Source organism: Hyaena hyaena, unplaced genomic scaffold (genome assembly GCF_003009895.1).
Source record: "Hyaena hyaena isolate Hyena2069 unplaced genomic scaffold, ASM300989v1 scaffold_187, whole genome shotgun sequence".
Classification (NCBI taxonomy): Eukaryota; Metazoa; Chordata; class Mammalia; order Carnivora; family Hyaenidae; genus Hyaena; species Hyaena hyaena.
The window spans coordinates 1,581,386-1,716,923 of NW_024080820.1; the positions used below are offsets into that span (position 1 = coordinate 1,581,386).

Here is a 135,538-nt window from a genome sequence, read left to right on the forward strand (position 1 = left end):
GATCTCACGGTTTGTAGGTGTGAGCCCTGCATCGGACTCTCTGCTGTTGGCACAGAATCTGTTTTGGATCCTCTGTCTCCCTGTCTCTCTGCCCTTCCCCTGCTGGCACTCTCTCTCTCTCTTTTAAAAATAAATAAACATTAAAAAAAAGATTAAAATCTGGAAGAACTAAACTGATCTGGAAGATCTCACATTAGATCTTTATTTTTAAGAATGCTTTTAATGTTTATTTATTTTTAAAAGAGAGAGAGACACACACACAGAGAGAGAGAGAGGCAGAGCATGAGTGGGGGAGGGGCAGAGAGAGAGGGAGAGACTGAATCCGAAGTAGGCTCCAGGCTCTGGGCTGACAGCAGGGCTCAAACCTATAAACTGTGTGACCATGACCTGAGCTGCAGTCAGTTTCTCAACCTACTGAACCACCCAGGTGCCCCTCACATTAGATCTTTATTACTTTACCCAGTAAGTCGAAAGTCTGCTTTGTTACAAGTACACGGGTAAGAGACAGTACACGTATACTTGGGTAGAGAAAGAGCAAGGCCATCTGGAGCATGTTTTGCCATTTAGTACCTGTGTGATGTTGGTCAACGTACGTCATTGCTCTGTGCCTCAATTTCCCCAACTGTAATATAGGTATATGAGTAAACCTACTGCATAGAGTAAATTGTGAGGTTAAGTCAGTTAGATACATACAAGCCCATTCGAACAGGTCGTAGCACAAAGTAATTGCTAAGTAAGTGTTAGCTATTATTATTACCATTATCATTTTTGCTATTGAGGAGCATAACCCTAGAAGATGCTGGGTTGGCATAAACTGCCACAATCAGTACAGTTTCTAGGGTTTTCTGGTATGTTGTTAGTAGCCACGGGAGCTCATATTCCTGGGGACCCATCTTGTCAGTTCTTCCTTACATCACACTGAGAAAAGTCCGGACAAATGTTTTGAGGCCGGTGAGCCGTGGTGAGGCCTAATAGTGTTTTTTCTCATTCTAGGCAAACTTTGTAATCGTGAGCAATACCTTTTCTGATTCAGGATCGCCAGGCCTGTAGACCTTTTTTCTCTCTTACAGATATCTGATTGCAACAATTTCCATACTTTCCAATAAAAAAGGACATCGCAGTGTATTTCCACAATACAGTGACCTGAATTTGCTGGGAGAGCCTGAACTTAATCAGGTAAGACTTTAACTCCCGTAGCAACCAAATCACCCTTGTGCTGCAGTGTATAACAATCTCTGTAGTGGCCTGACCTACTTGGGGAGCAAGGACACAGAAACACGTGGGACCCCAGACATCATGACCGTATGCACGTCCATCCCACAATTCATGGCTCAAGGCTGCTGCTCATTATGGTATGTTACACGGGCCAGTAGTTCTCAATCAGGAATTTTAAAACAGCTGATATTTCCCCATAGATAGTTTTTGTACCTACCTGAACTTTTTGTAATTTAAAACACAGCATTAGCTTTTCCTATTAAACATTGAGAGGAACAAGAAATTAGATACCCTCAGCAGTAATTATGGACATATAGAATTAAAAAATCATTGTTATGGGGGCCTGGGTAGCTCAATCAGCTAAGCGTCTGACTTCAGCTCAGGTCATGGTCTCACGGTTTATGAGTTCAAGCCCCACGTCAGGGTCTGTGCTGACAGCTCAGAGCCTGGAGACTGCTTTGGATTCTGTGTCTCCCTCTCTCTCTCTCTGCCCTTCCCCTTCTTGCACTCAGTCTCTCACTCAAAAATAAATAAACATTAAAAAAATAAAAGAAATCATTGCTAGTATTATACTATATATGTTTATGATGTTGAAAACAGTCTTTATTTCTATTTTCAAACACAGTGATTTATGATCTTTATATCAAGCCCTATTTTGCACCCTTGATACATACATATTGCATTATAGGAAGTGAAAGCATCTTGAATCATGACATAAGATGTCCCTCTCCTTCAGGTTTCTGAAGATAGCACTCATTTCTTTTACCATTCATTGAGAAGGAGCTCATATGATTCATAGTAAAGTAGAATTTTTTTTTTAAAACAATGCCTAGGAGGTTTGAGCTGTGCATAAATAATTTAAAACAGACATCATTAGGATACTGAGCTTATATTCACATAAAAATCTATCTAGTTCTCTTGAATTTTGTGAAAGTAAAAAGCGAAGGCTCCCTGAACAGAGAGACGTAGCTAACTATACACATGGACTTGGATAGATGAAGAATGTCAGTAGGGGGCATCAAATCACGAAAGGCACGGTGAAAGTTGATGAGGCCCTCATTTTCCATCATTGAGAGAAATCACTTCTGTCTTCTCCTTGAACACTTCATTTCCGCTCCTCCACTGTATAGTCTTGGTTGTGAAATAGACATGTATATTATAGTTTTGTTTGTTATTATTGGTGGAAGTTTTCCTTTTCCTCTCTTTCTTGTCACTAGGGACAATTTGATGACAAGCTGAAAAACAGGCCATTCGATAGATAAAGCCTGTGGACTGAGACAAAAAAATAGGTTCTAGTGCTGACTGGGTGACATGCCTACATTTCTGTTATAGGGCAAAATATTCCACCTTTCTGGACCTGTTTCATTACCTGTAGAAAGGAAAGCAGTAGATTGGATTAACATTGAAGTTTCACTTTGGGTTGTAGAACTCTAGGATTTAAATCCAGTTTTAGCAATGATAACTAAGTAGCTATAGGAGATTATTACATACCTATGAATTACACCAAATTCATAAGGCAGAGATTTAATGGAAGTTCCTTTGAGAATAGGCAGCCCATGGGACAGTACTGTCGCAGGTATAATGCTATTTCCCACTCTTTTTTTTTTAATATATATATTTTTAATTTATTTCTAGGAGAGAGAGAGAGAGAGAGAGACAGTGTGATCAGGGGAGGGTCAGAGAGAGAGGGAGATACAGACTCTGAAATAGGCTCCAGGCTCTGAGCTGGCAGTCAGCACAGAGCCCGATGTGGGGCTCGAACCCACGAACCGCGAGATCATGACCTAAGCGAAAGTCAGACGCTTAACCGACTAAGCCACCCAGGCGCCCCATGCTATTTCCCACTCTTAACATTTCCTTTCATTGGGAGGGATAGCCATCATGTGACACTCCTGGCCTCTCCCTGCACCATCAGTCACTCTTCCCTTGGGGAGATGCAGTGACTTGTCTAACCAGTGGGTTTAGAAGGAGGATCTGGGTAGAGTAGCCAGCCCACCCCGCTGCAGTCCTTTGGGAGCCGGTGGACCGGTTGAAAAAGGTGCATCCTGCTCTGTTCTTTCGTGCCAGAGGTTTCAAGGGCCAAGGCCCTGCCCTAGAAGGTCTGTAGTCATCCGTGGGTCAGTCTGTCTAGTTTGAGGGGTTAGTATTAGGAAAACATTGGGTCTTAAATCCACGCCACACATTCTGCAATCTCAGCTTTCTTAACAGGAAGCATGATATTTTGATTTCCTTATATCTTTTTTTTGGTCTATTTCCCAAGTGGTTCAGAAATTAGATGAGGTACTATTTGGGGGGGGGGGTCCCCTGAAGTCACAACAAGCAGTACTAGATTGCAATAACAAATGATGTTGGCCATGAACTTTACACCTAGATTCATATAGGTCTTCTCCAGTAAGGCCTTGATAACATCATTGCAAATTCGGGCGTTCTGAATGCCAGAGACTATTGTCTTCGTTAACAATTACACAGCTGCATCGTACTCTTGGTTCTAAAATGGAAGCCAAATATTGAAACAATCACCAGGTGCCTTAAATATATTACATCCAACTTCTTATAGGGCAGGGTCAAGATGGGAAGGAAGAGGTTCTTATTACATGATTGAGGATGCTGGGTGAAATTTGAATAACCAATCTACCCTTGTTATAATTTATTTTCCCTTAAATCCAGAAAGAAGGGCTTGAAGTCACAGGAGCTATGTAGTTTAATAAATATTTGAGGGCCTAGTAAAGTACCCAGACTTCTGTGGTTCCTAGGGGACACAGCTGTGAACTTGAACAGAACAAACATCCATACCTTCAGGGAGCTTGTATTTTAGTGGGAAGAGGTGCACAATGACCAAAATAAATAAGTAAACAATGTAAATAAATGAAGCAGTCTAGTAGTACAGTGTAGTGGCCCAGTGTCTGGAATCAAACAGCATGGGGTCAAGGCCATCATTTACAAGCTGTATGACCTCTGGGAAAGTTCTTAACCTCTCTGTGCCTCAGTTTCCTCATCAGCAAAATGTGGTTCATAAAACTTGAGAAAAGGAAGAGAGGAAAGCAGAAGAGAGCAGGTGTGGGAATCATGCAATGTGTGGCCTCCGTGGGTACAGCCTGGCCTACAGGGAGCTCCGGAGTGGGGACCGCACATACAGAGTGTGTTCCCCACCTTGGGACAAGCACGCTGGACTCTGCTGTCCTTGTATCAATGAGTCATTGGCAGCGGCTGCCAGGTGAGGTGGTGGCTTCGTCCCTTTGGGCTGCCCTATCAAAACCACGGACTGGGTAGCTTAGAAACAACAGAAATCTGTCATAGTTCTGGAGGCTAGAAGTCCAAGATCAGGGTGTCAGCGTGGTCGGGTGAAGGCCCTCTTCTGGGATACACACTCCTCATTGTATCTTCACGTGGTAAAAGGGGCCAGGGAACTCTGTGGGTTCTCTTTTAAAGCACTAATCCTATTCATGATGCCTCCACCTCATGACCTAATTCCCTCCCAAGGGCCCCACTTCCTAGCACAATCACACTGAGGGTTAGGATTTCAACCTATGGATTTGGCGGGGACATAAACATTCAGACCATAGCAGGTGGCTCCCATTGGCCAAGGGCAGTTCCCAGGATGAGGAGCGGCCATGAGCTGCTCAAAGCAGCTGGAAGGTGGTGCACTAGCCTAGGGAAGGGCATCTAGGAGGACTCAGAGGTGGCACTCCAGGAGAGTAACCGGAGATGAAATCACTTTTTCTAGGGGACTTTAGGTCTTTTGTATCATGGTTCCCAAAGATTGGAACCTGAAGGTGATAAGAGTCCACCTGTTTCCACTCCAGGAACTGAACCCAGGCATTCTGAGGCCTCATGCAGTCTTTTCACTTCTATTTTCTTTGATGTTTATTTATGCCGTCTCCACACCCAACGTGGGGCTCAAACTCACACCCCGAGATGAAGAGTCAAGTGTTCTTCCAACGGAGCCAGCCACGTGCCCCTCTTGTCCTTTCTATCCTCCTGCTTCTGAAAAACTGCCCAGTGAGGGCAGCACAGCATCCCTACAGATTCTTGGTTCTGACTTTTGATGGGCTCTGGATACTGCTTTAGAGAACTACCCTGTATCTCCTCGGTTCTCCCTGGCTGTGGGTTCAGGACTCACATGGGCTGATGAAAGAACGAGAGATTCCCATCAGGCGGAGGCTCTCCCTTGCACGAGCCTTTTCTCCAGATGGGGTAGCAAGTGCAAACACCAGCACTCCGGGAGGCCTTGGCAATGACCCTCTCTTCTTTCAGATGATCTGCGGAGGGGTGGAGGAGGGTGCAGGGGTCACCCTGAGACCCCTCCCTGATTCATGGGCTTTTCTGGGAGGAACAGAATCTTGTGGTGGGACCCTGTTTCCAGGCAGACCCAGAGAAATTCATTGGAGGTAAGTTAACTCTGTCCTAAACTGTTGGAGGGAATCTTAATGCTGCTGACTTCTCATAGGCCCAGAGGTGAGCCGAGGACACCCCAGACCTAAGAAAATCTCCTTGAAGCCCTCTTTGGAGGAAAGGTGAATCAGATGGTTCAATCATGTGTTGGTGGGGCGGGCATCTGGGTGGCTCAGTCGGTGAAGCGACCAACTTCGGCTCAGGTCATCATCTCACTGCTCACGGGTTCAAGGCCCGCGTCGGGCTCTGTGCTAACTGACGGCTCGGAGCCTGGAGCCTGCTTCGGATTCTGTCTCTGTCTCTTTGTACCTCCTCTGTTCACTCTCTGCCTCTCTCTTAAATATAAAATTTAAAAAATATATTAAAATTAAAAAAGAATTATGTGTTGGAGGGGTCTTCTAGGAGAATTTCTACAAACTAGTTATGGGCTTGCTAAAGAATCACTGTCTACTGAGTCTCAATGGAAGGCTCAAGACCACCGGGTTCCTGGTTAAAATCAGAGCAGGAGATTCATGCTGAAGCTCTCTCCCAGAGGTGAACCTTCCATGTAATAATAGGTAAATAAATGAATAGGCTTTTAGATTCCTTTCTGTATGCTAAGCACTTTTCTAAGTACTTCAGATGTGCTAACTTATTTAATCGTCCTAACATCTACACTAAGTAAGCATTATTATGCTTCATTTTACAGGGAAGGAAACTGAGGCACTGAAAAGTTAGGTAACTCAAGGCTGCCCAGCTTGTAAGTTGTGAGGCCAAATGTGGATCTATTCAGGCTGTCTGTGATCTCTGCTCTGCAACTTGACACCATCCTGCCTTCCAAGCTACTCCCTCCACCTGCTGTATGGAATTCTGTTCACCTGGCTTTCCCCAAATCCAGGGGTGGGTGAAGTGGAGTCAGGGCCTGACCTAGTCAATAATTTGATGCTTCTCCAAATTCTTCTTCTTTTTCTTCTCTTTCTTGGAAGGGGACCTGAATTTAATTTAATTTTTTTAAATACGTGAAACACTAATATGGCTTAAAAATCCATCCTACATGCAAAGGTAGACATTGAGAACTCTGGTTCCCATTGCTGTCTGTGTCCACCACATTCTCATCACCCTACCCCCAGCCCACAGGTAACGGCTTCTGTTAGTTTCTTGTATCCTTTCAATGCTGTGAACACACAAGCAAATCCAAATGTGTGTAATTATTTTCCGCTTTGTCTTATATAAAAGTTAGCATACTGTAAACACTGTTTTGCCAGAGAATTCTCTGCCACATTTTATTTAACCAAGTCCCCATAGATAAATGCTAGGGTTGTTTCTAATTTTTGGTTAGGCTGCAATGAATACATCGGCAACAGAATTTTGCACATGTGTAGGTATATACAAGTTCATATAGTTGGTAAATGGTGAGGGCAAACTCTCAGCAGTGGGATTATTGGCCCAAAGAGTGAGTGTATTTATAATTGTATTGTATTGTATTATTTTTTTAAGTTTATTTATTTTGAGAGAGAGTGGGGGGGGGGAGGTGCAGAGAGAGGGAGGGAGAGATAAAGACTCCCAAGCAGGCTCTTCCCTCTCAGCACAGAGCCCAGCTCGGGGCTCAAACCCATGAACCGTGAGATCATGACCTGAGCTGAAATCAAGAGTAGATGCTCAACTGACTGAGCCACCCAGGCGCCCCACATCTATAATTTAACAGCTGTTGTAGATTTCCTCCAAACCAATATTCTTTAAATGGTTCCAGGTTTATTTCCAGGGAAGCCAAACCCCGCAGTAGGCAAAGGCAGCTGAGAGGTGGTGTAAGAGGCATCCCACTGCCTCACCTCCATGATTCAGGTCTGGTTCCAAAGTGGAATATTCCACCCACAAAGTAATAGCCCGGCAGGCGGACAGCCGCACATCCTTAGAAGGTGGCACAGTTATCATGGGCTGCAACTAGAGCTAGAGCCTTGGATGTCTTACGTTCTTCTCTGAGCAACTTATCAGACTCCTGCTTCCAGCCACACAGTATTTGTCCCTGAGAGGAGCTGTGCTAGCTTTGTACGATGTCACCTTAGCTAAACTGAAACTGCACTTTCCAGATACCCAGATACAGGAATACCTTGTATGGTTCAGAATGTTGGTTGCCACAAGGGGCATTGGTATGCTATGTGAGAGGCAGAAATGAAGCAGCAGCCATTGCATTTTGGAAGTCACTAGAAGTAGGGAGGGACCTACTGCAGAGACCCCAGCGGGTTCCATTTTGTTCATGCTTTTCCTTCTCGGACTCTAGCTCTTCCTCCGGACTGTTGGCCCTACTGACCAGCAGTGACTCCGGATGCACCGTGAGATGCTTTGCTGTGAGCTCAAAGAGGTGGGAGCCATGAATAGCTGACAGCCTTCTAGATGCTTCTACACCAGCCTCCTTCGTGGCTCTCCTCCCGTGGTTGGATTCACCAAGCATCACCAAGTGCTGACTTGTCCACCAGCCCCAGGGCTGGTGAGGACGTTTCTCTGGTACTTTTGGAGACTTTTCTCCCTCACCCCCTCCCCAAACTGTGTAAGGTCTAACACTCTAATAACCAATCTATCCTACAATACACATAGTGGTCTTGCTTCCCTGACTGAATGTCACTGGTACGGGAGGGAAATCTAGTTGTCCTCATCTTACTACATTTCCAGGGACATTTTATCATTCTTTATATATTGTCACACCAGACACCTTTCTGGATGGCTGTCCTTGAATATAATCAACATATAGCAATATAATCAATGTGACATTGAATACAATGTCCTTGAGTATCTGGTAGGGGAGGGACAAAAGAACTCTTTCCATGAGGACCTTAATGAGTCAACCCAAAGATCCGTATCAGTGATGGGCTCCTGGGTGGCTCAGTGGTTTGAGCATCCAACTCTTGGTTTCGACTGCAGTCATGATCTCACGGTTGGTGAATTTGAGCCCTGCATCGGGTCCTGTGCTGACAGGGTGGAACCTGCTTGGGATTCTCCGTCTTCCTTTCTGCCCACCCCTCTGCTTGTGCACTCTCTCTCTCTCTTTCTCTCATAAATAAATGAATGAATGAATGAATGAATAAAATATTTTTTAACAAGATCCTTGTTAGTGAGACAAAGAGTAACTAGGGGCTGGAGACACAATGGAGAGACAGACTTTTCCCCCTCATATTTTGCAAAGAGCCAAAAACCTTCTTCTATCTCGAGGCCTAAACTTGTCACCTTCTGGTTTCTTCTCCTTGTTTTGGCTTGAGTGTTTCCCCTCATCATACAGCGCTATGTTGAAGGCAGGCCAGCAGGACTTATTTCAGTCACGAAATTGCTAACTTTACTCATTCATAATCTTGTGGGGTAATGGGAAGCATGTTGGCCTGAGGCATAGAGGCTCTGGTTTCTGGTCCTGTGGCCAAGAGCCACCTGTGGGATCAGGGGAAAGTTATCCAGCCTCTTTGGGCTTCAGTTTCTTTGTAATCTGTTTTAGGATAGCAATGCTAATTGAATAGATTATAGATCTTCTGCCATGGACATGAATTCATTGCTCTTGTAAAGGCCTTTTTAGAAACTTGCATTTCAATTATTTATACAGCATTCCCCCCTTATCTGTGGTTTTCACTTTTTGAGGTTTCAGTTGCCCACAGTCAACCACAGATCGGAAGCAGATGATCCTCCTTCTGACACATTGTCTGAAGGTCAGTAGTAGCCTAACACTAAGTCCCAATGCCTACGTCATTAACCTCGCTTCCTCTCTTCACATAGGCATTTCATCACCTCACATCAAGAAGAAGGGTGAGTACAGCATGAGGAGATATTTTCACATACAATTATGGTATATTGTTATAATTGTTCTACTTTATTATTAGTTATTGTTAATCTCTTATTGTGCTGAATTCATAAATCAAGCTTTATTGTATGGATGAATAGGAAAAAATATAGTAAATATAGGGGTCAGTACCGCCTGTGGTTTTAGGCACCCATTAGGATCTTCGAAGGCATCCCCATCGATGGGGGGGTTGTATTATAGTTCTACAGAGTATGACATATGCATCCTGGAAGCATTATCATATTAAACACATGGATTGACGTGGGCAACCTCACTCAATCCAAATGTATGACGGTCTCGGGTTCTGGTTGTATCACACAGAGCCTCTCTGAGGAGAGACAACTGGGAGTTCCAGAACACAGAAAGCTTGAAGGTGGTTTTTTCACTCTGGCATTTGTTTTCAGCACCATATGACACATAGCTATTTTGCGATTAGTCCTTGGTTTTAATTACATTAACTTTCATAAAATAGACAAAGGACTTAAAAGGCATTTCCTGCAAGGGAACTAGGGATTGAAGTAGAAACAATAACACAAGTGCAAGCAAAGAAACAATAAAAATGACAAAACAGACACTCTTACTCCTAAAACAAACTGTTGGCAGTCCACATTAAAAGGTAAAAATAGGGGCGCCTGGGAGGCTCAGTCGGTTAAGTGTCTGACCCTTGATTCCAGCTCAGGTCATGATCCCAGGGTCGTGGGATCAGGCCTCAGGTCGGGCTCTGTGCTCATAGCATGGTGCCTGCTTGGATTCTCCCTCTCTCTCTTTTTCTGTCTCTCCCTCTATAACCCTCCCCTGCTTATGCTCACTCTCAAAATAAATAAATAAACATCAAAAAATATTAAAGGCAAAAATAATGTGGATCAAATCAGATCTAGAAAAAGTCAGGCAAAAATACTCAAAATCAGCAAGAAGTTTACAACTGGATTTTGCCTACTATCACTAAGGAGGAGTCTTTCCTTAAGGCCATATTGTTTCCTAAAATATTAATGAGGATAGTCTGATGCCATCGTGATTAAGCAAGGCATTTAAAAATATTATTTATTTCACTTTTACCCGATCTTTTTGTTTTCTTTTTTTTGTGTGCATTTATGGTAACGCCCATATAACACTGGTAAATATGCACGTTAGAGGCATGTACTGAAGGCTTCTTACTGAATAGAGGGGCACGACCAAAACGCTGGTGATCACGGCTTGGGACTGAAACAGACGTGTCCACATGTCCATATGACGTATGAAGAAGAGGTGTGGGTGCTGGTGCAGCTCAGACTCTGCATTTCAGGTTTCAGGATTGTTAGACATCTATCACTCTACTTTTTATGACCTATGACATAATTAAGGAAATTCAGAGAAGGGTTTTACTTTAGAAATTCAGTGTTTTCATTTCAATGGTCAGACTCCTCCCCTCCCCCAACTTCTAGGAAAAACAACACGACATTTAATAATCTTTCAGTGAGTTGTTTTCTTTCTCACTTTCACCCAGGTCAACATCTAAGTAAATCAACATTGCTAATCTGTTAGTTTTTTGGAACAAAGGGAGTCTGTGAAGATTTTACCAATGCAGAGAAGGCTTCTGTTAGGGCATTGAATGTGTGCAATATTTATTTTTAAGTCTACTTTACAGATCTAAAGTTAGGAACAACAGGAACAACAAACCTCCTTGCTCATAGATTATTTATGGTATACTATTTTGTTTTATTTCATTTAATTTTATTTTATTTTATCTTTTAAGTAGGCTTCACACCCAGCGCAGAGCCCAATGCAGGCCTTGAACTCATGACCCTGAGATCAAGACCAGAGCTGAGATCAAGAGTCGGACACTTAACCAACTAAGCCCCCCAGACCCCCCAGTGGCACACTATTTAAAAGTGTACTTTGTGCAGAGAATAGCCATATTTAATACTGTAAGTTATTTTTAAATTTTGCGAAAATAGAAAGAGACAGAAAAGAAACAGGATGTGAATGTGGGCTAAACTGTGCCCACAGTAAACCAGTAACAGACAGGCACCTCAATCTAAGTGACTCAAAGCCATAAATGTTTATGTGTTTACTCATTCTATGTGTCTAGGGCTGGTTGGCAGGTGGGATTCTGCTCACTGAAATCTCTCAAGGACTCTGAGAGACAGACTAATGGTCTCCAATGATCTCCACATTCTAGTGGCAAAAGGCTCTTTGCTGATATGATTAAGTTAGGGCTCCTGAGACGGGGAGATGGTCTTGGATAAGCCAGGTGGGCTCACTGTAATCACAAGTGTCACCAAAATAGAGGCAAGCAGACCAAAGGCCAAAGCAGGAGACGTGGCCATGGAAGGAGGAAGCTGGAGTGATGTGAGGGGGGACCACAAGTCGAGGAGGGCAGGCAGCCGCCAGACCCTACAGAAGCAGGGAGTTGGATTTTCCCCTGAGCTTCTAGAAGGAACAGATTGCCAACACCCTGACTTCAGCCCAGTGAGACTGATTTTGGACTCTGACCTCCCAAACTGTAAGATGACAAATTTGTATGGTTTTAAGACAATCTGTTTCTGGCAATTTGTTACAGAAGCAATAGGGAACCAATGCCCGGGCTCTTGTTCCATCCTGACTGACTCTCATGGGCCCTAAGGCGGAAAATGAAGAAGGGGTTAACTAGGTGCCTCTGCTCTTAAGGCTTCAATCAGAAGCAGCAGCACAGATGCTTCTGCTTGCGTTTCATTGGCCAGCACAAGTCACGTGGTCACACTTGATTTCCGAGATGCTGGGGTGTGCTGTCCTGGCACAGCGGAGAGCCCCAGCATCTGTGAATAGCTGTGGGGACTAACGTACAGGAAGGGCAGAACTGGAAAGAATAGCACTGAGAACATCAAGAGTGTGACTCATCCCAGGAAAACTCAGTAGGTGACTTAGTGAACACGATCAGAGTTTTCAAAAAAAAAAAAAAAAAAAATCCTTTTAATGTTTATTTATTTTTGAGAGAGAGAGAGAGACTGAGAGTGAGCAGGGGAGGGGCAGAGAGAGAGAGAGAGGAAGACACAGAATCAGAAGCAGGCTCCAGGCTCTGAGCTGTCAGCCCAGAGGCCAACGCGGTGCTTGAACTCACGAACTGTGAGATCATGCCCTGAACCAAAGTTGGACACTTGACGGACTGAGCCACTCAGGTGCCCCAGAATTTTCTAAAAACCAGTTCAAAATTTCTCACTACTAGATTTGGAGTAGGCACTGGTGAATGAGGCTGTTGCTGCCAGGACTTTATATGAATCCCAAAGACAGGACGACTCCACCTCTCCTGCGCTCTTCAGATCTAGAAGAGACAGCCCACCACTGAGAAGAAAAGGGACCCTGAGGATCAGGGTCAGTGAGCTCAGACTTTTTAGACTGGCTGTCGTTCTCAGGTGTCTTAGATATTTAGTGGCTGGTTTTGGCCAGTGAGACACACTGGTAGGAAATAGGTTGGTGGGAGGAGCCAGCGTATTTTTCTCTCTCTCCTTTTCTCCTTAAGTGGAGACGGGCACTGTATCTCTTTTTGTCTCCTGCTTCTGCTGCACCAGCTTTTTCCAAGGTCAGGTCTGCCAGATGACCTCAGACCTTGGCCCCGGTAACTCAATTCCCTTCTTTTGTCCCTCCAGGCTAGGGATGGAAATAAACGGTACCATTTTGCTAATCTGTGAGTGACTTCATGATTTTCTGACTGGTTTTCAAGCTTCTTACATCATCTGTAGAGCCACTTCTCTACTTAAAATTCCATTTGATTTCTGACTTCCTGGTTGGACCCTGGCTGAAACCCTGAAGAATCCAGAATCTGACAAGCACACTACCATCAAGGGCAACCCTGGACAAAGGAACGTCCTTATGGTTCTGAGCAGTAGGTGGGAAGAGACTCTGGTAATAACAGCACAAATCAGCAGACTCAAGACAGAGTGGATAGAGATGTAAAGTGGCCAGATCAAAGGTAGGCATGTCTCATGCAATTTATAACGACATAATTCTTTGTTGTCAGGGCTGTCCCACGTATTGTATGATGTTTAGCAACACTTGGAAGATACACTAAAAGATGATGCATCGTAGGGGCACATGGGTGGCTCAGTCAGTTAAGCATCTGACTCTTGATTTTGGCTAGGGTCATGGTCTTGTGGTTCGTGGGTTCAAGCCCTGTGTTGGGTTTTACACTGACAGCATGAAGCCTGCTTGGAATTCTCTCTCCCTCTCTCTGCCCCTACCCAACTTGTGCTCTCTCTCTCTCTCTTAAAATAAATAAATTAACTTAAGAAAAAAAATTACGTGTTGCTTGTGTGAAATTCAAAGTAAACCGGGTGTCCTGCATTTTTATTTGCTAAATCAGGCAACCTTACTATAGAATAAATTCATGTTGAGAGGTGGCTTCAACGCCAGACTGCATAGGAATAAATTCAGGGGCACAAGCGTTCTGGGTTGGAAAAAAGTTGTGTGCTGGAATCAGACCTTGACTGAAGTCGTTGTTATAAGCTACAGTCATTGTGACTGAGACAGTTATGAAATATGGATTAGTCCAATCAGAGGACTGAGGAATGAGAGCTCTGAAAAATTTCCATGCATATGTGTTTGCATGGTTAAATGTACAAATGCATTACAGAAACTCACCTGAAATAATGGTCTAAATCTAGCCATTGCTAGAGAAACATTCTCAATTATTTGGGAGTTTAAAGATATATATATAGTGACCTAGTATGTGCTTTTTCAGGACAATGAAAAAAAAAAGTATCTTTCAAAGATCAAATGTCCAAACTTGGTGTCTCTCTGAACCAGTGGTCCTCAATGGGGGGCAGTTCTGTCCCTCAGGGCATATGTGGCAATGCCCTAACACATTTTTGATCATCACAAATGGAGGAAGATGCACCTGGCAGCCAGTGCGTGCATATGGTGTACAGGACAGGTCTCCAAATAAAGAATCACCGCCCCAGAAGGTCAATAGCCCAAAGCTGAGAAACCCTGGTGTAAATGCATGTGAAAAGGGAGTAGTCAGCACACATTCTGTAAAGGCATATACAAAATGTGCCATCCTAAAAGTGAAACCAGATAAGAAGGCTGAAATTCCATGAGGACAGATTCCACGCTGAAATAGAAGCAGCTGGTACCACGAAGGCCCCTCATTTGTCATCCCATATCTGGGACTTAGCCACCTCCGCAGACAGACAATCAATCACCATTGTATGTGGTGGGTGCATGATACCGCTATCCTGTGTCATCTGTATCCCTAAATATTTTAACCGGAATACAGTGCCACTGTTTCTTCAGGATGATTTATAATGCTGAATGATTCAAGACATGGATATATGCATGGCAATATGGTTCATGTTCAAGTTCTTTGGGGGAAGTTGTAAACTAAACCTGGCCAAGGACATGGCTGTAAACCAAGGGAATTTCAGTCCCTGGGAAAGGTAACCAGATGCATTAATCAAAGCTGCGTCAAGTCCAGGGGACAGAAAACCACTCCAATTGGTTTAAAAGCGGGAGAGAATATATTGGTTCCATACCAAGACAGTTCTGGGTTAGTATACAGGACTGGAGGAGGAGCTTGTGCCCATCCGTGCCTGTTCCTGGGACGGGCACCACCAGAACTCTCTTGTTTCCTCACTCTGTTTCTCATCTCTGATCTCATTTTGCAGACCTGCTTTCTCCCCAGGCTCATGATAGGGAAGATGTTTCCTGGCAGCCAAAATGTCACAGCCTCCCAACTTGGAACTTCTCTTTCCCGTTACCCATGTATCAGATTCAGGAAAGTCTCAGGCTCTATTTGGGTCATTGCCCACTCCTGGATCCCTCATTGTGTCTAGGGAAATGGGGTTATGATTGGCCAGGTGTGTGTCATGGGCCCACTCCCGAGATCAGGAGTGAGGCTACACTTTCAGATAGTAAAGTCGGAAACTAGAATCACTCTCCTGGAACCACATGACTATGATTTTTCTAGTCCTGACATTTCTTTTCTTTTCTTTTTTTACAAATAGTTTACTGTCAAATTGGTTTCCATATAACACCCAGTGCTCATCCCCACAAGTGCCCTCCCCCATGCCCATCTCCCCCCTACCCCCCCACATCCATCAGTCCTCAGTTTGTTTCTCAGCATTCAAGAGTCTCTCATGGTTTGCCTCTCTCCCTTTCCCCCACCATTTCCCCCCTTCTTCTCCTCCTTGTTCCTCAGTTAAGTTCCTCCTAATCCTCCTATACGTGCAAACATGTGATATTTGTCCTTCTCTGCCTGACTTATTTCGCTCAGCATAACACCCTCAAGGTCCATCCCTGTTGCTACACATGGCCAGATTTCATTGTTTCTCATTGCCATGGAGTATTCCATGGCATAGATAAACCACATCTTCTTGATCCACTCGTCCATTGATGGACACTTAGGCTCTTTCCATGTTTTGGCTATTGTGGAGAGTGCTGCTATGAACATGTACCCCAATGTTCATCGTCCTGACGTTTCTTAATGCAACAGCTGGCCCCTGAATGCTGGCAGGAGCTGGCCTGGTGACAGCTTTCATCCCTGGCTGAGCAGGGCTTCCTTGGTGACTCTGCCCTGAGCTGTTTGGCTAGTGAGCTGCCCCTCTTTGTGCAGGGAAACTGCCCTGCACTAATGAGCCCTTTGTGTTAAAGAATTATGGAATTGAGGGTACCTGGGTGGCTCAGTTGGTTGAGGATCTGACTTGATTTGGGCTCAGGTCATGATCTCACAGTTTGTGAAAATCCAGGCTCTGTGCTGACAGTGCAGAGCCTGGTTGGAATTCTCTCTCTCTCTCTCTCTCTCTCTCTGTCAAAATAAAAAAAATGAACAATAAAAAAGAAGAATTTCAGAATCACATGGTAGGAACTCAATGATACATGGTGATGAGTTAATTTCATTTTTTTGTTTTTGTTTCCACCTTTATTCAAGAACTCAGACAAAAGATTTCAAGTAAACAAGTTTTAATCCTATCTTCCTCCTCTTCTTCATTGTGGTTAATGTGGTTAATGTATTTGATAACTCTCTTTCCTGTTAGCAACTAACAGGAAATGCTATGTGCAACCAAGCATGTTGATTATTCAAATATACATATATATGTGAGATACTTCAAATACTTTTTAGAAAAAGTCACCTCAGGAGTTAAGGTGACCTTGCTCTTGCTCTTTTCCACATACATAACTGCTTTGCCAAGATTCTCAGCTTTTCCATTCACTTTGATTCTTTCTCTAAAAAATTTGTTCCAAATTGGCAGCAGCCATACTTCCGTCTTCTACAGACTGGATCCACTCAAGGGTGAACTTTAGAACTTGCCTCTTTTTTTGCCCCCCACAAGTTTTTTCATGGGTGCCACGGAGTCAGGGGAGGCCAAAAAGGATTAATGGCATTTCCAGACTTCAGACGACGTGTGAGGGTAGTGGGCAACACAAACTCTCTCTGCAGCCCCCTGGTGGCTAACGGCTTCCTACGGTCATTGAGTGATGTAAGATGCAAGCACAGTCTGTGGAGTCCGGGAGACTGAGTCGGACTCCAGTCCTACCACTTAGTGGCTGAGTGACCTGCTAGACTTCTCTAAGCCCCACCTTCCTCACCTCTCCAATGGGCCAACACTCCCCACCTCTCCAGGATTCTGAGATCATCTATGAGCTTACCTATGGATAGCGGCTGCATACAGTAAACGCTCTAAAATGCTTCCTTCCTCTCTCCTCCTCTGTAGATGCTGGCCTGCTTTTAGCAAAAGTGGAAGGTGCTGGATTTCTTTCAGTTTGGCAATAGATGGCACCCTCTGTAGGAACAATTTGGAATGTTGAAAAGAACACCCAAGTCATATATTTGAAACTATCTAAATAAATTATACTTTAAAATAGAAGACATGACACACGATAATTTGGTAAGTAAACTAAGCTAATCATAATTCAATCTTTATGTTGCCAGACAAAATGACTTTAGATCTGAAGGGATAGTAAAAATAAATATTGAAAAAAATTTCATTCACTTCACCCTAGCCTTACAAGGTCCAAATTCTATTTTCACTCTGAAGTTTCAAAATATCTATGCATTTCTCTTCTCTGATGGATGAACCACCACTAGGGTGTAAATGCCTCACTAAATGCTAACTCATAGGACTCTCTGCACACTATCCCAAGTTAGTAGGAAAAAAGAACATAGAGCCTTTCTGGAACAGTGCTATTTGAATAAATATTCTGGGGAAAGTACTTTGAGAATGGACTGAATTTCTAAAGAGTTCTTAGTAATGAAAATTCATCTCAGCCTGAGCAAGAATGGAGATTTGTACTTTAAAATAAATGGATAATGTATCCTAGCAACCTGGGGTTTAAAGCTCTTTATTAGTCTTCCTCTGCACTTGGCATATCTAAGAGAGGAAACCCAAACATCATTAAATGGAGAGTTTATGTGTGAAGTGTGAGGTCTAAGAGACCTTCATTTTCTATTGCAGCTGAGAATATCTTTGTCTGGAGTGTTGGTTGGCATACACAAGATGAAATATACACCTAAATTATGGCTCGACAAATTTTATGTACCCAAGGAAGGTCTTAATTCTTGTTGATGTTTTTTTTTTCTGTTTCAATTAGTTTACTTATAAAGTGAGTATGCTATATTTATGCAACTATGTTGCATTTATGAAATTTATTTCTCCTTTTATTTATCACCCTACTTCAAAAGAAAAATGAAAATGTACAAAGAATGCATACGATTAGCTTCATTTATTTAACGGGGCAAGAGTCAATAAGGGAAATTAGTTTATCAGGATTATCTAGGATTCTTTATTGCCTTTTCTTTTTTTTTAAGTTTTTTAAGTGTTTATTTATTTTTGAGACAGGAGAGACAGAGCATGAGCAGGGGAGGGGCAGAGAGAGAGGGAGACACAGAATCGGAAGCAGGCTCCAGGCTCTGAGCTATGAATACAGAGCCTGATGCGGAGCTCAAACTCACAAGCTGTGAGATCATGACCTGAGCTGAAGTCAAATGTTCAACCAACTGAGCCACTTAGACCCTCCATTATTGCCTTACTTTCAACTGGGGTTGATTTCTCTTCCTAAGGAAAGATGTCTTTTGTTCCTGAACCGAAGACTGTTAAGAAGATTAAATGAGATAACATGTAGTCAATATCGGCATAAAACAAGTTTTCAGTAGATATTGCTATTCTTTTCAGCCCCTTCCTATAAGGGGTCATCATGCCATCCATTAACTGCTAACTTTGTAGAACGAGTAGTTCTCAAATTTCAGAGCATATCAGAATGCTCCTAGAAACTTGTGAATTATACCACCACCTGATGCCCACTTCAAAAGCACAGAATCAGAATTTTCAGGACTGTATCTCACAAGTATATCTATATACTTGATGGACACCAAGTGTCAAAACTGCAGATGGTAAGCTTCGTTTAATTCAGAGCTGACACCAATTTCTGGGTTGACTTTGTCTCCCAAGTATTGCATGAATTCTGTATCAATTACAAAGAGAAATTTGGAGCTAGAAAGGAACTTGGAGAGTATTTGTTCCAACTTCACCTTTTGCAGCTGACCCTGAATGCCAGAGAGGCTAAGGGACTTGCTAGGGACACCCAGGCAGTTGTTGTGTGTGGTATGGCTGTCCCTGTGTGCCATCCCACACCAGGACCGGCTTTAAGTGTTAGGTCCTCCTTGGCTTTATGTGGTCAAAATGTTTACTCTGGGATCAGATTTTTCCTACTTTTGCTGCTTCTACATAGATGTCTCCATCCTGAATACGTCACCCGGATCCTTTTAGGCTGTACTTTGTATAAAAAGAGCTTCCCAGTTTTAATGGCTGGCTATTTCTCACTTTTATTACATGATATAATTACCATTTGCCCAGTCTTCTGTGTGGTTCATGTGATTCATGGCTGTTATTAGCTGCAAGCCCGAATGCACTTTGGAAGGAATGTTATGAGCAAGGTCATTGATCAGGTGCTGTACAATCTCATTTGATTATTTTAATGTCTCAGGGATGCGAGATTTAGGTAGATACATTTTGAAAAGATTGTTTCTTTGTATAGCTTCCAGGCAAGTTGGCTTTTGGGAGTAGAGAGCTGTCCCATTTTTCAAATACAGGGACAGAATTTTTAAACACCCACCCACCTATTTAAGAATTGTACTATGTGAACTCTGGATGAAAGACCATCATATATGATTGAGAGTGATGTTTTTGAAGTTTCATTCCCAAAACTGAATGAGTAACTCAGGATTAGGTATAACCCAGGTGTCTCTTTCTCAGTGATCTGAATTGATCTATCCTTCCTGTAACTCACATAATTGTTACTGGAGATTAGTCCCTCGAAGCTGTCCCTGACTGATTTCTGAGTCATCCTCAGGATGTATGTCACCTGCCTTGTCACCTGTTCCTCCTGCTGTGACCTTATCTGTGGCTGACCCTCCCGGGGGTCGTTTCTGTTGGTCAAGGTGGTCTTCTATTGCTCACTGATGATATCATCGCCACTATGAGCAGGCGAATGGAACTCTGCTTACACTCCTGTCTCTTCATTCCCTCTGTCTCTATTTTAAGGATAGTTTCCTGGCGATTTGATAATAATGAAAGGGATGTACGATATAGCAGAGAAAGACCAGAAAGACTCAGTTTCCCTAATAGTACTCAGTGTCCCTGCCTAATCCCAGGTCTCTCTGCTCTAGGCTGGGGCAGCTCACTACTGGAGGTTCTAAACACTTGTGTTTTGTGCCAACTGTCTCCCATCCCCAGAGAGAAACATGAGCTTCTTCTTCACTTCTGCTTTTAGCCTACTTGCTGTAGATGATTATTCTACTGCACAAATGACTAAGAGTTGGAAATGCTCATTTCTTACTGCAGAAGCTGTATGGGAGAAAATGGTCTGGCCCTATGGCATCAATAACATAATCCTATCATGGTCTCATGTCAGTACATTTCAGTATTCACGTCTCAAAAGCTGGGTTATTCAATCTCACATAAAAGCACGTATGAAATATCAAAAATGGGTCTAATCTTGCCTGCAGTGTCTGGTGACACAAACAAGCACTTGTCAATGCAGCACTTTCCGGAGTGTAGACATAAATGTGCCTTCTCTGTGAAAGCTGCACTTTGGGGATTCCTCCACTGCACGGATATTTGGGTGTCTTCTCCTCCCTCATCCCTCTAGACCCCTTGAGTTCTAGGACTTCACAGGGCCATCATATGATAGTGAGTCAGTAGTTTAATTCCAATGTCTGCCCCAAACTAGGGAAGAGTTTTTGGACCTCAGGTGCAGAGGACTGAATGAATCATACCCCTGAGTTTGTAGCACATGATTATTCCTGATTCATACAAGGCCCCTTTCTAATTCAGCCATTCATTTATCTGGAGCCAATTCATCATCAGGCACAGTAAACCTGGCGCTTTAGGGCTTGTCATTAAAAATATGATTTACTTATTTTTAATGTTTATTCATTTTTGAGAGACAGAGACAGAGTGCCAGTGGGGAGGAGCAGAGAGAGGGGGAGACACAGAATGTGAAGCAGGCTCCAGGCTCTGAGCTGTCAGCACAGAGCCCGATGCAGGACTAGAACCCACAAACCATGAGATCATGACCTGAGCTGAAGTTGGATCCTTAATCACCTGAGCCACCCAGGTGCCCCTAAAAATATGATTTTAACTTTTTTGTGACCAAAAAGAGCCACAAATGCAAAAGGGCTCAGGGCCTGTGGAAATCAGAGTTTAGCCCTACATTTTTGTACTCTCTTTATTGCATATCTCAGTCCTATTTGTATTTCTAATTTCCAATAAATTACTCTTTTCATGTGTATATTTATTCTTTTATAGTTTATTTATTTTCATTTTGAGAGAGAGAGAGAGAGAGAGAGAGAGAACGTGCAAGCAGGGGAGAGGCAGAGAGAGAAAAGAGAGAGAATCCTAAGCACGCTCCACGCTACATGTGCAGAGCCTGATGTGGGGCTCAAACTCACAAACTGTGAGACCATGACCTGAGCTGAAATCAGCTCCAGCGACTGAGCCCGCAGGCACCCCTGTGTATCTTTCTATTTTGCGTTTTTGAAAACTGTGTATTATTGCCTTGTGTAATATATTTTTTATTTAAGTGATGTTGTAGTATTCTGTTTCCTGAATTTTCTGCTGAGCACTGTTTTTAAGATCAACCCATGCTGGTTTAAGTATGTCCATTTCAGTGCTTCTACTTGCTGCAAAATAATGTGTTATGCTCACGCGGTTTCCCATTTGTTCTCTCAGTGATGCATGCCCAGGACCCCAGCTCCCTGCCACTACTATGCGGCAGTGACCTGCACTGTCTTTTCATGGATGTGGTGGGAAAGTCCCCGGGACCTTCTGAGTCACAGGGCACACACATACTTAATTTGGCTAATAAAACCAAAAGGCTCTCTTCGAAGAAGTGCTGTTTTCATATTTTTTATTTTGCGGGTTAGTCACATCAGGGTTTGCCATCAGTTATGTTACAGAAGAAATCGGGTAGTTCTATTTTATCTGCCGGAGCAACGTATATTGCACTGGAATTAATTGTCCTTTGAAAGTGTGAGAACGTGGGCAGCATGACTGCTTGGTGTTAAAGCCCATGTATACAGCCAGTTTTCTGAAAACGTTTTCAATTTCATCCTCGGGTATTGGGTCTAAATAAATTTTTTATCTGATGTTGGCACCTCCACAGGAATAACTAGGTCCGTGTGACACCAGGATGTGTATTTCTATTATTTATTACTTTGTAACTTGCTGTAAAACCTGAGGAAGACGCTCCGCTCTGTGCACAGTGGAGGCCTCCAAATACACAAGGTAGGATTTCATTCTCTGTGTCTGGCAGAAGATTACCTGGTCAATAAATGGGTGGTTTTTTCCATGATCTCTAATTTTTGCTTTTAAATAGATGGTGATGTCATTTAATTTTAGCTTTTACACATCATATATATGTAACATAATATATAATTGTTATTATATATTATAATTACATATATATGTTGCATATATATATCTCCTCAAAGATTTTTCCCTCCTGAGGAAGCCAAGGCTGGCAAATTACTACTTATAAATCATGTGATACTTTTTTTTAAAAAAATATTTTTATTTATTTCTAGGAGAGAGAGAGAGAGACAGCGTGAGCAGGGGAGGGTCAGAGAGAGAGGGAGACACAGACTCTGAAGCAGGCTCCAGGCTCTGAGCTGGCAGTCAGCACAGAGCCCGACGCGGGGCCCAAACCCACGAACCGCGAGATCATGACCTAAGCGAAAGTCGGACGCTTAACCGACTAAGCCACCCAGGCGCCCCCTTTTTTTAAAAAATATATTTTTATTAATCATGTGATACTTTTAGGGTCTGAATCATCCTGACTACCCAGAGAGCATTTTTTTCTTCCTTAATAATAGTCATTCCAAAATTGTACTTGTATCACAAAACTGTCCTTTCCTACATCCTGTTTCGGGAATGACTAGTTCAGGGACTGTGTGCCCCATTCCTGACTAAGCACTGCACTTGAGAGTGACATGTTTCCAAAAAAGAAGTTATCTGTAAAAATGAGTTAAGTGCTTTTCATTTCTCAGGTTCTTGGCAAGTTACATTATACAGATATGCTCCATTTTAAATAAACCCACAATAGCTAGGTTAAAATTTCTAGAATTATATAAGAGGAGGCTCACCTGTCTTCCTGAAGAGTTTTCTATTGGATCTATCCATAAATGATTCTTCCATCCCACCCAAGAAATATACCACTAATTTTGCTAGTCATTGAGAGAATGAGATTTCCTTTTCAGATATGACTATTATAACTTATTTTGCTGGAATGTAACTGTTAGAAAAAAGAAAAGATATGACAATTGGACACTAGGATCCAAAGTGACTCAGAGGCCCAAGTTTCTTCCTTTTCTCTGACATTTTCCAATAGTCACCTAAAATCCTAGGTGTTTAAGGGAAGTTTCCAGAAGAAAATCCTGATATGAAAGCAACTTTGTGGATTTCATATCATTAATTCTGGGGATGAAAGCACAAAGTCCATTTTTCTAATCTTAATTTGTTGTACTTGAGTCGCTCATGGTGTCTTCTGGTTATCTGTGGGCAGTTGGTGCTTTAATCTATTAATTGACTCAGCAAGTATTTATTGACATTTACTCTACGTCAGGGGTACAGTGGTGAAGAAGTTCAACCACGAAAAAACAGTCCCTGCCCTCCTCAAGCTTGCATTCTAATGGAGGAAATAGACTATGAGCAAAGTAACCAGGGCTGTTCTAATTCTGTGGGGCTGCTGTGTGGAGTGTGAAATGTGATGGGAGAGGAAAGAGGGACCGGTAGTGGCTGTGAAAGCAGACAGAGATGACCGGGACAGAGAGGTGGCGGCTTGGATACGAGTGGTAGCAGTGGAGATGGAGAGAAATGGGCAGATCTGAGACGTAACGTGAAGTAGAGCTACAGATCTCAGACAAACGATGTGAGGCTACCTAGGTTAGACTTTGGGAGACTCTGAAGTGGAGTTTGGGGGGCAAGACTTGCCTGAGGGGTGCTCTCGGAAGCCCACGAAAAGTGAGGAGCATAGGAACTGCTGGGTGGCTCAGTTGGTTGGGCATCCGCCTTTGGCTCAGGTCATGATCTCACAGTTGTGGGTTTGAACCCTGCGTCGGGCTCTGTGCTGACAGCTCAGAGTCTGGAGCCTGCTTCAAATTCTTTGTCTCCCTCTCTCTCTGCTCCTTCCCCACTCATCCTCTGTCTCTTGCTCAAAAATGAATAAACATTAAAAAATTTTTTTAAGTGAGGAGCATAGGGTAGGACAGACAGAGAAGTGGAACCACACTTACTGCCATGGCCTCAGACAAAGGCAGAGGGAGACCCAAGGCTGAGATGACCCTTGTGATATGTCCCCAGTTGAAGCAAGGACGGGCGTAGGTCTTCGTTTTCCTGGACCAGTCATTGGCAGGGGGCCGCTGCTGGAGGGAGGACGTGACCTTGGGCTGCTCCCTTCACGGGGGTTGGGGGGGTGGGGGGGTGGTGGTGGCGGGGAGCAGTTCCCGCATAGGGACTCAGCTGGGAGAGGTCCTGGGCCGGCAGTCTCCGCAGCTGGGGAAATGAGCGCCCAGGTTGTAACTCGCGTGTCTGGATGGAGCATCACACAGTCCGTTAGAGCCCATGTAGCCCTCACTCCCAGTGAAGGGATATTGTGCTGTATTTTATCCCAGCCTGATGAAATGCCAGATTTCAGATTTTAGAGCCTCAAGAAAAGCTATCCAAGATTTTATTTTTAAGTAATCTCTGCACTCCATGTGGGGCTCGAACTTACAGCCCTGAGATCAAGAGTCGCATGCTCCACCCATCCAGCCAGCCAGGCAACCCTAGATTCTCAAATGTGAGTAAGCATCAGCATCATCTGAGAAGTGCAGATTCCTAGACCCAGTGCCCCCAGAGAGGGGTTTAGGGGTCTGTGGTGTGAGCAGAGAATCTCCATTTGAAGGAGTATCTCAGGTTATTCTGATGTGGGAGTCTGCAGATAATAACTGCGAATAGAGAATGCCAAGAAGCTGTGGGATGGTTGTGCTGCCCTTGGGGCACACAGCCAGCAGGGTCCCAGGATTGTGAATGAGGTGGCTTTGGCTCCTGTGATTATGTTAGATTATACCGCACTATTGATTATCTGGGTGGGCCGGACCTGATCACATGAACCCGTTAAAAGTGGAGCGTTTTCTCAGGCCGCTGGCAGGAGAGGAAGTCGGAGATCAGAAGCACAAGAAGGGTTGTGGTGGTGGTGCTGTTTTGAGGATGAAGCAGTAGCAGGGAGTATGGACAGATTCTAGGTAGTGAGAGGGGCCCCCAGCTGACAGCACTGAAACAGGGACCCCCGTCGCACAATGGCAAGCGCCCAACTCCACCAAAGACAAGAAGGATCTTGGAAAAGTATTTTCTTCACGTCAGGCCAGCTGACTCCGTGATTACAGTCGTGTGGTACCCAGAGCAGAGAGCCCGGCCACGACACGCTGAGATGGGTGTTGTTTTAAGCTACTAAGCTGGTGGTATTTGCTGTGCAGCAATAGAAAAGCAAACCCCGGGGTGCCTGGGTGGCTCAGTCGCTTGGGCATCCGACTTCAGCTCAGGTTATGATCTCGCAGTTCATGGGTTCAAGCCCTGCATCAGGCTCTGTGCTGACAGCTCGGATTGTGGGGCTTTAGATTGTGTGTCTTCCTCTTTCCCTCTGCCCTTCCCCTACTCAGACTCTGGGTTTTTTTTGTTCTCGCTCTCTCTAAAAAATAAACATTAAAATTAAAAAAAGAGAAAGAAAAGTAAATCCAAACCATTGCATTAAACACATCCTGGAGACTGAACAGAGACGTTAAAGAGGCATGATTCTGCCACTGTTTGGTCTAGGGGAACACATGGTAAGAAAGAGAACCTCCCCTTAGGTTCCTCCTGGTAAAGTGGAGGTGATCCACCCACCCTGCCTCCCTCATGGGATTTTGGGGGACTCCAAATCAGGTATGAACATCAGATACGAAGAACTGACATGTTACAACAATATGAGCTCCAGGGCTTTTAGAAGCTTCCTCATAGGGATTCCTCCACAGTGAATATATAGCTTTTTGAATGAAACATTTGTGTTTATTCCCAAGAGATATACAGAAAGTACTTCCCCCGAGACTGAAACAATTACAGAGCACCAAGCTACCTACCCACTGGGGCCTGTCTGCCGAGCGCCCACAGGCCGTGGTACCCTCGTGAGTTTAGATTCATGGCACTCTGAGCCTGGGATTCCTCTTCCTTGCACCTCAGACGGCTAGTTGAGGAGCTTTAGTGGAGGCGGCGGGGTTGGGCAACAGGGAATGGAGTCAGCGAAGCGGGCCGGATTCAGCCAGGAAAACAGAAGCCACGTGGCTATTACAACAGACAGAATCTAATACAGAGAATCGGTGTGAGAGCTGAAGGAGCAAACAGGGCACGCTGACCTTAAGCACAGAACTACAGGAAGCAGTACCCTTCCCCTCCCCCAAGGCTGCTGAAACAAAAGGAAGAGAGGTTGGGATTACCAGAACCCAGAAATTCACAGGATGGGGCTCTTGGAGCTGGGATGTAGATCTCTGGGTTCGAAGCCTTGTCCCCGTGGTACTGGCACCACTGAGGGGGGTAAAATGAGGCTGTTTGCAGCCGCGTTGGAAAACGTTGGAGTCTAAGACCCTCTGGCCTTTGGGGCAAAAGACCGCGGGCTGTTTTGCAGGCTCTCTAGGGCCCTCTAATGGCAGAACCAGGCGAGCCGGCAGGCAAGGGAAAAATCGTGTGTGTACAGTCCAGCCCTCGCATCCCTGCTTATGAAAAGGCGGGTTTGGAACCGAGAAGCAGTGCCTTAATAGCCAGCACAGGTGGTTTCCATCGCAGGCCAGGGAAGCGCAAGCTCATGGAAGGTCTGGAAAACAGTGGCTGGGGATGGGGACGTGAGACACTTATTATCACCTCTCTTTGTGCCCTAAGCAGAGATCCATGGTCCAAGGTCATCAGAAAAGGACAGATCTCTCTCTCTCTCTCTCTTTTTTTAATGTTTTATTTATTTCTAGGAGAGAGAGAGAGAGAGACAGAGCACATGCAGGGGAGGGTCAGAGAGAGAGGGAGACACAGAATCCGAAGCAGGCTCCAGGCTCTGAGCTGGCAGTCAGCACAGAGCCCGACGCGGGGCTCGAACCCACGAACCGCGAGATCATGACCAAAGCGAAAGTCGGACGCTTAACCGACTAAGCCACCCAGGCGCCCCAGGACAGATCTCTCTTGCAACAGAAACCCTGGGACAGAGATAGAGGCGTGGGTGGTGGAGCCAGAGAGTACCCGTTAGCGCGTGCTCACATCAGTGATGTTCCCCAGCAGCGCTGGGCCGATGGAGCAGACTTTTGCTTCTCCAACAAGAGTGCTTGTCCCCTGGAAGGATCCAGAAGAATGCCAGGACGTGCATGACGCTACAGGATAAGCATGGTGCTATGTCAGTTTTCCTAGAGCGTTTTTAGGGAAAATAATTTTCATATGGGAAAAAATGTATTATGGAATGAAATGCAAAATCTACTTATTAGATTTAAAAGAATCTAAAGAGAGTGGACTTGGCCACTTCCACTACCCCTCATCCTTCTAGAGCACTCCTCATGATCTGTTACCTGAGGTTTTTTTTCTTAATGTTTATTTTTGAAAGAGAGAGTCAGGGAGGGGCAGAGAGACAGGGAGCGAAAACTCGAAGCAGGTTCTGTGCTGACAGAAGACAGCCCGATGTGGGGCTTGAACTCATGGACTGTGAGATCATGACCTGAGCCAAAGTCAGACACTCAGCGGACTGAAGCACTCAGACACCCTCTTACCTGAGATTTTTAATGCTCAAGGAGGCGTTTTCGTCTGGAGACGGCTATTTACAGTTGGGTGTGTTTTTTTGTTTTTGTTTGTTTGTTTGTTTGTTTTTTGTATTTGAAACTCCCTATTTAAAAGTCATAAATATTAAAACTTCATTTTCTTTTTTTTTTTAATGTTTTTTATTTATTTCTAGGAGAGAGAGAGAGAGAGCGTGAGCAGGGGAGGGTCAGAAAGAGAGGGAGTCGCAGACTGAAACAGGCTCCAGGCTCTGAGCTGGCAGTCAGCACAGAGCCCGAAGCGGGGCTCGAACCCACGAACCGCGAGATCATGACCTAAGCGAAAGTCGAACGCTTAACCGACTAAGCCACCCAGGCGCCCCAAAACTTCATTTTCTTAAGCCTTTGTGTTAGAAAAATCTTGTTAGACTTTTTATAAACCTAATAAAACAAAAATCAGGTTAATGTTAGGTTAACTCATTTTGAACAGATTAATTTACCCCAAACATCGGTCCCACTTACAAACTTAAATTCCCCTAAACATTTTAAACTCTATTTATATATGTAATATATTTAATTTTCTTAAGTGCTTCAAGTGTCTGACAAGGCAAATTTATGACCTAGCAGGAAAAACCTTTCTAAGCATTTGGATAACTCTTGTGCAGTCAATAAATTAAATTTGTAAGCATAGTTATCTTTTGTTCTCTTAAATATTTCAGTACTGGTTAAATATTTCTTCAAGTTTTCTTTTGCTTTTCAACTTAAAATTACAAGTCGAAAAACAATTACACCTTTCAAACTGAAGTCATAAATATAATCCATTTGATTTTCAAATCTGCCATATTTTCAAACATTTTCTAAAAAAATTTTGTAATGTTTATTTTTTTATTTTTGAGGGAGAGAGAGAGAGAGAGAGAGAGACAGAATCCAAAGCAGACTCCAGGCTCTGAGCTATCAGCACAGAGCCAGATGTGGGGCTTGAACCCACGAACTGTGAGANAAACTTAAATTCATTTTAAGGGTTTTTTAACGTATGAAAGAAAGTAATTTCATCCATCCCAAGGCTCAAGCTAAATTTCAAACATTTTCTAAAAAAATTTTGTAATGTTTATTTTTTTATTTTTGAGGGAGAGAGAGAGAGAGAGACAGAATCCAAAGCAGACTCCAGGCTCTGAGCTATCAGCACAGAGCCAGATGTGGGGCTTGAACCCACGAACTGTGAGATCATGACTTGAGCTGAAGTTAGATGCTTAACTGACTGAGCCACCCACGCGCCCCACAATACTTTCAAAAAACACCTGCAGATCATCTTAGTGACTGCAAAACTGATTCCTAAAGTCAATATAAAGTTGTTGTCTATGGTTTTGATTTGCTTCTTCATCTGTGTTCAATTCCAATCTTTTCTAGGGTTGAAAAAGCATTTACCCAATTACCAGGAACAATTCACGCCTATGTCCAGATTACGGGATTAACCATCCCTGACCATAGCACTGGAGTTCAAAGCAGCGTGCAGACCTGTGGGCCCCGAGCTCCATGTCACAGATAATGATGTTGGATCCTTTCTATAACATTTGTGAAGACGGAGTTTCGCATTCCCCTTTTGGGTTACATTTAACTGCTTTATGTTCTAGCAGATTCATTTCTATATTCTTTCCTTTTCTCCTCTTGTCTGGTATTTTAGTGCCCACTCTTGTCTGATTCTGGTCCCCATTTAAGGACCCCTTCACTTCTGATCTTCAGGCTCTTCGGAAGAGCATTAGACTCTTGTGAGTAGCAGGACGGCAGATGTGGAGACAGGTGGGAGAAGGCCTTCAATTGCCTCCTCTGGCTATAACCCCAGGTGCGGAAAATAGATGCTCAGTGCAAAGGAACCAGTGCCTGTTCTGGAGGAGTAAGGAGAAGCCTGGGTCAGGAGCACTCCCCACCTCTCACCCCCCCCCCCCCCCCCCCCCCGCCCCCGCTTGTCGTTGCCATGGAAGGGATGTAAAATTGGTGCTACCCAGGCAGGAGGCTTGTGCTCTAAAAATGCCTCTTGACATCCCCCATCCTGCAAGGGGTTTTGAGCTTAGGGCATGGCCTCATTCGGGCTTGAATCTTGCCTTCACAATGTAAAAAAGGCATGACTATTGGGAAGTTATCCAGATCTCTCAGATCCTATTCTCTTAACCTCATTATTTTATTTATCTATCTATCTATCTATCTATCCATCCATTTTTAATGTTTATTTATTTTTGAGAGAGAAAGAGTGAGAGCAGGGGAGGGACAGAGAAAGAGAAGGAGACACAGAATCTGAAGCAGGGTCCAGGCTTTGAGCTGTCAGCACAGAGTCCGATGCTAGGCTTGAACTCACAAACCATGAGATCATGACCTGAACCGATGTTGGACGCTCAACCGACTGAGCCACCCAGGCGCCCCTATGCTTTATTTTTCTTGAGAGGGAGAGAGAAAGAGAGCATACTCGTGGGAGGGGCAGAGGGAGAGGGAGAAAGGGAATCTCAAGCAGGCTCCACACTAGGCACGGAGCTCACACAGGCCTCGAGATCCCATGACTGTGAGATCATGACCTGAACCAAAATCAAGAGCCGTATGCTCAACTGACTGAGCCACCCACGTGCCCCTATTTTCTCAACTTTAAAGTACCCATCTCCTGGGATTATTGTCATAATAAAGCAGACAGCATTGTGCCTGGCACGCAGTTAACTATAAATCACCAAGTTATTGCTTCATTTTTATCATCCATATCTGTCTTGCTCAGTGTGCTCTATCCAGCACCTAGCCCAGGGCTTCACCAAGACTTGAGTGACTTCCAACCCATGATAATATTTGGGCTACTGTTCCTTAGCTTCTAGAACTGCCGATGTTGGATGTTACTTGTGCCTGAATGGTATGTTTGAGGGCCATATACGGAGCATTGGTCTTATGTCAGTGTGATGATAATTGTTTTCATAATGTATGTTTATGCTGTTGGACATAAGGGTAAAGCCACAGTCATGTGATAAGGAGTGAGGTCATGTCTAAAACGTAAGATAATTCACTGTGTCATCAACTAGGCAAGGAACCTTGGTCCCAGGATTGGGTGAGAGAGGTGTGGGGAGGTAACAGAATGGGGATCTTTATTTCTTTTTTTTTTTAATGTTTATTTATTTTTGAGAGACAGAGAGAGAGAGAGGAGGGGTAGACGGGGGTGGGACAGAGGATCTGAAGCAGACTCTGTGTTGACAGCAGAGAGCCCGATGCAAGGCTTGAACCTGGAACCCACGAACCCTGAGACCATGACCACCAAAGTCAGCTGCTTAACCGACTGAGCCACCCAGGTGCCCCAGGATCTCTCCTTCTCTTGGACGTGATCACTGAGATGTCAAGATGATTAGGGAGAGACTTTGAGAAGGCTGTCTTTATGTGACACCCTCCTTGTGGCCACTGTCTCTCTGAGTCCCAGCCCTATCTTATACTAATTGCCTTCTGAGATACTTATCCTCTTACTCCAAAGGGCTGGGACCTCTTCTTTCTCTTGTGAGCTTCTTTCTCTTTCTCTTCTTTCTAACCTGTGACCGGGGATTCTCAGCTTCATCACTACCGGGTTTTTGGTCTGGATAAATCTTTGTCGCAGGGGGCTGTTGTGGGCGTTGTAGGAGAGTTAGCAGAATCATCCTTGCAGGTACTGAAAGCTGGGAGAAATCGAATGCTCTACTCACTGGATAGCAATAACACCTCCCCAGGTGTGACAGTAAAAAAATGTCTCCAGACTTTGCCAAATGTCCCCCGGGGGAAGCCTGTTTTCTCTGAGAACCACTGAGCTAGACTGTTTTCTTATGGTTTTTTTGTACTTACTTCCTTTGTTTGCCCTTCGGCATTTTGTAAGGGCTTCCTGAAAATTCCATCCTGTCTCAGCTGTGCTAAGGGTTAAGGAAATGTTTCTTGGATATGCACAAAACAGGTTCTTATAAGTGGAGCAAGCAGACCTTGGAAACCACGGGGACTGAGGGTGGCAGTGGATATCAAGGCCAAAGAATTACAAGGGGAAATGAAATTCCATAGTATCTCACCTGGACTTTCGAAGATTCAAATTTCAACAGTTTAATGCCTTAAGGGATGTTGGTTTTGCTTATATTGTTTTTCCCATGAATTTTTGGATTTCCCCCCCCAACTATAAGGGAGGTGCACATTTAAGAAGTTCTGAATAAACGTCATGTCACTTTATTGAGGCCTAATTAGAGCTGAGTTTTATAGTTTTTAACTGTGAAGGGAAAATACGAAGGGTAAAAGTTTAACATGGCTGAAAGCCCAAGAAATAAATTTGCAAAGCACGTTGTGGTCCTTTCAGCTATATTAGAAATTAAGAGGGGATGACGGCGCCATTTCCTGATGGCCAAGCATCTGCAAATGTTTTTTCCCCCGTTTTCATGCGCACCATGGCTGACTCACAAGGGACTCTCCCTCTTGGCATCTTTTACATGGAGTGCTAGTTGTGACTTGTTGGCACAGGTAAGATTTATGGATCTTTCAATTCCCCACAGTTTCTTTTCCTTGCCGTTTGAAACATTCCACCCAGACCCTGAAGTGCAAGCCGATGGAACACAATGGAGTGGCTTGGAAAGCACGTACAAAGTGTGGGAACATTTTTAATACAGATACCTCTGGGTGAATGACAACTCAGTCCATATATGTGCTGGTGCTAATTTGAATGTTTAGACTCGAGATTACTGTGGAATAGGTAGGGGACAGTTTGCACGTTAGATTGATGTCAAGAAACAGTATTTAATGATGCAAGGGACTGGGCTAGACCCTGGGGAGGGGAGGGGAGGGGAGGGGAGGATCAGTCAGGCAAGATTGCTGTCAGGAAGGTACGCACTTTGTAAGGGAGTAAAGTCTAGCTTGGGTGTAATTATGATATACACCCTGTGGATGGCCAAAGGCTGTGGGAAAGAAGAGGAGGGAGATAACTATTTATGGTCCAGAAGGTCATGGCGTGGCCTCATGAATGAGAGAGCATTTGAGCCGAGTCCTGAGGTTGTGTATTATTTTGATAGATGGAGATGGCTGGACAATGCAGAGGACTGTACTAGGGAGGGATGGAATAGTATGAGCAAAGGAACAAAGATGAGAAGGAGAAGGCCATGTTCTGGGATTTAAGCGTGATTGGGGTCTAAGTTATATTAAAGTAGTACTTTTTATCCACTAAAGACAGGAGTGGAAGATAAAGCTGGAAGGACACATTTATGTGTTCAATAAATAAATACATCAAAGGTAGACTGTGGTCACATCGGAGAGGCACTGAATGCCAGCATCAAAGAGCTAAGCCGTTTGGACTTGCCGTTATGAGCAATAGGGGGCAGAGGGCATTGGACATTTTTGAGCAGGAAAGTAACATCAGATCTGTATTTTAGGCAGATTAAATTAGCAAATGAATGTGCATGGGCAGCCACGGAGTTTCCAAAATACTGTAAGTGCACTAGTGGCGGTGCACGGCGTGATTTTAGGTGGGCTGCACAGCGCCGACACTCAGGTGGTAAGAATCGACAGAGCTCTGCCGCTCTCGTTCATGGCCCCCCTGCCGCTCTGCATTCTTAAATGGTCCTTGCATAACCCCTAGGTACACGGACATGAAAAATGTTAATGTTTATATTCAACTGTCCATTTAAAACTGTAATGTATAATCTTCTCTTAAAATACAGTTACTGAAAGAAGAAGCGTGAGTTGTTTTAAGAAAAAAATTAAATAACAGGACAGGTGTATAAGCGAGCATCCTGATGATGGCACGTGGGGTTTGGGACTGGACTAGGACCAGAGGTTAGAGGAAGGTGATGGTTAATGGTCACTGAGCCACCTTCTGTGCGGTCCAAGTGGCGGTGGCTCATCTGTGACCTGTGCTATGACGAGTCTGCAGAATTGAGCCCGTACAGCATGTTAGCTTTTTATCTTTATTGTTCATGAAGAGCGCTATTCCAGCTAAAGGGATTTTAGGCATCAGGGAGCAACATGGGAAAACCGGTGGGGCCAGAGGAATCCCAAATTATCAGGCTAGGTGTTTTTGTGTGTGGGGGGCCAAATGTTAAGATCCTTTTACCGAGAATTTGTAGGGAGGGGAGGTAGCTAGAAGGAATTGTCTTTAGCCTTTTTTCTCCAGGGGTAATTGCTGACCCAGGGAGCAGCCTAGCACAGCTGTGGCTGGCGGTCATGCCTGCCTGTGCACATATACCAACTCTCTCTCCGTCTCTCTTTTTTAAATGTTTGTTTATTTTTGAGAGAGAGAGAGAAAGTATGAGCAGGGGAGGGGCAGAGAGGGAGGGGCAGAGGGGGAGGGACAGAGAGAGAGGGAGACACAGAATAGGAAGCAGGCTCCAGGCTCTGAGATGTCAGCACAGAGCCCTATGCAGGGGCTCAAACTCACAAACCGAATGGTGAGATCATGACTTGAGCAGAAGTCACATGCTTAACCCGCTGAGCCAGCCCAGCGCCCCACAAAGTTTCTCATTCTTAAAGACCACCTACAGATCAATCAATGGCTCAGTTAAAAACAGACATGTGAATGACTCTCTACAGGCTTTAGGGATGATTTCTCAAGGGGAAAGAAGCAAGTCTCCCTAATTTGAGCTTAAAGTATTAGCACTGCAATTGGCTAGATAATTCCTGCTGTTTAGGTGTTTGATAAAGGGACAGGTTGCGAAGGCCTTAGGGGGCGTGGTGGTATCTGGAGACACACCTCTTTGCCCGGGTATTAAAGTTCTTATTGTCAAGGACAGTTATTTAAAAGCATAGCTGTATTGAGATGTGCTTTACATACCATAAAATCCACCCTCTTAAAATGTACAATCCAGTGAGGTGTTTTTCATTGTTGTTATCGTTCTCGGTATAGTCATAAAATAACACAACCAACAATACTCATTCCAGAACATTTTCATCACCCAAGAAGAAACCCCATACCCATTAGCAGTTACTCCCCACTTCCTCCCCTTCCCCCCAACTGCTGATCTACTTCCTGTCTCTCTGGATTTGCCTATACTGGATATTGCATACACACAGAATCACATAATATGTGGCCTGTTGTGACTGGCTTTTTCACTTAGTGTAATGTTTTCAAGATTCATTCATGCTATAGCATACATTAAGAAAGCATTCTTAAAAAACATTTATGTTTCTTATTAAAAAGAAAAAAAAAAACTTTCAGGGCACCTGGGTGGCTCATTCGGTTAAGAGGTTAAGGGCCCAACTCTTGGTTTCCTCTCAGGTCATGATCTCAGGGTCATGAGATTTGTGCTGATAGCAGAGCCTGCTTGGGACTCTCTCTCTCTCCCTCTCCCTCCCTACCCCCTCCTTTCCTCTTTCCCTCTTCTTTCCTATGGAAAATAACCATCTGGCTGCTAGAAGGCCTTCAGGTCTTCTTAGCATATCTTCACCTCTTTCCCCTTTTCTGCTCCAGTCCTTATTCCTCCCAGTCTTATTTAAAAACAAAACAAAACAAAAAACAAAAAGGAACAGTCTCTCTCTCTCTCTCTCTCTCTCTTTTTAGCACATGGCTTTCTCATCTGTGTCTGCTGACTGATCATAGGAAATCTTACCTTATTCTGGGAATGCTGATGGAGAACTTCCTGTCTGGGCAATGTTGTATGAAGGACAGGCAAGCCCTTTCTGTGCAGAAAGCCAGGATTTTCTTAAATAACCTAGAAACATTCATTTGCTAAGTGCACAAGAGCATACAAGGTGCTCTGTGGAATATAAAGATGAGAAAACCAAAGACCTGCTTTAGGTAGCTTATATTCTACAGAGCGATCTAAAATATTCTTGATGACAATGCTTCATACTTGTTCATCGGACTACACTCCTAGGTAGTAAACTCCTCAAAGACTGGAGCCATGTTCTGTAACCTTCCCAACACCTGCAATGCTCTGCACAAAGTAGGTCTTAGTTTTGTTAGGATGCTCTAAAGGAAAGGCACATAAAGTGCTACAGAAAGTCGGATGAGGGGAGGGTTACTTCTAGCTGGAAAGGTCCCAGAAGGCTTCGTGGAGAAAACGGTTTCTGAGGTAAGTAGTGAAGAATGAGCAGGATTCAGGCACGTGGAGTGGGAAAGAGAATTCTAGGAAACAAGGAAGTGTACAGAGGTGAAACAGTGCAGGGCGTGGAATGCAAACCACAGTCAAGTTGATGATGAGTTAGCTTTGAAATAGAAAAGAAGGAAGTTGAGCAGATCACAACAGAGGTGGCCTAAACTTTCACGTAAGGAAAGAAATGAGAGTGTATTCAAAGGAGGAAAGAATTGGCGGTGGACTCTGGCTCCAGAGTGTGGAAAAGGTTTGGCTCTAGGATAAGGGTGGGAAGCTCAACTAGACATTCAGACATGAGATCTTCGGGTGTTAATAGGTCGTACAAATGGAGAGGTCTACAAATATTGGACCACTCAGGTTATAATTCAACTAATTTCTTAACTATGTTGGTGCACATATTTTACATTTTAATAACTTATATTCTATTAAAAATTAAAATAGAATATGCATTCATTATTCATCATCTAGTCAGCAAATATTATTAAGCACTGCCTTAGATTCTGGGGATACAGCAGTGAACCAGAGACATTTTTGAACATTTACATTCTAGTAGGGGAGACAGACAAAAAACAAAAATAAAAAAACCCAAGGAACAGAAATGTGCCCAATACTAGCAGAAACAAATATAGTTACATATCATTAATTCTAAGCTATTTGTTGAAAATAATACACATTAACAATGGCCTGTTTCCTACCTAAACAACAGCTGTTTCCTAATTCAAAAAATAGAAAATTCAAACACAGTTCAATCAAAGCCTATTTTCTGTAGTCCTTCATATGTCACATTAGTAAGATTTTTATTGTATCAAGGCAGGAAGTTATTTGGCACAATATGGAAGGCAGTCTGAAAATGTTGGAGACACTTCAACACGAGTGTGCTTATAACTGAGTTCCAGAGAATCATGCTAAGAGTCCTAGAGTCTTGGTAACACTAGGGAACACTGTAATTTTTTCCTCTTGAATGTATTTATGTACATATTTAGATGCATCAGATGCAGATACATAAGACATCATTCCTACTTTCGAAAGAGCTCCCAGTCTATGGGAAGAAAGAACCCACTAGAAAACCGACGAAATTCATGTAGTCCCCCAGCCCTCAAGGCAAGGCTCAGCACTCAGTAAATGTCACAAATAACTATCGGAATGGCCTTTGGAGGATGGTGGTGGTGGTGGTGGGGTCCTGCTTATGTAGAAAGTGCTGCATTAACAAAGGTGAAGAGGAAGTGGGTATAGAGAGAAGGAATTAATGTTTATTGCATTCTGGATGTAACATTTGGTATGTAGTACTCTATAAATATTTGTTCAGTGAATGGACATCCTTGTTCGAAAAGGATCATTACAGCCATTTCACAGATAAAGAAACTGAGGCACAGAGAGATTAAATAATAGTTCGAAAGTCATGCATGTAACGAGAAGCGATGGAGTTAGATCTTGACCCCAGGCTGTCTGTGCAGCACAGTTATATATTGTTTGGCAGCTATGTGGCTAGAATGCTCGGGTGTGGCTGATGTAGAGGGTGTCCAGGGAGGGAACAGCGTGGGCACTGGAGCCAGAGGGGGGTTAGGGTTAGGGCAGCCTGCAGCAGTCCCTAAATGACACACTGAGGAACATACGTGGTCGTCAGTGAGAAGCCACCAAAGATCTTCAAGTAGGAAAGTGATCTGCCAGGAGTGTCTATTTCAGGGAGATGGGTGAGATAGGGTGACTGGTGGGGGTGGGGGGTGGGGATGGGGCAGGATTCGAGGGAAAGGAAGGGATGCAAGATGGGGCTGGAATTTTCAGCCTGGGTGAGAGATGAGGCCATTAGTTGAAACAAGATATAACGAGAAGAGTTGCAGCTGGTGGGCAGAAGATAATGTTTGGGCCCTTCCAGTGGACACATTTAAAGAGAGATGTAGAAAGGACAGCGGGAAATAGGAGACGCGAGCAAAGGAGAGCCACGGGACCCAGGAGGAGTTAGAACCCTCCAGTCTGTAGGGGGCAGTTGGGGTTAGAAGGATGAGAGAGAGGGTCAGGCAGAAGGCGGGTGGAGAGGAAAGCGAAGAGAAGAAGAGGCAGAAGAGGAATCAGCACACAGGGCTAAGGGGGGGGGGGGTGTGCTGTGGAAGGAAGCCCGGAGGGAGCCGAGTTACACAAGCCGAGGGAGCAGGCGGGCCCTGGTTTGGGCTGCTTGAAGGTTCGTGGTGGCCTCAGGGATGTCAGCTTCCCAGGAGTGGACGGGGCAAAGCCAGGACGGGCACCGGGGGACGCGTGGGTGATGAGGCAGTAGGGAATGTGGCCACATTCTGTCAGAGGTCCACAGCCAGGAGAGGAGAGGCTCCTGACGACCTGAAGGGAGCACCGCGTGGAGAGCGGTCTCAGGGAGATGCCGTGTGGAGTTGCAGAGCCGGCAGCCGGCGTGGGCAGTCCCTGCAGAAGGAACGTGAATCAAGCAGAGTTCTCTCTCTCCCGCTCCTGGGCAATGCCCCTCTCTGAGCCGGGAGTGGGGAATCGGACTGAGCAGTAGACTCCTCTTTATCACTGTTAAGAGACGGGAATATCGCAATATGACTGTTTTAGGGGGATGTCCTGCTGACTGTTTTACAATGACATTCTCTTTGGAAGGGATACAAATAGGATTGGATGTATAGCAAAGGCAGCAGCAGGTGGCCAAAGTGCCTGAATTCATGAAGCAGCCTGCCTAGGCTCAGAGCCCAGCTCTACCCCTTCCTGCGTGGCATAAGGTAAGCCATTTAACCTCGCTGTGGCCCAGTTTCCTCATCTGAAAACAAGAGTAATAACAGGACCACCTGGTAGGATTGTTGGAGCATTGTTTAAACTGAATAAACACTGTGAATGACATGGAACAATGCCTGGCACAGAGCCAGCCCCGTGGAAGTATTTACCAGCTCCTGTTCACTGTTATGCCAAGAATCTGGAGTGTCAGTACTGGAAAGAACCCTGGGGTTCAACTCACCACAGTCTTTCCACCTGCCGTCAGCCCATGCTGCTGCTATGGTTGCTTTGGCAGACTTTCATCAACATGAAGTTCTCTTGGCTTTGTGCTGAACGGACCCTGTAAATTCATATTTGCTTTTCCAGATTAGAAGAAGCTGTTCCTAAGTGGAAAGACAACGGCCTCTCCTGCAGGGTAATAAGGAAGAAGACACCTTTTAGGAGAAACTGGATGGAGCAGAGTAAAGCTCTGAAGCACGGTGCTCATCATGGTATAACAAAATAATTATAACATGGGGGGGGGTTCTACATGCTATTCAATATGTTACTGTTTTGGTATATTTTAACTGGTTAGGGAGGCTATATTTATGCTTCATATCTTCCTTAAAACATTCTTCCTCTAAAATACTCTGAAGCACCAAAGTAAAAACATCTGGTACCCAGCAGTATGCAAAAAATAACCTGTTATCTGTCAGCTATTTTCTGATGGCGACTGGGGTTATTATCTGGAATTGCTCTCCCTCACTGCCACCTGCTGGTCAAAGCTCAGTACAACTTACGGTCAGTCCTGTGACCACCCGGATGGGCTTCTGAGTGCTCCCCAAAGGTTGCAAAAAGAGGCCCTCATTTCTTATTACTAAGAAAATACATTGCCATTAAATTTTTTTAATAAAAATTTTTAAATAAAATTTATTTATTTATTTATTTATTTAAATTAAAATTTTTTAATAAAAAATTTTTAATGTTTTTATTTTATTTTTGAGAGACAGAGAGAGAGAGTGATGAGAGAGAGAGAGAGAGAGACAGAGCATGAGCAGGGGAGGGTCAGAGAGAGAGGGAGACACAGAATCTGAAGTAGGCTCCAGGCTCTGAGCTGTCAGCACTGAACCCGATGCGGGCTTGAACCTATGAGCAGTGAGATCATGACCTGAGCTGAACGATGACACTTAACCAACTGAGCCACCCAGGTGCCCCTATTGCCATTTAAATTGAAATCCAGGGCCAGGTCCTGGTTTTGTGAGACCTGTAGCTTATTCAATTTGAGTGACCCTCTTTAAGATGAAAGAATTCAAAATTACAAATATAAAATCAGATATGGAAGAGAGTATCTTAAAATGAGAAATGACAAGTTACAAATCTCAAAAAGCGGACAACTACTACAAACATGATACAATCCAGAAAAAAACTATTTTTTTATTAATTAACTGTCTCATACATCTTCTAACACTTTTCCTCAACATTTAAACAATTGTCTCTTCGTAGAAAAATGATTTTGTAATCTTTTCTATGTGAGAGTAGAAAGAAATTCAGGTTTTCTTCAATCATGGCTCAATAAAATTTGTTTACTATTGAGAGTTGAGAAGAGTTTTCCTCAGCTTCACAATTCACTTGTAATGTCATGTATATATTGAGGTCTGTGGTCAAATCTGGGAAAGTCTATCATTCATATATCAGCTATAAGATTTCAAGATATTTTCTAGCTTTCTTGTACAGTGTCTAATCTAAATGTTTTAAATGTTTATTTATTTTTGAGGGAGAAAGAGACAGAGAGTGAGCGGCGAAGCGGCAGAGAGAGAGAGAGGGAAACACAGGATCTGAAGCAGGCTCCAGGCTCTGAGCCGTCAGCACAGAGCTCAACATGTGGCTCAAATTCACGAGTGGTGAATTCATGACCTGAGCCAAATTCGGATACTTAGTCCACTGAGTTCCAGTGCAGTGTCTAATCTAAAATACTGTCGGGGGCTCCTGGGCGATTCAGTCAATAAAGCATCTGACTTCAGCTCAGGTCATGATTTCACAGTTTGTGAATTCGAGCCCAGTGTCCAGCTCTCTGCTGTCAGCATAAAGCCCATCTTGGATCCTGTTCCCCTTCTCTGTGCCTCTCCCCAGCTCATCTCATTCTTTCTCTCTCTCAAAAATAAATAAACATTAAGAAATAAAATAAGATAGGGGCGCCTGGGTGGCTTAGCCGGTTAAGCGTCCGACTTTCGCTTAGGTCATGATCTCGCGGTTCGTGGGTTCGAGCCCCGCGTCAGGCTCTGTGCTGACTGCCAGCTCAGAGCCTGGAGCCTGTTTCAGTCTGTGACTCCCTCTCTCTCTGACCCTCCCCTGCTCACGCTGTCTCTCTCTCTCCTAGAAATAAATAAAAAACATTAAAAAAAATTAAAAAAAAAAGAAATAAAATAAGATAAGATAAAATAAAATGCTGTTTGAAGGGGCTGCACTTATTAACCTTTTGGCTCTGTCTCCCCCTTGTAGGAGTATACTGTGATTTCTGTTATCATTTTAGATCATGCTATTTCATGTCAAGTTAGCAAGAAATTTAAATATTTTTCCAATTACATTTATTTTTGGTCCTCTTCCTTAGTGGGATTATTAAACAATCCAAAAACCTATATATTACCTCTATTTGAAATGTATTATTTCCTCTTGATGAATTACTGCTTTTGGTCTGATCTGGAAATTTTTTTTATCACAAATTTGTTTCTCAATGTCATACTAATTTCTATGGATTTCATTCTTCGTAGTAACCACTTTTGTTTCATATTAATTTTTTTTGAGATTTTATTATTTTTATTTTTTTAAATTTTATTTATTTTTTACAAATAGTTTATTGTCAAGCTGGTTTCCATATAACACCCAGTGCTCATCCCCACAAGTGCCCCCCTCCATGTTAATTTTTTAATCTGAATTTTCTTTCAAAAGGGTAACTATGTGAGATAAGGGATGTGTTAAGTAACTTTATTTATGGGGGCAATCATTTCACAATGTATATATATCAAATCATCACACTGTACACCTTAAATTTATATAGTTTTATTAGTCAATTACACTTCAATAAAGCTAGACTGTTTTTTTCTTCCAGTTCTCTAATAAGAAGTCTAATGATATCTATTGTGTCTTACTCATTTTACTGAAATGTTTCCAAAACGCTTTCCAAATTGCAGGTAACACGACATAGTCCCCACTCAATTTCTCCTTAGCAGGATCCCAAAACTTCTTGCAGATGCTCTAATGCCCTTTGCAGCAGGAAAATGTGAGAGATAGGAAGTTGGAGTGGAAAGGGACAGCTGGCTGTCTGCACCAACTGTGGTTAAAATAATTTATCTTTGCAAATTGTATGTAAACGTATGCTCATGGGAGCACGTTGCTGGGGCCCTTTGCAGGGGTCACTAGGTTCGCTCGAAATCTCCAAACCTTACCCCAATTACTTCTGTTCCCAGGAAGTGCCACGGTGTACTTCCTGATTCTCTTCTACAGCTCCTGTCTGTGCAGAAAACTGCTTTAATTTAGATCAGGTAGACGGAAAGGCATGCTAAAATGGAGAAAATTCAGAATTAGGACATATTTTTAAATATATATTTTAAGGGTTAAGCTAGAAAACAAGAGACTGGTCTGGTTTTTCTCTGAAGCAACTTGACCTTGATTCATCTGTAAAGTGACTTTACTCATCTATAAAGTGTGAGTACTGGGGTATCTGCTAAACTAAATAACTAGATGATTTCAAAGATCCTTTTTTAGTCAAAAACTGTAAACTTGATGTATATATACACATCTACATTCATTGGGCTGTTTCTAAGAAGAGAGCAAATCTATTTTTCAAAAATGAACTTGCAGTAATTATTTATAATTAGGGAGGTCATTTCTTATTTGTGTGCTAGTAGGCTCGAACATTTTGGTTATAATAAGTGGTCTAAACATTTGCTTTAGTCACAAAATTATATATTATAAAATCTTCTGTTATAGTACACAATTACTTACAGCCTAGTTCCATGGTGATTACCAGTGATTTAATATTGTCCAATGAATGTTTTATGTATATATGTATATAGTACTAGCAAAGCATCATTGTGTCGTTAGTCTTTCTTTTTTAATGTTGAAAAGTAGTAAACCTTCTAGGGGAAAACATTGTTTTAAAAATAACTTAAACAAGGGGTGCGTCTGAGTAAGTCGGTTAAGTGTCCCACTTCGACTCAGGTCATGATCTCACAGTTTGTGGGTTCGAGCCCTGCGTTGGGGTCTGTGCTGACAGCTTAGAGCCTGAATCCTGCTTCGGATTCTGTGTCTCCTTCTCTCCCTGACCCTCTCCTGCTTATGCTGTCTCTCTCTCTCTATAAATAAATAAATAAAACATTTAAAAATTAATAAATAAAAAATAATTAAATAAAATAATAAAACATTTAAAAATTGTTTTAAAAATAACTTAAATAAAAGAACTTTAAAAAGTCTTTTTGCTTTAATCTGCTTCATATTCCCAAATCTTAGCGTCTGTTAGAAAGATTGATGTTGTTTCCACCATGCCCAGCCAGTTTGCAAGTCTTTAGATATCTTATTTCTTTTTTACAAAATTAAATTAAATTGTAGTTAGTTAACATAAAGTGCAATATTGGTTTCAGGAGTAGAATTTAGTGATTCACCACTTACATACAGCAGCCAGTGCTCATCACAAGTGCCTCCTTAGAACCCAACACCCATATAGCCCATCTCTCACGTACCTCTCTCCATCAGCCCTGAGTTTTTTCTCTATTAAGAATCTCATGCGGTTTGTTTCCCTCTCTTCTCCCCTCGCTTTCCCATATGATCATGTTTTGTTTCTTAAATTCCACATATGAGTGAAATCATATGGTATTTGTCTTCCTCTGATTGACTTATTTCGTTTAGCATAGTACATTCTAGCTCCATCCACATCATTGCAAATGGTAATATTTCGTTCTTTTTGATGGCTGAGTAATATTCTTTGTACATATGTGCACATCTTCTTTATCCATTCATCATCGATGGACATTTGGGCTCTCTCCATAGTTGGGCTATTGTTGATAGTGCTGCTATAAACACTGGGGTGCGTGCAACCCTTCGAATCTGTATTTTTGTATCCTTTGGATAAATACCTAATAGTGCAATTATTGGATTAGAGGGTAGTTATAGTTTCAATTTTTTTTTGAGGAACCTCCATACTGTTCTCCAGAGTGGCTGAACCAGTTTGCATTCCCACCAACAGTGCAAGAGGGTTCCCCTTTCTCTGCATCCTCGCAAACACCTGTTCTTTCTTGTGTGTTCACTTAAGCCATTCTCACAGGTGCGAGGTGCTATCTCATTGTGGTTTTGGTTTGCATTTCCCTGATGATGAGTCATGTTAAGCATATTTTCATGTGTCCGTTAGCCATCTGCATGTCTTCTTTGGAAAAGTGTCTATTCATGTCTTCTGCTCATTTCTTCACTGGGTTTTTGGTGTTTTGGGTGTTGAGTTGATAAGTTCTTTATAGATTTGGGATACTAAGTCTTTAGATTTCTGAAAGCAGGTGTTGAGGCCTGAAATTTTGGCTCCTTGATTTATTCTCTCCCAGAAGGTCCTGGGCTCATAGTGCAAACTCATTTCATCTCTCTCCAGCAACCTGCTTTGCACTCTAGAGATCTCTGGGAGGAGCAGTGCCGGGATTCCTTCTGATGCACCCTTTGCCCTCCTCCAATGCCTCCTGGACAATGTATATCATAACCAATCAGATTATTTTCCCAGGACAAGCAGGTGCACTTCAGCTTCCATCACCAGACAGAGGATCAGCTAGAAGAACTGAGCACCTCTGTTCAATGGGCCTCTTATTTCAAGTTGACCATAGTAAGTTCCTTATCTCATAGACAATCCAGTGCACACATGGTTCATAATGTCACCGATTGGGGAGGGACTTCTTGCTCCCTCAGGACACCTAATAGGTAACACATCTGGCTTCTCATGAACCTTGCTCAAGTCTTTCCAAGGTGCTATTGATTTGGGAAGGAGTTCCTAGCATCCAATGCTCAGTCCTTCCCCCTCCCCTTCTCTCTGGAATCAACTTGCAGAAAGCAGGTGCTCTGTTCTGTAACTGGGCACCCAATAAAGGATCTGCCTCATGGGTGGAGACCTGTGGTTTCCTAGGGTGTTTTGTAGCTGTGTGGGGGAGTCTGCTTACTTCTTTCATTGTTATTAAGACATTTAGGGTTGTCGCATATCTGAGCCACATGTTCCCATTCAGCTATTACCAGTAATTAAGCTGCTAATTTTTCAATTTCCATTTGCTTGTTTCCTTGGTATTTCTCAGTTGATTTAGGTATTTGGTGGGGGGAAATTGTGCTATTTATTGATTCCTTCAAACCTCCACACTATGTGCCACGACACAGGGAACTACGTTAAATCAAGACAGAGTTCCTTCCCAAGGTGAGTGGACAGTCTAGCAACGAAGAAGTTGGGAAAATGACAAATTTGCATTGGGGTAACATTCATCCAAACTGGGCAATCCCAACTCTTTTTCCCTTCATCTGCCAGCACAAGCTATTCCACTTTTGGATGAGTCATCAGGACCGTTCCTGGACATAGCTGCTTATGATGAAGCTAATGGTGGACAGTGTTGTGAAATATTTTCTCTGTGTGTTAGAATGGGAGAGAAGAGACAAGGAGATAAGAGAAAAGGAGGGGGAAGCTAACTGGAACTATTTCAGGTTGATTGTGGTGTCTCACCTTGCCAGGGGGCAGTCGCGTACATTATCACAGCTGCCTTGTCCTTTTCCTGCAAGTCAGCAAACTTCATTTGAGCATGTGTTAAGTGGCAGGTACATTTCACATTCTTTGTCTTTGGGTCCTAGGTTTCTTCGTTAGACTGTGCAGGCGTGCTTGGTGAAATTCTGTTTAGGATCAACTGATCACTCCCCGAATTCCATATACAACTTGGCTTTTCCTGACTTTGTCTCTTCTCTAGATGTCAGTCCGTTTATCTGGAATGGGCTTCTCCCAGTCCCTGCCTTTTGGAATCCCCTTCATACTTCCAGGCCCATTGATCAGCTTAGCGATGGGAGATTTTGCGTTATGTAAGGAGGACGTTTTCTTTTCTCTACTTCAATCTGTTCCCTTACTGAGCTACCTGCTGCATTTCATTTTCTTCTTGAAGTTTCTCTAGTGGGGCCCTGAATTGTTTTTTTCATAGTTCCGTCACGTCGGAGTCTAACAGTGAGTGATTTCATAGACACAGAAGTGACCTCGTATACTTCTCAAAGACACACATGTGAATAGCTACTTGATTCATTTGTTCAGTATCTAGTTTCAGCTCAGGTTATATACTCTTGCAGGGATGTTATCTTGCATCTTCTAAGATGCTTATTTAACAAATGGTGTTCAGTTAATGGCAGAAGAGAATGAACAAACCCCCTCCCTCCTCTGACAAATTCTGGAAGACACACATCAAAGAAATCTACTATGAGCCTCAAGTGCTCTATCGTAAAAGTTCATAAGCATTTTGCATCCTTTTCTGTAGTATATCCACAGGTTTTTTTTAAACATAAAAATGTGATGAAATGCTTATGTGTCATGAAAGATGTGTAATATCGAATTGCTGAGTCTCTGTATTCTCTGCTACACTGCTGCTCCCCCCTGTTATTTATTCCAGTCTGAGAAGCACAGCTTAATAGATGCTCAATAAATATTTATTGGATGACTATATGATATTCAAATTGGATAATACTAATGAGATTCTTGTATTTAGGTAACTCCAGACATTTATATTTTGGGTCACAGTCTTCCAAGGGAGTTCACCCTTGTAGGTGGGCAAATGGAGGCTTCAGCATGTAAATGAGCACCATATTATCCCACGAGTAGACAGACGGTAATAGCCATGCCTGCAAGGGCCTGCAGGCCTACTCTGTCCTGTGAGGGTTTGCAGCACTTTCTGCCCAGAGCTGTTAGTACTTGAGCAATTCTACCCGACCACTGGACCATGAGCTCCTCCCTTGCTGGGACTACATCTTGATGCGTTCTGTGCACTAGGGGATAACGGCAGCGCCTCCCACTCAGAGGGCTTCCAGGAAATGTTAGAATGAATAAGTAAAAGTGTATAAAATGAGGTGCTTGGGTGGCTCAGTTGGTTGAGCGTCCGACTTTGGCTCAGGTCATGATCTCACAGTCCATGAGTTTGAGCCCCGCGTCAGGCTCTGTGCTGACAGCTCAGAACCTGGAGCCTGCTTCAGATTCTGTTTCCCTCTCTCTCTGCCCCTCCCCTGCTTGCACCCCGTCTCTCTCTCTCTCTCTCTTAAAACATAAACAAACATCAAAAAATGTATAACATGTATTCTTGATTTTCCAGGTCTGTCTTCTAAGTAAGTCTTCTTTGTGATCTTTGTGCTAAAATGGTGCTCTTGATGATAAGTTTCAATGAAAGAAACCGAATGCTTATATTGCACTGTGAACTCATTATTTCTCAAGACTTTCTCATTGTATTTTTACTGTATTGAAAATGTTCACTCAAGCAGATCTTTACTCTGGTCAATGTGGTTGATTTCCTTTCAACTCTTTGAGAAACCCGTGTGTCCCAGGTCACAGTAATTGTCCTTGCTGGTCTCTGAGAACGGGCACTTCCTGCCTGCTGTTGCAGGAACACAACCTGCCTTGTCTCCTGTGGGGATGATGGTAATCTTACGGGCCCCTGAGTATAAACTGGCTCCAGGTAGATATAATGAGAATCCCTTGCTAACTCTTTAATATGCACAGAATGAAATTCTACAGGTTATACTACTTTTTCAAAACAGCTTTACTGAGTACAGTTCAAATACCAGAAAATTCCCCTACTTAGAATATATGATTCCATGGCTTTCCGTGTATTCACACAATTGTGCAACCATCACCCCCTCCCCCCGGATTCTGGAACATTTTCATTCCCCCCCACCCCCCCGAAAAGAAACTGTATCCTTTATCCATCACTCCTTAACCTCTCCCAGGGAAACTAACTGTGCACAATGAGAAAACTCTGTTGCAATTACAAGAAGCTATATTGTTTGAATATGAGCTAGTCGAGATTATAGTGTTTTCAAGTGACAGAAGGCTGAATCACGCTGGCTTGGGCAAACGGGAGGATTTGTTATCTAACAGGACCCATGGGCACATTGAACAAGCAAACTGTGGGAAGGCCGTACCCACAGCTGGGTCTTAAAAACAGAGAATGAGGGACTTGAATAGTTGCCAGGGCTGTTCTTCTCTGTCCTTTTCATGTATCATTTTTTCCCAGTGCAAAGCACTTTCCTCCACATGGTGGGACACATGCAGCATTTCCCTGCCTTTCACTGTGTGACATCCACCACCAACGAAGCTAAGTAATTCTGAAGCCTAAAGCCACCAACATGGACAGAATTCTCCTGGGAGGCAACAGGCCAGCCTTCAAAAATCATTATTAATTTGCAGGGTTGGTTTTCATCTGGGGGTTGTGCTGATACTGTGCTTCAAATTGGGTATAACCTATCAAGCAGAGCGCTGGTTGAGACCCAGCATCTGGATTACAAATTAAAGATGTAGGGGCGCCTGGGTGGCTCAGTAGGTTAAGCAACCGGCTTTGGCTCAGGTCATGATCTCATGGTTCGTGGGTTTGATTCCTGCGTCAGCTCTGTGCTGACAGCTCAGAGCCTGGAGCCTGCTTCTGATTCTGTGTCTCCCTCCCTCTCTGCCCCTCCCCTGCTCACACTGTCTCTCTCTCTCTCAGAAATAAATAAAAAACATTAAAAAAGATATAAAAGTAATAAAAATAAGATACATGTTTACTTCACACCATGTACTTAAAATAGACTAATAATCCTGATGCAGATATAAAGGTATAACAAAGCTTTTAATAAAGGTTAAAAACCAGGATAAAGTAAGGAAAGAGTGTCAATGCAATCATATGATGGCGTTCTGGTCAATGAGATGTAAGTGGTAGTAGTGTGAGCAACTTTTAGGGAACGTCTTTCAAAGGCCATCATTTCTCTTTCTCCTTCTCTTTTCTTGTTCTTTTGGGTTTGACCGAGCATACGAAGTCTGGAGCGGAAGAGTTATCCTGGGTCACGAAGTGGAATCTGCCTGTTGAGGATGGGGAGCTACAGGATAGAGCCTGGGTTCCTGATGACTGTGGAACCATCATGCGAGCCCAGGGTTACCGATGCCAAAGTTCATGTGACACAGATGAAACCCCAACTTGTTGGAGTCACTGTTATTTTGGAATTTGTGTCAGTTTTGGGCAAACTCTGGGATGAATCATTTCTATCCTAATAATTTCTCAATCTCAATGGATTATACTGGCAGCATAGATAATAACACTTGCAGATAAAGACTCAAAAACCCCGTGTGCTTTCTATGTGCTCTTTCTCAGGAAGTCACTGGAATAAACCAGTTAATAGGAAGACATGGGGTCCTGGGAACAGGGAATTCAACACAAAAGAGAGGTGAAAGGTGTTTCTCCCACGGGGCTGATGGGAGGGAGGCTCCGGGGCAAGAGCCCTGGAGAAGCCTGGAAGGCAGCCTGTCGTGACTGGAGCAGGAGAGTGGACGGAACCAGGAAGAGATGATCCCAGGGGAAGAAGGGAACTGGTAGAGCATCACATGGGTTTGACCATCTGGAAGTTTTACAATTCCGGGGATGGTCTGGGAAGGTATCTCTGCTTGTCACAGGTAAGTAAATGCAAAAGATAAATAATTATAAACTAAAAAGGACACAAAAACTATATGAAGAATAAAACAGAATTGCAGTAGTCTGCGAGGCTCAGCCAGTGATATGATCCTAATACAATAAACACACTACTGACTTATGAAAACCTTGTGAAATCACTGTAACAGCTGCATTGGATAGAAGAAGGCAAGAAGTACGGGGGTGTGCGTGTCTATGTGCATAGGGAGAAGAGATTTAAGCCCTCAGGTTCTACGATAAAAAAATCAACAATGCCCAATATTTTAAAAAAAATCAAGAAATAGAAATATGAAAGTAAATACCAAAAAAACCTACCTAAGGAGTTGAAATTGGTTGCTTCAGAGGGATGTACATCAAGGGCAGGGAGGGGTGCGCCAGGGGAAAGATATTTTGTCCTTACTCTGTGACTCTTAAAACCATCTATTCTAGGGGCGCCTGGGTGGCTTAGTCGGTTAAGCGTCCGACTTTCGCTTAGGTCATGATCTCGCGGTTTGTGGGTTCGAGCCCCGCGTCGGGCTCTGTGCTGACTGCCAGCTCAGAGCCTGGAGCCTGTTTCAGTCTGTGACTCCCTCTCTCTCTGACCCTCCCCTGCTCACGCTGTCTCTCTCTCTCCTAGAAATAAATAAAACATTAAAAAAAAAAAAACCATCTATTCTATTACTTTGGTAAGCTAAAGATGAAATTAATGAAATAAAAAAACTATTTGACTATATAATTCCTATGCTCTTTGGAGAGGCTGGATTGAATGCAAGAACACTGGGGAAAAAATAAGAAGGGAAGACATTATCAGGGAGGCTTAGTCTGCAAAATAAAATCCTAGTTTAAAATGATTTATGTGGCTTTGTTATCTATCAATAAGAAAAAAAGTTGTTTTATTCATTCATTCATCAACAAGTATCTATTGAGGGCCTGGCATAGGCATGTAGTGCCCACCCCCACAGAGTGTATACGCTAATTTTGGTGCGCTGTTCTCTGTTCATTATAAGGTAACTTTAGCACTGCTCTTTCCTCAATAATTTCCCACAGAGTAATGCAAATCCTCACAAGGACTCTGCAAAGGAGGCTTTACGGATGAGGAAACTGATGTTCAGGAAGGTTAAATCACTTGCCTAATTTTATACGAAGGCTGGAGTCCAGATCTGAACCTAGGAGAGACTGATTTAACAACGAGCCCTCTTTCCATCACCTTCTCTGTCATCCTTGGTGTGGTTAGTGAGGAATTTAGCTTCCGTCCATCTAGAGTCTGTTACACACCGGGCACTGGGCTAAGTGCTTTGCATATTTTACACTTATTTGTTTTGACCTATATCTAAGGAGACTCTTTCCTCCTTTGGTGCTGAAAGTGCCAGTCACTTGCTCCCCTGGGCTTCCTTGCGGTAAGGACACATGGTCTAATCTCCATCAATCAGACTTTGACTCAGGAGCCAGTGATGCCAGAGGAAAAGATGGGAGTACTTCTTTGGCAGCAGGGAGGTGTGCCCCTCAGATCACCCTTCAAGAGAATCTGCTATGAGAAGTATAATTAGCAGACAGCCTCTGGCATCCACTAAGGCATCGATCCCATGTCCCTTCTCCAACCAAGCAACTCCATTCAATGGAGGGGAAAACGGGTGTATAGGGGAGCTGGGCTATTCCTCTCCCATGCAGGATCCTCAAAAAAGCTCCCGTTCCATCCGGCTGAGACGTTCACAGTGGTAACTACAGTCTGAGGTTCTTCTCTCCCCATCCTCCTTCCTACCTGCTCTCTTTTCCTGAGTGTCAGACCTACATCACCTTCTGAAGGCTCTCCCTACCTACCCCTGCACGCTCCCCTGTTGTTTTTCATGGGTATTTCCCTCATAAATATCTGTGGGAAATAGGTTCTACTTATATAAATTGGTTAGAAAAAACCTCAGGGCAGAAAACTGCCATCACGGGGCAAAAGCGCCCAGGGTTAGCTAGCAAGCTATTATAATGGAATCATGAGTGACTTGTTATATCACCTGCAGGAAATTACTTTCCATCTGATGCCATATACTATTGTACTTTGATCACAAACTCCACTTGTCCCCTAGACTTTTTGCTTCTTACACACACAAGTTAACGATTATTATCTGATTGTTTTCGTCAACTTCACCACGTGTGTAAGATCTTGAGAACTCAATAAATACAGAGACGAAACCTGTTTGGGCCATTTGTCTCCTCCCAGACATTAGCCTCTCTTGTATTCAATTCTGCATCTGCTCTCTTGCTGGATGAGACCTCCAGACTCAGAGTCTGCAACAAATATCTTTCACTCCTAATTCTGTCTTGGTGTGTGCTTCTTCCCTAGGGACCTTAACTAACACATGCTCTCTGGAGATAAGGCAGCTGGAAAGGGACCGTCTGGCGGCTGTAGTGGCTCTGATACTGGCAGCAGGAGCAGTTGTAGGATAGTTGGTTTCCCAGCATTGACATGTCAGTGGGGCAACCTGCAGCATCACTGCTCAGTACAGCAGAGGTTATCTCCTCACATCAGTAATACAGTTTGGTTTTTGGCTATTGTTCCCGGAGTGTTAGCTGTGGGCTAGTCCATGAGTGAGCTGGGACTTGAATATGGGTCAGTTTATCTCTGAAGCCCCACTCTTTTTAAAATTTTTTTTAAATGTTTATTTTTGAGAGAGAGAGAGATAACATGAGTGGTGGAGGGGCAGAATCTGAACCAGGCTCCAGGCTCTGAGCTGTCAGCACAGAGCCCGACACGGGGCTCAAACCCATGAACCATGAGACTGTGACTTGAGCCAAACTTGGACACTCAACTGACTGAGCCACCCAGGCGCCCTTGAAGCCCCACTCTTAATAGTTGGTATTATGGTTCCCATTTTTCCAGTTCAAATGAATGTGATGATTTTACAGGTAACCTTAGTTGAAACTCTGATAGAAGACTCTGGCAATTGAGGAGACTGATTTCCCTAGAAGGTGTTTACTGAGCAAATATTCATAAGGGGCAGTGTCACAATTCCTAAAGGAAAAATTAGTCCAAACATCACACTCACATTTTGTAATCTGATTATTCCTCTTTCTCTCTTGTGCCTAGAAGGGCACAGGGTGAGTGCTCAATGGCATTCCCTTAAATTTTTATACCCACTTAACCAATCAATACGTGGGCATATTGGTTAAGGCAATGCTAGTTCTCTAATGAATAAACCCCAGCCTTTCAGTGGCTTAATCACACATACCCGTTCAAGGTTGGTGTTCCTAGTCAATGGGCTAGTTTTCCACCTTGTAATGAGTGAAGGACCTAGGCCCCCTGTCTTGTGGCTCAGCCTTTCCCTGGGGCCTCATTATCACAAGCAGAAGAGGAGAAAGGGGAGAGGGCAGCATGTTTCAACCTCTCTGTCTGTCAGTGACACATGTCACTTGGTCACATTCCATGGATGAGAACCAGTCACACAAGACCCTATGGCTGAGAGGTACAGCCTCTGGCTGGTGGCTCCTTTCCAGTAACATCACTATCCTACGGACACCAGAGGATGGACTGGAATGTCTGGTAGATAGCTAATCTTCTCTGCCATAGGGAGCTTCCACTTTGTTTCCATTCAAGGAAAGAAACTTTGTCGTCCAAAGTGGAGAGAGGCAGGCAAAGAGTACTCCTCTGTTTCTTCATGGCTAAAACCCAGTGCCTTGAAGACTTTGGCTAGAGCAAAGCCAAAGATCATCAGCTTCTTAGAGAAGTTCATTGCTTTTTTTCATTTTGTTAGAGACATGTAAACTCTCTCTTCTCATGTTTTCTAGGTAGGGAGTCTGCTTATTGAATACTATCATAAACAAAGCAACCTAAATATCCATCAAAAGGGAAATGGTTAAGTAAATTATATATAACCATCCTATGAAATACTATACAGCCATTTAAAGTCACATTACGGAAAACTGTTTATGGGCATGAGAAAATATTCTCAATGTATTAGGCGAAACGAAGCAAATAATCAAAGATAATTAAGTAACTACCTAATCAATTACTAACTAAAATGAAAAGGACTAACAGAACTATAAATTCTCTCTCTATGTATAGCATACTCTATATAGGCTATATATATGTGTGTGTGTGTGTGTGTATATCTATTTATCTATCTATCTATACTATATATGTATGTATGCTGTACTAGATTGCATTTTTGTTCAAAACACTTCCTGCCTCGTTTGTACAGACTTTGTCCCACTGAGGTCGGCGTGACCACTGTATTTGCTGAGTGTGATTGGAAGAGATGTGGTTTTCCATGAGACCCATAGACAGAGGCTGCTCCTTCAGCCTGAGTCCCAGATTCATGATAGAGAGCAGCTGCAGCCGACCCACCACGGACATGTGATGGGAGGGAGTAATAAACATTTGTCATTGTAAAACATGAACTTAGCTTATACTAAAGCAGCACAGACCCTTTTAAAAAAATAATGAACAGAAATGAGAGCCTGAAGTGACATAAAAGGCTTCCTTCTTCTTTTGCCTCTTCAAAGAAACTCATTTCTGTTTTTTGTTAGACCAGAAGATCTTCATTATTCCATAAAACTATTATCTCCTAGTAGAGATTCTTGCCTTCTGATAAAAATAGTCTCAATATGTTCTGACTGACCTTGACATGTTCATGTTCAAAGTAATAGGGAAGAAGAAAGAAGCAGTGGGCAATGCCATAATGGGCTTCACTCACTTCCACGTACAGTAAGAATGCAAATGCCATTTGGAGGTCAGAGAAGAGATACTGACAAAAATGAAAAGACCACGGCCTTTGAGATTAAATTAAAACTGGGCAGATTGTAAATACAAAATCTGAGGCAGCAGCGTGGAATTATATATAACAGATGCATTCACAGAGCAGGTCAAACTGAATGGTGCCGATATCGGTTATATAGTAACATATTCTGTATGTAATTAGTAAAAGTTATACAATAACAGTAGTTAAATACCAGTGAAAGTCAATGGAGAGCAAGGTAATGAAAAGTTCATATAAGCATTCTATTTGACATGATATTTGGGAATGAAATTAAAGGCAATTTCATAATTAACCTTCTAAGGAAACAATAATTCATACTACCTGTACAAACTACAAAGAAAGGATCAGGAATCCTGATGTTTTCCCACAATGCACCACAGACGGACAAAAGAGTAAATCAGAAAAGTTGTTGCAAATGCGAAATATTATTAGCCCTTTGTAGAAGGGGAGGGGAAAAAAAACCTCTGATGAAAATTTCCCTGGCATATGGATGCCATTCTTCTCTCTGCAGTTGGAAAAAAGTCAGAATGAATTAGAGAATGCTTACAAAAGGCAATTAACATGAGCTCAGAATGGAGAGGCTATTGAGGTAATGGTCAAATGAGTACTTACCTACAATATGCTTAGCATGAGGTCAAATATTATGAAGGAATATACAAACAATGATACAAGATACCATTTGCTAAATACTGTAAATACCACAGGCCATGTGCTGAGTGCCTTAGTATGAGGTCTATTTAAACCTCAAAACAACGCTGGGTATAAACTAGGCATTTATAACAAAGACAGCCGCTCATCATAACTTAGTTTCTTTCCTTTCTGGGCTCACAGCTAGACTGCATTTTTTTCAGACTCCCTTGACGTTAGCTGTGATCAAACAGTTAAAGAGGAAAAAAAAATACTAAGACTAAAAATTGAGCTCTGAGTGGAAGAGAAAACACAATGCATCCTTAATAGAAGCAAAGGTTTCCCTAGAACTTAGCTTTGAAACCTACATGGCACACACAGCACTAGATTAGATGCTTTTCAAATGGGTGCATGAAAAAAAAACAACCTATGTGGGCAAAAAGGGAGGAAAATGCAGTGTCTGCTGTTTGCACTCACTCAAGTCCTTCCCATGTTGAAGAATGGCTGATGCTAAATGACTGGAACGGAGCCAAAACATTTTTACAAACTATAACTAGAATGAGTTGCATTTTTAAAAAAACTGTCTTCTTGTTTTAAAACTGTCTTCTTGAGATGTAATTCACACACCCATAATTCACCCATTTAATGTGGATAATGAAATTTTTTTAGTGTATTCACAGAATTGTGCAACCACTGTCCCAATCTAAGTTTAGAACACTTTATCCCCCCTTGAAAGAAACATATACCCACTAATTCTCTTTCCTTTGCCACTTGTCCCTCAGCCCTAAGCAACTATCAATGTACTCTTGGTCATTATAAATTTGCCTATTTGGAAAATTTTATTTAAATGGACTCATACAATATGTGGCTTATATTGTGATTGGCTTCCTTTATTTAGTGTACGTTTCCAAGATTTATTGATGGTGTAGCATATATCAGTACTTTATTCCATTATTGCTAAATACTATTCTATCGTTTGGCTGTACTGCAACTTGTTTATCCATTCAACGGTTGTTGCACATTTGGGTTGTTCCCACTTTTTGGCTATTATGAATACTGCTTCTGTGAGCATCTGTGTACAAATTCTACACTTTTCTTTCTCTTGGGTAAACATACTTAGGAGTATTATTAGGTCATATGGTAACTCTATGTTTACTCATTTGAAAAGTTACCAGACTGTTTTCCAAAGTGACTACGCCATTTTATACTCCCACCAACAATGTAAAAGGGTTCCACTTTCCCCAAATCTTTGCCAATACTTGTTATTGCCTGACTTTTTGATTACAGCCATATTAGTGAGTGCACAGTGGTATCTCATTGTGGTTTTCATTTGCAGTTCCCTAATGAAATGATGTGAGTATTTTTTGCCTGTGCTTATTGACTACTTGTATGTGTTCTTTGGAGAAAGGTCTATCAAATCTCTTGTTCATCTTTAAATTGGGTTATTTGTCTTTTTATTGCTGACTTGTATTTTTAAAATACATATTCTGGATACCAGTTCCTTACCAGATGTATGTTTTGAAAATATCGTCTCCTAATATGTGCATTGCTTTTCCACTTTCTCGATAGTGTTCTTTAAAGCACAAAAGCTTTTGGGGTGCCTGGGTGGCTCAGTGGGTCAAGCATCCGACTTTGGGTCAGGTCATGATCTCACCGTTCATGGGTTCAAGCCCCCCATCAGGCTCTGTGCTGACAGCTCAGAGTCTGGAGCCTTCTTCGGAATCTGCGTGTCCCTCTTTCTCACTCTCTGTCCCTCTTCAGCTTGTGTGTGTGCTCTCTCTCAGAAATAAATATTAAAAAATTTGAAGCACAAAAGCTTTTAATTTTGATGAGGTCCAACTTCACTCATGTATTTTGTTACTTGGGCTTTTGGTGTCTTAAGGATCCACTGCCCAACTGAAGACCTTGAAGATTTACTCCTATGCGTTCTCAGAGTTTTATAGTTTTATGTCTTACAGTTAGGGCTTTCATCCATTTAGAGTTAGTGTTGCATGTTGTGTGAGATAAGGGTCCTACTTTATTCTTTTTCAGGTGGATATCCAGTTGTCCTAGAACCATTTGTTGAAGACATCTTTCTCCCCACAGAATAGTCTTGGCAAGCTTGTGGAAAACCATCCGACCCTAATGGAGAGGGTTTCTTTTGGGACTCTCAGTTCTATACTACTGATGTATATGCTATTCTTGTGACAAGATTTCTAGTAGGTAACTAAGTGATTTTGGAACTCTTTGCTCAAAACTTCTACGGACTTTTAGCAACGACTATTCTTAAGCGATTCTTTTTTTTTTTTTTTTAATATATTTTAATATATTTTTTTAATGTTTTATTTCTGAAAGAGAGAGAGAGAGAGAGAGAGAGAGCGAGCGAGCAGGGGAGGGTCAGAGAGGAAGGGAGGTACAGAATCTGAAGCAGGTTCCAGGTTCTGAGCTAGCCGTCAGCACAGAGCCCGATGCGGGGCTCAAACCCACGAACTGTGAGATCATGACCTGAGCCGAAGTCGGCCGCTTAGCCAACTGAACCACCCAGGCACCCCTACTCTTAAGCGATTCTTACGCTTTTAGGCAACTCCTCGTTGTTTCATTTCAGAGCAGACTTCCCAGAAATGATACATGACAAACTCTTCTAAAAAAATCAACGCGAATTAAAATTAAAACTTTGAGAAATTTCAAAACAATTTTTCAAGACATTCTGGGGTGTGGGCCCACTTCACTGGCTCTACTGCTGATTGGAACGTCTCTGCCTTTCTCCTTAGGGATGGGCACTCTCATCCTTATTCATGAAATTGAAGAGGGCAGAGTTTCCACTCACCTCACTTGTTTCCTCTCCCGTGAGCAAGTGTTGCGAGGTCTCTACAAGCCGTAGAAAATCCTGGAACCTCGAGGATTTTCGAACCACCCTTCTAAGAGCGCAGTTGTTTACCGGCCAGCCCGGAGTAGCTCAGTCTCGGGAGCCGCCCGTCCCCCAGGCACAGCCCGGGCTTTAAGAAGGGCAAGGTCCCATTGGCACCTGATGGCCTAGGCCGTCCTACGGGCCCCCTCCCGTCCAGCCTGCGCCTCGCAGCGCGCCCGCGCGGGGCTCCTTCAGACCTGGCATCACCCGCCCGACGCTGCGCCCTTTCCCGTCCTCCGGGGCGCGCCGGCAGCGCTCCATCCCGGGGCTGCTCTGCGGCCGGGCCGGCAACCCTGGCTTCGCCCGACAGCGGGGTCCGAGGCCAGCGCGGGCCTGCCGGGCGCCGGGCGCCGGGCGGGGGGCGGGGGCGGCCGGGCGGGGAGGGGGGAGCGCGCGGGCAGGCGGTGCGGGCCCGGGCAGGCTGCGCTGGGTGTGGTGGGCGGGGGCGGACGCGCGGCGGCCCCACCCTCGCCTGGGCCGGGCGCTCGCGGGGCGCGGGGCCGGCGGGCGGCGGCAGGCTCGGCGAGCGGGCGTGCGCGCGGACCCGGCTCGGAGGACGCGGCGGCGGGCGCGGGGCGCGGGGCGCGGGGCGCGCGCGGCGGGGCAGGTGCGCGCTGCTGGCTCGCGAAGCGCCGCTCCGCGTCGCGGCCATGTCTTGGCTGTGGCGAGAAATCCTCCTGGAGAGCCTCCTGGGTAAGCTGAGGCCGGCCCGGGGCGCGCGTTCGCGGGGGCCGGCTCCCCGCCCGGCTCGGAGCCGCGCGCTCGGCAGGTTGGCGGGGCTCGGGAGGGAGCGCGCTCCGCGCCCAGGATGGAGAAGTCCTCTCGGAACTTTGCTACCGCAGTCAAAAAAAAAAAAAAAAAAAAAAACAAACCCAGACAGGTTCGGAGGCCGAGGATTCCGTGCGGGAGACGGTGCCTCCGAGCTCCCACTCCGCTCGGGGATGGCACCCAGCTCTCCGCGTGTCGGCCTTGACCCCGCGCGGCTGGTACCGCTCCCAAACCGGCCCCCTCTCCGACCTTTACGTACGTGGGATTCAGTACTGGACCTTACCTTTCACAAGGAAAGGGGTCCCCGTGTCCCCCAGCGGCTTGAGGTGAGCGCACAGGGAGACATCTGCTGCCTCTGTTGGCCCGGCACAGGTGGCCTTGGTGGCGGCGGCACGTTTGGGCATTTGGCGAAAAGCGTCGAACTCGAGTCGCGTGTGCGCACCTCGCAGCTTTGCGAAAACCAAGGACAATTGTTTGACTAAAGTCAGAATTCCCAGACAAATGTTTGGGACAGTGTTATAATCTCGCTGTTCATTATGAAACATTCTTTTTGCTTGGGAGGGGCACTTTTCTAAGAACTTGATTTTCTGGAAGCTGCTTATACTCAGGAGGAAACCCCCCTCCCCCCCCCCCCCCCCCCCCCTCCCCCTCCCCTCCCCCTTCCCTCCCCAAATGTGTAAGTACAGCGGTGTAAAGTGAATTACGTTTAGTAAGTACCCAGGACGTTAGGTATTCTGTGTATTTGATCTCATTTCATGTCAACAACTCGGTGAGGTGGCTCAAAGGACTACTTTGCTGGTTAAGAAAGAGAGCCTGAGAAGTGTACCTCTGGAGAAAGTTGCTACACGTGATGGCTAGGTTTGGAGCCAGGCTGCGTGGGTTTCGGTTTACTTTGCCATTTGCTACTTTTTCAACTGTAGGCAATTACTTTCTGAATCTGTTTGTTCTTGTTTGTTTTCACACTTATAAGAGGGGAGTAAGAGTGTCCACTTCATGGGACAGGAGTTGCATGAGGAGTAAGAGAGAAGATCTCTGTAAATACGTAGCACAGACGCTGCCACAAACTAAGTGCCTATTCGTTAATTATGACTGTAGAAGATTATACAGTCAGTAGTTGGCAGAGGTCCAGATCCAGGAATTTAACTGCCCCATACTGTCTTCTAAGGTTAGGTTTTAAAAACTCTACTTACAAGAAAATGATTGTTGCCTAAGTAGCCTGCCTTTGGATGTCGGGAGTGGGAGGAAGGGAGGGCTATCTGCTGTTTGTTCCTTTTTTTCTTAGTAATCTCTACATCCAGCCCAGAGATCAGGAGTGGCATGTTCCTCCTGTTGAACCAGCGTGACACCTCTGTCTGCTCCTCTTTTTGATGTCCTTGATACTGCTCTTTATAGAATGGCTGACTTAGGAAAAGAAATTTTATCAGTTAGGGTCTGACAGAAAGTCAAATTCAACCCAGATGGTCCAAATGAAGAGGTTTTAATAAAGGAACAACCTGTGTGGGTGTGAACAAGGTTAAAGGAGTAAACATGGGGCGTAAAGGGACTCACAACAGCAAGAAGCCATTTTCATCCCGGGACTTTCTCTTCCAGCCCCAGGAAGGGGAGGAATTCTGTACTGGAACTGAGTTAGGGTCAGAATCGTGAGGGGGGTGGTCAGCCAGGGCCCCTACAGTGGAGGGGCAGGGCTACTGTTTGAAACAAAGACACGATTACACTTTCTCTTTAATGATTTGTTTTCTAGGGTATGTTTCTTGGTCTCTCTGCCATGGCCTGGGACCGATGATCTATTACTTTCCCCTGCAAACTCTAGAACTCACCGGGCTTGAAAGTTTTGGCCTAGTCTTTCTTTCTCCAATATTCCTAACACTTACTCCTTTCTGGAAATTGGCTAAGAAGAAGTGGACGCTAATCCTGTTGCGGATAATAACTATCGGTAAGATTTAGAAGTGTTTCTTTAAGGTTGTGTGTGTGTGTGTGTGTGTGTGTGTTTTCAACCTCACGTGAAAATATGTAGACTCTTCTTTGAATGCTAAATGATTCAATGGGGAAAAAAAGATCCTTTTTTCTCTTACTATTAAAGAGTTTTAGTAGAATTGGAAGACTAGACGAAGAGCCAGTGTCTTTGACATTTCTAACTTTTCTGTCAGAACGCAAAAGCCTAAAGATCACTGAAATGAAGAGGGAGAACAGGTCAACTCTTGAACGTTTTGTGTACTTTTTTCCAACTCTGACTGAAAACTCAGAAACCATTAAAAATTGTTGACTGATGAGGCATCTGGGTGGCTCAGTTGATTGAGTGTCTGACTTTGGCTCAGGACATGATCTCACAGTTCGTGAGTTTGAGCCTGTTGTCGGGCTCTGTGCTGACAGCGTGGAGCCTGGAGCTGGCTTAGAGTTCTGTGTCTCCCTCTGTCTGCCCTTTCCCTGCTAACACACACAATCTCTCTCTCTCTCTAAAATAAACAAATATAAACAAAATTTAAAAAATATTGAATGACACTGCATGGAAGTGGGAAAATTATGCATGCTGAACACTATAGTAAGCAGAGTCAAACAACAAATTAGGAAGGTATTTGCAAATTTTTAGCCAAAGGGCTAATTTCACTAACATATGGACTTTTTACAAATCAATAATAAAAAACCAACAACTCAGTTGGTAACAGAGCAAAGGATATGATCAGTTTACTGGGAGACCATGTAATTTTTAACATGTATTTTAAGTTTAAAATGTATAGAACACACACATTTGTATGCAGCCAGGTACTGGATTGCCAGAGAACAAAGTCGGGTAACACCGTATTGTAAGGGTGAGAAGTAGGTGCTCAGCATTGCTGGGGGGAATGTAAACTGGCACACGGTTGTTCTGCGGAGAATAATTTAGCATCATTTATCAACATTACAAATACGCATATAACCTTTTACTCAGCAATCCCATTTCTAGGAATATACCCCACAGCTATACCTGCGTATGGCTTAAAACGGTAAAACTACAATGTTATTTAATCATTATAGCAATATTTATAACAGCAAGATTAGAAATAACCTAAATGCCATTTATATGGGATTGGTTAAATAAATTATGGTTTTGAGACGTGGAACACTATAGAATGCTGTGCAGCTGTATAACAGAATGAGAACATTATGTAAGGAAATGGAATGTTCTTTAAAATGTATTATTAAGTGGAAAAAGGAAGCACTAAACAGTGTGTGCAGAATAGTAACATTTGTGTAAGAAAGTTTAGACGGAAATGTATTTAGTTTTTAATTGCACATGCGTTAAATAGCCCTCGAAGCATTAAAAAAAAGCTCCGATAGCATTTTAGTTACTTGAAAATGGTTATCTAGACACAGGCATAAAAGGGAAACTTTGCAATACATACCTTTGGTATCTTTCAGATTCTGAATTTGAGTGTGTTATGTTGCCAAACATTAGCAATAAAAATTTTTTTTAATGTTTTATTTATTTCTAGGAGAGAGAGAGAGAGAGAGACAGTTTGAGCAGGGGAGGGTCAGAGAGAGAGGGAGTCACAGACTCTGAAACAGGCTCCAGGCTCTAAGCTGGCTGTCAGCACAGAGCCCGATGCGGGGCTCGAACCCACAAACGGTGAGATCATGACCTAAGCGAAAGTCGGACGCTTAACCAACTAAGCCACCCAGGCGCCACAGCAATAAAAATTTTTGAGTGTACACTTACTGTCCCAAGGAACTGAGATTATTAATATAAATAAATATTGAAAGACCTTGAAGAAGTACTGGGAGTAAAAAGTTAGAAGGTGGGTTCATGGGAGAAAAGGTTTAGCAAACAAAAACACCAGACTCCGGTCTGGTTGAACCTGGAGCTGAAAACTCTGGATGTCTGTTATAATGCAGGGCAGTTGGTTTCTCTGGAGTTTTCGAAGCGACATGTATTTCTTCTCTCTGGATACAGTCATTTGACTTTTATCAGAAACAGTGACAAGAATTACCATGAAATTGCCTTCTGCGTTTCTGCGGGCCAGTCCCTGGAGAAGGCAGAGCGAGGTTAGTGCAGTGAGTTCTGTGGACACCCACAAGGGTGTAGGACTCAGCTTCTCAAGGCCTTGGGCTCCAAAAGAACAGTGGTAAAGACCACCGAAAAATGCACCCTTTATGAAGATGCCGCCCAGAGGAATGGAAAGACCGATCAAATGTGGAAAATGTCAGCTCCAGAAATAATAGCAATGAAGTGTTCTACTCTGAGTGGAGGGAATAATAACCAGCTATACTGCCTTGAGCTTTCAGTCCCCTCCTATGAATTATGGTGGCCGGAGTGTTGCAAGTTTCATTTTCTCGTCACACTCCCTCGTTTGCTTTATGGGAATGGCATCAGTGGCACTTCTTTGTTGCCTTTGCTCAATGCTGCCTGTGCCAGCCTTACCTACAAAGCTATTGGCTGAGAGTTACTGGGGCGGGTTTATTATTATTATTATTATTTAGATCCACTTCTGGCCCAGTAACTTCTGGTGGCTCTAAAGGATGCGATATTAATAAGTTTGAGGTGGGTATGGTATTTGGGTTGCTTCCTGTTGTTCCCATTTTTTCTCCTTCCTCTGTGAAGATCCATCAGTTGAGTCGAGGTGGAGTTCAATTTGAGAAAATGGAGTAGGTAGGAAAGTGATGGAGAGTTGAGAATGAAGAGACCGTTTCGGCCAGATCCTCTTCTGGGTAGCCATTCAGCTCTGCTGATGCTAAACAGAGGCTGATGTAAGCCATGGTTTACCTTAAAACTCCCTTCAGATGCTTCTTAAGGAAATGAAACAACTTTGTCTTTAAAGTCCTAGGTTATCCATATATAACTACAGAGAAGATCTGGGCATTATGTGCTATCACCTCTGGCCCCTCAGATATTTTAGATTGATTATTGTGTACTGAACTATAAATTTAGTTCATATTCCTATTGGTTTAGATTATTTCTTTTTAAAAAATTTTTTTAATGTTTTTTAAATTTATTTCTGAGAGAGAGAGAGAGAGCAAGCACGCAAGCGAGCCCGCAGGGGAGGGTCAGAGGGAGAGGGAGATACAGAATCTGAAACAGGCTCCGGGCTCTGAGCTGGCAGTCAGCACAGAGCCTGACACAGGGCTCAAACCCACAAACTGTGAGATCATGACCTGAGCCGAAGTCAGACGCTTAACCGACTGAGCCACCCAGGCTCTAGGTGCCCCTAGATTATTTCTTACCTTAAAAGTTTTGATCCACTAGGATGGCTATAGTGAAACAGATAGGTAGTGACGAGTGTTGGCAAGGATGTGGAGAACTAGGAACACTCACACATGGCTGGTAGGAATATAAAATGGTGCAGCTGCTTTCCAAATCAGTTTGGCAGTTCCTCGAAATGTTAAATGGAGCTCTCACCTGACCTAACAACTCCACTCCTTGGTATATATCTGAGAAAAACGAAAACCTATCTTCACATAAGACCTTGTACACAAATGTTTATAGCAGCATTATTCTTTAAAATTAAAAAAAAAATCTTTGTTTATTTTTGAAAGAGAGAAAGAGACAGAGTGCGAGCAGGGGAGGGGCAGAAAGAGGGAAACAGACTCTGAAGCAGGCTCCAGGCTCTGAGCTGTCAGCACAGAGCCTGACATGGGGTTCAAACTCACGAACTGTGAGACCATGACCTGAGCTGAAGTCGGACACAAACTGTGAGACCATGACCTGAGCTGAAGTCAGACACTTACCCACCTGAGCCACCCAGGCTCCCCAGCAGCATTATTCTTAATAGCCAAAAAATGGAAACAACGCAAATGCCCATCACTGATGAATGAATGAAATGTAGCCTGTCCATGCAGTGGAATATGATTCAGCCATAAAAAGGAACGAAGTACTCATACAAGCTATATTATGGATAAGCCTTGAAAACATTCTGATAAGTTGAAGAAGCCAGTTACAGAAGGCTACATATTACAGAAGTCTACTGATATCAGATGCCCAGATGGGAAAAATCCATACAGACCGGAAGTAGATTAGTGATTGCCAGAGGCTAGGGCAGTGGAGAGGATGAAAAGGGAGTGACTGCTGATGGGTATAGATTTCTTTTTCAGGTGGTGAGAATATTCTGGAATTAGTGGTAATAAACGCACAACTTTGTAAATATATTAGAAGCCATTGAATTGTAAACTTTGACACAGTGAATTTTATGTTATGAATGACATCACAAAAAATTTTTAAAGATTGATACACACAAGTCTATATTAACTTTATCTTCCTGGGTGTAATGATGGTATCAGATGCAACATTTATCGAATGCAGATCATTGTGTTCCAATGCATGATTGCCAGAAATGTTTAGCTCTCCTTAATTTGTTTGTAGGCAGCATAGCCTCCTTCCAGGCTCCAAATGCCAGGGTTCGGCTCGTGGTCCTTGCCCTTGGGGTGTCTTCCTCGCTGATAGTGCAAGCTGTGACATGGTGGACAGGAAGTGGCTTGCAAAGGTACGGTATCTTATCCAGAGACAAAGGTTTGTATCTTATACCTGTAGACAGACAAGTGTGATTACTCATCAAAGGGAAAGTTGGAACCAGGAATTCAAGTGATAATATTTACTTTGCATACAGCTTGTAGAAGTCTCATTTTTTGTCCTTTTCACAAAATCAGAATGTGAATACTTGGCATCAGTCTCCACAATGTTTTGAGAATTAAGGAATTGTAACAAGTTGCCTGAGTAACGGACTTTGTAAAGACTAAGGATTAAGGCATGTTCATTATTGCAAATTACCACCAGGGCTGTTTTATAGACCCATTCTATGAAACTATGAAATTCACTGTGAATATACTACATTGAAACCACGTAAAAAGTGATGAAAAATACTTCTGTACTTACAGGTACCTCAGAATCTGGGGATTCATTCTAGGACAGATGATTCTTCTTGTTCTCCGCATATGGTACACTTCACTAAATCCAATCTGGACTTATGAGATGTCCAATAGAGTGATACTGACATTAAGTACCATAGCCACACTTGATCGCATTTACTCAGGTAAGCGTACGCCCAATTTATTGAGGGATCTGCTCCCTTGCGTAGTTTACCTATCTGAATGGAACACATCTCAAAAACATAAAAGTCTGTTTGCACTATGTCTCTATTTCCATTTTTACTCCCTCTGAAATAGTAACCAGCACAGCCAGTGGATTATTACCTAAGCAGAAGGCACCTTTTCCTTGTCAGAACAGAGGATGAAAAGGGGCGCCTGGGTGGCTTAGTCGGTTAAGAGTCCGACTTCGGCTTAGGTCATGATCTCGCGGTTCGTGGGTTCGAGCCCCGCGTTGGGCTCTGTGCTGACTGCCAGCTCAGAGCCTGGAGCCTGTTTCAGTCTGTGACTCCCTCTCTCTCTGACCCTCCCCTGGTCACACTGTCTCTCTCTCTCTCTCCTAGAAATAAATAAAACATAAAAAAAAAAAAAGAACAGAGGATGAAAAGGAAAAGCCATTTCTGGCTTCTGTCAGTGTGGAGTGGGAGAGTAGACCAGGCTTCAGACTCCCAGCTGGCTTTCTGTTTGTCTTTCTTCCCCTTCCCTCCGGATGGGGCTGAGGGCTGAGACCCCTCATCTCTCTTCCTCCATACCGACCCCAGGATGTCGCTAATGCTATGAGAAATTATTCGTAAGCAAGGGCTCTGGGAACTGTCTGGGTTTTTGTTTGTTTTTTTGTTTCTTTTTTTTCTTTTCTGGGACTCTGAAGATATTTAAGCTCCAAGTCTGAAGGTTGAAAAAGAAGGAAATCTTGCATTTTTATGCCACCTTTCAAATCACCTGTCTCTCTTTGGAACTGACTTTCTCAGAGACATACACGTACCCAACTTGGATATTTACTCCATATGCTAACTTGAGATCCTTCTGAAAAGAAGGAACAAGTGTTACTAGATTCTGGTTAACTTGCACCTGCCTTTTTGTGTGAGTCTCAGTGAGTCACTGTTCTTTTGTCAATACAAGGAGAAATCTCACAGATTAATGGAAGGTTAGAGGGTTTTGGCTCAGCATGAACAAAGTGCTTGTATAATCCCCCTTACGCGCTGATTTTGGCATGACACAGGGACAGTGAGAACAAGGGGACATCATCCAAGGAGATTGGTCAAGTGACATTACTATTAGTTTGAACATTTAGAACTGAGTCTGGTGCCCTAATATGTGCTTTATGTTTTATAAAACACTAACACTGAAAGGTGGAAACGCAGGCAGCAAGTTTCACAGGTACAGCCTGATAAGGATCTGAACTTCAGGGTATCATTTACATTTCCTGACTTGAGTTTTCTTCTTTCTCGCCTCTGTTTTAATTTTATGTGACCCAGTTGCTGGTCCCTTCCTGTTTTTGCCCTGCAAAACCCTGGACTCCTCACCAGTTTCCCCAGGTCACACCAGGCGTTTTTGTAGTTTCAGCGAAGATTTGCTGGGTCCTGGGCAAGGGGTCCCCCACCATCGTACACAGCAGTGGTACTCCGCAAATCCATCTAGGTCTCTTTCTTCCTAACCCAACGACAGCTCGGTCTCTGGGCCCTGGCCTCCTTTGTCGTCACCACCCTCCCCCTCATCTGTGGCTCACATCTCTGCTCCTCTCTCTCTGACTCCTTTATTGACTGATTGGCTTTCTTCCTTCTCTGAAATCCAGCTACCAGCCCTGCAGGCAGACCTGGGAGGCTTTCTTCTCTCCTGTAGAGAGCTTGCCAGTAGCAGTAGCGCTGTCTGTTTTTAGAGACATTCCCCTGCCCACATTTTTCTCCAGTTGATACGTTTTTGTCTGCAGAAGTCACTGATGCAATGAAATGAGACCTCCTGGTGAAACAGCCCCAGGAAGGAAGGTATATAGTTAGATACACCTAAGCTCTCTTTACCAGCTGTATGACCTTGGGCAAGTTACTTGTTTTCTCTGGGCCTCAGTTTTTGGCTCTGTCAAATAGGTCCAATAACAGAATTTACCTCATAAAGTTGTTGCAAGGATTAAGTGAGTTCCTATCAAAAGCTAGGAAGAGACCTGAAACTCAGGAACTGCTCCGTCAGCGTACGACTGTTACCCTGGGTGCACAGTGGGCAGACGAGGGCCCTGTTGGGGGTGGGGTCAAGGTGGGGACATGGCCTGGTGGCCTGGATGTGTTCCGCTCAAGTTGGGCTGCCTCTGTTCCCTGAAGATACCAGTCACTTTTCCTGTCTATATTTTTGCTCATACCATTAACTTCACATGAGGTAAATAACTTGCTGCACTTTCCCTTGTGAGATCCCAGAATGCTTGGTTCTCCTCAAAGCATTCCCTTTTATTTGTTTGTTTCTGAGAGAGAGACAGCGTGAGCAGGGGAGGGTCAGAGAGAGAGGGAGACACAGAATCCGAAACAGGCTCCAGGCTCTGAGCTGGCTGTCAGCACAGCCCAATGCGGGGCTGGAACCCACGAACTGTGAGATCGTGACGTGAGCCAAAGTCGGACGCCCAACCAACTGAGCCCCCCAGGTGCCCCTTCTCAAAGCATTCCTGATCTACCTGAAGTCATGCCTCGCACCGGCTAGCTCTCAGCATGTTCTGCTCTGTGTTACAGTTTCATGTCTCATCTTCTCTTCTAAAATAAGCTCCTTGAAGCCACGGACCATTTCTTGCTTGCTATGATCTGAGAAATAGAGGGTACATTTTCATGTAATTGACCGTTTCCCGTTTCGCATCCTAGATGGTGGCTGCAGTAAGCCTGAGGGGCAGAAGACCGGAGCAACGGCCACGGGCGTGGCCTCCAGACCCACGTGGTGCCTGGCAGGGGCTGCCTTTGGCAGTCTGGTGTTCCTCACCCACTGGGTTTTTGGAGAGGTCTCGCTTGTGTCCAGATGGGCTGTGAGTGGGCACCCCCATCCAGGGCCAGATCCTAACCCGTTTGGGTGAGTTTCGGTTTGGAAGCAGTCGAGAAATTGGCTATTAAAGTTGAAGGAAGAAGTACTTTGGTTGAGGCACCAGCTCTGTGCCGGCCGGATATTTCATATGCCGCTCCCCCGAGAGAGCAGAAACGTTGCCTGGCATTGATGCGTCCTGGGGAAATGGAGCCAGAGGGTGTTTGCCCCGGTGCTGGAGTAGTGCTAGGAAGCAGGAGATGGAGGCTTGTGCTAAGGACTGGGCACGGCTTCGTAGGAGCCTCTGGGAGCTCCTGCCTGGGCGCTCTGAGCACGCCCCACGTGGACGAGCATTCTCGGTGCGGAGAAGACATGGCCTTGGCATTTCCTCCACACCCCTCCTGACAGTTATGGGCGCCTGATGGGACGAGGCCACGGTGCCCTGATGAGAGAGGACAGGTTGACAGCCTGGGCATCGTTCTGTCTTCTCTGCAGGAGGGAAGCCCAGAGAGATCTCTGTCTCCTCTGATTCTTTGGGACTTGCTCCAACTGTGGGGCCCCCGGGAAGTCAGCAGTCTTGAGTTTAAGTGTTGGAACCAGCTTGTGCTTGGTCCTCATTGACTCTCTCCTCTTCGGGACACCTTGGTTCTCCCACGTTCAGGCCCAGCCTTTCATGTAAAAAGATTGGAGGAACCTTTAAAACATCTGCCTCAGATAACTGTTTGCTCTTAAAGTGTGGAGATTCCCACATTTGGCAACTGCCTGTTGGACTCTTCCCCAGCAGACGTGAGAGCACACCCCCAGGTGCCTCAAAGTCAGGGTGTCCAGGTCTGCACTCGGGAGTTCCCAGTCCCCAAACATGTTCTTCTTCGCCCATGCCTGGCTTCATCCCTCCAAGCTGTACGTCATCCGAGCCAGAATCCAGGAGTCATCCTATGACCATGGCTTTCTCATTTTCTGTGTCTATTTGGCATTAAGTCTAGTGAGTTCTACGACTTCTCTCAGATCTGTCCCTTCCCCTGCGATGCCCACCCTGTCTGCCTCTGGAGTCCTCACCATCTTTCATCTAGGCTTCATGTCTTGCCTCTTTATGGTTTCTCTTCAGTGTGGCCTTCTCTGCACTGTCCCCCCGCCCCCCCCCCCCATGAGCTCTCCAAAACTGCAAATCTCTCTCTATGGCTTAGAACCTTTGAGTGTTTTTTTCCATACAAGGTCATATGAGACAGGATCTGCTCCCCAACCCCTCTTACTTTTACAAACACTTCCTGGCTTATCCCCGTCCTTCATCCGGGCTGAAATCACTTTGAGTTCCCTAGAAGTGCTGGACTGTTCCAGACGTTCATCTGCAAGGCTGTGCTCTTCCCTCTGTCTGGGCTGCCTTCTCTGCCTCAGCGTCCTGGCAGGCTCTTACTCACCCTTCCAAACCCAGCTCAAGCATCTCGTCTGCAAAGTCTTCTCTGATTATCCCAAGGGTTCCTTTATGCCACATCCTGTTAGACCTCCCTTTCCAAAGGAGAATCACTGAGAACAACAAAAGGAGTGGTTATTCAGGTTTATTTTAGTCCGGCCCCAACGGCCCCTCCTGAGCACCTGAAATGTCCTCGGAAGAGAGCCCCGCCGTAGCTCAGGGTTTATATAGGGAGAGGGGCGAAGCCGGTGTACAGAAGCGAGAATTTTGCGGTTGGAGGTGGGGGTTGCTTAACAGCTGCTTGAAGAACGTGTTTGAACATTCTAATCACAATGTTCATCAAAGATTTACATCTCAGGGACCATCCGGAGCCAGGAGGAGCTGGGTTGCTCAACTCCTGACCTTTTACCAGAATAGAGTTTGAAATCAAACAATGGTTGGTATTTCCTCATTTGCAAGCCCCTCTCCTTTTGGCCCAAGGGAGTTTTATAATACTACCTCGAAGCCCACCCCTACCCTCTTCTATCTCTTATTATTATTCTGTATTACAGTTTTTAAAAACATTATGATCATTTCAGGTCTTCCTCTCAAGCCAATAAGCCCCTCGAGGGCAGGGAATGGGAAAAAGAACTAATATTTATGACTTAAATCTGTCAGGCACAGAGCTAGGAAGTTTATGTATGTTACCTTATTCACAGTTTCTATCTTTTGATCCTGGATGCCTTCGCATATTTGGGAGGAAGCGAAGGAAGGAAGAAAGGCACAAAGGAAGAAAAAGGAAGGGAAGGGATTTATTCCCATGTATTAAAGCTTTGTTTCAAAAGTCCCCTGTAACAAGAGGCATCAGTTATATGGAAGAGAAAAAGGAGGATTGGGCCAGGACTCAGGCCAGGCTTCAGGGCTGGAGTCCTGGTCGGCCAACAGTAACTCGTCATTCAACTGTGGATGAGTCACGTTGTGTCCCTGGCTTTGTTCTTTTCCCTTGTGAAATGAGGGGCTTTTTTGGGTAGAAATTTTATAATTCTGTCTGTTGGAGGGAGACACTGAAGATGGAGATGCAGCTCATGAGACCAGCATTTCCCAAACTGTGTTCTGTGGAACACTGGTGTCTTGAGATGTTAATAGGTACTCTGAGAGAAAGAGAAAGAGACTCCTAAATCGTATAGGTTTAGCAAATGCTGCATTTCATATTCCTTTCTTTGTGATTCACAGTGTACATTAGCATATGAAAGACTACCGGGGGTTCTCAGCCTTATCTGCAAGTAGAATTCCCAGGCACCTGGGTGGCTCAGTTGGTTAAACATCTGACTCTCAACTTTGGCTCAGGTCATGATTTTACCTTGTGAGATGGGGTCCCACGTAGGGCTCCTCAGGCTCTGCTGAATGTGGAGCCTGCTTAAGACTCTCTCCCTGTCTCTCTCCCCCAGCTTGTGCATGCTCTCTTTCTCTCTCAAAAAAAAAGTAGATTCCTTTTTTAGAACACCTATTAACGTCTAATGAAATTAGTGTTTCTCAGGCCTGCTTGAGAAATGTTGCATTAGACTTTCATCAGTCATGACCATCATAGTAGGAATTGCTTTCTAAAATCCATTAGAGATTGCATCCCACGTAACTGTTGATGGGGTAGAAAGGTGAAGGATGGGAGAAGGGTGAGGGAGAGGCCCAGAGCTTGCCAAGGGGACTTTGGGAAGCTGAAGGATCAGTGCGGATGGTAGACCCGCGGAGAATGAGGGAGCGAGGTAAACTGTGTCTTCATCACATTTCCAGTTTCCCATCAGCCCACCCCAGTGCTCCTGACCTTGGGATCCTTATCTCTAGTGCTTTCTGCCTTCTGACACCCTGAATTATTTATTAATTGTGCTTACTGTCTGTTCCTCCCTCACTGAAGTGGCAGCCCTCTGGAGGAAAGGAATCTTTGTTCACACCTGTATCCCAAGCCCCTAAAACACAGCCTGGCACATAGTAGGTCCTCATAAACATTTGTTGTTGAATTTGGGATAGAAAAAAGATCAACAGTGACCTCTGTGGCTTTTTTTCATATCTGGTCTTCTGTAGACCAAGGCCGATCCTTAACCTTGGAGGTGGGGGTGGGCGGGATAGTAGCGGACAGCCTCACTCCAGAGCCACATGGTCTTTTTTGGGTACTGAGTCTCGGCAGGGCTGCTGTGTATGACCTCAGGCAGGTTATTTAAGTGCTCTTTCCTCCTGTGTCTGCTTCTGCAAAATGGGGATAATAAGAGCATTTGCCTTAGAGCCTTGGGAAGATTAAGAGCTAATAATATGTAAAAGTCTTAAAACAGTACACAGGAGATACTGCTGTGTTTTTTAGCTTAATTTATATTGTAGCTATTTAATTAAATGCCACGTGGTAGCTATTATTGCTTCTGGGTTTCCCCCCTAAAGTTGTGTTAAAATTTTTTATTTCTCCTTGTACAAGTTTTTGCCAGAGTAGCAAAAGAATGAAGTAGTTTGTGGTTGCTTTAAAACGCACACAACTCTCTATTTATCCAATTGACGGCAGACTTGGAAAGAACCAGATTGTACTGAGGCAGAGGAAAGAAAAAGAGGCAAACTAAATAGAAACTATTCCCAATGACTTTTTCTCTTTGTCTTCGGCAGAGTTGTTTAAAATGTCACGAGGCCAATATGGACTATAATTTAATAGTCTGACAATGCTCAATCGCTGTGTTTCCATTGACCACGAAAGACCAAAGATACCATTTATTTCAAGTCTGAGTTGCTTTTACTTCACTGTTCTTTTTTAAAAAATTTTTAATGTGTGTTTATTTTTGAGAGAGAGAGCACGTGTGCTCAAGTGCATGAGCGGGGGAGGGGCAGAGAGCGAGGGAGACACAGAATCTGAAGCAGGCTCCAGCCTCTGAGCTGTCAGCACAGAATCCCAGCTTAGGGCTCAAACTCCTGAATGGTGAGATCATGACCTAGGCTGAGATCAGACACTTAACTGACTGAACCACCCAGGTACCCCTAAGTGTTCTAAATGGATTTAATAGTGGTTTTCAATGAGCTCTCATTATCTCATTGGGTTTTTTTCACACTCCTGTTACCTCTTGGGTATACCTAGAGGTAGGAGATGTACTTGTTTCATATTTGGAGCAATGAAATATTAATGATGGCAGGTGTCCTAAGCATATTGTTTTCTTACAGAGGTGCAGTTCTGCTGAGCTTGGCGAGTGGATTGATGCTCTCAGCTTGTTCATGGTTTCCTGGTACCAGTTTACTCTGGTGGGTTACAGGTATGTGAGTTTACCTGTACGTGTGCCCGGCATTCCACTCAGTTGACAGTTTACTTCCTCCTCCGTCATTATCTCTCTCCTCCTGTAGCTGACATACTGCTGCCTGACGGTGCTCACGTACTCTCCCCCATCTCCCAAACAAGGTATGTGTGTCAGTAACAGGTTTTTTTTTTTTTTAAAGTTTATTTATTTATGTTGAGAGAGAGGCAGAGAGAGAACAAGCAGGCTCCGCGCTATGAGCACAGAGCCCGTCTCAGGGCTCGAATTCGAGAACCGTGAGATCATGACCTGAGCCCAAATCAAGAGTCAGAGGTTTAACTGACTGAGCCACCCAGGCGCCCCTGTTTCTATTGCAGATCTGAGGAGATGGAGTCAGCCATTAGCACAGTGCCAGACCTCTGCCCTCCCCAAGATTCCCTGCTGCCCTGGTTTTCAGGAATGCCCTCCTGAGCTCCTCACCCTTCCACTTAGCTTTGGGGCCCACCTTTGCTTATTCAAAGGCTGGGACCATCTCCCCCCAGGCCACACCCATTAAGATTACAGAATATTGATGGAAGCCATCATATTTTAGGAGCAACTACTTAATTTTATGACTCTGACTATTTTATTACTATGACTGAATTTTGTCACTCTTCTCCCTTCCCCTTAAAAGGCAGAAAATGGTTCGAGTCCATTTTGGTGTTAAATAAACTCTGTACCCAGTAACAGAGCAGTGTATTTGGTCTCAGTGAGGAGAGATGCGCTCTTACATATTCATTAACCAGATGATTCAGAGTGTTGCGCTGGATACCCTGTGTGGGTTCAGAACTGTGGATTGGTAATAGAAACTGTGGCTTGACTAATGTAACAAGTAAATTTCTTCCCACCCTAAGTGCTACACTCTTGGATGGAGACATACGTGTAATTCAGTTTTTTAAACTACATTTTAATGTTTATTTATTCTTGAGAGAGAGACAGAGGCAGAGATAGAGCATGAACAGGGAAGGGGCAGAGAGCGAGGGAGACACAGAATCTAAAGCAGGTTCCAGGCTCCTGAGCTGTCAGCACAGAGTCTGATGCGGGGCTCGAACCCATAAACTGTGAGATTATGACCCGAGCTGAAGTCAGATGCTTAACCAACTAAGCCACCTAGGCACCCTGACGTGTGTAAAATTTGAATAGATGGCTCATTTAATGAGGTTAGCCAGGTCCCGGTCCTTCTGGAGTGGTGTGAGCAAACTGTTGTAGTTGCGTTGGGCCCTTTTTACTTGCACATGTGTTTTCTGGGAGGCATTCTACATGGGGTCTGTGGAAGTTGGTATGAATAGGTTTTTTTTATTTTTAAAAAAATGTTTATTTATTTGAGAGACAGAGCGTGAGTGGGGGAGGAGCAGAGACAGAAGGAGACACAGAATCCGAAGCAGACTCCAGCCTCTGAACTGTCAGTGCAGAGCCTGATGCAGGGTCTGAACTCATGAACCATGAGATCATGACCTGAGCTGAAGTCGGACGCTTAACTGACTGAGCCACCCAGGTGCCCCAGTATGAATAGAGTTTAAGAGTAAACTTTCTTCATTAGAGAGATGCCTCATGAGATTCCTCAAGAAAAGGGCCAGATACTTTGGTAAATGCTGAGTTTGCAGTGAGTATATCTATATATCTATATAGATATATATATATAGCTTCTTAATCTCCATGCAGTTAGGGAAAGGAACATGAAATACATTGGATTGGAAGTCTGTTCAGCACCGATATCATCCCTTTTCTCATGGAATATAAAGAAAATGCTTACTGGGCAGGTAATTGGCAGCTTCATTTTAAACATGGTCCCCAGAATTTTAAACTGAGGTCCCCAGAAACATACACTGTTAGTTAAAAGACAGAAAAACTGTGAACCTATAGTGTTATGCTTATTTTTATTTCCCCAGATAAGTAGAGTTAAACCTAATCTGGTTTTGCTGTCTCTCTGAAGTATTAAATAGTAGTTTAGAAGACCCCAGGGGCAAGCAGATTTGAAGCTTCTAATGGGCTTTAAATCTTGGTGGCAATTAAATTATTAAAATCAAAGTTCTATTAAAAGAAAAAACAGATGTGCTAAACGTATTGATAGGACCCCTGTGTACTTTACAGTGTTCCTATAATTTTATTGTATTAAAAATTTGATCCATTGAAAACTAATACATTAGTTATTATAAATGTTACTGGAATATTCAATTACTATTAATTTGCCTTGGTGTTGGGGTGCCTGGATGGCTCAATTGGGTAAGCGTCCAACTTGATTTTGGCTCAGGACATGATCTCACAGTTCTTGAGTTTGAACCCTGACTTGAGCTCCAGTCTGACAGCGTGGAGCTGGCTTGGAATTCTCTCTCTCTCTCTCTCTCTCTCTCTCTCTCTCTTTCTCTCTCTGTCTCTCCTCTGCCAGTGAGCACAGGTACTCTCTCCTTCTTAAAATAAATAAATTTATTAAAAAAATTAAAAAGGGTTGGAAATACACAAATAGTTCTTATTATGCATGGGACTATCTCTGGAAGTACGTGGAATGATGCTAACATTGGTTGCCTTTACTAAGGGGAACTAGTGGGTGACAGGGGTTAGAGGGACTCCTTTATACCTTTTTGGATTTTGAACTTATAACCTATTTAAAAATATCAGTTTATTGGATTTAAAAATACATAGCCTATTTAAAACAAATTAAAAATTAAAGCAGTAATAGTCAAGAGAATTTGAAAAGATGTTTTCTGTCTCTCCAATTAATTCTTTGTAGTAAGACAGAAACAACAAAGTCATTCTAATGTCTTTCATTAGGAATATCAGCTCAGGAATCATTCTAAAAAACAGCCTTTCTAAGCTGGTAAATAGGAAAAAGTCACTCTCACTAATAATCAGAAAAGTGAAACTCAGAATGTGATATTGTTTTCATCATTAATTTGGCAAAGCTTTTCAGACAGAAATAATTCTGGCAGGGTTTAAAAGGTGAGACTTCTGACAAGTCATTTTTTTAAAGTTTATGTATTGTTTACTTAGAGAGAGAGAGGGAGAGAGAGAAATCCAAGCAGGTTCCATACTGTTAGTGCAAAGCCTGATTCAGGACTTGAACTCGCGAACCGTGAGATCATGACCTGAATGAAAACCAAGAGTCAGATGCTCAACTAACTGAGCCTTCCATGTGCCCCAGAAAGTTTTTCTTAACCTTTCACAAAAGCAGTTGCTCATAATTAATGATTCTTTAAAATACTTTTGCCTCCTGACACAGTATTTGTACTTTAAAAAAATTTTTTTTAATGTTTATTTATTTTTGAGAGAGACAGAGTGTGAATGTGGAGGGGCAGAGAGAGAGACACACACAGAATCCAAAGCAGGCTCCAGGCTCTGAGCTGTCAGCACAGCTTGAAGCCGGGGTGGGGAGGATGGGCGGTTATGTGGCTTTGCGCCAGCTCCAAGTAGAGCTTCCTGATGGATGGGCACCACGGAGCACTGAGAGGCTGGCTGGCACCACTTGCTGCTCCTCGCTCTGTTGCTGCAGTTCTGGCTCCAGCAGCAAGGAGCTTGGGAGTCCTCATGGTCACACTTGTACAATAATGACTGACTTGTCTGTATTCTGTAGAAAGGTGTTATATGGATGGCTTGGAAATGGGATGCCATAAGACCCTGATGTGCTTTCTCAGCACAGACTTCCCAGGAATTGGGAGAAGTATACTCTCAGGTTTAGCTCGGCAAACTAGCAAACATTGACTGAGTGCCTGCTGTGGACTGGGCAGGTGGCGTAGACCTCACTGCCTCCCAGGCTATTGGGTCACGGATGAACTGACTGCAGCATTGCTAAAGCAGAGAGCCCGCCAGTCCTCCTTCAGTCACATCTTTGGGGGCTGTGAGCTTGGGAAAGCCAACTTCCACATTGTAGGACAGGGGGCAGCATTTAAGTGGATGGCAAGTCCTTGAGAAAATTCCTTAACAAAAATGTTCTAGAAACCAGGCTGACTCTACGTGTTTTCTAATGTCCTGGATCTGGCTGGTTACATTAATGGATGTATTTTTGGTATCACAGAAATATCACTGTTTTAAAAGTTTTTTTTTTTTTTTTATATTAGGGTCTTAACACAAATAACCTAAAAATGCCTCTTCACTCCCCCTGTCCTTCTGGAAGAAATAGCACTGAGATTTACTGGATTCACACTCTGCCTCCAATTGTGCAAGTAACTAGCCATGTGACCTTGAGCAAATCGCTAGACCTTGCTAGTCCTGTTTCTCATCAGTCTGGAGATTGACCAGGATGCCCTGGAGATCCCTTCTGGCTCTGAATAGCTAGCTATAGATTGGTCATCCTATGTGCCCATCATTCCTTTTTGTTTGTTTTTTTTTTTTTTAGAAAATGGGAGAGACTATTCTGCTCTCCGGTCTGATTCTTTTTCTTTCTCTCTCTGTCACAAACAGGAGCAGCTTCAGCTGCCGGCCTCCTTTACCTCCCCACGTGGGCAGCTGCCGTTTCTGGCTGTGTGCTCGCTCTCTTCACAGCGTCCATGTGGCCTCAAGTGCTTGGACATCTAATTAGCTCAGGGTCAGGCCCTGGGAAAGCCATGACCATTGCCATGCTATTTTATCTCCTGGAGGTATTCTTCTGTGCGTGGTGCACGGCTTTCAAATTCGTCCCCGGAGGTGTCTACGCTAGAGAAAGATCTGATTTGCTTTTGGGTGAGTATATTTGAAAGGTCTGGATTAAAGTAACTACTTGAAAATACCCGTCAGGCTGACTAGGATTTAGCACTCTACATGACTGGTGGAAATAAATAGGATGATTGTGCCTTTTTTATTATTATTATTAAAATAGACTCTTGAGAAAAATAAAACAACTGGAGCAATGTCTAAATTATTACTCAATAGATTTCCTAATTCATCAGTGAGTTTCAGTAATATTCATCACTGCAAAGGCCTTTTAGGTAAATTAGTTGTAAAAAAACAAATAGACAAACCCAAGTTTAATCCATAGTAGAGTATAAAGAGGTACTGTGTAACAGTTGTGTTCCGTGATAGGCCAGGAAAAAGTATGATTGTGGTGCTCATGTTGCTCATAAATATATAAAGGAATTGTGATTTTTCTCATTCCCCCAAGTCTTCTCTGATTTTCATTTATCATATTTTTACTGATAAGATACATTTTATATATATGAATTTTAGTCTAAATGATAAATTCTCAAATCATAGGATAAATATTTTCCATGCACCAAAAATAAAATTTCATAGACTTAGCTCAGTTGAACATTTCAAAAGTTGCCTTCTGGCAATGATGAAATTACTGATGTGTACAGGCATATACAAATAAAATGTTGCCTATCATTTTACTTTAGGTAAAACATGTCGCATGCTTCAGGATAAAAATTGTGAAAAATTGAGGATTCGGTAAGGGATTCAGTTCTTTTTTTGTCCACGAATGCATTTTCCTATTTGTTCGTTCATTCATTAAAAAAATATTGGGTGCCTGTATGTTCCAGACCCAGTGTCAGTTGTTGGAGATGTAAGAAACATAGGGCCCTTGCCCATCTGGTACTTCAGTGTAGTGGGGGAAGCACCATACACAAAAGTAGTCAAAGCCTTGCAGAATTACAGTTGGGGTGAGGGCTGCACAGCAGTCTAGACTCCTACCTTACTTCCCCCTGTGCCCTCATTCTTTTTCTGAGAACTGTAGATTTTCACATAAATTTTCTACTCCCTGAGCCAGACATCTATCAAGACAGGCTGACTTGTGCTGGAGTCCAGCTCCGGCCAAGTCCAGGGGTCCCTGAAGGATGGACAGTGTCGGCGAGGGAGGAAGTGAGAGAGCCCCGAGATTCTTTCTGATCACCAGGCAGGCATCTCTGTCCTGTCGGTTTTGTGGTCTTTATTTATAGGGCAAATATTAACATGGCATCAGAAAATGGAATTTTTACAATGGATAGTTCTCTGTGATAAGATGTTTTTGGAAAATGCATAGAAACAGGTTTTACAGAAGTATTCTTGCTGAACTGCCCCAATTATAGTGAGGTTGAGTAACTAAGAGAATAATAGGGTGTTCACATTTTAATAAGTCACTAAGATTAAGTCATAGGTTTGTAGATAGTCTTCTCCATCCTCATCACAGCTGCCAGTGTAAGGCAAGGTGGAATGTAGGCCTTTGGGAAGGGACTGCTATACATCACAGTTAGCAAAGGTATATGTGGTAACTGATGTTCTGCTTTTATCTATTCCTTCTCTCTCAGTTAGGCTCTTTGTCTCTGGGCAAGACTTGATTTTCCAGTTATATTCTTTATGGCACCGGAGAGCCAGTCATACCTTTAAAGAGTTTAGCTCATTTCCAATACATAGAATAGCCTCTTTAAGTGCATTTACCTAAGTGTCTAGTTTTATGATTTCTTTTTTTTTTTTAATTTTTTAATGTTTTATTTATTTCTAGAAGAGAGAGAGACAGCGTGAGCAGGGGAGGGTCAGAGAGAGAGGGAGTCACAGACTGAAACAGGCTCCAGGCTCAGTGCTGGCAGTCAGCACAGAGCCTGACGCGGGGCTCGAACCCACGAACCGCGAGATCATGACCTAAGCGAAAGTCGGACGCTTAACCGACTAAGCCACCCAGGCGCCCCTAGTTTTATGATTTCTTGAATAGCTAGGGCATGAGAGACATTTTTGGTTAGTTGATTTACATGTTGAGCTGTATGAACATCTTGGACTAACACGATGGTAGAAACAGAATTATACATGTAAAGGTCAATCTTTTATGAGTAAGGGTCATTAGCCTGTTCATAGCTCAAGGGAAAGTATGGAGGGAAACAGGATCTGCTGGAGACACGATGTCTGTTCCCATAATCAAAAGAAGTTCCCACAGTAAGTTCCTTCACAAGGTGCAATCATCATACCAGGGCCAGAATAAGGGGACAAGTCACTCCCTATATTGATCAACAAGATACCTTGGGGGTCGGTGCTGAAGCAGAAATAATTGAGTAGGGGTGGATATCGGTCGTCATTCAATTGGCAAGTGACCGTGCAAACTTGCTTTAACCTCACCAGGAGATTTCTCGACTAGTGGGCTCAGAATGGCTCCCAACAGACTTGGAAGGCATATTTTTTAAAATTATATGAAATACTTTGAAACAACAGAGAGTTTGCTCTTTCTGGTAAACACCCCTGCCCTCATCCAGTTGGACACACATATTGCTGCATTTCCTCTGCAGGAATCCTGGCTTTGCAAACTTACTATTTCTTCTGGTTTCTTTCAGGTGCGCGTGCTCTGTCCTGCTCTATCTCCTTGTCAGCTGCCCTGCTTTTTTCTCACGCCAGCTTGCTTAGGGGTCTGCCCTGTGGAGAGAACGAACAACAGTACGAGCCGTAAGAGCCATTCTAAGCATACGTTTATTTCTTCAGAATGTTACAAAGGTGTGCTTCTGAGTGCTTGCGACCCCCCAAAACTGCAGACACTGCTTTTTTACAGCTGCATATGACCAAACTTTTTTTTTAAAAGTAAGACTGACATACTGATAAGGCCACAAAAACTAAGGAGAGTTGGTAATGCTCAGCATAGCCTTTAATACAATTGAAAAGAATCTGTATTAAATCAGAAACTAGTCATAAACTTAGTGCCAAGGTTACTCTAGCTCTTTCCTGAAAATTGCATATAATTTTTTTTTTGCTAGCCTTCCATCTAAGCTTAACTTCAACTTGACATTTCCTAATTTACTCAGTGTTCAATCATCCCTGTTTCCATTCTCCTTGTCCACAACCTCAGAAGTATGTGAACTTTACGTATAAGTCACATCGTAACGCAACCAAATGGAATTGATCTTTGTTGGCCTTACTGGCACATGTGGTTCTAGTATGCATCTTCTGTGAGGGCCCACATCCCAGGCCAGAATTACTGTCACAGACACGACTGTAGTAAGAATCTACCTTTCTTTCTTTCGTGCTTCTCAGCATGGTGCATTCGAGGCCTTTTCAATGGAGAAAACTCAGGCAGTTCAAAAGTCTCCTTTCTCTTACGCTCCACCCTCCTCTGCAAAATCCGCAGCGACACCCATTACCAGCTTAACAACAAAGAAACACTCAGGGAATTAAAAGACATTCCTCATCAAGAAAACGCTGGAGTCTTCTCATTTGAAGCAGTGTTCCTGGAACCCGACCCAATTTCTTAAGATCAATCCCAATTATCAAAAGCACTGCTAGCTTAATTGCTTAGAGATAAATTAACTCCATACCTGAATTTTCAGGGTACATCCATTGAAATGAACCTAGGCACGTAAAATTTACCATTGGGAAGCTTTATGGATTCAAATGTAATACATTCTTGCTTTCTCTTTTAACAGGGACGGTGATGCTAATTATTGGGCTAAATATGCTATTTAGTCCTAAGAAAAGCCTTGACTTTCTTCAAACAAAAAACAGTCCTAAAATGCTTTTCAGAAAGAGTGAAAAATATATGAAACTTTGTAAGTTTTGCTTTCTTTTTCTCAAAGCACTGAATTATAATAAAATTTCAAACATATATGAAATTAAAGAGTGTAGTGCACCCTCATGTCCCCTTCATCCAGTTTCAACAATCATTAGCATTTTGCCAGTGTTGTTGGCAGCTGTCTTCCTTACTTGTTTTGGTGAAATACTTTGAAGCCAATCTCTGGGTGCCTCTCATATCAATCACAAATGCTCTGTATTAGTTTTGTTTCACTTCTCATGTAGATAAGATTATTTAACAGGTAGAATTTCCAAGATGCCTTGTTCTTATTAGAACTATTTCTATTTCAGACTGTTTATTTCATTTCTTATTCTTTTTTTGGGGAGCCTAAATATGTTAACATTTGGAATATTGATGAACTGGAAACTCAAACATGAAGTTAGTTTACTATTCAATCTGATTTCAAATGAACTGGATTAAATAGAAACGTTTATTAAAAAGGATTACATTTGTAGATGGTGTATTAAGATACAATACACTACCTAACTGCAGAGCATTATGTAGGATTCAAAGATATGTAAAAACGGGTCTCTACCCTCAGTGACTTGATACTTTTATAAAGAAGACAAAATATTATAGTGTGAAGAGATAGAACACAAGCTAAATAAAATTCTAATATATTTCTTTTTTTTTTAATATTTTTATTTCTAGGAGAGAGAGAGAGAGAGACAGTGTGAGCAGGGGAGGGTCAGAGAGAGAGGGAGTCACAGACTGAAACACACTCCAGGCTCTGAGCTGGCAGTCAGCACAGAGCCCGACGCAGGGCTCAAACCCACGAACTGCGAGATCATGACCTAAGCGAAAGTCGGATGCTTAACCGACTAAGCCACCCAGGCGCCCCGAATTTTAATATATTTCTAAAAGAAATGCCACGAAGCAGTACCACCATTATGTAAACACCTTCATACACGTTCCATCATAATTTGAAGAGATTATACTAAAATTTAGGGGACATTTTTAAAATTTAGAGTTTTCTTTTGTTGTTCTAATGTTTTAGGTAGGCCTCCTAAACTAAAATCTGGCAGGTTTTGTTTATTTATTTTTTTTATGTTTATTTTTTTTTGAGAGAGAGAGAGAGACAGAGACAGAGTAGGAGCAGGGGAGGGGCAGAGAGAGAGAGAGGGAGACACCGAATCTGAAGCAGACTCCAGGCTCTGAGCTGTCAGCACAGAGTCCAGTGGGGGACTTGAACCACGAGCCATGAAATCATGACCTGAGCTGAAGTTGAACACTTAACTGACTGAGCCACCCAGGTGCCCCAGGTTTCGTTTATTTTTAATATTTTTTTAAAATGTATTTTAAAGATACATTTGAGAGAGAGAGAGAGAGAGCGCACACAGTGGCATGGGACAGAGAGACACACACAGAATCCGAAACAGGCTCCAAGCTCTGAGCTGTCAGCATAGAGCCCGATGCAGGACTCGAACTCAGGAACCGTGAGATCATGTCCTGAGCCTAAGTTGGATGCTCAACCAACTGAGCCCCCCAGGCGCCCCTAGTTTGATTATTTTTAATCCTGACAATCTTTGTCTTCACTGTTGCTGTTGTTGTTATTAGTAGTAGCAGGAGTATTAAGAACCAGAATTCTTTAGTTCATTCATCAAATTGAGGCATTTGGAACAGTTTATTTACAAAGTTGTTTGGAGAGTTTTGTGTAATTTTTAAAAAGAGACTTTATGTTTTAGAGCCATTTTTGGTTTGAGCAGAAAGTGTAGAGGTTCCCCATCTACCCTCTGGCCCCACATACACACAGCCTCCCCCGCCAGCAGTAACCCCACCAGAGTTTATTATTACATTTATTGTACCTAAACAGTGTACGCTGATCCATCACTGCCACCCAAAGTCCGTGGTTTACTTTAGGGCTCACTCTTGGTGGTGTACATTCCGTGGGTTTTGACAAACATGTAAGGATACATATCTATCATCATAGCGTCGTACAGGGTAATTTACTGCCTTGAAATCCTGTGTTCCCCCTGTTCATCCTTCCCTGCCTCTATGGCAACCACTATCTTCATGTTTAAATTTTTTTTTAATGTTTTATTTATTTCTGAGAGAGAGGGAGACAGCGTGAACAGGGGAGGGTCAGAGAGAGAGGGACACACAGAATCCAAAGCAACCTCCAGGCTCTGAGCCAGCTGTCAGCACAGAGCCCAATGCGGGCTTGAACCCGCAGATCATGAGATCATGACCTGAACTGAAGTCGGATGCTTAACCGACTGAGTCATCCAGGTGCCCCTGTATTTAAAAAAAAAAAGAATAGATCTTATTCTTTAGAGCAGTTTTAGATTTATAGATATATTGGGGGGTAAGTGTAGAGTTTCTTCTCATCCACCTCCTCACACCCCCCCTCCACAGTTTCCAGCATTATTAACATTAGTGTGCTGTATTTGTTACGACTGATAGCCGATACTGATACATTATTATTAAATCAAGTCCATAGTTTACATTAGAGTTCACGCTCTTTGTTGTATGTTCCGCGGGTTTAGATAAAGGTATCATGACATCTAGCCACCATCACAGTATCACACAGAATAGTTTCGCTTCCTCAAACATCGCCTGTGCTCCACCTGTTTATCCTGTGAACCCTGGAAACTACTGATCTTTTTACAGCTTCTGTTGGGCCTCTTCTAGACTGTCATTCTCGTCCTTTAACTTGAAAATGTAATCTATTTTTGTTGTGATTTCTCATGCACTATGATTTACATCTGTCCTCTTCTCTTTTGCTTTTCAACTCTTTTTAAGTATATTTTCCCCTTGTTTTCTTTTGCATTGATTGGATTTTCCTTTTCTCTGTTTCTTATCCCCCCGTCCCCCCTTCCTACTCCTCTTTCTAGTTTGGAAATTGTATCTTCAATTTCTGTTCTTTTAGTACTTGGTTAATTTTTTTTTCTCAGCATCTTAAAGACACTATTCTGTTATCTGTCTTCAGTTTTTGCAATTGGGAAGTCAGCTGTCGGTGTAAACTTTGCTTCTTTGGAAATAATCTGTTTTTTTTTTCCCCCTCTGGCAGCTCTTATAATTTCTCTTTGGTGTTCTGGAGTTTCACTATGATATATTTGGATGTGGATTCCTGCCCCTGCACTGCCTCTCCCCATCTCCCCTCATCTTGCTTATTAGTGTTTGGGTTTTCTGAATCTGAAGAGTCATGTCTATATCATCTCTGGAAAATTCTCAGTTTTATTTCTACAAATATTGCTGTTTTTCCATTCTTTCTCTTTTTCATTTTCGGTTCCAGTTAGATTGTGTTGGATCTTCTTATTATCTCTCCATGTCCCTTTACCTTTTTCATATCATCTACCTTTGTTTGTAAGCTGTCCTTTGCACTAATTCTCTGTTCAGCTTCATCTGCTGCTACTTATCTTGTCCACTGAGTTTGTAATTTTATTTCTAGAAGTCTACTTTATTTCTTCTCACATTTTCCTGACCATCCTATTGAATAACCTCTTTTAGTTTTCTAAAATTGTTAAGCATGCTTATTTTATATTCTAACGGTTTCAACATCTGAAGTATTTGCGGGTTTGATTCTATAGGGGTTTTTTTTCCCTGCTGGTGTCTGCTCATGGAGAATTGTTTTGTGTATTATTTCTTGGATATGCTTATGATTTATTTTTACCTTAAGCTCATGGTCCTTGGAGCATTTTCAGGGAAGATTCCTTGAAACCTGAGTTTCAAGTATGAGTTATGCATGCATATCACACATGAAAATTAACCCAGGAATTAGACATTTCTCCTTTGCACAAAATCCTTGCCTAATAGATTTAGCAATTTCATGAAATTATTTTTTATTCAAGTATAATTAACATGTAGCGCTATATTAGTTCCAGGTATACAATATAATAATTTAGCAATTCTTTGTATTACTCAGTGCTCATCACAAGAGTATTAATCCCCTTCACCTATTTCATCTACTCCCCCTGCCCACCTCTCCTCTGGTAACTATCAGTTTGTTCTCTATAGTCGAGTGTATGTTTTTTTGGTTTATCCCTTTTTTCTTTCTTTGTTTTGTTAAAATCCACATATGAGTGAAATCAATATGGTATTTTTCTGACTGACTTGTTTCACTTAGCATTAAACTCCCTGCATCCATCACGTTGTTGCAAATGGCAAGATTTCATCTTTTTTAATGGCTGAGTAATGTTCCATTGTATGTATATACCACATCTTCTTTATCCCTTCATCTCTGCAAGCTGGTATAGCTACTGTGGAAAACAGTATGGAGGTTCTTCAAAAAATTAAAGATAAAATTACCATATGATCCAGGAAGCCCTCTTCTGGATATTTACCCAGAGAAGATGAAAACATGAATTTGAAAAGACCTGTGCACCCCTCTGTTTATTGCAGCATTATTTGAGAAAAGGTTATTTCTAAAAAGACAAACTTAGTTTCTTTTAAAAAGTATTTCTTCTTTCTGTTTAGTTCTGTGGCTGCTTGTTGGTGTCGGGCTACTAGGATTAGGACTACGGCATAAAACCTATGAGAGGAAGTTGGGCAAAGAGGTAAGTAATGAAAAATTTGGATGTAGAATTTTATATGATATGTCCATATATGCATACATTTGTACACTTTATCATCATGTTTGAACTGTAGATCTGGATCTCACGACTTCAGGGCCCCAAACCCCATCTTTTTAACCCTCAGGTCATAGGCTGGTATATAATAGAATTATTTCATGAAGCTGGGTTCTTGGGACAAGATAGACCCATTTATTAAAGGTAAGCTGCTTGTCATTTTGTTGTATGAAGTTATCTTTGCCATTCCATCATCTAACATATCTAAACTACAAAATAAAGAACTTCTTTATAATGGGCTTTTTTGTACTGTTTGCCAGATATTGCTGAAGGCAACAATGTGAGAGCCTTTGATTTAAAAACAATGTTCTAGATAATTCTCGATTTTGAAGATTATGGATAGTTTGTGTATTGATGAGTCATGGACGTTTTCCTCTTCTTCCTTTCCCTGATTGCTATCAACAGATGTAAATGTTTTATTATCCCTTTCTCCTCTAGACAGGTGGGTGGAAGAAAGAGTAACTTGTTGCAGTGTTGTGCTTTCTTTCTGCTCTGATGAAGTTTGATGTGTTTCCTAATGCAGTTCGAATCACGGTTTTGGCTAAAACAGAATTTGAGGGTTCACTCTGGATTTTAGTAATCTGTATCACCAGGCAAATTCTTCATGTAAATAAAAAGCTATACTGAGGATGGAGACCCAGCTTCTCCTGCTTACCTTTGTCTGTCTAGCACCTGACAAAGTGCTTGGCACATGCCAGAACTCAGTAGCAACTTCTTAATAAGTAAATAATTCGTTACATGGTCTCTTTCTTTTGTCCTTTGTTGCTTGTTATCATTGCAGCATAATGTCAGTCAAATGAAGATACCTAATGTCAGCCAGTTACTCTTCAAAAGGGGTCATTTCAGTTAGATTTAATACCTGTTCTTTTCATTCATTCATTCATTCATTCATTCATCTGATAAATGCTTACTGAATGTCTCCTGTGTACCTGGTCCAAGTTGGACAAGACCCCTGCCCTCATGGAGTTTACATTCGTAGGGAAGAAAGACAGTATTCCGAGGAAGAAACAGACTGTCACTTTAGATCAGGCTGCTTGGAAGCAAATAGGAGTAGGGAGTAGAGAGTAACGGGATCTGGGTGGTTAGAGAAGGCTGCCCTGCAGAGGTGATGTTTGAGTTGAGACTTGAAAGCTGAGCGGAAGCCACTTATTCACAGAGCTAGGGGTAAAGGATTCAGGCAGAGAGCACGTGTGTAAAGGGCTGAGGGGGGACGGGTGAGGCATGTTTGAGAGCCACCAAGGTGGCTGGTGAGCTGAAGCTTGGTGATAAGGGGAAGAGTGGTAGGAGATGAGGATGGAGAGGCTGGGAAGGGTCACATCACACAGGGCCTTACAGAGCGCAGTGAGGCGCCCCGATTTTAGTTCTCTTTCAGTGGAAGCCACAGGTTGTTTTGAGCAGGAACATGAAGAAACATGAGGGATATGGGGAGCCTGGGTGGCTTAGTCGGTTAAGCGTCCGACTTTCGCTTAGGTCATGATCTCGCGGTTCGTGGGTTCGAGCCCCGCGTCGGGCTCTGTGCTGACTGCCAGCTCGGAGCCTGGAGCCTGTTTCAGTCTGTGACTTTCAGTCTGTGGCTCCCTCTCTCTCTGACCCTCCCCTGCTCACGCTGTCTCTCGCTCTCTCTCCTAGAAATAAATAAAACATTAAAAAAAAAAAAAAAAGAAACATGAGGGATATATCTGGTTGGCTGCTCTGTGAAGAAAGGGTTGTAGGGTAGAAGCAGGGAGACATGTGTCAAGGCGTTTTCATTCATCCATGAGAGAGACAGTGGAGGTTTGGATGGGTGCGGTGGTAGTGCCATTGGAGACAAGTGGGTGGACTTAGAATATAGAGTTGACCCTTGAACAGTGTGGATTTGAACTGCACTGATCCACTTACATCCAGATCTTTTTCAATAAGTATCCTGGAAAAATTTTTGGAGGTTTGTGATAATTTGCAAATACTTGCAGGCCAACTGCACAGTGTAGGAATCGTGAAAAAATTAAGAAAAAGGCGTGTTATGAATGCATAATAAATATATATGTAGAGACTAGTCTATTTTGTCATTTACTACCATAAAGCGTACACAGATATATTATAAAAAGCTAAAATGTATCAAAACTTACACACACACAGACTGCTCATGGCACATTTGCAGTGGAGGGAAATGTAAACATAAAGGTGCAATATGAAATTATAGCTGCACAAAATGAACTGTAGCGCACACTGTCCTACTGGGCCTCCTGTGGCTATCGCGATGCTCTCACGGGGTGCGAGTATCAGTTTAAAACTCTGCATGACGCTAATTTCCAGGCGAGCAGTTTGTCTCTAGTAAATTTCATATTACAGTAAAAAGTGATCTCCCGTGGTTCCCATGTGGTTTTGACTGTAAACAACACAGTAGACCTTGAACATCAACAGGGGACCCATATGAAGTGCCGCTAGTGATGCTGGAAGTGCTCCCAAGAAGCAGAGAAAAGTCACGACAAGAAAAAGTTGGATTGGTTGATATCCTGTAGGTTGGGGTCTGCAGCTGCATTCACTGGCCATCCTGAAGTAAAGAATCCAGTGTAAAAAGAAAAGGAAATTCACGAAGCTGTTGCCGCAGCCATACCAGCAGGCACGAAAACCCCGCACTTTTTGTGAAATACCTTTCTATGTCATATTGAAAATGCAGCTTTTACGTGAGTACAGGATTGCTATAAGAAAGGCATACCTATAGACTCTAATCTGACTTGAGAAAAAGCGTGATCATTATGTAACAACTTAAAGCAAAAGGAGGGGGAAGGATCTAAAGCTGGGGAATTTAATTTTAGAAAGGGTTGGCTTAAAAAATGTCCAGATAACAGGAGAAGAGGTGTCTGCCCACCAAGGGGCAGCAGATGAGTTCCCAGACCCCATTAAGGAAATCATTGAGGAGAAAGGATATTTGCCTGAACAGGTTTTTCATGCAGAGGAAAGTGCCCTATTGTGGGGGGGGGGGGAATGCCATAAAAGACATCTATTAGTATGAAAAAGAAGCAAGCACTAGGATTTAAGGTAGAAGGGATGTGCTCACTCCACTGTTTTGTCCAAATGCAGTGGATTTATTATCAGGACTGCCTTTATCTATAAAGCTGCTAACCTGAGCCTTGAAGGGAAAAGATAAACACCAGCTACCAGTCTTTTGATTGTATAACATGGAGGCCTGGACAATGAGAACCCTTTTTCTGCATAGGTTCCATTAATGCTTTGTCCCTGAAGTCAGGAAGTACCTTGCCAGTAAGGACTGCCTTTTGTAGTTCTTTTGATATGAGACAATGCCCCGGCCACCCAGGATCCCATGAGTTCAATACCGAAGGCATCAAAGTGCTCTATTTGCTCCCACACACAACTTCGCTGATTCAGCCTCTGGATCAGGGAGTTCTATGGCCGTTTAAGGCTCATTACACACAATACTCTATGAAAGAATGATCAGTGCCATGGAGGAGAGGCCTGACAGCTACAATACCACGAAAGTCTGGAAGGATCACATCACTGAAGATGCCATTGTTTAGAAAAAGTCATGAAGGCCATCAAGCTCAAGACCATAAATCCCTGTTGGAGAAAACCGAGCCTAGATGTTGTGCATGACTTCACAGGATTTATGACAGAACCAATCAAGGGAATCATGAAAGGGGCTGTGGATAATGGCAAAAAAAAAGTGGAGGCTGAAGGGTTTCAAGATATGGATCTTAGAGAAATTCAAGAGCTCACAGACACCACACCAGAGGAAAGAACGGCTGACCCGATGGAGGTGAGTGCTTCTGGACCAGTGCCAGATGACGAGGAAGATGCAGAGGAAGCGGTCCCAGAAGACAAAGTGACATTAGACAGCATAGCAGAAGGGATCCGATTGTTCAAGACTGCTTTTGACGTCTTTTATGACACAGACTCTTCTATGATAAGGGTGCTGAACATAAAGCAAATGGTGGAAGACGGATTGGTACCATATAGAAACAGTTCTAGAGAAGTGAAAAAGGAAAAAAGTTAGACAGAAATTACAGTGTATTTCCAGAAAGTTAAACCCAGTGTGTCGGGCTCTCCTGCCTCCCCTTCTTCCCCCTCCTCCACCTCTTCCCCTCTGGCACCCCTGAGACAGCCGGACCACCCGCCCCTTCCTACTCCTCCTCCTGAGTCTACTCAACACGAACACAATGAGGATGAAGACCTTTATGATGATCCACTTGCACTTTATGAATTGTAAATAGTCATTGTGCTGTACACTCAATACATCCTTCTGTTGTGTGTATATGTGCGTGTGTATGTGTGCATGTGTGAAAATCTAATACCTGTACAGCAAGAACCGGGTATAGACACTTGGTGTCATTGTCATCGTCACCTAAGTATTCACCATAGCAGAAGACTCCTATGGAAGTGGACAGCCTATCCTTATGTAGGCATCCGGTGAGTGTATGTAATGTAAAATTAATTACATCTCAGTTTTCCTACTGTTTTATAACTCTGCTTTCAAAGAATTATATTACTATACATGATGCCTCTCTCTCTTATAATTGGAGAAATTGTGTATCAGCCTATCATTACAGACAAATGGTTTAAAAAAATGTAACAGTGTTTCCAATATTGCATTATAATGATGACTATAATACTGTATGCCATAAAAATTTTATAATGGCTCATTCATTAATGTGAGGCTAGGCTAGCATGAAACAGTCATATCGATTACATTAGGTTACCATAAAGCAAACATATTGCTGCTTCTTCATTATCAACGCATGGATTGTTATAGCTGGAAGTAAATATGAATTTCTTTTTCACATCTTTCCATTTTTGATGTCCGCTGTTAGTAATATGTATAATATCTACAGTGTTTTGTATCATATAAGACCATGTTGATATAGACACTGACATATGATTCATCTTGCAAACATATAAACTTACAGTATCAATAACTACAGTATAGTACTGTAAATATGTCTTCTCTTCCCTATGACTTTCTTCATAATATTTTCTTTTCTCTAGGTTTTATTTACTATAAGAATACATTATATAATACATGTATGTAACGTACAAAATGTGTGTCAGTTGACTGTTACGTTATTGGTCAGGCTTCCCGTCAACTGTAGGCTATCAGTAGTTAAGATTTTGGGGAGTCAAAAGGTATACATGGATTTACAACTGTGCAGGGGTACAGAGCCCCTAAGTCCCATGTTGTTCCAGAGTCAAAGGTATTCTGAAAAAGTTGATAGGATTTGCTGATAGATTAAATGATGCTTGATGAAAAGAAGGAAGGAATCAAGAATGACTTGGATGTCTTTGGCTTGAGCGACTGGATGGAGGGTGATGGCATTAACTGACAGGGGAAGAATGAGAGAATAAAAGGTTTTGGAGTGTTGAAATCCAGAGTTAATGATAGTTACATAGTTACATGAAAAGGGATAGTTTGATGAATATAATCATGCCTCTTGAAATCCCTGTTGATGGTTCCATTCTCTTTATATGACATTCACTAAACTGAATAATCTTTCTTGTATAAAGATGAAAAGCCCAGCTTACTGCTGGTAGCACACCGAGTCACCGGTGTTACATAAGTGGTGCTCCATTGCAAGGAGTTGCTACTTATCTTTCTCCCAACCTCAACTTGTATGGTCTGCTTGAAGACTTGCTCTTCCACTTTTGGTGATGGATTTGTTTTAATCCAGCCATACTGCTTCTCAGGATCCCTGTTATAGATCAGTTAGGTATTTGCTTAAGATGGATGGTTAGGGTTGGGCAGTGATTCTCTGACTGAGCCCTTGAGCCTAAAAGATGAACTCTAAGAAATTTTTACATGTTTTATTTAGTTTTGGAGAGAGAGAGAGAGAGAGAGAGAGAGAGACAGCATGAGCAGGGAGGGTCAGAGAGAGAGGGAGACACAGAATCTGAAGCAGGCTCCAGGCTCTGAGCTGGCTGTTAGCACAGAGCCTGATGTGGGGCTTGAACCCATAAACCGTGAGATCGTGACCTGAGCTGAAGTCGAATGCTTAACTGACTGAGCCACCCAGGCGCCCCAAAAGATGAACTCTCAAAGGAGGCTGTGATCCTGAATGTTGGCCTTACCAGTACTGTAGGGGTGTAACAATATGTATGACTCAGAATCAGCAGGCTGCTTTACAAATACGTGGAAGGACTTTGCATATCCCTCTATGATCTCCATCTTCCTCTGTGCAAGGGTTACCTCTATTTGGAATATGGTGTTTATCATTTTCATACATTTCTTTATATTGTTCTTACCTTTAATGTAGCCCCAGACAGTATTGTTTGTTCCATGTTTTTGACTTTACCTAAATGACATCTGACATACATTTTGCAACTTACTTTTTTACTTAAAATCACTTTCATAAGATTCATCCCTGACTCATTTATTGGGGCTGGGTAGCATTCCATTATAGGTATATGACACCATTTATTTATCCATTTTCCTATTTTTCCCATTGAAACAACAGCTGGGTTGTTTCTAATTTTTTGCTATTATAAACAATACTTATTGTAAATGTTCACTTTCCAAATATTCCTCCTCACTTCCAAGCTTATGCTGGAAGTTCATAGAAGATTTATTACTAGAATATCATCTAGCAACTAGCTCCCTATTTTATGAATTAAATGTGGGCAAATTCACTAAGAAAAGTCCTTTGCTGAAATATGAATTTTGGTAGAGAGAGGTGGAGAGAAAACTGGGTGATTGGAGCTGCTGTTGTTCTGAGTCATTGCAAATTCTTATTAAAACTACTCCTCAGGGACCAGCCACAGAGGTCTCTGCTGCCATCTGGCCTTTAAGGTTTGGCTATGACAACGAAGGATGGTCCAGTCTAGAAAGGTCGGCTCAGCTGCTCAGTCAAACAGGTAAGTCTTTTACCAGAATTAGTTCCAGGTTTTGAGAAACCACTGTTATTTTTATTTTGAACAAGATCATAAGGAATAGGAGGAGGCTTTGCAGGATCATAAACTAATCTCATAAAAAGCCTTCATTTTGGTAGGCAGCTGCAGAAGGATTAAGTGTCCATAACCACATCTGTCTTTGAGAGCAGTTAACTCAGCTGATCCTGAACAAAGCCGCACACTGAGTATCTGCAGGAAATTCTTGTCAGGCCTCTCCTCTTAGAGATACTCTTCCTGGTGCTTTCTGTTGCTTGGGAACTCACATTGGGGACCTGAAAGCAGTCGGATTAAAAGGCAGAATGGGTCAGAGTGAGGGCTTATTTGTGAAGCACATTGCTTTCAAGAGCCTAAGGGCCAGTTTTTGAGTTTCTGTGCCCTGGGGTGTGGTGCACATCTGTGTACGAAGCATCCTTTAAAAGGGGCGGGTAGGGATGCCTAGGTGGCTCAGTTGGTTAGGCGTCTGACCTCGGCTCAGGTTATGATCTCATGGTTCGTGGGTTCGAGCCCCGCTTAGGGCTCTGTGGTGACAGCTAGCTCAGAGCCTGGAGCCTGTTTCAGATTCTGTCTGTATCTCCCTCTCTTTCTGACCTTCCCCTGCTCACGCTGCCTCCCTCTCTCTCTTAGAAATAAATTTAAAAAAAAAATAAAAATTTTTTTAAGTGGGTGGGTATTTAGTTCTTAGGTCAACTTTGTGGAGTGTGGAGCGAGGTTTGTGACGGTCTGAACTGTTCTGGTTGTTCCTAATGATAAGCATGTCCCTGAGACAATACTTATGCTGAGGGTCTGTATGATTCTAATGCCACTGAGAAGTTTCCATGGCCTTTCACCTTCACCATCTGGTCAGAGTCAGTGAAAACCAGTAAACTGGCTTCCAGGGACCATCCGGTCAGAGTCAGTGAAAACCAGTAAACTGACTTCTGTGCCAATACCATGGAAGTGCTTTCCCAGAAATAAAATGCCATTGCACACCGCTTTGTATTTCTCAATATAAGTTGGGTATTTGAGACAGGCATTATGCTTATTTGAAATCTTGGGAAAGGTGTTAAAATATTTGAAAATTTAAAGTGAAAATTTAAAATACACTTTCATCCTTTCCTGTGTTTTCTGCAGGCGTCCCGTGTTTTAGTTACATTCTAAACATGGGAAAACTCCTCTTATAGCTCAGGTCTAATCCACTTCACTTTAGTGAATCATTAGAAATTACTTTCTTGTTTGATTTATGAGGGAAAGCAAAGGATTAAAGAAGAAAGTTTTAGGGGCGCCTGGGTGGCTTAGTCGGTTAAGCGTCCAACTTTCGCTTAGGTCATGATCTCGCGGTTCGTGGGTTCGAGCCCCACGTCGGGCTCTGTGCTGGCTGCCAGCTCGGAGTCTGGAGCCTGTTTCGGAGTCTGTGTCTCCCTCTCTCTCTGACCCTCCCCTGCTCACGCTGTCTCTCTCTCTCTCTCTCCTAGAAATAAATAAAAATATTTTTTAAAAAAAAGGAAGTTTTACTGTTTTTGCACAGCTGTGGTTAATCACTACATACATTTTTTTTTCTGCATAGGTGCAGATTTCATCACAATTTTGGAGAGTGATGCTTCTAAGCCCTATATGGGGAACAATGACTTAACCATGTGGCTAGGAGAGAAGTTGGGTTTCTATACCGACTTTGGCCCAAGCACAAGGGATCACACTTGGGGGTGAGTGTACTTGGGAACTCAGCCCTGAAGACCAGGAAGCCTGGGTCTGGTTGATGTCATTCCTTAGTCCTGTGACTATGCCCCTGGGGTGCTTCCTGGGAGGGACGAGGAGGTGCTGAAGATATGCACATTCCATGACGTTTTCGTGGTGTCCCTGTTGCTGGATATTTTCAGTTCCTCAGCATTATAAACCATTCAGTGTAGGAGCTGAGGTTTACAGCACTAAGCATGTCTGACCTGGATGACCTCATAGGGCTTACGTTCTAGTATGAAGAAACAGAAAATAAGTATGTACACATGGAAATAAATAAGAATTTGAAATAGTGATAAGTGCTATGTAGAAAAGGAACATGCCTGGGTAGGAGGGGCAGGGGATGCCGCTGTAGGCGGGATGGGCAGGAAGGGCTCTCTGCAGACCTCACCATGAGAAGGACCTAGGACCCAGCCTTGGGAAGAGCTGAGGGAACTGCCAGTGTAAAGACTTGAGGTAGGGTCAGGCTTGGTGGGCCTGAATGTGGGGACTGAAGGGGAACTGGTAAGAAATGAGGTTGAGGGCAGGCCCCTGATCTTAGAAAGCTGCATAATCCATGCTGAGGATGGAGTAATTTCATTTTGATGGGAAGCCATTGGCTGCTTTTTAAATGGGAGCCATCTGATCTGATTTACATTTTAAAAAGATCCTTCTGGCTGTTTCTAGAAAAACAGCTTGCTGGGGGCAAGAGTGGGAGCAAGCAGGGAGACAGGTGATGAGGTAGATGTGCCAGCACAGGTGCGAGATGACAGTAGGAACCATGGACATGGAGAGGAGGAGGGGCAAATTTAAGGCCTACTTTGGAACAGAGTTGACAGGACTTACTGATGGTTTAGATATCAAGGGTCAGGAAGTGATAAGGGCACCCTCTCTCTATTTTTTTTTTTTTTACCTGAACACCTGATAGGAGATGTTGTTTAATGGGATGGGAACAAGTAGGCAAAGCAGCCAGATTGTGCTGAATTTCGGATGCCTCTGGACAGCCAAGTGACGTCTAGTAGGCTGTTGTGTGCAGCATGGAGGGTCGAATGGGACAGGAGGAGCTGGACATGTGTGCAGATTCAGATGACATCACTGTAGAGGTGGTCCTGTGGGAGGGACTCCATGAGGGGCCAGAGAGATAGTGCGTGCAGCCAGGGACCAGGGAAGAGAACTGGCTGAGGTCTGAGCTTTGCACATCCTTTTCATATGTAGTTGTTTGACTTAGAGTGAGGGAGAACCTGTTTTCATATCTTTATTGGACAGTTTGTAATTTCTAATTTTGTAAATTGTTACTCTGTGTCCTTGCTGGCAAGATCATACATTCCCAAATGTGTTGATTAATATTAGAATTGTTTATGCAAATATGTTGCCAGAGTAACAATGCAAGGAAAATAGATTTTGTGTATTACTAATTCTGCCCTTTTCGTGTCTCCATAGCATTTTGTAAAACAGAGTTGATGGCATTGTGCTTAGCAACACAGAGAGGCATGCTTACTAGCCGAGATGCAGTGTACTGTTTCAGACTGCCATGTTAGTGCTTTGAACACACACGTGCTTAGTCCTATCTCCAGGATACGGTGGGACCAATAATGATGCACACGGTTCTTTTCATTCCAATGCAGGATTATGGTTTTGTCCCGATACCCGATTGTGAAGTCAGAGCATCACCTTCTTCCGTCACCAGAGGGCGAGATCGCACCGGCTATAACAATGACTGTTAACATCTCGGACAAACTGGTGGATTTTGTCGTGACACACTTTGGGAATTATGAGTGGGTTTCTTTGGTCTTTCTAATAGTACACAAATGCGGAGAAATATTATTAATATGTTACTCTCATTTCCATGTATTGACTTTTCTTTTTTTTCTTCCCAAACTATTTTTCCTTATGTAACTGGTTTTAAAAATGAAGCATAAAACATTTGAGATGTGGGTGGTCCTTAGTGATGGTGCAGAGCAGCAACAATGGCTGTGTTAGCCAGCAATGGCCGAGCGGGTGCTGTGCTAAGAACATTATTGAATTTAATCCTTACTCGGTATAAAGTTAGTACCATTATAGCTCCATTTTACAGAGAAAGATTCTAGACTGAGAGAGGTTAGATGACTTGTCTGAGAGTGTCAAGCAATGAGGCACTAGGCAGACCTAACTCAGAGCCTGCATATACTCGGGACCACATGGCAAACTAGAATACAGAAAAATGAAATATTCTTTTCCTACAGGATTATTACAGTTGGAAGTACTGTTGGGATTTGAGGGCACTAAATGATACTCCTTTTCCCTCATGTTTTCACAGTCCACTGCTGGGTAGGTAGAGGGATTTGGCAGGGACATCAGAATATCCCTTAATTCTGATGAACCTATGTGGACGACATGGCTTGAGTGTGTCTTGATGGACCTGCTAATATGTCCCCCAGTACATGGAACTGACTCCCCCAAAGCAGCTGACCCACCGGTGGGTGTTAGGTGTGCCCTGTCAAACTCGGGTCTTGGTAGAGAGGCTACCCAGAAATACCCTGTCAGCAAACTGGCAGGTTCCAAGGAGAAGAGAGAGGAAGGATTTGAGACAACCATGCCCAGTTAGTTCTGCCAAACTCAACTAGTTAGAAAAGTCTCCCTGAGTGTAGAAGTGGGGGATAGAGGCCAGACATGGTTTTCTAAGCAAGTCCTTCTATAAGGAGACACAAGGAGTGGGGAATGAATTTTATCCCCAAAGGATAACATATACAGCCAATGACTTAGTACTGAATAAATCATGAATGATGCTAACAATATATTATAAAAGCAAAGATAAAAGTATATATTTCATACTCTGCCATACTAAACATTCTGTAATAATAATAATTGAAAACAGTAACATAAAGAGCTATATACCAGGGCATATAAGGCCTATCCACATTCATGACAAGAGGCCACAGGGCTTTGAAGTGACATACAGAACATTAAAACAACACGGTTTTACTGTAAGTTTCACTTAAACAAAACTAATGTCTACTACCCTTATTTGCCTCTTACCTCACTTTTTTTCACAGCATCATGTGGCTCTGGGAAGACATACTTGAATATTTTCTGAACTAAATCAGCGCTTAGTAATATAAACAAACCATCCAAATGTAATTATGTGAACCAGACTCTTGCTTGTCTTCTTATAAATAAAAATGGTGTTCAGAGGACAGATGATACAGATGATGGTCCATATCTCTTTAGAAAGCTATTTGAAGAAATGCCTCTGTTTCTCTCAGTAATTCTCATGTAGCAAGTACAGCCATTCCAAAATCATTCCACTGGCCTTAAATTGCACTGGGGTTAGCTTTTAAAAAATAGACACTTTTATGTTTAAAGTTGCAAGGTCTTAACCTGAGAGACAGTTGAATAAAGTCCTTCCCATTTTTCCTTTGCTTTTCCCCCCTGCCCTTTTCAACCCCTCCAACCTCCAACATGTAAAGAATAAACTTGAAAGAAGACTAAAGATAGCCCTGTGTGTGTTTGGAAAAGAGGAGGAAAGGATTACCTTTTCTAACTTTCTATTAAGTACATATTAAAAAAATTTTTTTTAAACTTCGACAGAGAGCAAGGATAAGCAGAGGAGGGGACAGAGAGAGAGTACTTGTGCAACTGGGGAAGGGGCAGAGAGAGCGAGAGAGAGGTAATACCATGCAGGCTTTACACTGTTAGTATGGAGACAGACTTGGGGTTTGAACCCACAAACCATGAGATCATGACCTGAGCCAAAATCAAGAGTTAGATGCTTAACTACTTCATCAACCAAGCTTCCCAGGCACCCTCTAGGTACATATTTAAAGCTCTCTAATCAATACCACAACTTTCACATGTTCTCACTTATTCACTTGATTTAATCACACACACAGACACACACACACACACACACACACACACACTGACAACAACAGCAGTGAGGATGTTAGCTAACACTGAGGAGATGTAGCTCCATATTTAAAGCTCTCTAATCAATACCAGAACTTTCACATGTTCTCACTTATTCACTTGATTTAAACACACACACACACACACACACACACACACACACACACCCACCCCCAGCAGTGACGATGTTAGCTAACACTGAAGAGATGTAGCTCCAGGAGGGAAGCAGTGTGTTTGAGTGGTTAAAAGCATGGATTCCAGAACTTAGAATCAGACAGTCTGGTTTGACTCCTAATTGAAAGCGTATCCTACACCAGGTTATTTAATTACCTTGGCCCTCAGTTTTCTCCTCTGTAAATCAGGGACAATAATCCTATGTAAAGGGTTCCTGTGAGAATTAAATAACTCATGCATAAGTACATGAATACAGTAAGTGCTCCATTAGTACTGGCCATTATTATTAAGCCAAATCAGATAACCCTAAATGTAAGGACTATTGGGCAACTCAAAAAAGAATTCATTCATCATACACAGATCAAACATCTGCCATGTCCCAGGCACAGTGCTGGGTGCAGTCTTTCCCCTGAGGGCCACAGTTCTGTGTCACTCCTTAGAAACCCTGTCCATGAACACTGTAGCCTTCCAACAGGTGAAATGAAGACATTCATATGTTAAAAGATTTGTGAAGCCATCTTTACATATTTTCATTTGCCTTTGTTTTCTACAATAGTAGATACAATATTCTTACTGTGCATAAATATTTAGAGATTTCATTTTCTACTGGTTATGGCATATAAACATGAAGTCATATTAGGAATGAATTATAGAATGCTTATGCATGTTTTTAGCTGATTCAACAAGATTTTTAAAATTATTGACCACACAAATACCTCTTTACAACCAATAAATAGGAAATAGCAGCATTTCTTAGAAGCATTTAGGTGTACACATAACTAAAATCAATGTTATCTTGTGTAATTAACTGAGCCACCAGTTAATCTCCAGCTTGTTTTCTGTAACATCATAAATGTAGAAAGAAGAAAGACTCAGCATCTGTAATCTGTAGTTATACTTTTGGTCCTGTTGTATGATAACCTCAGGGAGTTCTAGTCCTTTTATTTCTGAATTGGATAAAATTATTTTTTCCAGCCCACATTATAGGGTTATTGGGCTGATCACATATTAACTGTTAAGGAAATATAAAATGTGTTCTCTCTCTTGCTCTCTCCCTCTCTTTCCCCCATTACCTTTCCTCTCCTTTCTTTATACTCATACATATACTATTTATTTTTATTATCACTGGATAAAATTTATCACCTGAGAAAATATGAAACCAAACTCATAGATTATTTTCCAATAATATGTTGCTAAAGTATATTTGCATGACAACACAATCTATGGTACAGTGACCTTGGAATGCTTTAGCCCAGGTTTGAATCCCAGTTGTATCAGAAGGAACAGAATTCACTGCAGACCTAAATAAGGGACTATCTGCCAAGATGCTGGAAGGGTCAAAAGAACAGATAAGAGATACTATAGTATTCAGGAAGAGGGGACACAAGGTGTAAAGAATGCAGCTAACGGGGAAGAAATACCACAACTTCTCTCTCCTCTTTTTTTATCTCCTGCTGGTACCTCTAGTTGACCAAACCTAACTGGAAATCAGCAGAAAAGGGAGCCCAGGACATGAAATCTGTGTGGGTTAGCTTCTCAGGGCACAGAGAAGGGCTGAGAACAGATCCAGACAGGGCAGTTGGAAAATAACCATAAACATGTTACTTAACATCATTTAAAAATAGAGCTAATGCCTGCTTCTAAGTCCTGTGAATATTCAGTATCAAAGATGTTTAATAAACGGTCATACTCTTCACTCTTCTGTTTCTTAAGGCATCTTTGAATGGTACTCAGCTGTCCATACATTATTATTGAAGCTTAGTTCTGTCTTCAGATCCTACTTTCCTATCTCAATGAGGTTTCTCCAATCTTCTTCGTACTTGGTGATGCCTGTTTGCCTTTGTCATTGTTTTTGTCTTTGTTTTGGTTTTTACTTAATAGTCATTTATTAGCTACCTTTCTCTATAAATGCCCATGTCGGTTCTACTGCCTGCTTGCTCTTGGATCCATTCCTGGCTTGTGTCCCTCTTGGCTAAACATCGCAGGGAACCATATTTCCCAGAGCCTGTTGCCTTCTGGCTGCTGGGTTGGTCTAGGTAATGGAGGACATTAATTCAAGGCCGGAGGGCAGGAGAAGAGAAGAGGTGTTTCTCATTCTCTCTCTCTTCTGCTTTCTCTGTTGTCTCTGGCTGCAGCTGAGTCTCTCCTGTGGCTCTAGCTTCTCCCTAGAGAGCCCCAGCAACCTCTGGGCGGCCTCCTCCATGGCTGGCTTGCAGACTCTGGGAATATCATCTCCTGTTATTGTCCCTCTAGCCCGACAGTAGGTACTGGTTGCTAAACTCTGGTTGCCTCACTGACCCCTGTTTTGCCTCCCATCATGTAGTTAACCAATTTCCTATATTAAATTCACCCTATTTGAAACACCTAGAGTGATTGCAGTTTTCCTGTCTGGATCATGTCAAATATGATATCCCTGTTTTTCCCAAACAGACCAACTATAAAACCCTTAAAAGCATGATGTACCTACCTAATTATCTCAGTTACACACCACAGTGCTTAGACTAATAAAAGCATCATGTTTAGCTAGCATTTGACCAGGTGAAGCCTGGGAGGCTTTTAAAAACGTGTTCAGCTGATGGAGCTAGGGAGGTTACATGAGCCTGGTATGCTTTGTGAGTGTTAGGTTTCTCTGTCTTACCAGTACTACTTGCTCTTTTTAAATTCTATTTATTATAATAATAATTATTATTTTTGTCTACTAGTCTTTAGCTGTAATACTGGTGATCAGGTCTCAGACTACTGATACAGTTTCTTCTGATGAAAAGTTGAGCAAATGTGGTTTTAGAATAGGTATTTAAATCAACTTGACTCCAACTAGTTTGTGGGGAAAGATCATGTTCTTAGTCCAAAGTTTGTCAGCCTACCCACCTGAAGTCCTGTGTCTCTGTCTTGTTCGTTTGCATAACATTAAGTCATTTGTCCAAGTAGGAAGTACTCCAGGTTTGTGTACTGTTTGAAGACATTCTTTGGGAACTTAGATACCTCGTGCTTTTTAAAAATTGTCTTGCAAATACAATGAAGAAGTACATTTTTTAAAAAGAAGTACATTTTTGCATTTTAGAGATGACCTTGACAGGAAACTTCAGGCTATTGCTGTTTCAAAACTACTGAAAAACAGCTCTAATCAAGTGATATTTCTGGGATATATCACTTCTGCACCTGGTTCCAGGGATTATACACAGCTCATTGAACACGGCAACGTGAAGGTAACATAATCTTAATAGGATTTCTGATTTCTTAAGTAAAATGTTTCTTCTTCATGTTTAGGAAAAACCCCAGTGCAACAATTTACTAGGTATTCTGGTTATGTACTGCTGCATAGAAAACCAAGAAACAGAGCGGCATTAAACAACAGCAGTCCTCATTTGCTCACAGACCTGCAATTTGGACAGGGCTGGGAGGGCAGAGCTCATCTCTGCTTCACACAGAGATGTGGCTCAAGCGGGGACCAGAGGGTCCACTCTGCAGAGGACTCTCAGGTGGCACGTTGCTCTTGGCTGTTGACCAGGAGCCCAGTTTGGGCTTTGGGTGCAGGGTCTGGTTTCTCTCCATGGCTAATGTGGGCTTCCTCCCTGCAGATGGCTGGGTTCTCGGAGTGTGTCTCAAAGAGATCCAGGAAGAAGTTGTATTGCCTTGTGTGGCCTAGCCTTGCAAGTGACCTAGTGTGACCTCCTGTCATCATCAGAAGCCTGCTTACATTTGAGTGGGAGAAACAGAAATCCCATCATGTCCTTGGGAGGAGAATCAAAGCCACGTTATAAGAATACCATATGGGAAGTGGGTTATCGTAGCCATGCTTAGGAAATACAATCTGACACATTATGCAAGTTGATTATGATGTTGAGAGTAAAAGATAGAATGAAATATGCAGAGAGGCTGGCCGGTCAGTCTTACAGTGCCTCACTAACTGGATTTAGTCCTCACCTGTTTGGGTCCAAAACCTGAATTTGTCAGTATACCCGGATATAATCATGCTCTGGGGAATTGACACACAAATCAAATCCTTGAGACGTATATACACTAGAATGCTCATAAGTGCAATAGTTTATAATGACAAATGTAATTGTTATATTTCATTAAGCCCTATGTAGATTTCTTGGTTCTTTATGTTTTGTTTCCAACTTCATCTTCTGGAGATATTTGCAGAGAAAAAAGTTTGCCTATTTTCCCAAGTGCTTGGAAAGACAAATGAGAAGGAGTGTGGTGTGAATAGGGTTTCTACTGTGGCTGAAGTAGGAGAGAACTGTATTTCTTTTTTTTGTTTTGTTTTGTTTTTATTTTTATCATTGAAAATATATTAAAAATTTTTTGATGTATATTTATTTTTGAGAAAGAGAGAGACAGAGTACAAGCAGGGGAGGGGCGGAGAGAGAGGGAGACACAGAATCCAAAGCAGACTCCAGGCTCCCAGCTGTCAACACAGAGCCTGATGCGGGGCTCGAACAAGAACCGTGAGATCATGACCTGAGCTGAAGCAGGATGCTTAACCAACTGAGCCACTCAGGTGCCCCTTTTAAAATATTTTAAAAATATTTTGAAATTTGTTTTTGAGAGAGAGAGCACAAGCAGGGGAGGGGCAGAGAGAGAGGGAGACACAGAATCTGAAGCAGGCTCCAGGCTCTGAGCTGTCAGCACAGAGTCTGATGAACCATGATCCTGACAGCTAAAATCGGACTCTTAACTGAGCCACCCAGGTGCCCCTTAAATTTTTTTTTTAAAATACTTTTTATTACTATCTTTCTTTACATAAAAGTCTGGACAGTACTGGTACGCTCCATGCTGTCAGGAATGTGGTTCTTCCATCCTGTGGCATAACTTTAGCAGGTCTCTCTTCCCAAATTTGCCTCATGGTCCATGATGGCAGCATCCATGCTCTAGCTAGCAAGATAGAGGAAGGGATAAAGAAAGATCCAAGAGCACATGCAAGTTATCTCTAAAGGCAAATTCCAGCAAACTGACCTCCAATATCGTTGACTCGATGTATAAGAAGTTGGGAGGTACACTCTTAAATCTTGATATACACCCAGCAGCTAAAAATACTACAACTTGGGGAGAAAGGCAGCCACCTATAGGGGAAATGAGTGAATCCCTGTGACAGTGGATAAAGCAGGAAACAGAGTCAAGATAGACCACTGATTTTGGCTTTGATCAAAGGGTTTATGATGGTGACATTATTAGAGAATACTGAAGAAAGAAGGGTTTTGCAAAGATGATAATAAATTTAGCTCTAGACTAACTCAAGGCATCTATGAGCTATTAATGGAGATGTCCAACAGGCAGCTGGATATATGGATTTGGAATTGGGGAGACCAATCAGGACTAGAAATTTAGATGAAGGAACTGCCTCCATCTAGGTAATCATGGAAACCCTGAAAGTGGGTGGTACTGCTGCTGAGTTAGAGAAGTATAGAAGGAAAGACAAAACTCCTGATAACATTGCATTTAATGTGGCTATCGGAGCACCTGGGTGCCAGCATCCAACTTCGGCTCAGGTCATGATCTCACAGTTTTGTGGCTTCAAGCCCCACGTCGGGCTCACTGCTGACAGCTCAGAGCCTGGAGCCTGCTTCAGGTTCTGTGTCTACATCTCTCTCTGCCCCTATCCCCCCACAAATTAAATAAACATTAATGGGGCTATCATGGGATGATGGTGAGGGAAGAAAAGGGAGATTATTTCAGAAGAGAGATTAAGGAGAGGCCCAAAGAATAAAAGGAAATCCTGATAGGTATGGAGTCAGAGGCTGCATCAGTTACTTAGTACTGTGTAACAAAACACTGCAAACCTTAGTGGCTTAAAACAACAATAATTTAAGATTCCTTTGATTTTGTGGATTTTCTGTTCGTTCCTGGATTTGCTTCTGTAGTCAGCTGGTGGCTGTGGCTGGGGGTTCTAAGATGGTCCCATTCACATGCCTGGGGCTTTGGTGCTGGTCATCGGCTGGTTCCCTCTCTCCATGTGGTCTCATTAGCCCAACCGGTGCTGCATTTACCAGCTGTGTGACCTGGGGACAAGCTATTTAAAATTTCCAGGCCTCAGTGGCCCTATCTGTAAAGTGGTGAGAGTAATATCTGTTGTATCACAGGATGGATATGAGGATGAAATATAAGATAATGTCAACCTTGCAGGTAGAGGGACCTCAGGAAGTGGTAGCTCTGTATATGTATATGTATTATGTGCATCTGGCTGTATACATAAAATAAAATGTTTTATTTATTTCTGAGAGAGAGAGAGAGAGAGCGCATTTGCAGGGGAGGGTCAGAGAGAGAGGGAGACACAGAATCTGAAACTGACTCCAGGCTCCGAGCTAGCTGTCAGCACAGAGCCCGATGTGGGGCTCGAACCCACAAACAGTGAGATCATGACCTGAGCCGAAGTCAGACAGCTAACTGACTGAGCTACCCAGGCGCCCCGCATAAAATCAAATAAGATAAATGTGTGAGTACATGGTCTATAAAGTAAAAAAGGATGGTAGATGACGATTTTGGGCAAGTCTAAGGAAAAATTGCATCCTAATAAGAGAAGGATTTCTTATACTGTGTGTGTGTGTGTGTGTGTGTGTGTGTGTGTGTCTAAGGGCTTTGGATGGTGTTAAGGAAGAGGAATTTTATTTGATTTTTATTTAATCCTCTGTTGGTTACCACTATCATGGTCAAAAGCTGTGTCAAGACTGGCAGTGAATTCTTACATAGCTTTTTCTATTAGGAAGTTTATTAATGCAGAGAGGAGTTTTAATCATAAATGCTTGGATGAACAGATTTTTCTCTTTAAGAAATGAGTATTTGAATTCTGCAGTCTTAAAATTTGACAGCATCTTTTTAAAATCTAATAAAAAACACGACAGTTAAACGTATTCGTAGTTTATGGTTCCCAGTATATACAGCTGAGTGACTACATTTTTATTTCTTTCCAAGGCAAACCAGATAGTACTCTTTCCATTTTATTTGCTTTCTTCATCATTAATGTTTTAAAGTTTAATTTTTGAAGTGTATTATAATTTTTTCCACGTATGCAGAGGCATTTAAATGTGTGGATGTGACTGTGGCGTATAAATAATAGTAAAGATTAACAAGCATCTTTGTGTTTACCAGTAAGCTTATGAAAAAAATGAAGAAATAGATAATAAATTGTGTTTTCTTTTAGTGATTTTAAAACATGTTTTAAGTTAAATTTTAATAGTAAAATTGAGAAATGATCAAAAGTGAGAATATTTTTTACTGATAGGATTTTTAAAAAGAAGGAGGAAATGTGTTCAGTATATAAGTTTCATATTTAGAGTTTTCCCAGCACATTACAGAAAAAGAATATGTTTATGTTCTCCTTCTCTGCTGAAAAGTAACACCGGCCTTAAGCTTTCAACATCTAAAAGACTCATGATTACTTCCCAAATGTGTTTATTTCCAATGATTCAACTTAACAAACAGACTGAGCTCCTGCCGAATGCCAGGCGTTGTGCTAAGTACCAGGGAGCCAACGTAATGAAGGGTCCCTCCGCTCAGGAAGGGGCGGGTGGGGACCTATAAACAAATAACTGTACAGAATGGTGTAGCCGGTGTGTATAACGTATTGCATAGCATGACCGGTGGGATGCAGCCAGTTCTGCTTGGGATGAAAGACATGGAAAGCCACAGGAAGCCAGCGCCTGTGTGCTGATTCACCTACCCAACCCTCTCTATAGACCACCTTCCCCTTTGTACCCCCAGCACCCAGTGCAGGGCCTAGATGGCGTCCACTAGGTGCTCCAGAAATGTCTGTAGGATGAATAAATAATTTGGACCTTGACGGATCATTAGGAGTGAGGCAGAGAAAACAGCATGCACAAAAGCATATTTATTACTGTCCTTCACACATTTCCTTGGCAATTCAGAATAGAGCACTTTTTTTTATGCTTTAAACATTCTCTTCTCTGTTCTTTATTTAGGATATTGACAGCACAGATCAAGACAGATGGTGTGAATATATTATGTATCGAGGGCTGATCAGGTGAGCATAGGTTTTTGACTTTTGTTTTAGTGTCTATTACTACTGTGATCTTTTGGGTCTATCCCGGAAGGAAAAAGCTTTAAAGAAGTAATTCATTTTATTACTTTTTATAAACATTGATTTGGCTAGTTATACACAGTTTAACCATTTTTTTCAAGGCATGGTCTAATGATACAAGAAAGAATAAATGACAGAGTAAATAAAGCTTAATTACATAGAAAGGATACTGTGTAAGTTATTAGGCATGATAAACACATACCAGCCAATGTTAGGAATGGTACCGGTTTTGACTGTATGGCATAGTGGAAGCATCATGGGCCAAGGAATAAGCAAACCCTGGGCTGGATTCCAGCTTTGTCAAGTTCTAATCATGTAATTTGGAGTAGGTTAACTCACTTGTTGGAATCACTACTATATTGTGGTGAGATCTCTAGGTAAATTATATTTTTTTAAAAATCACCCCATATCAAACAGTGAATACTATCCATATAGGCATATATTAGTGTATATACATCCCAAAATAATATACCTGAAGGATCTTAAAATTCAAATATGTAACTTTGTAAATCTGTTATGAAGGTAGTATTTCCTTTAAAAAAAAAAAGCTGAAACAGGTTTAATAGCAAAAAAGGGACTAACCGTTTATTCTTTGATTCATTCATGTATTCAACAAGTATTTATTAAATACGTATTATGTGCCAGGTATTGTTCTAAGCAGTAGGGCTGTAACAGGAATGAAACAAAACCCTTGACTGCCATAGAGCTTACGTTCTAGTGGAAGGAGACAGAAAGCAAACACCTAAGAAAGAGAATGGCAGGTGGTGGTACCTATGATGAAAAGATGAATGAGGCCAGGTAAGAAGGATGGGGACGGAGAGTGCAGGGTGAAGGGTGGCTGCCGTGTGATCTGCAGGGTGGGCAGCAGCCTGGAAGACGTGAGGAAGGTCACCTGTGTCTGTCCTGCGGAGGGCACTGCAGAAAGGGAAGAGCAGGTTCAGAACTTTGAGTGGCGCATGCCTGGTGTTGGTTGGTATCAGTGAGGAGGCCAGTGTGTCTGGAGTAGAGAGAGATGGGAAGTGACATGAGAAGGGTAAGTGGGGACAGATCACGTGGACAGTGGATTGATTCACAGGTCCCTCCATGTATAGGGGTCTTCAGTGGAAGGAACATGCTGGAGACAGTGCCTGAAACCTACAGCTCTCCTCCTGCTAATACAGTCTGTTAGGAGATATTTGACTGGAGGCCCCCAACTACTCTCCTTGAAAAGTGCTGCGAACTCTGGTGTGGCCTTCTATGAAGGGACCTCTCTGGGCCTTAGACCCGCCTCTGCACAGGGCAGTTCATCACCCAGAGGTGTGTTGGCATTGGCTACCTAAAGTTAGGGGTTGATGTTGAACTGATCACCCCTAAGTAACCTTAAATTCTAAGATCTGTGGTCTACATTTATGAAAGAAAATAATTGCCTTCTAAGGATGATACAGAATCACAGGATCAGCTTCTCTCCCATTGAAGATGTGGCTTATTCAGTTATGAGTCATGGTCTAGTGAAAGCAAACTGTTACATTCAACTGTTCTTTACCTTATTTGTCATATAACAAGTATTGGTAGAACATAGTGTGTGCAAGGCACCAGGGGTATAAGCAGTAAACGAAAGAGAGAGGGATCTTTACCCTGGCAGAAGGAAGAACCACAGTAATTCCATGATGTTGTATTTTAGGAAGTGATGAGTATGGTGGGGAAAAATTGAGCAGGGTAAAGAGCATCCAGAACAAGGAGGTGTGGTGCCATTATAAACAGGGGGTTGGGTAGGCCTTACTGAGAAGGTGACATTGGAGCTAAGATTGAGAAGTGGACCATATGGTTATCTGAGAGGAGACCCTTCCAGCGACTAGCTAGTGTAAAAGCCCAAAGACAGGAGTGCCAGATGTGTCTGAAGAAAAATGAGGCTAGTGGGGCTGGAGTGTGTGTAGGGGAATGGAGGTGGTAGAAGAGGTAAGGGGAATATATGGAGAGGGAGGGAAGGTAGCAGATCACAAGGGTCTGTGGACTTTTATTAAGAACTTTGGGCATGACTTAATATAGTGGTGACCTTCATTCATTCCGGAACGATGCTATGGGTTCATATGCTTACTGGGGTGAGACAAGGAGACCCTTGAGATGCCACGATTATTCTGGTTACACTAATAACTCAGAAACTCCAGAAGGCCCAGAGCATGCCCACACGGCTGCAGGACAGACAGGGTGACTATTATTTTGGTGTTTCCAAAGGTTTAAGGTGGGAGGGAGATGCTGAAGTGTTTGCTTTGTAATGTGTGTGATATCAGATTGAAAACATTGTGTTTACATTCATATTAAAGTGGTAGTTTTAGTGGGAATTTCTAGAAAACAGTTTATGATATAGACTGAAAAAAGTGTAAATTGAAGTTGTAATATTGCTAGTTGCCAAGGAAAAGTGGTATTTATAGTACCAGTGTCCATAATAGCTAATCATTTGGTTCTGTATACTTGTGGCCCAAGACCTTTATCACCTTTCCCTGGAAGAGTGGGGGGGGAGCAGATTTTTATATATAAATGTTTACAGATATATGCTAAATATAGCTGGGTGGCTTAAACAACAGAAATTTATTTTCTCACTGTTCTGAGACAGAGAGTGTGTGTGTGAGCACGTGCTGTATGGTGTCTCTTCTTATAAGGATAATAGCCCTATTGGATAAGGATCCACCCCTGTGACTTCATTTAACTTAACTACTTCCTTGGAAACCCCATCTCCAAATAGGGCTATATTGGGGGTTACAGTTTGACATATGAATTCAGGGGATGACACAAATATTTAGTCTATAGCAGATGGAAATGTAACAGAACTAGAAGAAAAAATCCTAAATTTTATATGAAACCACAAAAGACCCTAAATAGCCAAAGCTATTTTGAAAAAGAAACGTAGAGCTGGAGGCATCACAATTCCAGACTTCAGGTTATCTTATGAAGCTGTAATCATCAAAACAATATGGTACTGGCATAAAAATAGACACATAGATCAGCGGAACAGAATAGGAAATCCAGAAATGAACTCACAACTATTTGTGGTCAATTAATTCTAGACAAAACAGGAAAGAATGAAACTGAATCACTTTCTTATACCATACACAAAAACAAATGCAAAATGGATAAAAGACCTAAATATGAAACCTGAAACCATAAAAACCCTAGAAGAGAGCACAGGCAGCAATTTGTCTGACATCGGCCATAGCAACATTTTTCTAGATATATGTCCTGAGGCAAGGGAAATAAAAGCAAAACTAAACTATTGGGGCTACATCAAAATAAAAAGCTACTGCACAGCAAGGGAAACAATCAACAAAACTAAAAGGCAACTTATGGAATGGAAGAAGATATAGAAGATACTTGCAAATTACGTATTTGATAAAGGGTTAGTATCCAAAATATTATATAAAGAACTTGTAAAACTCAACAACCCAAAGACAAATAATCCAATTAAAAATGGGCAGAAGAATGAGCACTGGGTGTTATATGTAAACCAACTTGACAATAAACTATTAAAAATAAAAAAAAGGGCAGAAGAAATGAACAGATATTTCTCCAAAGAAGACATACAGATGGCCAACAGACACGTCAAAAGATGCTCAATATCACTCATCAACAGGGAAATGCAAATCAAAACTACAATGAGATCACCTCACACCTGTCGGAATGGCTAAAAGAAAAAACACAAGAAATAACAAATGTTGGCAAGGATACAGACAAAAAGGAGCCCTTTTGCACTGTTGGTGGGATGCAGACTGGTTTCCAGTCACTCTGGAAGACAGTATGGAGACTCCTCAAAAGGTTAAAAGCAGAACTACCCTATGATCCAGTAATCGTATTACTGAGTATTATCTAAAAATTACACTAATTCAAAGGAATACATGCTCCCTATATTTATAGCAGCATTATTTACAGTTGCCAAATTATGGAAGCAGCCCAGGTGTTCATTGATAGATGAATGGATAAAGAAGAAGTGGTATATATACACAAAGGAATAGTATTCATCATAAAAAGGAGAAAATTTGCAATTTGCAATGATTTGGATGGAGCCAGAGAATATAAGGCTAAGTGAAATAAGTCAGAGAAAGACAAATGCCATATGATTTCATTCATATGTGGAATTTAAGAAACAAATAAAAAATGAACAAAGAAAAGAGAGAAAGGCAAACCAAGAAACAGGCTCTTAATTATAGAGAACAAACTGATGGTCACCAGAGGGGAAGTGGGTGAGGGGATGGATTAAATAGGTGATGGGGATTAAAGAGTGCACTTGTCATGATGAGCACCAGGTAATGTATGTAAGACTGTACATCTGAAACTAATATTATACCATATGTCAACCATCCTGAGATTTAAAATTTTAAAATACCCAATTTAATGAAGTTAGGGATTACTGTTTTTCAGTTTCTGTCCCTAAGACCAATTCTTTGGACTTTATCTCAATCACCTGCACTCAGTAAGCACTTAATAAAAACTTATGGACAATGAGAGATTCCTTGTTTTAGTAGATGATTTGGATTGTCAGGTTCCTTATCTTCAAGGACTTTTAGAAGGACCTTGAAGGCAGTGTCTGTGAAATGAGTTAGAACTTTGATCTTAGATATTTGATCAATAAAAAGCCTAGACTCACCAGAGAAAGTGACCTACAATTACAGGGAACCGCACAGATTTGGGACCTGAGCTTATGTAAACACCTCAGCTTGTCAGGTAGCATCCACCCCCCTTCCGATGCTGGCATGGCTCTCCTTTTCCCCTTCCTGGTGGGCAGGCTTGCTGCCTCTACTTGCCCCAGCTCTGGGTTCCTGTCTCTATTTTGTATGTAGTTACGGGTCTTGTTTTAAATGTTTCTCCCACTACTAGACTACTAGTCTGGCTCCAGCCCCACCATCGTTCACCTAAATCATTGCAGTGGCCTCCTACCTGGTCTCCCCTCTTCCACCCTTTCCCCGGAGTCTGGTCTCTACACAGTAACCATTGCATTTCTGCACAGAACTCCTTGGATGCCATCCCACTGTCAGAAAAATATCTGGCCTTTATAGTGGTCTGCAAGGAGAGCTGTATCACCTGCCATCCCCAGCACCCGTGCAAACTCATCTCCTACGGTGTTTGCTCTTATGCACTCCACTCCGGTCATCGGTCATCGGGGAATTGGCCCTTAAAAAAGCCAAGCACATTCTCCTTCGGGATGTTTGCATTTGCTATGCCTTTTCCCTAGAGCGCCCTCCCTCCAGTATCTGTACAGGGCGGCTCCTTTACTTCATTCAAACTTTTGCTCAAATGGCACTTGGGCAGAGCAGTATGCTCTGAGCATTTACCATAAAAATGCAACCCCTGCCACTGAGCATTCCCTGTCCTCTTTACTCTGCTTAGTCCCCCAGGGGACTTCAGCCTTTTCACCACCTGCCAGATTGTATACATACATATTTAATCTGTCCTCCTCAACTAGAATGAAAGCTGTATGAAGGCAAGGGCCTTGTTTTGTTCACTATTTATCCCCAATACCTAGAACAATGCCTGTATGTATTAGGGACTTGATATATATTTGTTCATTGAATAAATGAATGACTGAAGCTGACAGGTATTGTTTGAAGAGGTAAAATATAAATAAAATAAAATGAATTCTTGGTTGCTCATGGTTCCCTCAATTTCCATCTGGGCTTCTCCGTAACTATTTGGATAACATCTACAAAATGCTTTGATTTCCCAGAGACTGAAAGCTCTAAGCAAAAACAGGACGTGCAGTTTTTTTCAGACATACAAAATCTTTTCTATTAGACTTGTAAATGTGGATGAAAATATGCATGTGGTATTTGAATTTTTAAACGTAAGAAAGAATTTAGGCATATGCTCCTGTCATTCTGAAGAACACCTTTTCTCGATGCAAAACATAATTGTGTGATCGGCAATTTGTAGAGACAGAATATTCATTAGTGTACGTTTAGTTAATTAAGCCTGGGTGCATGTTCCTTATTCATTTATATAGTAAAAGCAATGTTTTGATAAATATTTGGAGTAATAAATCAAGCTAATTGTAGTGATGTACAGAGTAGGGTGATAAATGGGAAACTGGCTTAATAATGCAGGTGTTACCTATTAGATCTCATCAGATTTCTGTTCGGTGATAAAACCTTTACAAACCATGTCTATTTCTGCCACAGATTGGGTTATGCAAGAATTTCCCGTGCTGAACTGAGTGACTCTGAAATTCAGATGGCCAAATTTGGGATCCCTGATGACCCCATTAATTACAGAGACAACCAGAAAGTAGTCACAGACCAGAGGGCAGTTCCTAAAGAAATTCATTTCAATCCTAGGTGAGTGAATTCTTTCATGTTGTAACCTACAGTTGAGGCAGCACTTCTCCTAAATAGGACCTAAATAGTATCTCACAATGAGCTCCGAATTGTGGATGTTTCTAGAGGTTCATTCAGGTAAGCGATCTCATGGTAAAAATAATAAAATCCTGCTTGGGTTGAAGTTATGGTCCCTTTCTGGGATAGAGAAACATGTTACAGTCTCTGGCTCAGGTGAAAAAGATCACATGGGCATCATCTTCATCACCATCCCTATCACCACCCTCACAATAGCTAATATGTGAGTGTTCTGTGTCCCAGGACCTGTTCTAGGTGCTTTGGGTATTATCTCAATTAATCGTCATTGGGTTCGTACTCTTGTCCTCATTTTAGGGGTAAGTTCAGGCTGAGGAACATGAAATGACTTCATTAAAGGTACATGGCTAGTGAATGACGGGCTAAGAACTAGGAAGGAAGCCTCTTGGCATCGTTAGGTTGCTGAGATTCTCAGCTCTGGCTACACGCTCAACTCACGTGGAGAGCCCCACCCAGACCAGCTCATCAGGACCTCTTGGGAGATCTGGGCTTTGAGTTTCAAAAAATTGTTCCCAGTTATTCTAATGTGCAATAAAGATTCAGCCTAGGGAGAGTGGATAATTCGTTTTCCCTGCAGAGATTCTAGCATGTGAAATATATTGGATTTTGTTTAGTATTAAATAGAGGTTATCTGAGAAATCTATTTTTGTAGCAAAATACGTGCTTTGGAGTATGTGCTCTTTTTTCTTCCTATGACTAGATAATGAGAAGAAGTGTTTGCATAAAACCAAACCCAGAACATATCCATATATGTTACTTTATTTGATATATATGCTACTTTTACCAGCTAATCATTATGGAAACTTCTCAGACTATTTTATTTGCCTGTGTGTGTGGGGGGGGGGGTGGTGATGGAATTTATCCATTTTCTTTTTCTTCCTTGTCTTTCCTTACAACAAGAAAAAACTGTACCAAAGTATAGGGAATGAATTTAAGAAGAACTAAAACCAAGTCTTTTTTTTTTTTTAAGAGATGGAGTGAGTAAGGGGCAGAGGTGGGGGGGGGGGGAGAGAGAGAGAGAGAGAGAGAGAGAGAGAGAATCCCAAGCATGCTCCACAGCCAGTGCAAAGCCCGACACGGGGCTCGATCTTATGACTGTGGGATCATGACCTGAGCAGAAATCAGAAGTCGGATTCTCAACTGACTGAACCACCGTATAACTGAGTCTGGATTGCTTGTATTACTATTTGATCTCATCCCTCATTTGTGTAACGTACTTGTGTACAGCACGGGCTCTGGGGTCAAGCTCCCCAGTTCCAGTCCTCACTCTCGTCAGAGAACAGCTGGGTAATTGCAGGCAAGCTGGCTAATCTCTCTAAGCCTCAGGTCTCTCACCTGCAAAATGGGGAAAATCGTAGTGCCTACCTCCTAAAGTTATTTGAGGTCTGACTGACACCTGGAACTCTTAGAATAGTAAGTGGAAATACATGTGGGGTTTTATCCTGTTCATGAACATACATGTTCAACATATATGTACATGTGCACGTGTCTGCCCATGTACTCTTGGCAAGTTTCAATAAAATTGTTTAGAAAAAAGAATAGTGCATGGTGAATGCTTAATAGGCAGTAGATACAATAGCAACAGTAATATTTATAGTAGTCACAGGAGAAGTGAAATAGAAAGTTTGCTTCCTTTTGTCGAATGAGGTGACTTCTTATATGGAAGCTAGAAAATCTAGGAAGGAAAAAGGTTTCCTGGTTACCTTGGTCTCATATACCAGGAGTATGGAGAAGTCCAAATAAAAAATATTTTTAGCTAATCACAACTGCAGACTGATCCAAACCACCTGTGAAAGGAGCTAGATCTGTTTTCACACTCAGTTTGATTATGAAAATAACAGAAGCATAAGTAGAAATCTGTCTTAATTTTAAAATTCCATATGTATATGAAAATGTATTAAATAAAAATAGTCAAAGAATACTGGTTTCGCCAAAAATCCCATTCCTTAATTGAGCAAGTACTCACTGAGTACCACAGGGCCATCATAAACTGGGCCTGGTGCTACATACTGAGGACAAAATGGTGAGACCCAGCCTTTGTCCTATGGAGCTTACATTCTAGTGGTGAGATAAGCAATTCAGAGGTTACCACTGGTAATAGTTTTGGTACATCTTTGCTTTTTATATGAATATGTATCTATATATTGCCAGAGTCCCGCTCCAGCCAGGTCCAGGGGTCCCTGAAGGATGGACGGTGTCGGCCTGGGAGGGATGAGAGAGGTGGATTCTTTCTGGTCACCAGCCAGGCCTCTCCACACTGCCTGAGACTCAACTTTATTTTATGATTTAATGTTTGGGGGATGGCACAGAAGTGGCATTCTGATGATAAATCCTTTTATCAGTAAAAACTCTCCAGAGCATTGATATGCAAAAGGTATGGGGAACAGCACTGAGGTGGAATTAGCGTAGCAAAGGCAAAAGTTAGTTCTTTGTGAGCAGGGGTCAATAGCCTGTTTATCGCAATGTTGCTCCCATAACCACAAAAGAAGAAGTTCCTACAGTAAGTTCCTTCACAAAGTACAATCAGCATACCAAGGCCAGAATGAGTCACTCCTAATACCCCTAATACCAATCAACAAGGTGCCTTGGGGGTCGGTGCTCAAGCAGAAACAATTGGGTGGGGGTGGATATCGCCATCTGAAGGTAAGAGTCCGTGCAACTTACCTTAACCTCACAAGGAATTCTTTCTCAACTTATGAGTTCAGAAATGGCTCCCAACAATATATCACACAATTATCCCAACTTTATAAATGTATGAAACATATATGTATGTACATGTGCATTTGTCTTTATAGTCATTTTATTTATTAACCTGATTTTTTTCATGCAAATACTACATGATAAGTTTCCTTCCATAGCAATGTATTCTTCTGAAAATATATTTTTGTTTTTTTATTAATAGAATTTATTGTTATATTGGCTTACATGCAACCCCAGTGCTCATCCCAACAAGGGCCCTTCTCAATGCCCATCACCCATTTTCCCTCTCCCCCATCCCCCATCAACACTTACTTCATTCTCTGTATTTAAGAGTCTCTTATGGTTTGCCTCCCTCCCTCTCTGTTTGTAACTATTTTTTCCGCTTCCCTTTCCCCATGGTCTTCTGTTCAGTTTCTCAAGATCCACATATGAGTGAAAAAATATGGTGTCTGTCCTTCTCTGACTGACTTATGAGAATATTTTTTAAATGATTCCATAACATTCCGATATAGGGATATATCTAATATAGCTAACCAAGTTAGTTGTTTTGCACATTTGTTCTTTCATTATTATAAGAAGTCTTCTGGGGACTCCTAATTATAACTTTGGGCATAGCCTTGATTACTTCCTTAGGACTCAGTTCTAGTCATGGAATAGCAGATCAAAGGTGCTATTTTAATATTCCTTATTGTTGTTTTGAGATGAGAAAATAAACAGACCTCCTATCTCTGGCATTATGAAGGTTATTTGGTGGTTGTGATTGCTGATGAAGAAAAGGAAGTCAGTGGCTTCATTTGCTCAGGTCTTAAGTTCCTTTCTAGTGCCTTTTACATTTCACCATGCCAACGAGAGCTGTATAATTGATTATTCATCAGTAAAGTAAGCTGTTCCTCTGTAGCACCTATAGAAGACTGAGAAGTTGAAATTGTGCTAAAGTAGATCACACATGCATTAATGTAATAAAAATAACATTTCAGGTTTCATGATCCCTTCATCCATAAAATGGATATTTTGCAAACTGAAGACTAGAGACAAAATCTAGACTTTTATTTTCTGCCAAGATTATCAGCTAATAATTCTTAAACGGTTGTGCTTTTGGAATGATTCATAAACATGGAAAGAGGACTTCAAAGGTTAAAATTTTAGTCTGCTTTTCCCATATGCATGAATCCTTTCTTGTTTTTTCATTTACTGATTTGATTGATCACATCTCTCTTGGTTTTATGATAGATAAGTAAAACCACAATAGATTATGGTTGAAATTTTATATAAGCGTGGACCTTTCTGAATGGTCTTTACATGTCAATTACATTTTTTTTTTTAGATTTGGATCCTACAAAGAAGGGCATCATCATGAGAACAATCACCATTTTCATATGAGTACTCCCAAATACTTTTTATGAACTATTTAAGACAGGATTCATTGACTGAGCAAGTCTGTGGGAAACAAAAGTATATAAGAAGAGGTGCATGAAAGTGGGAAATTATACACAGAGAACCTCAGTTTTGAAAAATATGGTATTTATGCCATGGGAAATTCTATCAACTTATTTAAATATCTTACTAAATAAAAGCATTTCTCCAAATTGCTTTTCTTAAATTTCTGATAAAATATAGAATGTGGGGTAATATAAGAAAGTTTTACTACTAGAGCTAAAATAATAATAATGCCTTACCTTTTTAATGCTTAAAATAGAAAATTGATTTATTGATGAGCTAGAAGGACTACTTACAAACATTAAATCCAGACTTATTTTCCTCCTGGGACAAAGCAAGGAAAGAAATGTTTAATGATTAAGTCTAATTGTTAGAAGAATAACGTGTCCATATAACTCTTGTTGACTCATCAGAAGAAGCATGCCCATCACCATCCTTCCTGGAGCTATGATACAATCATCTGTCTTTTCTCCCATGACTGTACATGACACACTGTGGGGTCCTCTCCAGTCAGGCACCAGCTGTCAAGGAGCAAACCTCAGCACACAGACCGGTCCCACAGAATGCATTTTCTTCCCTAGCACCAAGCAGGTAGGTGATGGGGAGAATTCAGCCCAACAGCACCGTCTCTTTAGGGAATAGTAATTTAAATGTCATGGAGACACATTTCATCTTAAAATTGGAAAAGGCCCTAAATCTTGTTTTATCCTTTGGGGTAGACATCAGAAAATATGAGAGAGAAATACACAGGTTTTATGTCACAATCTAAGGGGGTTCCTTAGGTCTATTTAGTAAACATGTATTGAGCACACTGCCATACGCAAAACAATATGTCCTGGGAGTTTTAAAATATATTTACATGAATCTTTCAGGGATCATTTCAATAGTTCATTACTGGAGGAGTTTTTCTGAATGTGTAAAGTACCCAAGAAGTGTGTTTGTATTTTCAGAATGCATCTGAACTTAAATGACCATCAAATTAATTTAGACTGCTATATACTTCAGATGCCATATATGAACCTCATGGTAACACAAACCCCAAATCTATGACATACACACAAAAAATACAGAGAAAGAAAACCAAACATAATACTACAGAAACTCATCAATCACAAACATGGAGAGCAAAAGAAGAGGAAAGGAACAGAGAACTACAAAAACAATCGGAAAACAACAAGATGGCAATAAGTGCATACCTATATGCTATAACTTCAGATGCAAGTGGCCTAAATGCTCCATGCTTCAATCAAAAGACATAGGGTGGCAAAATAGATTAAAAAAAAAAAACTCATCTGTATGCTGCCTACAAGAGACTCACTTCAGTTGTAAAGACACATACCAACTGAAAGTAAAGGAATGGAAACACATTTACCATGAAAATGGAATAAAAAAAATATATATAGTATCAAACAAAGTAGACAAAATCAGACAAAACAAGACTAGCAAGAGACAAGAAGGGCATTACATAATTATAAAGGGACCACTCCAACAACAAAGAATAGCAGTTATAAATTTAAAAAATGCACCAACATTGGGACACCTAAATACATAAAGCAAATATTAACAGACATAAAGGAAGAAATTGATGGTAATACAAAAATAATAGGGGACTTTAACACCCCACTTACATCAATGGATAGGTCATCCAGGCAGAAAATCAGTAAGGAAACAGTGTCTCTGAATGACACACTAGACCAGATGGACATAATAGATACGTATAGAACATTCTATCCCAAACTAACAGAATACATATTGAATGCATATTATTTTCAAGTGCACGTGGAACATTCTCCAGAAGAGATCATACTGTTAGGCCACACAACAAGCTTCAATAAATTCAAGAAGATTGAAATCATACCATGCATCATTTTTGACCACAATGGTATGAAACTAGAAATCAATCGTAAGAAAAAACTTGGAAAAAGCACCAACATAAACATGGAGTTGAAACATAATACTAAACAACCCATGGATCAATGAAGGAATCAAAGAAGAAATAAAAAGAACATGGAGACAAATGAAAATGAAAACACATTGATCCAAAATCTTTGGGATGCAGCAAAAGCACTTCTAAGAGGGAAATATATAGTGATATGAGCCTACCTTAGGAAACAAGAATACATTCAAGTAAATAATCTAATGTTTACACATAAAGGAACTAGTAAAAGGAGAACAAAGAAATCCCAAAGTGAGTAGTAGAAGGAAGTAAATCATAATAATCAGAGCAGAAAAAAATGACATTAGAGACTAAAAAAATACAGGAAAAAAACCCCAAGACCTGGTTCTTTGAAAAGATGAAATTGATAAACCCTTAGCCAGACTTATCAAGAAAAACACAGAAAGGACCCAAATAAAATGAGATATAAAAGAGAACAACTGACACTACAGAAATACAAAGGTTTATGAGAGAATACTATAAGAAATTGTACGCCAACAAATTGGACAACCTAGAGGAAATGGATAAATTTCTAGAAATACATAGTCTTACAAAACTGAATCAGGAAGAAAATATGAACAGACCATATACTTGTAATGAAATTGAGTAGGTAATCAAAAAACTACCAAAAAATAAAAGTCCAGGATCACACGGTTTCACTGGTGAATTCTACCAAACACTTAAAAGAGAGTCAATACCTATTCTCCTGAATCTATTCCAAAAAATAGAAGAGGAAGGAAAGCTTCCAAATAAATTCTATAAGGCCAGCATTACCCTGATACCAAAATCAAACAAAGACACCCCCAAAACCCCCCACAAAACTATAGGCCAATATCCCTGATGAAATAGACACAAAACTCCTCAGCAAAAGATTAGCAAACTGCTTTCAACAATACATTAAGAGGATCATTTGGATTGAGTGGGATTTATTCCAGGGATTCAAGGATGGTTCAATATGTGCAAATCAATCAGCATGATATACCACCTTAACAAAATGAAAGATAAAAATCACATGATCATCTCAATACAGAAAATGCATTTGATAAAATTCAGCACTGATCCATGTCAAAAACTCTCAACGAAGTGGGTTCAGAGGGAACATACCTCAACATAATAAAGGCCATATATGAAAAATCCACAGCTAATATCATACTCAATAGTGAAAAACTGAGAGCTTTACCTTTTGAATCAGGAACAAGACAAGGATGTCCACTACCCTTGCTACATTTATTCAATATAGTAGTAGAAGTCCTAGCCACAGTAATCAGACAAGAAAAAGAAATAAGAGGCATCCATATTGGTAAAGAAGTTAAACTGTCACTATTTGCAGATGACATAATAATATACATAGAAAATCCTAAAAACTCTACCTGAAACTACTAGAAGTAACAAATGAATTCAATAAAGTTGTTGGATTGAAAGTTAATACCCAGAAATTGACAGCATTTCTATACACTCAGTATCAGAAAGAGAAATTTTTTAAAAATCCATTTATAATTACACCAAAAAGAATCAAATACTTAGGAATAAACTTAACCTAGGAGGTGAAAGACCTGTACCTTGAATACTGTAAAACATGAATGAAAGAAATTGAAGATGACACAAATAAACAGAAAGATATTCCACGCTCATAGATTGGAAGAATTAATATTGCTAACATGTCCATATTACCCAAAGCAAGCTGCAGATTCAATGCAGTCCCTATCAAAATGCCAAGAAGTAGAACAAATAATCCTACAATTTGCATAAAATCACAAAAGACCCCAACTAGCTAAAGCAATCTTGAGAAAGAAGAACAGATCTAGAAGTATCACACTCCCAGATTTTAAGATATACTACAACGTTGTAGTAATAAAAACAGTATGGTACTGGCACAAAAAGAGACTTATAAATCAATAGAATAGAATAGAGAGCCCAGAAATAAATCCACACTTACATGGCCGATTAATTTACAATAAATGGGACAAGAATATACAATGGAGAAAAGACCATCTCTTCAATGAGTGGCATTGGGAACACTGGACACCTACGTGCAAAAGAATGAACGTGGACCACTTTCTTACAGCAGACACAAAAATAAAGTCAAAATGGATTGAATATGTGACCTGAAACTAAAAATCCTTAGGGAGAACATAGGCAGTAATTTCTCAGACATTAGATGTAGCAACATTTTTCTAGATACGTCTCCTAAGGCAAGAGCAAAAATAAATTATTGGGATTACATCAAAATAAAAAGATTTTACACAGTAAAGGAAATCATCAACAAAACAAAAAGACTACCTACTAAATGGGAGAAGATATTTGCAAATGATATATCCAAATAAGGGGCCAATATCTAAAATGTACAAAGAACTTGTACAACTCAATACCAAGAAATAATCTGATTAAAAATGGGCAGAAGACCTTTACTTTTCTAAAGGAGACATCCAGATGTCCAACAGACACAGAAAAGATGCTCAACATCACTAGTCATCAGGAAAATGCAAATCAAAACCACAATGAAGTATCACTGTATACCTGTCAGAATGGCTAAAATAAAAAAGATAAGAAATGACAGTGTTGGCAAAGATGTGGAGAAAAAGGAACTCTAGTGCACTGTTGATGGAAATGTAAATTGGTGCAGCCACTGTGGAAAACAGTATGGAGTTTCCTCAAGAAATTAACACTAGCAGTATCATATGATCCAATAATCCTACTCTTGAAGATTTTCTTAAAGAAAATGAAAACACTGATTTGAAATTTGCAGCATTATTTACAATAGCCAAGATATGGGAGCAACCTAAGCGTCCATCAGTAGACAAATGGGTAAGGAAGATATGATATGTACACACACTCACACACACACACACTCACACACACACACACACACACACACACACACACAGGAATATTATGCAGCCATAAAAAAGGTGAGATCATGCCATTTGGGACAACATGGTTGAACCTAGAAGATATGCTAAGTGAAATAAGTCAGACTGAGAAAGACAAATACATGACTTCAGTCATGTGGAATCTAAAAACAAACAAATGAATAAACAACAACAAAAAAGCAGAATCAGACCTAGAAATATAGAGAACAAACTGATAGTTGTCAGAGGAGAGGGGATAGGGGGTTGGACAAAATGGGTGAAGGGGAGTAGGAGATACAGACTTCCAGTTGTAGGATGAATAAATCACGGGAATAAAAGGCATGACACAGGGAATATAGGCAATGATGCTGTAATAGCACTGTATGGTGACAGATGGTAGATTCACTTGTGGTGAGCATAGCATAACCTATAAACTTGTCAAATCACTATGTTGTACACCTGAAACTAATGTAATCTTCATCAACTATACTCAAAAAAATTTTTAATTAAATTAAAAAATTTCTACAAATGATTTGGTATTTCCTTCAAAAAGTGGAGCCTGCAGGGTGCCTGGGTGACTCAGTGGGTTAAGTGTTCAACTCTTGTTTTCGGTTCAGGTCATGATCTCACAGTTCAAGGGATGGAGCCCTCCATCAGACTCTGCACTAACAGTGCACGGCCTACTTTGGATTCTCTCTCTCCTTCCCTCTCTGCCCCTCCCCTGCTTGCTTGCTCTCTCTCTCTCTCAAAATAAATAAATAAACATCAAAAAGTAGATCCTAATTCTACTTTTTTGTATGTGGGACAGACTTAATGGGTCACTCCTGATGAAAAGACAGAGTGAAAGAATGGCCTGTGACTTCCAAGCTTACATTGTACGGGATACTGTAGCTCCTGTCTTAGTCTCACTGCCCTGGATCTGAGAGAAGCCAGCTGCCGTGTCATGAGCAGCCCTGAGGAAAGGTGGTGAGGAACTAAGTCCCCTTGCCAGTGTGAACCCCCTGAGATGTGGTCCCTCCAGCCCCAGCCAAGCTCCAAACTCTACTTCGCCCCAGCTGACATCTTAACTGTACTCATGAGAGGCCTAGGCCCAGCCATCTAGTCTGATTGCTCCTAAATTCTTTTTCTTTTTTAACATTTTTTAAATGTTTGTTTATATTTGAGAGAGAGAGAGAGAGACAGAATGCAAATGGGGGAGGGACAGAGAGAGAGGGAGATACAGAATTCGAAGCAGGCCCCACACTCTGGGCTGTCAGCACAGAGCCTAACACAGGGCTTGAACCCACAGACTGAGATCGTGACCTGAGCTGAAGTTGGATGCTTAATTGACGGCCACGCAGGCGTCCCATGGCTGCCTCTAAATTCTTAGCTGAGTGTAACCGTTGTTTTAAGTTACTGTGCGGGGGTACTTTGTTATGCATCAGTAGATAACAAATATAGCCCTTGAACCTATTCATGTTTGGGGAACTTTGAGAATCTGACAATAGCAGATGTATTACTTAGTGTCTGTTAGGGCCATAGTTCTGTGCTAGCATGAGGTGATTGTGGGAGGTGTCACTTAACTGAAAAAGACACTGCCCTTTTCTCTGGTTCCTAACTACCAATTTGGGGAGAGAGAAAGATACAAAGACAGCTTGAATAGCAACTACTGACTATTGACCGTCTATTGAGTCAAGTGCTTTATCAACCCTATGTCCTGACAGCAATACTGCAAAGCTATGTAACCTAGATGCCAACTGAGGTCTCCTTACCCTCCAGCTCTGGATAAGATGGCCAGAATCCTCATTTCACTCCCTCCTGAAGACAGTGTCCTCCCCAAGACTTCTGTGAATTGTGGGAGGTTAAAGGGCAAGGTTCACATTTTTCTAGTCTCTCTCATTTGTTCTCCACTGTCGCACTTCAGTTCATAGATGGTCTCGCTCTTTTTTTTTTTTAATTTTTTTTTAATGTTTTATTTATTTCTAGGAGAGAGAGAGAGACAGCGCGAGCAGGGGAGGGTCAGAGAGAGAGGGAGTCACAGATTGAAACAGGCTCCAGGCTCTGAGCCGGCAGTCAGCACAGAGCCCGACGCGGGGCTCGAACCCACGAACCGCGAGATCATGACCTAAGCGAAAGTCGGACGCTTAACCGACTAAGCCACCCAGGCGCCCCTAGATGGTCTCGCTCTTACACTTCTGACACTTGGGTTTTGCTGCAAGGCAAGGTAAATGCAAGGAGAGGGTGCACTTAATGCACCTAGCCCGTGCCTGGCACTCAGCAGGTGCTCCGTACTTCCCAAACTTCTAAGCAAATAGATCTACACTGACCCCAAGTGCCACCTAGGGACTGTGACAAGCAAACATAGAACTCGATTCTTCCCTTGACTTCCTTAAAACAAAGTAAAATACTCTTACTGTGTGTTTCAGTGGATAGTGTATTTTACAGAGAGAGGAGTTTACATTATAGAAACCCCAAACATCTTTAAATGGAATAGATATTCTCCTGTTTCTCAAATCTTTTGTTTCCTCTACATCATGTAGGTTAGGAGTCTCCCTCTTACCTTCTCTGATTTCCACATCTACCCAAGATATCTGTTAATTTCTACCGCAGCAACGGTCTCCTTCTTACTCAGCAAGCTCTCAGGACCTACCTCAAATGGCTTTTCCATGGTGGAAATTTCAATACACCTCTCTCAGTAAATGACAGACCCAGCAGAAAGTTTGAACAGCACAGTAAAACTTAACCTAATAGACATGTACAGAACAGTGCCCCAGGCAACTTCAAATTACTCGTTCTTTACACAAGGAATATTTACGAAACTGATCCTGTGCAGCGCCAGAAACCCAAACTCAACAGATGTCAAAATACTGAATTAATAGAGTATCTTCTCTAATGACAATGAAACCAAATTAGAAACAAATAACAAAAAAGATAATGAGAAATCTCTAAATATTGGAAATTGAGTAATACATTTCTAAGTAATCCATGGGTCAAAGGAGAGCTCACGATGGAAATTAGAAAATATTTTGAACTAAATAGTAATGAAAATATGGCACATCAAGGGATACAGAAACACTGGAAGATGCAGGTTTAGATTCAAGTAACTTAAATAGACTATTGACCCTTTATTGAACCAAGTGCTTTGCCAAAATTATTTCCTGTTAATGGGCATCATCCAATCCATACAGATATACCTGTGTCTGTATCTATCTATATCTATGCTACATATAGGTTATCTATCTATCTATCTATCTATCTATCTATCTATCTGTCTGTCTATCTATCTATCTATCTGTCATCTTCATCTCCTATTCTGTTCTTGGGAGAACCCAGACTAGTACAATATCAAAACTGAAAAGAATGTTAAATGAAGGTAAACTTTTAAAAATTATTTTTATGTTTTACTTAGTTTTGAGAGCAAGAGAGAGACAGTGTGTAAGCAGGGGAGGGGCAGAAAAAGAGGGAGACATAGAATCTGAAACAGGCTCCAGATGCCAAGCCGTCAGCACAGAGCCTGATGTGGGGCTCAAACCCACAAACTGTGAGATCATGACCTGAGCTGAAGTTGGATGCTTACCCGACTGAGCCACTCAGATGCCCCTAAATGAAGGTAAAAAAATTAAAGGGCAGTCTCTATTATGGCCACAGGTGCAAAATATTGGCAAACCAAATCCAGCATTGTATAAAAAGATAATATGTTATGACTAAGTTAGGTTTATCCTAGGGATGCAAGGTAGGTTTAACACTTGAAAGTCAACCTACGTAATTCTCCACCTCAACAATATATGTGAAGATATGTGTAAGAAAGCATTTGATAGAACTTAATACCCATTCATTATTTTTGAAAAAAAAATTCTTAGCAATCTGGGAATAAAAAGAAAACTTTCTTAACTTAATAAAGTATATGTACAAAATCTTAACAGTGAACATCACAACAGTAAATTATTGAATGCTTTTTTTCTCGAGATCAGGCATGGCTTTTTTGATGAGATCAATGAATACCTGCTATGACCACTTCAGTTTTACCAGAGGCCTTAGCCAGTGCAACAGGGCTAGAAAAACAAATAAATAAGAGCTATAAGAATTGGAAAAGAAAAAATAAAATTGTCATTATTTCAGAACACATGATTGTTTACGTAAGAAAATTCATCAGAGTCTACAGATAAACTTAGAATTACAGGAAGCAGGGGGCGCCTGTGTGGCTCAGCCGGTTGACTGTCTGACTTGCGCTCAGGTCATGATCTTGCGGTTCGTGGGTTCGAGTCCCCTGGAGCCTGCTTGAGGTTCTGTGTCTCCCTCTCTCTCTGCCCCTCCCCTGCTTATGCTCTGTCTCTCTCTGTTTCTCAATAATAAATAAATGTTAAAAAAAATTTTTTTCCAAGAATTACAGGAAGCAGAAATCAGATGGAAAACTGGAAATAAGCAAGCCTGCTTCAAATCATTCTAAGTCCTTCTTCCTTAAATGACAGAACCATAGACCATCAGCACTGGCCTAGTTATGGCTCTTCAGAGAGACAGAACCAATAAGATGGAGATCTGTCTATCATCTATCTATCTGTCTGTCTATCTATCTATCTATCAATCATCTCCATGGATTTATTATATGAAATTGGCTCATACATTTACAGAGGATGAGAAATCCTATAATCGACCTTCTGCAAACTGGAGACCTAGAAAAGCTGGTGGTGTAATTCAGTCTGAGTCTGACAAGGAAGCCAGTGGTATAGACTCCAGTCTGGTTTTGAAGGCCCGAGAACCAGGAGTGCTAAGGGCAGAAGACCTACATCCTAACTCAAGCAATCAGGCAGGGAGAAAGAAAGGGTGAATTCTTCCTTCCTCCACCTTTTATTCTATTCAAGCCCTGAACAGATTGAATGATGCCATCTATCCTGAGGAGGGAATACACTGAGTCTACAGATCTAAATGCTAATACCATCTAGAAACACCAATTATGTTTAATCTGGGCATCCTGTAGTCAGTCAAGCTGACACATAAAATTAACCATCACAAGAACTGACATCACCCGAGAGGCTTGTTAAAAATATGGAGTCTCAGGGGCGCCTGGGTGGCTTAGTCGTTTAAGCGTCCGACTTTCGCTTAGGTCATGATCTCGCGGTTCGTGGGTTCAAGCCCCGCGTCGGGCTCTGTGCTGACTGCCAGGTCAGAGCCTGGAGCCTGTTTCAGTCTGTGACTCCCTCTCTCTCTGCCCCTCCCCTGCTCACGCTGTCTCTCTCTCTCCTAGAAATAAATTTAAAAACATTTAAAAAAAATATGGAGTCTCAAGGCTTGCCCCAGTACTGCTAAATCAAAATTTGCACTTTAACAAGATTCATAAATTATGTCAGTTTGAGAGGCCCTCATCAAGGTGGACCAAAAAATCTGAATCCCTGAGCTGAGATTAAGGTGATTCTGGGTGGCTCATGCCCTAGACACTTGGCAAAATAACTAAATAAAATACGATAAAATACAGTTAACAATCCTCGTAGGAGGAAGATAATAGATCTCAAATTATTTCTACAAATAATTTTCATACACAATGTCCACTACACAATCAAAGATGATTGAGCACAGCAGGGGATAAGACACCAGAAACCATGATCAGCAGAAACAACAGACACAGACATACTGAGGCTTCAGGAATAGGATTTATCAGCTACAGACTATAAAAAGTATGGCTTACTGTGTTCAGGGACATAAAAGCCATGCTTGAACGTTCAGACAGGAAACTAAAACTATAAAATGTGACATGGCACGTTCAAAAAAAGAAAAATTCTCAAATTCTTAAAAATACTATAATTGAAATTAAGAATTTAGTGTAATATCTTAATATCAGAATAGGGAAATAGCTGAAGAACTGGAAGATAGGTGAGAAGGTCCAAAGGTGGATGTCTCCCAAGAAATAAGAAAGGAAAAGTCAAACACATACATTTTATTTTTGCAAAGACACTATTCTTTGTCTACATAAAAATAAACTCAGGGGCACCTGGGTGGCTCGCCGACTCTTGATTTTGGTTCTGGTCATGATCTCAACGGTTTGTGAGTTTGAGCCCCACTGCCAGCACGGAGCCTGCTTGGGAGTCTCTCTCTTCCTCTTTCCCTGCTCGTGTGCGCACACGAGAGAGAGAGAGAGAGAGAGAGAGAGAGAGAGAGAGAGAGAGAGTCTGAGCAAGCAAGCAGGGGAGGGGCAGGGAGACACAGAATCCCAAGCAGGCTCCAGATTCTGAGCTGTCAGCACAGAGCCCAATCTCATGGACCGTGAGATCATGACCTGAGCCGAAGTCGGACCCTTACCAACTGAGGCACCCCAAGAAATAAATTTAAAAAATAAATTAACTCCTATTTCATAATCTCTTTACACCTTTACAGTAGTGTGCTTCAAAGTAGTGTGCTTTCGGGGCGCCTGGGTGGCTTAGTCGGTTAAGCGTCCGACTTTCGCTTAGGTCATGATCTCGCGGTTCGTGGGTTCGAGCCCCGCGTCGGGCTCTGTGCTGACTGGCAGCTCAGAGCCTGGAGCCTGTTTCAGAGTCTGCATCTCCCTCTCTCTCTGACCCTCCCCTGCTCACGCTGTCTCTCTCTCTCTCTCTCTTTCTCTCCTAGAAATAAATAAAAATATAAAAAATAATTTCAAAGTAGTGTGCTTTGTGCAAATCAAAGTCTACACCTTCCCTTAGTTTTAACAGAAGACATGGGGAACACTGGTATCATGTCATCCCCTTTAACCTGAGGATTACTATTCCAGTGCAAGTTTATTAATTCAGAGTGCCTCTAACCATGTGGTCTGGCACTCTCTTGCTGTTGCTGAGTCCTGAGGTAAAACAAAGGCCTGATGTTGTGGGTAGAGGGAGGGTGTGGCCGACCACAATTTCTCTGATGGCTGGGCCCTCCTAGCAGACCTGCTGGACTGCCTTGGAGTAGGAGACTGAGGCGTGTAGTCGACTGAGGGAAGGGAAGGTTGCCGTCCTGGGAGCTCAAGGGACTGCTTTGGAGACTTCGAGAAGATGGCTGACCTTGACATGATTAATACATAGGCGTAACTGGCCAACCCAGCAAGAATACATGTTCTTAGCTCTCCTGGTTTTTCGGGTTTCTGAGGAAATCTATGGGTTAGAAATTAAGTCAATTCTATGGAAATTTGGGGTTCTCATTAATGATAACACCAGAGTTCATATTCTATAATTGGATACAGGGCGACTGGGCGTTCCGGGGGCCTAACTCCTCTTCAGCTGTAGCTTACTGTGTGGAGAAGGAAAGCGTACAGATTCTTCGTGTTTCCACTGCTTTCTGGCAGAGTAAAACACTATATAAACATTTTTTTTTTTTTTGCCATAACAGAAACTTTCTAACAATATCCCTGTAAACATTTTCTAACGTTTCTGGCAGTTCTCCATATAGATTTGTTTCCCCTTAAAAAATTTAGCTAGCTAGCAAGATGTTAAATATGGCTTTTGTCTTCTTTCTTTCTTTCCTTGGATTCCTTTTATTTTTTATTTTTATGTTTTTGATTTTTTTAACATTTATTCATTTTTGAGCGACAGAGAGAGACAGAGCATGAGTAGGGGAGGGCCAGATAGAAGGGGAGACACAGAATCTCAAGCAGGCTCCAGGCTCTGAGCTGTCAGCATAGAGCCTGACACGGGTCTCGAACCCATGAACTGTGAGATCATGACCTGAGCCGAAGTTGGACACTTAACCAACTAGGCCACCTAGACACCCCTCAGATTCCTTTTAAATCTAAGATGAGAATTCACTTATTTCTTGAGTATGCCTTCAGGGGGACAGGTATTATGGACTGGACATTTGTGTTCAGTCGAAATTGATATGTTGAAATCCTACCCCCCTAATGTGGTGGTATCAGGAGGTAGAGCCTTTGAGGGGAAATTAGGTCACAAGGATGGAGCTGTCACGAACAGCATTAGTGCCCTTGCAAGGATGAGACTCAAGAGCTTTCTCTCTCTGTCCTTCCCCATGTGAGGATACGAGGAGACGACGTCCATCTACAAGCCAGGAAAAGGGCCGCCCCCTTGATTTTGTGCTTCCTCATCTCCAGAATGATGAGAAACATTTGTTGTTTAAGCCACCCAGCCTACAGTAATTTGTTACAGCAACCCAATCTGACTGGGGGGACAGATCTGATAACCCAGCAGTCCTTACCCTGGAGTGGGGGTGGTCGGTAGAGAGAGGAAGGCAGAGTCTTGTGGGGGGAAATGGAAACAACCAAATCTCTCTCCCTACTTTACAGCGGATACACTGGTAAGAGCTGTGTCCTCCTCCATTCTGGACACCAGGCCCTCCTTTCTTCTCTCCTTGCTCTCCAAACCAGGTTTCTACTTAGTGGAATCTGGCAATTCAAGAGTTGTGCTCTCTTGCCTTATTTGTGTTTTTTTTTGGATTCCAGTACACTTTTTAGATGATCAGGTGGATTCTGGGAACAACAGAGAAGACAAGGATGGGGGGAGGGGGGAAGGAAAACTGCTTATCTGCTGTGGAGTGGTGACTTTCTCTTACTTTATACAATTGGGTCAGTAGCTATTTTCATTCAGATGCATTTGGGAAGCATCTGATTATTTTAGTTACAGCTTCCGATGAGCTAATATTTCAATTTCTTATTCTCTCTTTCTCACTCTGAGACCACCTTCAACTGTTGTATGGGGCTCTGGGAGAGTTAGTGCTTCGAGCTGCCCTCATTCTGTGAGCAGCAAACGGGCGCAGTAACATAGCTGTTATTTCGGAGAAAAGACACTGAAGAAGACTCTGGAATGGGCACCACAAAGTCAAACGCTGGAAACACAGCCTTAGTAAACTGTAACCTTTCCCTCTCCTCAGCTTTCGGGCACAAGAGGCAGATCATAAGAGAACATGCCCAGGATGCTGGCATTCATAATCACAGGCCTGGAGGAGAACCCAATAGGGTAAATCAACTCTGGTTCTGCAGGTGAGAAAACGGAACTCTCTACCCTGGGTAGTTGACTGATGTAAGGATACAGCTAAATAATAGAAAAGCTGGAAGAGGAATACAGTTTTCTTGACTCCCTGGCCCAGCATTCCACCTTCCTCATGGTCCTGCCTCTTACACAATTTGTGGGGAAAACATTTCCAGGGAGTCTCAGGCAGATCTGAGAGGTTGCCCAAACCTCTCTGCACCATAACAGCAGGTGTTCCAAGCTGAATTATGTCTGCCTGTCTGTGTCTCAAATACACAGTCGGTGCCCCATCCTGGATTCACCACCATACTAGGATAGAGCTGATCTTGTCCACCCCCCCCCCAACCCCGGCCGCCCCCCACCCCCCACCCCAGGCCCTAGTGCAGGGCCTGGCCCGTTTCTCCGGTGCGAATTTCTTTCCCAGCCACCCCTCTGACCTCATTTCTCCCCTTCACTTTGTCAGACCCAGTTGTCAGCAGCCTGCGGAAAAGCTGTTCCCTCCCTCTCGCGAGGTCCCTTGACCAGAGGGATCCCAAGCCTACTCGTTGGATAACTTTGTCACTGAAGGATTGCCTGGCTGGCTGGCTGGCTGGCTGGCTGTTAGAGTTCATCCCACTTTCTCTTACTCTCCTTCTCCGTTCTGTCCCTCTAGTATCACTCCTGCCTCAAGGAAGCAGGACTTTGCCTCTCCTGGAGGCTGCGAGGGACAGAGACTCAAGATCCCCCTTGTGGCTAAGGCCATTTAGCTCCCTCTACCCACAGGAGGGCTCCTTCTTTGAGGCCAGGGTCTACCACTGCCCTTGCTTGAGTTCCAGTGACTTACTTGAAGGATCAGTAAGTATCTTGATACTTCAAGGCAGAAGTATCAGCCTTTTTAAAAATGTTCCATTGAGGGGCGCCTGGGTGGCTCAGTCAGTTAAGCGTCCGACTTCGGCTCAGGTCATGATCTCACGGTTCGTGGGTTCGAGCCCCGCGTTGGGCTCTGTGCTGACAGCTGAGAGCCTGCAGTCTGTTTCAGATTCTGTGTCTCCCTCTCTCTGACCCTCCCCTGCTCAAGCTGTCACTCACTCTCTCTCTCTCAAAAATAAACAAAACATTTAAAATAAAATAAAATAAAATGTTCCATTGAAATTTTGCAGGAGCACTGTGTGGTTGGCGCTATTGATTCCCATTTTATTGTTGAACAAAGCAAGGCTTACAGACGCTGAGCTCTGCTCACGGTTGCCACGAGCAAGAGGCAGGCCAGAATCCAAGCTAGGTCTCTGTGACTTGAACTGTGTTTTAGGCGCTGTACCCCGCTGGTTCAGGGCTCAACAGTAGCCATCTGGTGAGCGCCTCCCGGGGCTAGGCTCTGTGCTAAGCCCTGGAAGGACACTGGCAACAGCGTGCAGACTCTGCCTTTCTAAAGCTGCCGCCCTACCTGGGCTCTGACATCCTGAAAACTCCCTCCGTCTGATTGTAAAGGGCTTGATAAGGTTGAGTATATTTTATGAGGCTTAAAGAAATCACTGCACGGAATTGGTTAGGGAATTTTTTTTTTAAACTTTACAATATATAATTATGCAGCATTATAAAGCATGTGGAGGCTTTGTGTCTGCAAATTTTATTACCATTTATAGTGCTCTTTGAGTGGGAAAACGCATTTTAAGTTTCAAACACTCTCAACTTATAAAGTAACTTTTTGCAATCTCTTCAAGAGGCAAGAAAGTTATTGTGGCATTTTGGAAACATTTTCAACAAGAAGCATTGATGGAATTTGCAGATAGAGTACCATGCTTTTGAATATGCTGGCAAACTGATTTTATTATTTCTAAATACTCTAAGGTGAATATAATCATAGGAAAAGAAAAGAAATCATTGTTCCAAATTCCTTAATGAAAGAAATAACTTGAAGCCTAATGGTATATTCTTTGCTTGGCTGGAGTTTGCATTAGTATCCCATACTTATAAAGCCTTGGCCCTCATCAAAATAAGTAGCTAGATGCTTAATGTATTTCTCTTAATCTCCACTATTGTCACCTGATGGCAATTAACTTTGCATCCCTAAGTAGTAATGGCAAATGTCACCAAAATTAATACTTAGTAAGTGCCCATGTTCAGAGACTGTACTTGTTCTTTTATATACTATTGACAGAACATGTTGCTTTGCAATCTACAAGTCCCTTTCTATCTACAATCTCTTTTTGAGTCTCACAAGCATATTTGTAACTAACCAACATACATACGTTGCTGGACACCTTACTGGACTCAAATAAATATTTTCTGGGGAACACAGTATGCTAACAATGCTTCTTTTTTGCTCCTCCTTTTTTTTAAATTAAATTAAATTTTATTTTATTTTATAGAGACAGAGACAGTGCAGCGGGGGAGGGGCAGAGAGAAGGGGAGAGAGAATCCCAAGCAGGCTCCGTGCCACCAGTGCAGAGCCCGATGTGGGGGAGCTCGAGCCTACAAAACTGTGAGATCATGACCTGAGCAGAAACCAAGAGTCGGACACTTAACCGATTGAGCCACCCAGGCGCCCCTGCTCCTCCTCTTTTAAAAGTCATTGGAGGAGTCCAGGGCATCTAAGGGTCCAGATGGGCCTTACGTGTCCGTTTCTGATGGTGCATGGTCAGCTCTTTTCCCATTTGACCCATTTCCTTTCTGAGGCTGGAATGAGGTGAGAGGCAAGAGGTAAAAGGTAGAAGACTGTCAGACTAGATAACTGTTCTGCAAGAACTGGGTAATTGTAGTGGTGCCAGATGGTGCCCTTAATGCATGCTGCCGGGTTAACATTACTTTGAGTTCTGAGAAAGGAAGGGCTTAACCCATGGAAGACACACTGTATATTTGAGGTTAATGGGGGTGGAAGGCTAGTGCAAAAATAAATAGCTGTGGGGCAAAGAAATGCGCATGAGCAGTTTCACTGGCCAATATGCATCAGTCCTTTGGAATCCGGTTTTAAATTGAGACTTTATTCAACAAACGCCAGAGTGTGTGTCACAGCAGTCTTCCTGCACAGTACAAATGGCTTTTTGAAAAGCACCTCCTAGTACGTGACATTTTCTCTATTGCTCAGATTTGGTCACGGGAAATTCTGGGGTGATCTCTGGCAGAAGGCATTTGTCTTTCCTAATAAGCTATGCTTCTACTTTCCTTTATGTCCAAATTTCAGAAGAGGCTTCTTTTCTCTTCCAGTGAAGCGACGGCTAACTAACCTTTTTCTTTTTTTTATTATAGGATAGCCTATTGCTATAATTTAGAGTATTTATAATATATTTTAATTATATCATATATTATTTTATTTATAATTATATTGCTATAATAGCCTATTGCTTTGCTATTATAACCTATTGCTATAATATCCTTTAGATATTATATATATTATATACTATATTAGATATATATTATATTACATATAGATATTAAATTCATGCACCAAGTTTTTGCAAATACTTGTGTCTCTTCCTTCAAAGTGCTGGGACTGGTTTTATTTACTGCATACAAACCTGCCTCATTTTTTGCCAAACAGCAAAAGCACTGAAGAAATCTACAAGAGCCCTTTGGAAATCTATATCATATGTGAGTAGGGGAAAATTCCCTTCCAAGAGCTTCTGAATGTGCCCATGCCGCACATCGCTTGTGCAGAGCCAGAACTTCAAAGTCACAGCAAAATTAAAGTTCAATCAAAGCGCTGTTCACTCAGAACATTTTTGCTTTGTGGATATCAAGTACCACATGTACTTGCAGTGGCTAGAATTTCCATAAAAGGAACAACAGGGTGCTAGATTGCATTACCTAAAAGTGATGGTAGCTATTATCACAAAGGGAAAAAAAATTAAGGCAGAAGAAAGCTGATACGAGTAGAGTTAGCTGAAAATGAAAGGCAGAGAGCTTGAGCACTCCGGGGGGGTATTAGTGGGACCGAGAGCTGTGCCCATCTGATGTGTCCCTTTTATTATCTCCTTTATTCTCAGTGTTTGAGGTTTGGGAAATTTCTGTGATTTCTGAAGTGCCACCCAGGCTGCCTCTCTGGCAAGGAAAGCCAGTGTGGCTCGGTTTAATGCACTGGTTTCCAAAATGGGATTTTTCACTCCCGGAGCTTCATAAGACAATTATCTGGGTGAAGGAAAAATATTAATTAGAATTACTATTTTATTCCATAATATTTTAGTGCTTTAAATGTCTCCCTTGGGGGATGCCTGGGTGGCCCAGTCAGTTAAGTGTCCGACTTCGGCTCAGGTCCTGATTTTGCTGTATGTGAGTTTGAGCCCTGTGTTGGGCTCTGTGAGGACATCTCAGAGCCTGGAGCCTGCTTCGAGTTCTGTATCTCCCTCTCTCTCTGCCCTTCTCCATGCATCCCCCCCCCCCCCGCCTTTCTCACAAATAAATAAAACGTTAAAAAAATTTAAATGTCCACCTTAGGGTCATGGTTATAGCAATGCTACTGAAAGCAAGGTCCATCAGCGGCAGCATCGACACCACCTGGGAACCTGTTAGAAGTACAAGTTCTTGGGGCGCCTGGGTGACTCAGTTGCTCAAGCATCCAACTTCAGCTCAGGTCATGATCTCAGAGTTCGTGAGTTTGAGCCCCGTATCAGGCTCTCTGCTCTCAGAGCAGAACCCGCTTCGGATCCTCCGTCTCCCTCTCTTTCTGCCCTTCGTCCACTCACTTGCGCACTCTCTCTCTCTCTCTCAAAAATAAGTAAACATTAGGGGCGCCTGGGTGGCTTAGTCGGTTAAGCGTCCGACTTTCGCTTAGGTCATGATCTCGCAGTTGTGGGTTCGAGCCCCGCGTCGGGCTCTGTGCTGACTGCCAGCTCAGAGCCTGGAGCCTCTTTCGGTCTGTGACTCCCTCTCTCTCTGACCCTCCCCTGCTCACGCTGTCTCTCTCTCTCCTAGAAATAAATAAAACATAAAAAAAAATTTAAAAAAAAATAAGTAAACATTAAAAAAAAGTACAAATTCTTGGGTCACTTCTCAAACCCATAGGATGTCTGATGCTCTGCGGATGGGGCCTGATGAGTTGTGTTTGAATAAGCTCTCTAGGTTATTCTGGTACCCGTTTGGTACCAATGCTGAAACTGGTAAAGTTTGAAGATCAAGTTGTTTTGTAACATATA

General features: G+C 42.4%; 1 protein-coding gene and 1 long non-coding RNA gene across 3 annotated transcripts; one reads left to right on the forward strand and one right to left on the reverse strand.

The window, feature by feature from the left end:
• Positions 1-37,794: 37,794 nt before the first annotated feature.
• LOC120237706 lies at positions 37,795-57,634 on the reverse strand. The gene is made up of 4 exons (XR_005530018.1): positions 57,232-57,634; positions 41,830-41,942; positions 38,649-38,815; positions 37,795-38,101 (listed from the first exon to the last, which is right to left on the reverse strand). It is a non-coding gene; the product is annotated as an uncharacterized LOC120237706 (long non-coding RNA).
• A 235-nt stretch (positions 57,635-57,869) lies between these two features.
• Positions 57,870-116,900, forward strand: CWH43 (cell wall biogenesis 43 C-terminal homolog). 2 transcript variants are annotated; one of them, XM_039241101.1, is made up of 16 exons: positions 57,870-58,005; positions 59,822-60,013; positions 64,412-64,532; positions 64,924-65,078; positions 67,746-67,947; positions 72,470-72,558; positions 76,972-77,229; positions 80,862-80,984; positions 85,424-85,503; positions 92,310-92,415; positions 93,995-94,130; positions 95,766-95,915; positions 101,261-101,405; positions 106,119-106,180; positions 112,381-112,536; positions 116,636-116,900. In XM_039241101.1, exons 1-16 carry the CDS (start codon positions 57,963-57,965, stop codon positions 116,712-116,714), a joined length of 2,097 nt encoding a protein of 698 aa, XP_039097032.1. In that variant the 5' UTR covers positions 57,870-57,962; the 3' UTR covers positions 116,715-116,900. The 2 variants fall into 2 exon arrangements, with proteins under 2 accessions (XP_039097032.1, XP_039097033.1); XM_039241102.1 differs by lacking the exon at positions 57,870-58,005 and adding an exon at positions 58,048-58,406.
• The last annotated feature ends 18,638 nt before the right edge of the window (positions 116,901-135,538 follow it).

Bases quoted from the DNA above. Each gene is read 5' to 3' on its own strand.
- CWH43 (XM_039241101.1), top strand. From the start codon at position 57,963: ATGTCTTGGCTGTGGCGAGAAATCCTCCTGGAGAGCCTCCTGG. The intron at 80,985-85,423 runs GTAAGTTTTGCT...CTTTCTGTTTAG, and splicing joins TGAAAAATATATGAAACTTT to TTCTGTGGCTGCTTGTTGGT. The intron at 95,916-101,260 runs GTGGGTTTCTTT...TTTGCATTTTAG, and splicing joins ACACACTTTGGGAATTATGA to AGATGACCTTGACAGGAAAC.